This window comes from Indicator indicator, chromosome 30 (genome assembly GCF_027791375.1).
Source record: "Indicator indicator isolate 239-I01 chromosome 30, UM_Iind_1.1, whole genome shotgun sequence".
Classification (NCBI taxonomy): Eukaryota; Metazoa; Chordata; class Aves; order Piciformes; family Indicatoridae; genus Indicator; species Indicator indicator.
In genome coordinates, this window is record NC_072039.1 from 4,961,276 (window position 1) to 5,078,658 (window position 117,383).

The following is a 117,383-nucleotide window of genomic DNA, read 5'->3' on the forward strand; positions in this document are numbered from 1 at the left end:
GTTCTCAAACACTGGAACAGGCTCCCCAGGAGGGTGGTGGAATGCTCCTCCCCGGAGGTGTTCAAAAGGTGCAGAGATGTGGTGCTGATGGCCATGGCTTAGCACTCGACTTGGTAGAGCTGGCTGGAGTCACAGAATCACAGAACCAGTAAGGTTGGAAAAGACCTCAAGGATCATCAAAGTCCAACCTGTCACCCAAGACCTCATGACTACCAAACCATGGCACCAAGTGCCACATCCAATCCCCGCTTGAACACCTCCAGGGATGGTGACTCCACCACCTCCCTGGGCAGCACATTCCAACCTCTAACAACTCTCTCCATGAAGAACTTTCTCCTCACCTTGAGCCTGAACCTCCCCTGGTGCAGCTTGAGACTGTGTCCTCTTGCTCTGCTGCTGGCTGTCGATGATCTTAGAGGCTTTTTCCACCTGACAATGTCCTGTGATTCCAAGACCTGTCAGGGGAGGAAGAACTCATAAACTCACGTGGCTGGGTGTTTCAGATGGAGCCTGAGAGCTCTCAAATACAGAAGTGGTGCTGGGGATGTCTTGCAAAACAGCCATTTGTGGAGCTCTGTAAGTGTTCGGGGCCATAACCCTCTTTGGAATAGCTCACACTGGGCTGTACTTGCCCAGAGTGGGTTTTCCAGTTTAAAATGGGAGTCCTGGTGTGATGGTTTGAAACTGTCTGTTTAATTTTTCTTTGCAAAGTTCAAGCAGAGAAAGCTGAAGAGTGTAAATAAGTCACCATTGGGTGTAAGAAAGCAGAATAATGACTGTTCTAAACACTTCCATTGGAGAGAGAGAAGTATTTAACAACTACTGCTCAAAACAAAGTAGGCACAGTCAGGGCAACTTGCTGGGCTGTCTGTCTGTCTGTCTGCTGCTGCTTCTCTTCTGGCTGAAGATAACACACTGACCTTGCAAGCTAAGCTAACAGCCTCTCTGCTTTTACCTAACTCTGCTTTCTGCCAGGGGGGCCTGGGGGAGGAGGCCCCTTGGGAGAGATCCCCTTTGGGGGGAAGCAAAGGGAGCTTGGTTGTGCTTTTTCTGTTGGTTGTATCTGTTTGTAAATGTTGTGAATTGTGTCTCTTTGTACATATTCATTGCATTGCATCACAGGTTGTAGATCTGCTTGTAAATACAGCTTGCATGTGCTTTCCAGACTGAGCTAGCCTGGGGACTGTTGGTGTGGGGGGAATTTCAGCTCACACTGACACACCTGGGCAGAACCTGGGATCAGAAAGGGATTTTCTCCCTTAGGCAGGCTGTGAAATGAGTCTCCCCCATTTAAGTCTGTGAGTCCATGGACAGAGGAGTCAGCTGCAGCACTTTAAGAAACACGTTGCAAAGGACAGCACAAATGGGCTGGCAAGAGAGAAGTGTAATGAGACTGCAGTGTTCCAGTGGAACCATCAGTCCTTCAGGGAAGTGGGAAGTTATTTCATATCCATGACTAATCTGAACCCAAAGGTATGTGTGTAGATGTGTGCAGAGAGGTGGTGGGCACCCACAGCTGGGATGTCAGGGAGCTGAGGGTGAAGGTCTCTGTTTTCAGGTGTTTGATATTGGATCTCCTCCATGCCAGCTTATTCCAGCAGGTTGTTGGCTTGTGTGCTGTGGATATTCCTCAGCTTGTGCATAATGGATTGAAAAGCCTTAGTTTCTTTTTGATGCAGAAGTGAGAACATTCCTAAATCTGAGGTTTGTGGGAGAGAAGAAACGTTTCCTTTCATCATCTCTGTGGAGAAGGAGAAACCTTTTTCCTTCAGGGTCTCACAACCTGAAGTTACTTCCTTTTAAAGCAGTGGACTTTTCAAACACACCCTTAGGATCTGACATCATAAAGAGTAAAACCAGAGTTAAAACAAAACACGCACACAACAAAAGAGCAAACTCCCCTCAGACAAACATCTACTTATTTTCAGTTTGCACACATCTGCACCAAGGACAAAAATGCACATTGGCTGTGGATCCACTAATGAGTTTAGCAGAATATTTCATCAGCTGGAAAGCTGCAGAGCAAGCTCCAGCCCATGGAAAGCTTAGAGGTCAACCTGGTTCCCAGCACACAAGTGCTTGGGTCAAGTTTTTTGGCTCTGGGTGGGCTTGGTCTTTTGAGAGAGTATGGAAAATTGTGTGTGGGAGTTGCAGTGAGGCTGGGTCTGTAGCTGGATGAGACCCTTTTGAGGGTGTAGAAATGAATAATGCTCCAGGATGTAGAGTATCACTGAGGGATGCATATAAATATCTAAAGGATGGAGGTCACAGAGTGTGAGGGGGTGGAAGGGACCTCGAGAGATCATCTAGTCCAACCCCCCTGCCAGAGCAGATGAAAAGAGTTATTAATAGAGACATTCCCCCAAAGGATAAGGGGGAAAGGTCAAGAGGATGGGGCTGGGCTCTCCTCAGTGGTGGCCAGTGACAGGACAAGGGGCCATGGGTACAAACCAGAACACAGGATGTTTCACTGCAGGACAAATTACTTTGAGGGTAAAACAGTGGACCAGGCTGCCCAGAGAAGATTGTGGAGTCCTCTCTGGAGACTTTCAAAACCAGCCTGGATGTGACCCTGGGCAACCTGCTGTGGATGACCCCACGTTATCAGTGAGTCTGTACTAGGTGTTTTCCAGAGGTGCCTTCCCACCCCAACCATTTTCTGAGTCTATAATTCTATGGTGTGCACGTCTTGTACCATTGAGCCACCAGTGCTGAGGCTGGAGGTGCTACTCTGAGTGGTCCCAGTGCCTTTGCATCTGCTCATGGGGAGCATAAACCTGATGCCTCTGACCTGGCAGTGCTGAGTGTTTGATTTGTGCTGGCGTAACAGGAGCACAACCCCCCACCTCCCCTTGTCTGCTTTTTTTTCTGCTGGCTTTGTCCCATGTACTATAAATACCAGCTCAGGAGCAGTCCATGAGCTCTCTGCCCTGCTGACAGAAGTGTCACAAGTGCAAAGGTTGAGGTTTATTTATTTACTCAGGGCCATGGTTGCTGAGCAAAGCCACCTCCTCAGCCAGGATGCTGCCCTGCCCAGATGGGCTCCCTGAGGCTGAGCTCTCCTGTCCTCCTTTGTGACAAGTGGGGAAGGAAGAGGGTTTGTAACTTCAGTCCGAGTGGGAGTGTGTGGCCCATTCTCTTGGCATCCCCAGGGGCTACATGTGGTGGTATCCCATGAATGTGAAATAGAGCTGGAAAGGTGGAGAGATGTCCACATCTTCCTGGCATGGCCAGTCCTTGGTGGTGGCAGCTTGTGGTGACAAGGCTGCTCCATCTCCTGGGGCTTGGCATAAAGAGCCTTTTGTGAAGTAGAGAAAAATCAGCGATGGGCTGGATTTGGCTCTGCATGTGCCTGTAGAAACAAGGTGTTTAACCTGATAGCATCTCAGGAGATCAGTCTTGAACTAGTGAAAGCAGTACACTTTCTCCAGTGGCTCCTCTCTCCAGACCAGGATGCTTATCCCACGGATAAGCACTTCCCACTGGTGCTTCTTGGTGTGAGCAAACTGGCCTCGTGTTGCTCGTGCAGGCAGGGGGCCTGGGGTGAGCTCAGGAGCACACTGCCTGCTGGGTTCTCTTAGCTGACCTGGAGTGAGCAGGTGCCCCAAGTCCTGCCAGCTGAGTGCCTGGAAGATAAGGAATGATTTGTGGTGCTGAGGGACATGGTTTAGCACCAGACTTGGTAGAGTTAAAAGCTGGTTGGACTTGGTGACCTTCAAGGTCGTTTCCAGCAAAAAAGATTCTGTGATTCTGTTCTGTGATTGAATATGGGATGGGGAGCCGCTGGAGGGAGCAGCATGTGCAAGGGGTTGTGGAAAGTGCTGGATGAGAATGGAGTAGGGGTGGCTTTGGCTGGGGCAGGGGATGGCAGGGCACAAACGGTGACGTCCAACTGGGCACGGGAGCAGCTGCTCAAGGGGTTGAAGGCGAGGGAGGAGGCCGGAAGGTGCAGGAGCAGCCACCATTTGGAGCTGGGAGTCCTCCATCGTTCCCTGCCCGAGCACAGGTTCAGGGGAGGACCTGAATGGCCGGGTAGGGCTGCAGGGGGGTGTCCCCAGGTCAGAACACAGCCCTATAAGGGACAAGCACGGCCAAGAACCTAGAGGTCCCTTGGGGTGAAAATAGAGAGGGGAAAACTCCTCGGTGCTCCTCCCCGGGAACCACCAGCGGGGATGCCGCACGCAGCCTGCACCGAGCGCCACTGCTTTCCGCCGCCCCGCCGCAATCCTCCTCCCTACCAGCTTCGATGTCACCCCTCCACCACCAGCCCCTCCCTTACCCCCGCCGCCTATGCAACCTCCTCGCCCGGTGCAATCCCCAGCCCTGCAGGACTAGACAAGGCGGCGGAGGAAGGAAGAGCCCCAGCCGGCTCCAGCTTCCTTCGCAAGCCCTGCCTCGGTGCACGGTGCCCGCCCCCGGCCCTCCCCCGCCTCTCCCCGTTGCATGCACCCCACACCCGTGCCGAGCCGAGCGGGGCTGAGCCGAGCCGCGCCGCCCCCTCGGGGAGTCCCCGCCACCGCCCTTGCCGTGCAACAGTTGCCCCAAATTGTGGCCACCCCCTTGCCCTCCCACCCGGCCCTCATCCCATCCCCAGGGGATCCCCTTCGGCGCCGGGAGGAGGAGGAGGAGGCGGCGAAGGCTGCTCGGAGCCGCCGCCGCTTTGCAGCGCTGAGCACTGCCTCTTTCATCGCCCCGCTGCCGCCGCCGCCCGGGAAGGGAACCGGGAGAAGGAGCTTCTCAGATCCCGGCTTCTTACCTCCCCACAGCGATGAAGCGGGGCGGAGGGGGCCCCGCGCGGCTTCTTCTGTCCGGGCGCTGCCGTTCTCTCCTCCGCCTGCGGGAGCGGAGAAGACCCACCGCCGAGCACCGGCACCCCTACTAGGATCCCGGGACCACCGAACCCCATCCCGGATCCCTTGAATTCCTCGTGCATCCTCTGAACCCTTCTTGCATCTCCTCCCAACCCCTTGCGCATCCCTCTGTGCATTCCCCCCCTCCACCCTTTTGTGCATCCCCCTGTGCACTCCCAAATCTCTTGTGCATCCCTTCCATCCCCTTGTACATCCTCTTGTTCACCCCCCAGCCCCCTTGCGCCCCTCTTTCCGTGCCTTCCAGCCCCAAGCCACTCTCCCCTTGCATGCAGCCCCAGGGCTGCAGGAGCCGAGGCCACACGCCATGGGTACCAAGCAGACCAAGGGCTGCCAGCCGGGCGGCGCTGGGGAGAGCCCTCAGGCTCACCACCGCAAGAAAGTACCCCCCAGGGAAAGGGGGGATTTCCTCGCCTCCCTCGTGGTGAAGTCCGGCGAGAAGTTTGGGAAGGGTGGTGGCAGCAGTTTGCCCCCTTACCACCGGCGGATCTGCATGATCCAGGACATGCTGGTGCTGGTGAAGCAGGGGAAACAGGAGGAGGCCACCGAGCTGCTGAAGCACCTGCGGCAGGTGAGGATGGGCGGGTTTCTCCTGAGGGGGGAGGGGGGTAGGCTGCCTGCTTTGGGTGGTGGAAAGACAATCTAGGAGCCCAACGTGTCCCAGTTTTGAAAGCCTGCTGGCAAAAGAATGAGGAGCATGCTTCGTTTCTTGTGGGGCTGACTTGGTGTGGCGTAATTTTGGGGAAGTGGCTGAGGGAGCTGCAGGGTGGTCATGGTGTTGGAGATGGGAAAATAACCCCGGGGAGATGCTTTGCATTGTCTGCAGTGAGGAACCCTGCCGGGTGCATTTTTCTCCTTCCCTTCATTGCTTGTGCTGATAGCTCTGGGGTTTGCAGCTCGCACAGCCCACTCAAGGAGGTTCCCACTCAACTTTCCAAAAGTTTGGGCTTTAAAGCAGCTCTGTAAAAGCACTGAGGCAATTTGATCCTGGCAGCTTTGGAGGATCAGCTCTTTTCTTCCCAGCTCAGAAATACCAAGAGTTGGCAGCACTGCTTTTTTATCTTATTCTTCTTGGCACACGAATCACTTGGTGGAGTTCTGCTGCTGTTGACTGGAGCTTGTAGGAAAGAGCCTGAGAGACGCTGTGAGGGTGCACAGAATTAGTTGTGTGGAGCATGAGACCTTTTCCCTCTAAAGGCTGTCTGAGCTGGACATGAGCTGAGGAGCACTGCTGTGTACCCAGAAAATGAGCATTTAACCTTTTCTGCTGGTAGGTGGGGGAGGGCTTGCCCGGGAAGTGGCAAAGCCCCCACCCCTGGAGGTATTTAAGAATGGTGTCGATGTAGTGCTGACGGATGTGCTTCAGTCGAGGAGTTGTCACTATTAGGCTGATGATTGGACTTGATGATCTTAAAGGCCTTTTCCAGCCTAGGTAATTCTGTGATTTTGTGTGACAGAAGAGTGAGGTGCTGGGAATTTTCAGGGCTCTGGGGCACAAAGGGCTTTGAAACCCAGCAAGTTTTCTGTGCAGACAGCCTCATCTTTGAGCTTGCTTTTTCTCCGCCGTAACCAGTCCTACCACCTGGGAAAAGTTGCTCAGATCTTCCCTGGGGATCAGGAGCTGCTTTCTTGCTCTGTAGATGTGCTTAGTGTCAGTCTGTCCATGGGAAATCACAGCTGGTCCAGACTCTGATGGTTTTCTTCTTGCTTTTTGCTTCCCTCCCCCCAGTTTCTGGTCCAGTGAACGCTTTGGCAAAGTAAATGTGTTGTTAGGGGCATGTCCTTGTGACCTCTTCAGCCCACCTAGAGGCACCTCTGCCATTTACCCCATGAGCCAGGGTCCTTCTGCCCATCTGGTTTGCATGACTTAGGAGTGGGTTTGGAGCAGTCCAGATGAGAAATCTGAACAGTTTCATCTGTGTTTGTGCTCCTTGACAGAAAGCTTTTGCCACTTTCTCTCAACACTGAGATAAGGTGTGGGTTTTGGGTTTTTTTGGTTTTTTTTTTTTTTTTTTTTGTGATGTGTGCGCCCCCTCCCTGGAAGCTTTGGGACAATGACCTCTCCATGTGGGATCTGTGCCACCATGTGGGTCAAACACATGGCCAGGGAACCCCCTGTGGAACAGAAGTGTCTGAGAGTTGGGCAGCAGATCTGTGCCTGAATTTTGCACCCTCTCAGCCATGCCAAAGCTTTATCACTGCTCCCACAGCCCAGTGGATCTGGCAGGAAGGCAGGTGCTAATTTTAGAAGGTGTTTATCTCAAATACCCTCCTCTCCCCCAATAAATATTGGTCCCACTTGAAGTGCTGTGAGTTGCTCCAAGTTCTTTCTGGTTTCAGATAGTGGTTTTTAGCAGGACCATCCTCTCCTTCCCTGTGGGTTGGCCACATACTCTCGTGTCAGGGAGCTGGGATGTGTGACAGTGGCTGCCCTAATGACAGATCTGACTGTGAGGACATCCCAACATCTGAAGTAGGCAGGGGGGAAAGCTAGAAATTAATTTTGAAATGCTGGGGGAAGCGAGGAACCTGTTACAGTCAGATAAATCTTTGCTGAGCGACTGTTTCTGAAGAGCTTGCTCTGATAAAATATATCTTAGAGTGTCAAAATAGGGAACACTTTGTCCTAGATACTATAATAGACTCCAAGCACATTTTAAATGAGGCTGTATTATTCCTTGCCTGCCTTTGAGTAGTGAATGTGGGATGCCCCAATGAACAAATCCCACTTGCTGTGGTTCTCCATGGGCTGGCTTTTGGAAAGTGGTGGTTTAGGACTCCATTGCTGGCTACAAGGGATGCTTGGTTTGCTCCCAAGGAGCTGTGGCTATGAGGTGGTGGAAGTCTTTGAGAGCTGAGCTCCTGATGAATAAGAGCCTGAAAGTGAAGATATGGGAGAAAGGATGAGCTTCCTCCAGCAGAGAGGGATGGATGGATGGATGAGCCTGGTGGGGCAGAGACCTTTTCCCATGAGTCATTTACACCGTGTCCACCGCAGAGGGGCTGTGGTGTGGGCTGGTCCTTGTGGTTGCTCGTGTAATGTGTGATGTTGCTGAGCAAACCCAGTGACCTGGTGCCCAGCTCTCAGTTGCATTTAGACCTTGTGCTTTTTTTTTGCAAATCCCAGCCATTTAGGTCACTTTCCACTGACTTCACCCAGCTTTGAAGCCAGCCTGGCGTGCTAGCGATGGGGTAGGTGACAGCATTTGGACATGCTCCATCGTTTTTGTCTGAGCAAGATAATCTTGTGGCCAGACCTGAGGCTGACCAGCCTTAGAGCTTTCCTTAACATAACATCCTGCCCAACCTATCCACTGCAAGATGAGGTTCAGGGGGCTTCTCCTCCTCCACAAAGCTGTGTTTGATAATGAGCCAAAGGAGAAGGCAGCAAAACCATCATTTAAAGGTCATGCCAGAGCAGGTTCTACCCTTCCAGCCTCACCACTGCCATTAGGGGCCAGAGTGGCTTCCTGCATTTCACCAAATTTATCCATCCTGCTCCCCTCCTCTGAAATGGGAGTGGGGAGCAATGCTGCTTTCTTTACCAGCTCTCAGGAGCATTAATTAGCGTTTCCAAGGCCACTTGGAGGCTGCAAACCACTCTGAAAGTGAGAAGATAGAAAGCGCTTTAAAAAAAGATAAAAAAGGTGAGCAGCAGACAGACTTCTTTGCTTTGAAACTGCTCCCCAGAGAGGTCAGAAGTGGTCTCCGGTGCAGAGGCAATTTGATCCCACTGCCTGGCCTCAAAGTAACACTTAAAGTTATTACCGTGTGCTGGTGCTGGCAGCGAGTGTTTGGAAGGGTATGTGCTCCTCTGGCACAGCCAGCTGAAGTTCACAGCAGGTTCTTTAGCTCCTTCTTTGTGCTCTGTCAACAGCCCGGAGCCCAAGCCTCCCACTGCTAAATTAGAATCCCCTCTCCAAGAGGTGCCATCTGCTGCTCTCTTTGCATGGGGTCTGTTTTCTTGTAAGCCAGCCTCAGCGGTGCTCCACGCGGGATGCTTTTGGTAGGGAAATGCATTGGAGGAGAAGGGGAAATGCACTGAAATCCTTCCTGTGTTACTGAGGCTGGAGTTTGGGCTTGTGAGAAGCTTCTTGTCATTCAATCATAGAATGGTTAGGGTTGGAAGGGACCTTAAAGATCGTCTTGTTCCAGCCCCTCTGCCGCGGGCAGGGACGCTTCCCACCGGATCGGGTTGCTGAAGGCTCCGCCCAAGCTGGCCTTGAACACCTCCGGGGAGGGGGCATCCACAGCCTCCCTGGGCAACCTGTGCCAATGTCTCCCCACCCTCACTACAGAGAATTTCTTCCTAGTATTCAGTCCCAGCTTAAAGCCCTGGTGGGGCTTTAATGATGACCAAAGCCCTTGTCACCTGGATGGAGCCAGCTGCCTTTCCTGGATGCAATTCCTGCACTGAATAGCTTTGACTCCAGTTTCTCTGCTCTAAAGTGGCTTCCTAGATCTGCTCACGGGCAGCATCCCTGCTTTCCTGCAAGGAGCTGCTGCAGAGTCTCTCCCTAAGAGAGGGTGAAAGTGAATTAATTAAGGGTGTCTAGCACTTGGAGAAGGCTGGGACCACTCTCTCAGACCCTGCACACCATCCGTGCCAGCTATCACGAGTGGGAGGATTGCAGCTCCTCTGTGCTGACGAACTGCTGTGGCTGAGCTGCTGAATCATAGAATCTCTTAGGTTGGAAAAGACCTTCAAGATCATCAAGCCCAACCATTAACCCTCTTCTACCAAGTCCACCCCTAGGCCATAGCCCCAAGTACCACATCTTTTAAATACCTCCAGGGATGGTGACTCCACCACCTCCCTGGGCAGCCTCTTGTTCTGTCAGTGGTTCCTTGGGAGAAGTGAGAAGAAGAACAGGACAGATTTTTGATGTTCTGGAGCACACCACTTTTATTTTTACTTTTTACTTTTTTTTTTGGTGTGTGTGTGTTTGTGCACTCTTGAGTTTCAGTGGTTGAAGCAGCCAAGCACTGTCAGTATATTAAATTCTGGGAGTGTCTCTCCTGCTGGGGAGAGGATTTGTAAAACAAAGCATGTTTTTCTCCTCTCTGCTGCCAAACAGATCGTTTTCCCCAGTGAAATGGTGAAGCACTTCCCAGCACATTACGTTTCACTCAAAGAATTTGCCATTGGTTCTGGCCTGACGTGGAGTCTTTGCTGAGCTGTAGCTGCTGCTCTGGAGGAGCTGGGCTGGTGGGAGATGGAGGGGGAGGAAGAAAGGGAGTAGGCATCTCACAGCTCTGGGTATCACCTGCACAGGGCAGGAGCTGGACAACAGTTCCAGGAATTAAAACCAGAAATGAAAGGAATAAGAGAGCAATTGTACTAAAACCTGCAAGAGCTGGAGATGGCCTGAAGCCAGATGGCAAGGTCCAAGGTGTGGCAAAGCTGCACGACTTGTAAAGTGGCTTCTCTGCTCATGCCAGCCTGGGCTGGGTGCTGATGGGGTGGGAAGGGTCAGGGCCTCAAGCAGGCAAAGACCCCGTGGTAACTCTGATTTGCAAGCAGGAGCAGGGGGCAAATGTGCTCTGGTGCCCACCAAGCTGTGCAGACCTTGTGCCTGCAGTGTCCCTTTGCCTGTGGTCCCCATGGTCTGTCCCCCAGAGGTATCCCTGCCATGGCTGCAGGTGTTCCTCAGCCCCATTTGAAGCTCACCCTGGAGTTTTGCTGCCAGTGATTGGGGGGAGCAAGGCACAGCATGTCCCAACATCCACCCTGCTTGGTTGGGGATGAAATCCCTGCTCCTTCTGAGCAGCCCCTTGGTGTAACTCTGTGTGCTCAGTAAAAGCTGCTGAAGCATTTGGTGGCCCACAACCAGCCTGGTCTGTGTGTTACACAATGTGCACCTTCACCATGCACACCCAAGGCTCAGGAATGCTTTTAGGGTTAGTTATTTCCCCAGACTACACTTAAGGGACAGAGGTGCTGTTGTGTGGTGGTTCTCCATCAGGGTGGACATGCTGGCAGGAGAGTTTGTGATGATTGCAGCACCTCAGGCAGCTCTACAGGCTGAAAGGGATGTTTTTTTGGAGCTGTTTTGTCTCAGATTCAAACTGTCTCCCTGAAGGATGCTGGCCTCTGGCTTTGCACCAGCCTCAAAGCTGATGCTTCAGCCCCTGCTGATGTCAAAGCTGCTTCCATCTCTCTCCTCAGCCATGTGGTTTGACGTGCTTGTGGACATCTAGAGCAGACCTTGGGCTGTGCTGTGGTCTGGTTGATATGATGCAGCTTAGCCACAGCCTGCAGGGTGCCTTGTAGCTGGTCTGTGCCACTCTGAGCTTGCTCTTGGCTCCATGCACACCAGCTGTGGGGCATCATCCCCATGGAGACCATCCTGTGGCCCCTGGGGTTCTGGAGGACCTTCAGCATCATTCTGGTCATTCAAGTGCATGTCTGGTCCTTCCTCCTGAGAGCTAGGACCAGCTGATGCATCAGAGGTGACCAAGGCTGGGGGTTCTTAGCTCCTCTCAGCCTGTCAGCAGGAGGACAGGGGTGAGGAGGTTTGCAGCACCAATGCTTTGGTGAGCAGGAATGCCCAGGGATGGGGAGCAGGGCTGCAGCACACGGTGGAAGTTGGGTAACTCAGCCTGCCAGCTCAGTGGAGTGGCTTTGGGATTCCTGTTCATTTCCTCTGCTCTGGGTTGCTGATGAAACCAAAAGTGCTCCCCACAATTATTTTTAACCCTTAGGCTGCTGGAGGAATTGACAGCAAACAGCTGTGCCTGGCAGTGTGGGGTGTTCTACCCCAAATGGGGTCTCTGATCTCCTTCCATGTTTCCTAGCTCTGCCCTGCTGGAAGCTGTTCTCTTGCAGAATCATTCCTCCAGTTGCTTCCCATCCCAGCTCCTTCTACTCTTTTTTTCTACTCCTGTGGTATTTGCAGGTGGATACACCCTGGTGTCTGCTTGGCATCTGAGCAGACTGGTTTTAATTAACCCCCTGGAAGGTGGCTGCTGCTTCTCTTCTTAAGGAAGAAGTGTCTTTGGGGGGATGCTGAGATGCAGAAAGGGGGGGAGGAGGGGAAGGGGAAGGTCAGGCAGCAGCAGGGGGGCAGAGGTGGTATGTGCTCAGCAGCATGAGCTCAGTCCCTGGAGCCTCCCTGTGCAGCAGTGATGCTGACTGTGCTGCTGGCATGGAGCAGAGAGGATTTTCCCTTCTAGCAGGGATGTCCCTGCTGGGCTTGGGGAATCACATGCATAAGAAATCAGTGCTGCTGCTGGGTGCATTAATGCAGCACACGCAGCACACCCAGGCAGGCTCTGCTTGCTGCAGAGAACGTGGTGAGGGAGCCTGCACAGGAAGGAGATTCCACATTCATATATCCACTGGCACCTGAAGAGCACATCCTGAGTGAGCTCCTGCTGTGTCCAGTTTTCCAAGGATTCCTAGCTCAGCTTCTCTGGAAGTGCTGCTGGCTCTGAGGGCTGCATGCCTGGGGAGGTGGTGGCTCCCATAGGTGTCACAGCTTGGGATCTGGGAGGGGATGCAGCATGGGGCTGCCCCTTCTCAAAGGGTCAGAGGTGGAACTGCTGGGTCAGGCCTTGGTTTCCTTCCTCTTGACCTGCAGGGCTGGGCTGGGTTAGGCTAGGCTGGGGCAGCAGGCAGCTGGCTGCTTCTGAATGGAGGAAGAGGTCCTGCCTGTGCCCTCTCTGGAGCATCTCCAAGCTGGAAGAGGTTAATGGTTGCAGCTGGCAAACCAGCCCCTATTCAGCACTTCATCTGTTTACATAATAGCAGGAAAGTGTCTTCCCCCCCTCAGGCTGCTGCTGCTTTCACATTTGATGTGAAAAGCTGGCAGTTTGGGGCTCCAAGACAGGCTGGCACGCACCTTATTTAATTTTTTTTTTTGTTTTCTTTTTCCTTTTTATCTTACTTCAAACTGTAAAAACCCTAAACCCCTGTGTCTGAGGAGGTCCTCTCTCTCTGGAGGTCCGTCCTCTCTCTCTGGAGGTCCCCTCTCTCTCTCTGGAGGTCCTCTCTCTCTCTGGAGGTCCTCTCTCTCTCTCTGGAGGTCCCCTCTCTCTCTGGAGGTCCTCTCTCTCTCTGGAGGTCCTCTCTCTCTCTCTGGAGGTCCCCTCTCTCTCTGGAGGTCCCCTCTCTCTCTGGAGGTCCTCTCTCTCTCTCTGGAGGTCCCCTCTCTCTCTGGAGGTCCTCTCTCTCTCTCTGGAGGTCCCCTCTCTCTCTGGAGGTCCTCTCTCTCTCTCTGGAGGTCCTCTCTCTCTCTCTGGAGGTCCCCTCTCTCTCTGGAGGTCCTCTCTCTCTCTGGAGGTCCTCTCTCTCTCTCTGGAGGTCCTCTCTCTCTCTGGAGGTCCTCTCTCTCTCTCTGGAGGTCCCCTCTCTCTCTGGAGGTCCTCTCTCTCTCTGGAGGTCCTCTCTCTCTCTCTGGAGGTCCCCTCTCTCTCTGGAGGTCCCCTCTCTCTCTGGAGGTCCTCTCTCTCTCTGGAGGTCCTCTCTCTCTAGGTGTTTTTAGTATTGAACTTGGGTTTTGTTTTTTTTAAGCAGTTAACTTCTTCTGCAGGTCCCAGCCAAAAGCCTCATGTGATTTAATGCCTAATTCCCTCTTGTGTATCTCAGCCTCCTTCTGCCCAAGTTTTGGAGAGAAGACCAGTGAATGGTAAATTGAATCTTGCCTCTAAATGCAAAAGCAAATTGTCCTTTCCACTCCTCTCTGAGCAGAAAGATCTACCTCCAATTACTCCTGGCTCTGGCCTTGCTGCTTTGAGAGCAGGAGCTGCTTGGAGCTGTCTGGTTTTCTCAGGTCTTCTCAAGACTCTTTCCCTCTCAGAATTTCTGCCTCTCCAAGGCAGTGACACTTTCTTTGGGTGAGGTTTTGAACACTTGGCATTGCTGGCTTGAGGGAGAGCCCTGGGCAGGCAGCAGGGCTGGCAGGAGGGAGCTGCCTCCTTCCTTGTGCCTTTGGATGTCTCCATGGATATCTCACTCCTTAGAGCTTCTAAATGTCACATCTTCCTAGAGGCCTGGCTTTCCTGCCATGGCAGAGCAGGGCTCAGGTTTGATCTCAGTGAAGGAACTTCTTTATGAGATGCTGTGAGGCTTTAGAATTGTTAGAACAGAGTCATAGAATCGTTTAGGCTGCAAAGCACCTCTGAGGTCACCGAGTCCAATTGTCAACCCAACACCACCATGCCCACTAAAACATGTCCCAAAGCACCAAGTCGACATGTTTTTGAACATCTCCAGGGGTGGTGAGTCCACCACCTCCCTGGGCAGCCTGTTCCAATGCTCGACCACTCTAAGTAAAGACACTTTCTTTCTAATATCCAACCTCAACCTTCCCTGGCACACCTTGAGGCATTTTCCCTCCTTCTATCACTGCTTACTTGGGAAAAGAGTCCCCCTCACTGCAGCCCCCTCACTGCAATCTTCTTTCAGGGAGCTGTAGAGAACAATGAGGTCTCTCCTCAGTCTCCTCTGCATCTCCTCTTCTCCATGCCTGACTTCCATCAGGCTTCCTTCAGCATCCTTGTTGGGCCATGGAGGGTTTCCTTGAAGTCTGCTGTCCACAGGCACTGGACTGGGCTGCTGCATTCAGTCCTTTAATGTCCTCTTTGCCTTTGAGGTTGCTTTCTGGGAAACAGCAGCAGCATTGCCAGGGCTGCTTCACTGCAGACTTGCTCCCGCTGCCCACTGGCCCCGCTGCCCACTGGCCCCGCTCCCGCTGCCCACTGGCCCCGCTGCCGCTGCCCACTGGCCCCGCTGCCGCTGCCCACTGGCCCCGCTCCCACTGCCCACTGGCCCCGCTGCCGCTGCCCACTGGCCCCGCTGCCCACTGGCCCCGCTCCCGCTGCCCACTGGCCCCGCTGCCGCTGCCCACTGGCCCTGCTCCCGCTGCCCACTGGCCCTGCTCCGCCTGCCTGTCCCCTGGAGGTTTTGCAACCTTTGTGGGTGTGCTCAGGAGGGGCAGGGGATTGCATTCTTGCGTTGCACAAGAGATTCCTTCTGAGGTGCTGTCCTTAAACTTCTAATAGTAATGGAGTTGAAATGAGTGTTAACTAATTAAAGGAGAGCTGAACCAGCCAGGCTGCACCCTGAGCAGAGCCCTCAAGTGCAGGGGATGGGTGTGTGAGTTTCTTTGGAGGATGAGGAGCTGTGGTCTGGGTTTCTCAGCTGCTTGCTTTACATTTAGCTACAGAAAAAAGAGAAGAGGAACGCTGGTTGGGAAAGGAAAATTATACCTGGTTATCAAAAATGAGCCCCCAGCAATGGGCCTACCATAGGGTGCAGACCTTGCCCTCACCCAGCCAGGAGATAGCTGTGGCACCTACCAAGGCCAGGACCTTCAGTTACACAGGAGGTGAAGCCCTGTCCTGTAAAGGAGTGTTGTCTCTCCTTTCCTCCTCCTCCTCAGCATGATGAGCTCAGAAAACAGGAGGCTAAAAACCCAACCCAAACACCTCTAATAGTTCTCCTATCTCCATCTCCCGCAGGCAGCAACCTTCTCTGGGCAGAGGCAGAGACTCCTTGTGTTTGTGAGAGCAAAGGGCAGAGGGCTCTCAGCAAATCTCTGCCTGGGAGCCCCTGCTCCGGCGGCTGGGAAGCGCTGGCAGAGCTGCTCCTCCTCCCTCCCTGGGGGATGCTTAAGCTGAGCCCCCTCGGGGGATGGCTGGGAGCTGGTGAGCAATTAATTACTGACTTGTTCTGCAGAGCTCTTCCTTCCCCCCCCCTCCTCCCCAAAGCCAGGCAGATCTGTTTGGCACAACAATGAAATCCCAGCAGGGGAAAGCAGAATGTGCTGAGGAAGGAGAGCAGACATGCCCTCAGCATTTTGCAGCCCGTGGTGGGAAATGGTTGTTGTAGCTGGAGATGTGCTGTGGACTTTTACTGGGACACTTCTCTCTTTATTCTTACCCTGCCTGCAGAGTTGGTCCCACAAAGAACCGTGCTGGGGACCAGTACCATCTCTCTGACCATGGCACCCCTACCTCCAGTGGGAAGTGAAAAGCAGGAGGTTGGAGGAGATGGCAAATGTGAGAGTGAGAGCCTCATGTTGGAGCTGAGAGCTTCAAACCTGTAAGAACACACTGGGGCAGAGACCCAGCTCCCATGCATGAGTGGTGCATTGTCCTCACCACAGCATCTGCCAGATGTTTTGTTCATGCTGAATAAGCCCTAGGCCCTGGTCCAGCCTGAGCTCACTGACATCAGGGTAGTGAAGCACAAATACCTGCAGAAGCAGGACTCAAACCTATGCAAACATCCTGGGCAGTCCCTTCTCTGAAGCTCTCTGGTGACCCATGGTGGCACATAGACAGAGCTAGCAAAGCTTTGGTTCTTCCTGGCATTCCTTCATACATTCCCATGTCTACCATCTATTTGGACACAGCTGTCTCTGCTCCAGGGCTGGAAGAAGAAGACATTGGTGGAGGGGGTGGAAATCTCACTTCTGATGGCTGCTGTGGGCTTCCTGGGTGAAGGCAGACAGCAGGAAGCAATTTAAGATGTGAGTTTGAATTGACCTAGATCCATGGTGGTGACCACAGCCAAAGTCAGCAAGCAGGGAATCTTGATTGAAGCAGCCTTGGGTTTTTATGGGTAGGATTATTCTCTTTTTTCTTTTTTTGGAGGTTATTCTGTAAGGAAGAAAATGTTTTCCTGTTTGGTTGTGAAAAGCTACTTCTGCTTTGGTCTAATCCTTCCTCTTCTGAGCAAGGAGCCTTGGTGGATCTGGGGGTGTTTATTTAGGCATTTATTTAGGTATTTATTTATTTGGCTGGGTGATTAATTTTGTATGGTTTTTCTTCTGGTGGGAAATGGTGACTTGGGGGGGTTACATGATTGATTTCTTTTCCTTTTTTGAGGTATTTCATCTCAAGTTAGAGATGAAATGGAAAGCTTGACATGCAGAAAATGATCATTTGGAAGTTGTTTGCTCAGGTAATGACCCCAAATATGCTGGTTGGGTAGGGCAGACAAAGCCAACATCTCAAAACACATTTTGCATTTAAAAGCAGCTGCTTTGTTAGCTAGAGTATTAATTGTCCATAATGAATTACACCTCTGGTCACCATCATTAGTGATCTTGGCCTCTTGGGTTGCAGTTTTACTTGCAGACTGGAGAACATGGATTTCTCCATCACAGCCTTGGTTTGGCCATTGACTTGAAATGAGATGTTGAGCTGGACCAGGTGAAGTTAGTCTGGAGAAGAGAAGACTGAGAGGGGATTTAATCAATGTTTGTAAATATCTGAGGGCTGGGGTCAGGAGGGAGGGGACAGGCTCTGCTCAGTTGCACCCTGTGACAGGACAAGGGGTGATGGATATAAACTACAGCACAGGAGGCTCCACCTCAACATGAGGAGGAACTTCTTCACTGGGAGGGTCGCAGAGCACTGGAACAGGCTCCCCAGAGGGGTTGTGGAGTCTCCTCCTCTGGAGACTTTCAAGCCCCATCTGGATGCATTCCTGTGTGACCTGTGCTGCATTCTGTGCTCCTGCTCAGGCAGGGGGGTTGGACTCAGTGATCTCTGGAGGTCCCTTCCAACCCCTAACATCCTCTGATCCTGTGATTCTGTCAATTAACTGAACTGAAGATGTTTTCTTTGTCCTTGTGAAACAGACTCCCCCAAAAGTTCTTTCCAGCCTCTTCTGGTTGTGTTTTCATCAGTGACTTTCCTTAGAGCTTTGGCAGCTGCTGTGCCCTCCTCACCTAGGCTAACAGAAGCTGTTTAATATTTAAGCATGACCTGGGGTTGGCATCACCTTAAATTTGCTTGTTTGAAATGAATGTTGGAAAGTAAAGGTATTTAATGAGGCTCTGGCCAGCCTCATCTAGTGTGGGGTGTCCCTGCCCACGGCAGGGGGCTTGGAACTAGATGATCCTTGTGGTCCCTTCCAACCCTGACTGATTCTATGACTCTATGATTAATGTTTAATGTTATTTTAAATAGCAGCATTAATTGAATTTCAGTGTCATTGGATTGAATCCTTGTGCAGCCCATTCCTTGATTCTCCCTCAGCAAGGCTGGGCATTCAGTAGTCTCTTTGCTGAGCCAAACACCTTTGCCCTTGGAATTCTTGGAAGAGACTGAGTGATCTGGGAGGATCCCATGCTTGTACCTATTAGAACTCACCCCCACTTGGGAGGATCCTGCCAGGGTGGATCCTCAGAGGAGCCTGGTGCCAGACAGGGAAGCTGCTATGAAACACTGGAAAAGGCTGCCCAGGGAGGTGGTGGAGGCTCCATCAAGGTCAAGGTCAGGCTTGATGGGGCTCTGAGCAACCTGATCTGGTTGGTGATGTTGCTGCCTACTGCAGGGGGGGTTGGACTAGATGACCTTTAAAGGTCCCTTCCAACCCAATGCATTCTATGATTTAAGCCTTCAAGCAACTTTTTTTTGCCCCAGGCTTCCTCTGTGAAGCATGCTTTGAGTGCTCAGCTGAGCTATTTCACTGATTTGGCTTAAGCAGGGGGGGGAAAACGTGTCTTTGAACTCTATGTGCACAACATCTGCTTTCTGAGTGCAAAAATCCAGTCCATCCAGGGTGCATGGATGGCTTGGGGCTGGGTGGTCTTCCCTCTGTTTTCATTCCCACCCTGTTGCTGTCCAGAGAAGGAGGGTGGAGAATTTGGCAGGGTGCAGGTGGCAGGGTCAGTCTGTCTGCATCAGCACAAGGTCTGGCTCTGGTGACCTGCTCCATCCCTGCTCCAGCAGATGTGCAGCAGTTCTCTGATGAGCTCAACTCCCTGAAATGGGGTAAGAAACCTTTGCTTGGGATGCTTTCATCTCTTGCCCATCAGCTGCTCTGAAGAAAGAAAATTAGTAAGCTCAAGTCCTCTTCCTTCTGAAGAAAGAAAATTAGTAACCTCCTCCTCTCCATTAAAAACCTTCTCTTGTAGTGCTGCCATGCTGTGTGCATCAGCTGTGCTCTCTAGAAGGACTGCTGCTTGCTGATGTGCTCTCCCTTCAGAGGAAACAATGCAGGAGCAACAATATGGGAGGTCTGAAATGATCCCAAAGGTGGGAATAAAGTGCCAGTCCTGCAGCTTTAGGTCAGCTCACTCTGCTGCCTTCACTGATGTCTTTGCAGCTGAGCATCACATGCAACATCCTGGTGGGACCCAGTGCTGACCAAGCTCCATCACTGGATGCTTCATCTCTGCCTGACCCATCCACGAGGCATGTCACAGACTCAGTGAAAAAAAGAGTGTGACAACACATCCTGAGCCTGCCCAGCATCCTGACAGCCCCCAGAAGTCAGTTTTCCAACCTGTTTACTTGGCAGTGCTGATTTTGGACCAGCTTGTGGCATTTGCTGAGAAAAGCAAGGGTTTGGGTTGTTTTTGTTTTTTTTTTTTCTTTTCCTTCTTGCTTAATGCCTTGCAAAAGGAGTCTCTCCTTCAGGCCATGAATTGCTGGTGTTTCTGGGAGGCAAGAAAGTCCCAAGGCCCCTTTGGTGTTTCCATGTGTTAAATGCCAACCCAACCCCCTGCGAGCGCTGTGGTTTCCCCACATCTTTTGGGTGTAAGGCTGTAGGTGTCTGGTTCACCATGGGCCAGCTGCTTCCACACTTGAAAACCAGCATGAGTCATGTCTCAGTGCTGCCTTGCTATTGGAATCAGCTGTTTCATGGCCAATTGAGGCATTTCAGCCCAGGGTTGTGGATGTCTCAGTGGGGCTGTAGCAGGGAAGGGAAAGCTCAGCTGGCTGGTGAATGGGGCTGCACAATGAGCTCCTCCTGGCTTTGCTCTTGCTCAGCTCATTGTCTTGCATCAGGTTTCAGTGATTATTCAGCCCTGTGGTTTGTATGTGGAGAATGATATGAAGAAGCTGGTGCTGTGTCCTGAAGGCTTCTTCTTTCTCTGCTGTCAACTGCAGGGGAAAGCAGCAGTCAAAAATATTAAGTGTTGGCTGTTTTGAAGCAGGAAAATAAATGGTCCTGGCTTGTAAGGCCAGAGATGTGGTGGGAGATTCAAGCCAAAGTCTTTGTTCTAGCACCTGTGGAAATACTCTCTGGCCACAGCATTTCATGGGGTCTAGTTTAGCTTCCCCAGGAATGCCCAACCACCCAGGGAGAAGGACGAAGGCTTAGCAGGGTGCTCTGTTACCGCTGGCATTTCAGACCTCCCCTCCTGGCTGGGGATGCTTCCTGGCACCATCCTGTAAGGAAATAAGGAATTAGCCCAGGGCTTGGAGACAGAGGTTTTCCTTGCTGGGTGCTTTGCTACTGTTCCTCCCAAGTTTGTGTAAGGGGAGGTGTTGGCTGTCCCTGCAGATGGCAGAGCAGAACCCCTCGGCAGGTCTCCCAGGCACAAAAACTGCTCCAGAAGTTGGCTGCTTGTAGTGAACAAAGCCCAGCGTGAGCCATGGGGTCACCTGCCCCACAGGCTGGGGTCTGTTGGACTCTGCAGGAGCTGGTGGCAGTGCTGGGGGTCAACAGCCAGGTTTAGGAAGGGAAATTCAAAAGGATGCAAGGAATTACTGGAGGAGGAAGGATCTACAGTAGGATAAATGAGGGAAAAGCCAGCAGTGTGTACTGATAGCAACCTAAAGCCTTTAGGGCCTGCACTGTGTGGAACTTGTCAGAAGTCCAGGATTCTATCCTCAGTGCCAGGGCATGGAGCTCAGAGGTGCTCCCATGGGTGTGAAACCATGGAATAGGAGCTGACACAGGAATTACAATCTCTAAACCTCTTCCAGAGCTGTCTCCTGCTGCCTTACTGGGTCTGACTGGTGGTCCTGTTGGTCCTCATCTTGGACCCCAACAGTGGAGGTTGGGTAGAAGGCACTGGTGGAAGGAAACTCTTGATCAGGTTGGGAAGGTGAGAAGCAAAAGCCTGCAGGGCACTCTGCATCAGTGAGCAGAAGTGCAGGAGCTGTGGTGTGACTCAGCAGTGGAAGCAGCAGGGTTCTGATGAAGCCATCTCCAGTGAGGTGGCCTTAAGGTGTGGTTATTACCACCCACAGGTGTCAGCTCGTGGTGTGCTAGCATCTGCTGGGCATTGCACCAGCATGGGTCCAGCATGTGCTGAATTCCTGCCTGGGCAAAGGTCTGGTTTCTGTCTTGGCTGCCCTGAGCTCATTCGGTGCACACTGCTGGCATCTTCCCTGGGAAATGGAACAAGAGCAGCTCAAAGGCCCTGCCTGTCAAACAGAGCAGAAACAGGGTGAGGTGGGGACTTTGACACCTCTTAGTGCTGAACAAGATGTGCTGCTGCCTGTCCCAACAGGAGGCAGCTCCTGGGCAGGCAGGAGTGGGTGATGTGCTTGCTTCTCCCTCCTACCCCCCCAGCCTGCCTGGCTTTGTGTGCTGCCAGGGGTTTGGGGGTGCAGAGAGGACTCCTTCCCCCTTGGAGAGGACCCAGAGCCTACAAACAGGGCATGGAGCTCAGCAGAAAGGTTTTCTCTGTCGATTCAGCAGCCCCAGATGAAAGCTGGGCTGATTTTCTCTTGGCCAAGAGCAGGGGCTCTCTGGCCATGTGTGGGTTAATGTCACATCCCAGACAGCCTCTGGGGCTCAGAGGAGAGAGGCCAACAGCCACTGCCCTCAAGGCTTTCTGCAAAGATGTGTGGTGAAATGAAGAGGAGGATCTTAACAACACTTACTGGAAATGTCTGCTGGTGGCTTGGCTCTCCCAGGGCAGAGAGCTCCTCAGCCCAGCCCAGCCAGCAAATTGCCTGCATCTCCTGGGATCTCATTGCCTGATTTCTGGGCAATGTGCTCTTCCAGAGATCACTTGAGCTGCATTTCCCTCTGGAGAGCTGATGTTTGAGGGGTGTCCTGACCAGTGCTTCTCGAGTGGTGTACCCTGTGCTGCTGTGAAGGGACTGGGGTGGAGAGCACAGTGGAGGAAAGGAGCTGTGCCTGACATAAACCTGTATCAAGTGCTCTGCTAACCAAAACCCTTTGGCTTCAGTGGGACTTAAACATGTGCTTATAGTTAATCAGGTATTTAAGTGGTTTTCTGCCTTGGCAAGCATGAGAGAAGATATCCCAAAGGAGAAGGAGGAGAGCAGAGCTGTAGCCTCCTGACTAAAGATGTTTGCAAATCACCAAATGGTAGTAGGGCTTGGAAGGGACCTCTGGAGATCATCTCCTCCAATCCCCCTGCTTAAACCAAGATCAGCTTGCACAGGAGTGTGTCCAGGTGGGTCTCCAGAGAAGGAGTCTCCACCACCTCTCTGGACAGCCTGTTCCAGCACTCCAGCACCCTCAAAGTAAGGAAGTTCTTTCTTTTGTTTAGGTGGGACTTTGTTTGCTCTGTTTTATGCCTCCTGTCCCTGGGCACTGCTGCAATGGGAGAGGTGCTGGCTCGGTGCTGGGTAGCTTTGTGTATGGCCTGTGGTGAGTGCTGAACGAAACTGCTTCTGAACTGCTGCTGGTGATGCCTGGAGAGAAAGGGGCTGCAGACTCCAAAAGTCACAAAATGGCTTTGCTGAGGAGCTTGTCCCTTCCCTGTGCTGCTCAGGCAGCCCCTGCCCCTTTTGGTAACAGATTGGGTGGTGACCAACCGTGCCTGTGCATCTCCATCCAGCCTTTTGCATCACAGTCACAGGGACACCATGGCACAGCTGCTTTTTTTTTTTTTTGGGTGAGGTTAGGAGAGTTCCAGCTCTCTAGTGTTCAACAGCACCCTTCCTGATTTCTTCTCCCTGCTGCAGCCACTTTGTGCACATGTTCATCTGGGTTTCTTGCCAGGTATTTGTGCTGCTGGCTGCATCCTGCCACGAGAGAACAAACCCCAGCGAGCTCATTAGGTGGCCTGGGTTGGTCTTGAATATGTCTCCATACAAATCCACAGCACTACAGTTGCTGTGATTATTATGCAAAGCATAGATTATTCTAGCCTCCAAGTGTGTTATCTATTGATTTGCCATTGCTTTGAATCCCATTACATGAATCTGCTTTATTGATGGACTTTGTCCGTGCTGGAGATTAACTGTCACGCTGGATTTGCAAATGAAAGAATTGAAATTCATCTTGTCCATGTTAATCACTTGTGTGGTGCTGGCTGGCTTGGCAAGCTGGTAGAAGCTGGGGACACCTTGATTTGAATTCTGTTCCCATTGCTCTGTCTTAAGTAAGAAAATGAGTTTGGTGCTGTGGGATTTGTTTGTTTTGCTCCTTTGCTGGAAGCCTCTTTTAACTCTTGAGGAGGAGGTATGAAGTGTAAAGAGGCTTTGTGCTTGGTGTGGAACAGGCTGTGGCTGACTCAGAGTAAGCCTTCATGCAAAAAAGAGTAGGGAGGTTTTATTTCTATGTCATAGAATCATGGGATTGTCAGGGTTGGAAGGATCAGCCAGTTCCAACCCCCCTGCCATGGGCAGGGACACCTCACACTAGGATCAGGTTGCTCCCAGCCACATCCAGCCTGGCCTTAAAAACTCCTGCACCTCCCTGGGCAACCTGTTCCAGTGTCTCACCACCCTCATGGGGAAGAACTTCTTCCTAACACTCAATCTGAATCTACCCATTTCTATTTTTGCTCCATTCCCCCCAGTCCTATCACTCCCTGACACCCTAAAAAGTCCCTCCCCAGCTCTCTTGTAGCCCCCTTCAGATACTGAAAGGCCACAAGAAGGTCTCCTTGGAGCTTTCTCTTCTCCAGATTGAAGAGCCCCAACTCTCTCAGTCTGTCTCTACAGGAGAGGTGCTCCAGCCCTCTGCTCATCCTTTTGGCCCTTCATGTTCCCATTTCTTACTCTGAGCTCAGATCTGCCTGTATCTTGTTCTCTCTAAGGTTTTGTGGTGCAAGATCTCCAATATGTGTCTTCTCACAGCAATATTCTTCTAGTAGATGCAGCAAAGTAGCTTTAAAGAGCAACACCACTCAGCTTGCTGGAAGAACCCCACAGATACAGCTGAATGTCAAACATCCATGTGCCCTGCAAACCAAGACAGAGATGAGAATGACAGAATGGTAGGGCTTGGAAGGAAATTCTGGAGATCATCTAGTTGAACCTCCCTGCTAAACCAAGTTCTCCTAGATCAGGTTGCACAGGAACATGTCCAGGCAAGTTTTCAAAGCCTCCAGAGAAGGAGACTCCACAAACTCTAGAAGAGCAGTTGTGGATCAAGATTGCTCCTCTCAGCCAGGCACACACAGAGAGCAAAAGGCTCAATGTGCTTCTATTGGAATCTGCTTCAATTTGGTCATTTAAATGACCTTTTGGTAGCATTCACATCATTCCTTGGCAGCCAGTTTAAAGAGTTAATTGACTATTTCTCTCTTTCAGAGATGTCTTAAATTACTTCTCTTGAATAACCTCCCCTGGAAAAGAGCTGTGTTGAGGAATCATCCACACTTCTTTCTTTACTAATGCCTGTGCCTATAAGATCTTAGGTGCTAGAATAAAACTTATCTGCTCTGAAGGATCCCAAAGCAATTGTCAAACCATTTGCATAGCCTTCCACCACCAAAATTCAGTCCCTTTGAAGCAGATCTTAGCATTCAGTGAGCAGCAACAATACATCCCTCCATAGCTAATGCAATAATAATCAACCCAGGGCTTGGAGAGTGAAACCAGGTTTTAGGTGGCAGTTATTGGATTGCAAGCTCTTATTGTGTGTGCAGTAAGGGATTGATTTCTGTTGGGTGATAGAGGAGGGTCCAGGAGGCAGTGACATCATTATCAACACTGCAATGTGTGCCTGGGAGTGTCAGTGCTTGGGGATGATGTGGGAGTGCTGTCTGTGTGCTCGCTGCCTGGCAGAGCTGTGCAGCAAAACTACCTCCCCCTGTATCAGACAGTGTGGGTAATCCCCATCCCAGCATTTTTGGCAGCACTACTGACACAGCCCTGAATCATCCCTTGAAATGATCACGTTCCTTTTTCCATCCTTGGATTGTAACAGCTCTCCCTGGCTGAGGAGGGGATGTCTTCAGAAAGCAGCATTTTGAGGGAGCAGAAAAGCAAATGTGACTTTCCAGCCATGACCTGCAGCTCCTCCTGCACTTGGCTGCTTTGGCATCTCCTGCTCCTGGGACAGCTGATTGCTCTGTGCTCAGTGGGCACTTTTCACCCCATGGGCAGGATTATGCCATTGGACATCAGAAGACGACCTGCACTGACCCCCTCCTGAAATCTTGAGTGGTGGCAGCTGCTGGAAATAGGAGATGGGACTCAAATAGGCCAACAGCATAAATCCTGCTTTCCTGCTAACCAGAGGCAGCTCCAACAGAATGAATACCAGGGCCAGGCAGCTCATGCCCTGTTGTGTTAAGCTGTGAAGTGAGGGCAACTTGGAGAAAGTGTCTGGGTTAGAGCAGGGAAGAGTGGGGGGTGAGGACTCCCATTCCCTGACCTTTTCTGTTAGAAAAGAGGATGGTCCCCAGAGCAGGACAGGTGAGGCTGGCTTTCCTGCAGGCTCCTCTGGATTGTCCATCATATCAGACAACCCTCAGCTCTAGGAAAATCCAGCTTCTCCCAGTGTCCTCCTTGAGGTCCCAGCTGGGCAAACCTCATGGCAGCTGTGAGCCATCTGGCCCAGCTGCAGCTCCTCTGTCCTTCTCTCCATCCACTTGCTGCCATGCAGGGTCTCCCACAGCCAAGTTCTGGTCCTTTTCTTACTGGGCTCCCTCCCTTCCTTTGACACTGATTCCCCAAAGCTTAATGGACCTTAATTACCTTTGAGACTTTTGCCCCTTTGCCATCATTTAATGAGAGTGGCTGGGGCACAGAGCTACCTGGGGAAGGATGGAGAGGTGCAAGGCTGGGTGGCAGCCAGCACTGGTGTCTGCTTGATTTATCACTCAGGGGGAGCCATCTGAGCCAAGACTCTGCTAAGGAGAGAGTCAAAGAGAGGTTTGCAGAGGGGTTGGTTTGTTACTGGTGATGAAATGCAGGCTGTGCAGGTGGGGATAAGGAGCAGGCTGCACCAAGTGCTTGCAGGCTCAGTGGTGCTCCAACAACTCTCATCAGTTGCAGTCTGTGTGGCATCTGCAGTTTCAAAGAGGGAGAGGTGTGGGGCTGTGAGTGCAGCTCCTGCAGCAGGAATCAGTCACTTGCTGTACACCCAGCCCCCAGGGAGGTCTCTAGCAGGCAGTGGAAATGATGAAGATGAGTGATTCCTCCTCATCTTACAGAGTCATCTTCTGTTTGGAAATCTCTTCCCCTTTCCTGCAAGAAAAGCTGGGGAGGGACTTTTTAGGCTATCAGGTAGTGACAGGACTGGGGGGAATGGAATAAAGCTGGAAGTGGGGAGATTCAGACTGGATGTGAGGAAGAAGTTCTTCCCCATGAGAGTGGTGAGAGCCTGGAATGGGTTGTCCAGGGAGGTGGTTGAGGTCCCATCCCTGGAGGTGTTTAAGGCCAGGCTGGATGAGGCTCTGGCCAGCCTGCTGTAGTGTGAGGTGTCCCTGGCCATGGCAGGGGGGTTGGAACTGGATGATCCTTGTGGTCCCTTCCAACCCTGACTGATTCTATGATTCCATAAGCATCTCAGTTCTGCCCTTTTTTCCCTTTTAATTCCTGTAACTCCTTGTGGGAAAGATGTGTGTGCAGGTGAACAGAACAGGAGGCATTCTCTGCATGCATAAACAAAAGCTTTCAGTGCACACAAGGCATCTACTGTCACATCCCAAGGACAAGAGTTGCCTGACATTCCAAGGACAAGAGTTGTCTGAGGTCCCAGCTACCTCCAAAAACCCAGTGGGGGCCTAAAGCAAAATGTACAAATAGGACTGGTATTGGTTGATGATCAGCTGCAGAACAGATGGGGCTGTTCTTGGGCATGAAAGCCATGCAGAGCTCTGCACTTGCTGTGCTGGAAAACAAAGGTGAGAACAGCACAAGTGGGATTTTCCTGCTTCAGTTGCCTAAACATTGTCTAGGATAAGCTAATTAGAGGGGCTTTTCTTGGCAGATAACTGGTAGTGACAGCCACAGCCAGAGACTGACTCAGCCCAGCTGTCTTAGAGTGGGATGAATCACCATCCTCAGAGGAACTGACAGGAGACTGAGCTTAGGTGACAAGTCTGCATCCTTACCTGAGGGGAGATGAGATGCTCCTTGTTCTGAAAGTCCATTTTCTGGCAGAGATGTTGGAGGCTTCTGCAAGGAAAAATAAAGGTTTTTCACATGTGATGTGGCAGGGAGAAGAGGTGCAGTTAGGAGCTGGCAGCCAGCAGCACAGCATGGTTGAGGCTGGGGGCTGGTGTGTAGCCTTCACCCTGGGGATCAGCCACTGACCCATGCTGGGCTCAGACTCCCTGCTGCCTTTAAGAGTGAAAGGTATTAGTCACAGAGCAAGAGGAATGATAAATTAAACTTCTTCTGCTTCTGACCTGTGGTTTGGACACACCACTTGGCAGCTGGCTTGCTCCAGCAAGCTCTTTTAGCAGCCACAGGAGGATAGAAATGGCAGATGCTTGATTAAATTTGTCATATTTCCTTTTAATGCTTCACTGCAGAGTTGTTAATAGGAGTCCCAGCAGCAAGAGCAGAGTTAACAGGGTGGCTGCTTTGCAGGGCTGATGCATTAACCTTTTCCTTTGGATTTTAGCCATGAAATGTGGTGGGCTCTGGGTGGAGTTGGCTAGCAGAAGGTGAGGGGGCTGTCAGAGTGGCCTTTCAGGGTTTGCACTCAGCTGCTGGCAAACTGGAGAGACCTGTGTGTTTGCTTGCAGCCTCCTCCACATCTTGCCCTTAGCCCTGCAGCTTTTTCTGCCCCCAGCTTTCCTTTGCAGAAAGAAGACCTTGGGGGATCATTCTCCTAGGGAGGGTTTTGGTGCAGAGCAGAAGAGGCTCTCACACCTGAGGGCTGAGACTGCTGGGAAGCTGCTGCTGTCACCCATCCATCTAGGGAACAGGAGGAAGAAATGACAAGTCCCACCAGAAGCCATCTGGTGCAGGCTCTGTGTGGCCAGCAGGATCCTGGCTTGGAGCTGGAGCCCCAGCTGGAGTGATGGCCCCAGAGTGATGCACTGGGTTGGATGGGAAACTGGGATGCAGGCAGCTCTCACTGGTTTAGAGGGGATGCCTGAAGAATATTTTGTGAGCTTAAGACAAACATCTGTGTGAAAGGCAGGGATGGATCTAAATTGTTTGAATTGTTCAAAGCAAGTCCCAAAGTCACCTTCCCCAGATAGACTTTCCAAGGTTTTTCTACACTGGGATCCCACTGGCCCTGTTAATCAAGGTGGGATGGGTAGCTGAGGCTATCTGTTCTCATTAAATGTCCACAGGGCACTTTCCTGTTAGCTGTGGTCTGGTCAGGCTCCAACTGGGGAGGTTGCATTTGCCTCTCAGTTTAACACAGCCACGACGTGCTCTACTGCAAAGCTCTTCTGTGCAGTTGTTTGTGATCTGGATGGAGGCATCATATCCCTGCCCATTCATCCATCTCTCTGAGTTTCTTTAATTCCAGCCTCCTGGAAAGGGTTCAAACTGCCACCATTTGTTATTTGAGTCAGCCTGCCAGGGAAATGTTTACTTCTGCCCTGAGACATTGACTCTCTAACCGTGCCCTCGCTCGAGGTTTCAATGAGCAGTTGTTGATTCCAAGCCAATATTAACTCTGTTGAACAGAAAATGCTCCACATAGTTAAACTCTGGTTTTGCATCATTCTTGTGGATTAGACCAAGGAATTTGCAGTAGCAATTGCTGGTTTGTTTGGAGGTTCCCAGGCTGCCTTCTCCAATGCCCCATCCAGATGTAGTGGTCCCCACCGCTGGTTACAGCCCCGCCGCAGGTGGCTGCTGAGTGCTGCCTGCCCTCTCAGAGGTGCAGCCTTGGGCAGCTTTGCATTGCTGAGGTCTGGTTTTCCCCCCCCCAAATCTGTTCCAACATCATTACCTTTCAGGTGCTTTGCTCCTCTCTCAGCCCTTGAAATTGGTCTAACAGCAGTGGACAGAGGGATGTTGGGTTATGGTTGGACTCGATGATCTCCAGGTCTTTTCCAACCAGGTGATTCTATGACTCCTGTGTTCAAAAGCTCTTTGGGGAAGAGGAGAAGGAGCTGGATGGAGAGTGTGACTATTTCAGCTTTCTTTTCTTAGGACAGCCAGTTATGAACAAAGCTGTTTATGGCATGTCTATCACAGAGCATTAAACACATGGTTTATGGGGCTTGTATGTGGATGACCAGAGCTGCTGGGCTGCAATAAATGCACCAGGCTGATAATCTTCCCAGCAATGCACTCCCACACTGCTTGGGCTTATCTCACAGGAAAGTAAAGCAGCACCAAAGTTATTGGCTGTGAAGCAAAGGCTGGAGGGCTCATCATGTGCAAAACAGGTGGAGGCTGATTCTGGATGCTGTGGCCAGCCATGGCCAATTGCAGCTGGCAGATCCATAAATGCCAGAGTTTTACAGTGCCCAACCTCATCAGGCTACCAGACACTGGGGGGTTTGTGATGGAGTCGAGCAGCCGAAGGATCAAAGGCAAGAGATGTTTTGTTTGCTTGTTTTCATGAGGGGGGACTTCAGAAAGCATGGAGACTGTGTCCTCAGTCAATAAAAAACAACCCCTAGCCTTTGAGCAGCCCACACCGTGCTCACTGAGTCACATCTCACAGGCCTGCCTCCCTGAGCTGACCTTGCTCACCACATTGCTAATGCTCACCTCATGAAGTCTTTCTCCTCCTCCCTCTCCTCCCTCTCCTCCCTCTCCTCCCTCTCCTCCCTCTCCTCCCTCTCCTCCCTCTCCTCCCTCTCCTCCCTCTCCTCCCTCTCCTCCCTCTCCTCCCTCTCCTCCCTCTCCTCCCTCTCCTCCCTCTCCTCCCTCTCCTCCCTCTCCTCCCTCTCCTCCCTCTCCTCCCTTCCTTTTCCCAGATAAGTGGCTGCAGATGATCGATTGCACACACTATTAATCCTTCCCTTCCTTCATGCCAGACCCTTGTTGATAATACCAACATCTCTGCTTGAAAATTCCTTATCCAGCCCTGGCTATTAGGGGAGATAAGGAAGAGTTTTGGAAGAGATGCTGGCCAAAACAGCAGCTATGAGCAGCTGTGATTGCAGGAGCTTGGGGGAATATTTTGCAGAGTAACCTCATTTGGGCAGCCAGTAACTGTATTTGCTCTGTGTTAATGAAAGCAGCAACAGCATAACCTGCTTTATCATATGACTTCTCTTGTGGACCTGCTGAATTTCCTGCTAATTGCAGTTCAATTTGCAGTGATAAATAGTTTAATCAGGGAAAATGGGCTTGGCTGCTGCTGTTTATGGCTCCTTGCAGCTGAAGGGACTATTACATGATGCTGCATCTCCTGGAAGCACAACTTGGAGCTTCAAAAGCTGCTTGCTCAACTGTTAGCTGTTGCTGTGCTGCATATTTTTTTTTTTTTTTGACAGGCAGCAGAAAGGGAATAAGGAGTTGGTTTATCTGGCACTAGGGATAGGTGTGCTGGGGGTACAGCTCCCAGCTGCCTTACTTTTGTTTTTCCCTGGGAGAATGGCATTGCTTGGGTAGTGTTGGCCTGGGGAAGTCAATGGTGAGCTCTTAGGTTGGTTTTCTGGTGGAAGGGACATTTCTGTGGTTGTTGCTTGCAAAAGGGAGCCAGGCTGAAGAAAGCATTGAGCAGAGCAGCAGCTCTGCAGGGCAGCAGGGCTGCCTGTGCCTTGGCTGTCACCTGCCTTGGTATTTCTCCAAAATAGTTGAGTTCTCTTATGTCTTTCTTGGCTGTGGCTGGGAATTTTCCATTGCTGTTGCCATGGAAGACATCATGGTCTTCTGCTGGACTTCTTGGAAGTCAATTTCTAGTTCCTTTGAAGGTTTGTTGTTGTTGCTGTAGTTTAGGGGCTTTGTGTGTGTGTTTTGGTGTTTGGTTTTGGTGGGGTTTGTTTTGGTTTGTTTTGTTTGTGGATATTTTGGTTTTCCTTTTCGTTTTTCCTCCTCTTTCTTTTTTTATTGCCACATTTGCAGAAGCCTCCTCACACAGAGGCTGAACACAGCTAGCTGGTGGCAGGAAGCTTTCCTTCCAGTGGGTGAGCCCTCCCTAAGGATTAATGAGTGGTTTGGCTTTCCCTTGGCCTCCTAAAGCTGGAAACAAAGCAGATGAATTGCAGCAAGGTCATGAGAGACAGCAAAATGAATTGGGCTTTTCTGCTCAGCCCCAAAGTGACCTCCTCTCCCTATTCCTTAGTCCTGCCTGGCAAAGATGTGCTCAGCAAGGGGCATGGATTGGTAAAACAGACTCAGGAGCAGCAGCTCAGATTCCAGGGAGCTGCCCAATGTCAGGGGCAGCAGGCTCTTCCCCAGTGCCTCAGGGATGCAGAGATGTTGCCCTTCTACCTCACATGTAGGACGTGTACCACACAAACCTTCCCCAAACATTTTGGCACGGTGCAGGGTTTAGGGTGCTCAACGGAAGGACACCACTGCAGCCTGTACCAAGAAAGCCATGGTCCTGCCTGGCTCATTAATAAAATAATTATCATAGAATCATCAAGGCTGGAAAAGCCCTCTGAGACCTGCAGCCCAGCCATCAACCCACCATCACCATGCCCACTAAGCCATGTCCCCACGTGCCATGTCCACACACACTTTGCACACTCCCAGGGATGGTGACTCCACCAGCTCCTTGGGCAGCCTGTGCCAATGCCCTGACCACTCTGGCAGGAAAGAATTTTTTTTTTTCTAATATCCAACCTAAACCTCCCCTGGTGCAACTTGAGGCCATCTCTTCTCATCCTCTGGCTGGTACCTTGAGAGAAGAGGCCAACACCCACCTCACTCCAACCTCCTTTCAGGTACCTGTAGAGAGCAATAAGATCTTCCTTATTCCTCAGGCTCTGGCCAGCCTGATCTAGTGTGAGGTGTCCCTGCCCATGGCAGGGGGGTTGGAACTGGATGATCCTTGTGGTCCCTTCCAACCCTGACTGATTCTATGATTCCTTCAGCCTTCCCTTCACACTAAAATATTTTCCTTTAGAAACCCATATCCCCAGCCTATTGTGAGAGCTGCACTTGCTATCCAGGTAAAGATCCCTTGGGAAAAGGGAACATGCTGGAAAATCCCCCAGGTGACTGGAGCCAGATGCTGGGTGTTTTCTGCAGAGCTCTTGATTGGTGACTTGCTGCTGACAAGTTAAGTTATTAAACTGCAGATGAGCTCATCACTTGGCCTTGAACAAGTTTCAGCCTTGAGTGGCTTTAAAATATTACATGTGGTGGAAAAAGAGACAATGCTGGTGTGGCAGAGAGGTTTGGGGAGCAGCTGAGAAAGACATCTGTGCATAAAAATAAATGTGTACCAGGAGGGAGGAGGGAAGAGTTTGTGAGAAAAATGTAAGCTCTCCCAGGAGAGAGGGGGAGAAAGGCTCTGATTTATTGGTGCTGCTTTTTAATTTTAGCTTAAGAGAAAACTGTCAGAGTTTTTAGGTGCTTGAAGCACAGTGGCAAGAATGCTAAGCCTGGTTTGACCCTCGAAGATCCCAGTGTGGCAGGAGCTCTGTGTGTGACTTCTCCCAAGCCTCCAAATCAGCTCTTGTGGTGGTGTGGTGCTTGCCAGTGATGCCATATGACCATGAGCCAAATCCAGCTCTCACCTGCTGGTTGCTTAATGCTAATACTGAGCTCCACCAGACCGGGGAGGTAACATCCACACTACTGCTAGGAAGGGTGTTTCTCCTTCTCTAGAGATTTTACAATCCCACTTGGACATGTTCCTGGGTGGCCTGCCCTAGGTGATCCTGCTTTGGCAGGGGGGTTGGATTAGACAATCTCCAGCAGTCCCTCTGCCATTCTATGATTCTCTCCCTGACAGAGTGAGTTTCCTTTGGGGTTCTCCCTGCTCTGCACAATTCCTACTTCTCCTTTTATTTTTTTTCCCCTGCAAAGGAGCTGCTGAACCTCCCCATTTCTGCACAGTCACCCAGGGATCTACGTGGTGCCAAAATACACGAGGAGGAGGAGGAGGGTCTTGAGCAAAGGAATTGATTTTTCCAGCCTCCATGCTGGAGCAGCTTTGGTGGGCTGGTTTGGCCATCACAGTGCTGTTCCTGGGGAGCACAGGGCACACCCTCATCCTCACTCTGGGTCTGGATGCTGAGATTAATTCCTGGGGTTTTTTTTAAGTGCTGACTTGGCAGCAGCCGTGGGATAGATCATAAATTGGTTCAGCCTCTTTGTTTTTCTAACCAGGCATGCTTGCAATCAGGGACTGCATTGGCCAGTTGGGTTTTGTGGCTGCTTGGATTTGTTGTTTTGGGGCTTTTTTAATGCTCCCAGGAAGGGAGAACAGCCTCACACATGAGGGGGTTTTAACTGCCTCAGCTTTTTTTCTTTTTACCAAAGAGAGCTTCTTTGCAAAGCTGAAGTTAACTCAGGCAGTGCTGTGGTGATGCCCCTAAAAACAGCAAGGAAACCAGAACTCTGCCTTGCCACCTGTTTGTGGTGTGAGCTGTAGCTGCAGGTAAAGCCAGATCCCTCTGGCTGCTACAGCCAGTGTCTGGAGGCAGAATGGATTCATTTTAAGGTGTCAGGTAGTGATAGGACTGGGGAGAATGGAGTGAAAATAGAAATGGATAGATTCAGATTGGATGTTAGGAAAGAAATTCTTCGTCATGAGGGTGGTGAGACACTGGAACAGGCTGCCCAGGGAGGTGCTGGAAGCCTCATCCCTGGAGGATTTTAAGGCCAGTCTGGATGTGGCTCTGAGCAACCTGATGTAGTGTGAGGTGTCCCTGCCCATGGCAGTGGGGGTTGGAACTGGATGATGCTTGAAGTCCCTTCCAACCCTGACAATTCTGTGATTCTAGTTTTTTTGAAGTGAAGATGACCATTTTCAGCCCATCTGAAGTCACAGAGCATCAGCACTTACAACCAAAGTGCCTTCACATGTTGTTCATGGGGTCCAGAGCATCTCTGAGCTCAGGACAGGTTCCACAGTGTATTTCAGGGCACTGAGGTGTCATTGGCTTGGATTTGCTGGCTTAAAACACAGGGAGCAGGAGAAAGGCAGCTTTTTAATGTAAATTATTAAAAGTTGCTCCTGTAGCTGTCAGTAATGAGCTGCAAACTGGGAGCCTGGGGGCACTGGGCCAGGGGAAGGCTGTTTCAGGCTGTTTCAACCTTTCCTTCTTGCCTGATCTTTTTGTGGATAGTCGAAACGATTCCTCCTTTGTGCTGTGCTTTGGTTCAAGAAGCAGAGCTGTAGATTCAGGCCAGCTTACAAACCCAGCTCCCATTGCCAGTGAGGGTTTGAAGGAGCAGAGGTTGTGACTTCCTGCTGGAGGGATGCTGGTGGTCAGTTCTTCCTTAGCAAGCTACACCTCCACTGCTCAGTGGTGGCTGTCCACCAACCACTTCCACCTTGGGTTGGTAGTGTGGAGGCTCTGTCTTGCCAAACTGAGTGGCAGGGCAGCAGACAGGTCTCAGTGTGGGTATGTCCCTACCCACTGAGTCTTTGTGGAGGTCATCTGGACAGTAAATGCCATGGGGTAGAGGTGATGGTGTCTCTGCCATGGGGAGGTGGGTGCACTAGCCAAAGGAGGGCAGACTGCAGGAGGATCCGTGGCTCTTCCTTTTGCTAAATCCCACCCATACCAAGTGTAGAGGAGGCTGCTTCTGGCCTTCACTCTTCAAAAGTGAAAGCAGACCTTTGAAGAGGAATATAAGCATCTTATTCCTGTCAAAAATGAAAAGGTAAAAGGAAAGTGGCTTGCTCAAACTCACCCAGTCAAGCAGAGCTGGAAAACCAGCCAGCTTTCCTTGGAGCTCTGGTGAGGCACATCTCCTTCATGGCCTGGCTCTGGAGTGGCTGATGGACCTTGCTGCAACTGCATTCATCTGAGAGAAGTGCTGTCCTGTCCCCTGGTTGGCTGCTGCTGAGGAACAGAACATGGTGGAGATGAAATAGCTGCAGCAGCAGAACTCTCCATCCAGCCCTTCCCCTCCTCCTCCCTGTGTGCTAATGCATTTCATAGAGTGAGCAGTTCCCTGCCAAAATTCCTCACATTATTATGTCTAAGGATTGCAAACCATAGAAAACAGTCGTGGAGGGGACCTGGGGAGGTCTGATCCATCCCTAGGGCAGGAGCAGCTCGCTCTGACCTGTTGCTGACACATCTTTGTCCAGTCTCCAACAGCAGAGCCTCCACCCCTTCCCCAGGCAGTCTAGTCCAGGGCTTTGCTCTGCCCAGCTCCCCCCAAACTTATCCTCCTGTTTCCACTGCTGCAATTTTAGGCTCATTCTTTCCTGCCTGTGCAGAGCAGACCCCAAGCACATCTATGCTATATTTAGTCTCCAGTTCTAGTTTCATGCTGTTCAAGCTGTCCTGTTCTCTGGAATCATCTCTGACTGTTTGCTCAGCAGATTAATGACTTGTGTGTGGCACAAGGGGCTTCATCCTGCAGCCCTAACAGCCCTTTGCAGAGCAGATACAGCACAGGAGTGCAGCTCTGCCCAGGGTGACATGGTCCTGTGCCCCTTGCTTCTGTTGAGTGGTGGTGGGGATCACTTTCTTCTTGGCTTCTCCATGAGAACCACCAATGTGGGCTAATTCAGTCTGGAGAGGAGAAGGGCTGTGAGGAGACCTTCTTATACTCTTCCAATATCTGAAGGGGCTCCAAGAAAGCTGTGAAGGGACTTTTTATGGTGTCAGGGAGTGATAGGACTAGGGGGAATGAAGCAAAAATAGAAATGGGTAGATTCAGGTTAGATGTTAGGAGGAAATTCTTCCCCATGAGGGTGGTGAGACACTGGAACAGGTTGCCCAGGCAGGTGGTAGAAGCCTCATCCCTGGAGGTTTTTAAGGCCAGGCTGGATGTGGCTGTGAGCAACCTGCTGTAGAATCATAGAATCAACCAGGTTGGAAAAGACTTCCAAGATCATCCAGTCCAACCTATCACCCAGCCCTAAGCAATCAACCAGACCATGGCACTAAGTGCCTCATCCAGTCTCCTCTTGAACATCTGCAGGGACGGTGACTCCACCACCTCCCTGGGCAGCACATTCCAATGGGCAATCACCCTCTCTGTGCAGAACTTCCTCCTAACATCCAGCCTAGACCTCCCCTCGAGTGCGAGGTGTCCCTGCCCAGGGGCGGGGGGTTGGAACTGGCTGATGCTTGAGCTCCCTGACAATTCTGTGATTCTGATTTAAAGAGCCACACTGCCACTGGCCCTTGTAGCGTATCTGATATCGCTTCCCCCCCTGTTCTCTGCAGGATTTGGGAATGGAGTCGACCTCTCTGGACGATGTCCTCTATCGCTACGCCAGCTTCCGGAACCTGGTGGATCCGATCACTCACGACCTGATCATCAGCCTGGCCAGGTACATCCACTGCCCCAAACCGGTAGGTGCCATCCTCTGCTCCCACCACTCCTCCACACCTGTGCTGGCTTGGGACACTTGCTTGCTTGGGACAAAGGAGCTTCTCCTTGTGTGATGGGTTGAAACTGTCTGTTTAATTTTTCTGCTCAAACTTCAAGCAGAGAAAGCTGAAGAGTGTAAATAAGTCACTGCTGGGGGTGAGAAAGCAAAATAATGACTGTTCTAAACACTTCCATTGGAGAGAGAGAAATGGTTAAGAACCACTACTCAAAACAAAGTTGGGGCAGCTCTTGGCTTCCTTGCTGGGCTGTCTGTCTGTCTGCTGCTGCTTCTCTTCTGGCTGAAGATAACACACTGACCTTGCAAGCTAAGCTAACAGCCTCTCTGCTTTTACCTAACTCTGCTTTCTGCCAGGGGGGCCTGGGGGAGGAGGCCCCTTGGGAGAGATCCCCTTTGGGGGGAAGCAAAGGGGGCTTGGTTGTGCTTTTTCTGTTGGTTGTATCTGTTTGTAAATGTTGTGAATTGTGTCTCTTTGTACATATTCATTGCATTGCATCACAGGTTGTAGATCTGCTTGTAAATACAGCTTGCATGTGCTTTCCAGACTGAGCTAGCCTGGGGACTGTTAGTGTGGGGGGAATTTCAGCTCACACTGACACACCTTGAGTGCCAGGGGAAAAAGTCTCCTGCTTACTGCTGTGCTTGTGTGTCTTGGGACCAAGAGAACCTGCTTGGAGGTGATGGTTTGATTGCACAGTCTTGGGCTTTCCAGCTGACCAAGTGACATTCACCTCACGGTGGAACTTTGGGTGTTAGCACTTTGGTTTGGAATCATTTCTGCTTTCTGCCACTTGGTGTTGAAGCCCTCCCCTGCAGGAGCCCTTTCTGCCTTACAGGGATGACAAACCCCTGTGTGATATTTATCATGACCCCAGATGACAAGGGAGTCCTTGGCTGTGCCTTCAAGGCTGGGTTTCCTCCGTGGGCTGCTGTCTGGGCTCTGGCAGGAGCAGGTTTCTCTGTGAGCACAGCCCCATGGTGGCTTTTAAAATCCCAGGCTGGCTTCCTCCCTTCCATGGGAAATGTGACTGTGCTTGGTGGCCCCTGCCAGTTTGGTTAATTAAAGTTGCTTTTCCCAAGCTTGCTTTTAAATAAGGAATATTGTTGGGATCAGATTCCCAGAGCAGCACAGGCTTAGAAAGGTGTGAAAAGTCTGAGCTCTCAAAACCACCCTGGATAAGAAGGAAGAGAGATAAGGGGGAAGACCAAAAGCTACCAGACAGCCTTTGTAGGAGATGTAGGAGGGAATTTTTTGATCTCTTAGTCTTCCTGTGCTGCAGGGGGACTACCTGTCCCCTGCTTGTGATGGGAGCACTGCACAGCTCTGCTAAATTGGTATGGTGTGCCCTGGCACTACAGTCATAGATGTCATGCACTGAAGATGAATTGGTTGAAGACATTTCAGATCTGCACCTTTCAGAGGTGCTAAGCTTTCTTCTGCAGAGCACTGTAGGAGCTGTGGTTGGTGATGCTCCCTCAACTCCTCTTGACAGTCCCAGGAATGGGCTTCCTCCTACAGAGACACTTCTGTCTGTGTTTCAACTTGTCTGGTGTGTGGCTGGGGAGCTGGAGGCTCGTCTCTCACAGTTGTGTTTTTCTTCTCCCCTGCACAATGCTTGTCAGGAGTTAAAGTTACTCTGAAAATAAATGGTGTGAGTTGTACTAAGAGGCTGAGTGATGTTTTCCAGTAAGCCCAAAGGAGGGTTTGTAAAAGCTTCCTGGTGGGATGTCTTCATTGTGACAGCTTCCCTGGGAGTGTGGGAGCTGCATGGCTTCCCTGAACTTGCTGTCTGGAACCTTTGAGCTCAAAGGAAGCCCTTCCACCCCCATAACCTGTGTTTGGCTCTGGGCGTGCTTGTAGATGTGATAGGGCTCTCTTTGAGGACCACCAGGAACCACCACCACCTCCCAGCACTCTCCTTCCTTGTCCTCCAAACCTTTCCCAAGCCTTTTTGTCCTTGGGAAAGAGTTGCCTGGATCAGTGCCATGGCGTCAGCAGGCCAGGTTTGTTGCAGCCTTGTGTAGGACTTGGGACACTGACCTAACCTGGAGTGAGGGAGAAAGGTGCAAATGCTCCAGGCATATGTCCTTGCATTTTGTGTTGGATGCAGGGTTGGTTGGTTGGTTGGGGTTTTTTTATCCCCCCTGAAGACAGCAGCAGCAGAGCAAGCTCATCTGTTCTCCTTTTTGCTGCTTTTTGTTTACTCATCTGCTCCTTTCTGTTTACTCATCATAACTCCTTTTGGTCTGCACGTGGCATTTTTAAGCACTTACTGGAAAGGAACCATCCACAGGTGTAATGTGCCAGGTGTGATGGGACAGGGGTTCAAGCTGGAACCTAGAGGCATCACTCTCCTGTACTTGCTGCTGCTGATTTTTAATTTCCCCTCAGAGGGTCTGAAGGGATAGACTCATTCACTGCTGCTTCTTGTGGATGTTTTAGTTAGTAGTCTCCACCGGTATCTAAAAATGAGGAAAATTGTGGGGTTGAAATATTGAAAGATTTCTTTACTTTTGCTGAAGAAAAGCCACAGAGATGCTTGGGTTGTGCCTGCTGGGGCTCCAGTGTGAGTCTGGCTCTGGAAGAGCTTCATGAAACTCCACAGTCAATAAACGGTGGTGTGAAGGGTGGAGCAGACAGACATTGCTTGGGGACACCAAGGATCCAAATCTCCATCTGCAGACCAAAGGTGGATGTCCCATGTCCTATGACAGAGACACATCCTGGTGCTGTGTAGCTAAACCCATGCAGGGATACCACTAAATCCTTTTCCCTTTTCTTATGGAGAACAAAATCCTTTCCTCTCTCCTCCCCCACGGGGCAACGCGATGGGAAACTGGAGAAACCTATTTTGCCAGGCACCTTTCCAGACAGAGAGGCCCTGCTCCCCTGCTGAGGTTACCCTTTTCCAAAGCATGGTGACTAAGCTGCTCTCCCCTCCACGTTCTTGCCCTGGGAGCTGTGAGAGTGAGCCCTGGCCAAGCGTGAGCTCCGCCCTGCTCATAAGCACTCCCCCCGGGGCCGTGCCGTCCGCCGGCGGCCCGGGACCGGCGCTCCCCTGCCTGCCCACACGCTCCTGCTGGCACCAAGTGCTGGCAAGCAGCTGGTGCCAGTGTAAGCAGAGAGATGCAAGCTCCTCATACTGAATCATGGGCTTCTAGCGAGCCCACGGTGGTGGTAAAACATAGAATCGTTTTGCTTGGAGGAGACCTTCGAGATCGAGTCCAAGCGTTCAGCCAGCGCTGCCAGGTCCCCGCTGAACTGTGTCCCTCAGCACCACATCCACATGGCTTGTCAATTGCTCCACCACTGCCCTGGGCAGCCTGTTCCAGGGTTTGACAACCCTTTGGGGGAAGAAATTGTTGCTAATGTCCAACCCAAACCTCTCCTGGTGCAACTCGAGAGTGTTTCTTCTTGTCCTGTCACTGCAGCATGCAACAGCAAACCCAATTAGCAGGGAATCAGATTGCATCAGGTTGGATGGGACCTTCAAAGTTCATCTTGTCCAACGCCCCTGCAGTCAGCAGGGACACCTCCAACTAGAGCAGGCTGCCCAGGGCCACATCAAGGGCATGCCTCCAGGGATGAAGCCTCCACCACCTCCCTGGGTAACCTATTCCAGTGTTTCACCATCCACATTGTGCAGAACTTCCTCCTGATGTCCAACCTAAATCTGCCCTGCTCCAGTTCCAAACCATTGCCCCTGGTCCTATCCCCACAGGCCCTTCTGAACAGTCCCTCCCCAGCCTTCAGATATTGAACTGCAGCACTGAGGCTCTTCTTCTGCCTGAGATGTTGCTCGTTGGACACACTTGGTCCTCTCCCTTTCCTTTGCACAGCTTGAGGCTTGTACCACACCATGCAGTTGCTCTGGTGCTGGAGCAAGGGATGGCATCTCTGGGCCAGTGATCCCATCCAAGCCTGTGCTGGTGAATGCTGGCAGGTGGGAAGTGCTCCCCTGAGGGTGGTGACAGCTGTGTTACTGCAGCAAGGAAAATGCCACCACACCCTGCCACGCTCCATCAGGGAACCTCAGGGGCTTGCAGGCAGTTGCTAAGCCCTGGAGCACCCCTGGGAGATTGATAGGTGTTGCCTTGGAGAGGAAGGCAGGGACTGCACAGGTGACAAGTCCAACAACAGCAGGTCTGTGCTGCAGCTCCTGATCCATGACTTAGGGTTTGGTGCCACCAGCTGTGCTTTAAACTCTTGGGGTTTTGACAGTTCAGGATGCTGACTGAAAAGTAACTTCAGCCCAGTGTCTGGTGGTGGTTTTCTGAGATGCTGATTTTGTTTATGTCCCTAAACCCCTGCATGTCTTAGTGACCTGGATTGTTTTCCAGCATCCAGTCCTCTTTCCCCTCAGATCTCTTTCCCTCCCTGCTGTTTCTTTGACAGAGACTTGGCAGTGATGTACTGGAGCAGGAGAAAGCTCAGGGCCAGGAGTGCTGCAGAAGTTCAGCAGGCTTTTGCTCTGCCTGCTGAAGCTCTGCCCTTGCATTCCCTGGCAGGAACACACATGGCTGTGTAGGCTGAGGGAGCTGTGAACCTGCCCCTGTCCATATGGAGGTGGGACAGATGGGGCTGAAGAATGGGACTGGCTTGGACTCTGGTCCCTGTTAACCTGCTCTATTACATATGTGTCTCAGGGGTTTTATGGGGTCTCCCTCTCCTCCTCCCTCCTGGAGAAAGCACTTCCTTGGCTTTTTTTTCTCATTCAGTCTCTATTTATATCACCCTTAGCTTAGAGGTGACCCCTTGGTCTCTCCTCTGAGCTAAAATGAAAGTTGAATTGTTTTTCCAAGCTCTGGGTAAACATGTCCTGGGCTGTGTGGCCAGAAAAAAAAGAGTTGGCTTGGGCTCTCCAAGGTGGCTGTGGCTCAGCTCAGTTGAGAGGGAGCTTATTCCAGTGAGGAAATTCAAACCAGCAGCAAGGCAAAAAACTGAACTTGTGCTGGAGGTCCCTGGAGTGCTTCGTATGAGCCCAAGTGTGGAAGCTGTTTGGGTGAGGTTTTGTATGGATGGCAGGGTTTGTGTCCCCCCAGACACCACTGAGATCCCAACTTGTCCCCAGGCCCTTCTGTTCAGGTGACTTTTACTAAAGGGGCCAAAAGAAAACTCTTCTCCAGATGATGTGGAAGGCAGGGTCTGGGGTTGGTTCCATCCCTACTGACAAGCATAATTTATGTCCATCACCAGAAGGACATAGAACTGTTGGAGCAAGTCCAGAGGGTGGCCACAAGGATGATCCAAGGGCTGAGGACAGGCTGAGGGAGCTGGGATTGTTCAGCCTGCAGAGGATACTCCAGGGGGACCTTATAGCTGCCTTCCAATACCTGAAGGGATCCTACAGGAAAGCTGGAGAAGGACTTTTCATAAGGATGTCTGGCAATAGGACAAGGGGGAATGGTTTGAAGCTGAGGGGGAGTAGGTTTAGACTGGATCTTAGGAAGAGGTTCTTCAGTACAAGGGTGGTGAGACTCTGGAACAGATTGCACAGAGTGGTTGTGGATGCTTCCTCCCTGGAGGTGTTGAAGGCCAGACTGGATGGGGCTTGGGCAACCAGGTCTGGTTGAGAGGTGTCCCTGCCCATGGCAGGGGGCTTGGAGTAGGTGATGTCTGAGGTCCCTTCCAACCTAGGTCATGCTATGACTCTATGAATATAGTCCCCCTGAGCCTGGGTGTCATGAGTAGCCCTGCCTTGAGGAGCTAGGATGTGCCTGAGGCACAACCAAGAGATGTCTTCAGAAACCCTGATGGAGTTGTGCAAGAGCAACCACCCAGCTCTGGCTGTGCCTGACTGGGCTGCTGTCTGGTGGGGAAGCTTTCAGAGCAACTCAATGCTGCTGTTGCGTGTGAAGGTTGTGTTGAGTGGTGGCTGTAGGTGTTGCACTTGGTGTTTATCACCTTGTGCAGCTCTTGGAAACCTTTGGGGTTTGTTGTGGACTTAGGAGAGGCAGTTTTGCTCTTCAGGAAACTCTCCTGTTGTGCAGCAAGTTTACCAGTGTCAGTTCAAGGGGTGTTTTCTTCCCCATGGCCATGACCTTGGGATAGTCTTTTATCTTCCTGCCTCTCTCCAACCCCAGCCCTGTGGAAAGGTGCCAGGCAAGCTCCTTGGAAAGTGCCTCAGCTCCAGGGACAGCCTGCAACCACCTCTTCCCAAACCAGGGTGCCAGAGTAAGGAGGTAGTTGGTGCTGGTGATGCTCTCAGCCCTATGGGTAATGTCTGTTTGTCCAGGGTTGTCCCACGAGCAGGGAAAGAGGACAAAAGGCTTTAACAAAGCTGTGAGGTGTGGGTCAGAGCTGCTCTGATGCCCACAGAGAGCATCAGATTTCCAGCAGGAGTTGTTCCAGGCAAAGGAGGTGCAAACACAAAGGCATGAGGAGCAAAGGGCCCCTGTCAAAAATTCACAACTCTTCCTGCCAGCAGCAGGCCATAAACTATTGGAAAATTAAACTGGTTTCTTTTTCCAGAGACCAAAGCCACATGTATGGATGACTGATGACTGTGATAGGGAGTGAGTCAGGCTTTCCTCTGCTTGGAGAACTTGTTGAACATGAGGCTGATAAAGGCTGAGTGGAGCTGGGGGGCAGGAGAAAGTGAAGCATTGGGCACAAGCTGCTTTTATCCCTTGTGACCTCGAGGTGTTGGATTGCACCAACTCTTACCATCCTGGGGATGTACCATGGAAGCTCTCCCAGCCCCTGAACCTGGAGTAAATGCAAAGGGAGATTTTGGCTGGGCAGATCCCCAGCCTGCTGCTTTCTGTGGAGGAAGGCTTTTCTGCCAGCTGGTGGTTGTGGCAGGGCTGGCAGAGCAGCTTAGCAAAACCCAGTCCCAAAGTCCAGCTTTGCCTGTCCATCCTTCTGTTGGTGCCTGCACCTCTTGGGCTGCAGCTCCAGTGGGACAGGTGAGCAGTGCAACCCTGTCTGCATGCAGGCTGCTAGCTACAGGCAGACATCTCAGCAGGGAAGCTCTCTACAACAGAGTCCATGGTCCTCAGCTTCCCCACCAGAATGTAGTGTTTCAAGGTACATGATGACAGCAATGAGTCAGGGAGAGCATTCTGAGCATTTTGGTGTAGCTGGAGAGGTGACTTGCCAGCTCTGGAAGCAAAATGGATTCTGCCCGTGTAGTTCTGGATAGATGAAGATCTATTTTCTTGTTCCCTTCTGTGTCACTTGAGAAATATAGGCTTAGCTGCATCCCTGGCTCGGGTGTCTGTCCCTGCAGGAGCTGTAAATCCCTCAGGTTTGCAGCATGGAGTTGATTCTGTGAATTGTCCCTCACAAAAGCAAGGCAACACATAGAGAAAAAGTAGTTACTGTGACCTGGATGTAAAGAATCTCTTTCTAAGCCTTCTTCATCCCCATGGCAGAAGGAGTTCATTACCAATGATGCTGGGGGTTTATGCCCTACAGTTTTAAAATGTGTTATTCCTGATGAAAGCTCACAGAAATGTTTTTTTTTCCCCCTTCTCTTATTTACTATCCTGTGTGCTGTGACATGTGGCTAAAACTGTATTACTAAACTCATTTTATGCAGGATGAGTTAAATGGGATACTGTGACCAGCAGCCTGGTGCCTTTATCCCCAACCCAAGCACATAATCCAGCTCCTCCAGCACAAAGGTTATTGTTTGATCTTGACTTCAAATTCCAAATTTCTGCCATCAGGCTCATTTTTACAGCTGAAATCCTAGGTATGAAGTGATGAGAGCTTGAGGGACTCTGGGGCTCTGTCTGTTGGATGTCAGCCTCGAGTAGCTTCTTACCTTCCCCTTCTGCTCTTAGAGGTGTCTCACACATCTTCTTGCAAAGCTCTTGGAGTCCAGATGCAAAGTGCTACAACAGCATTAAGTATTATTTGTCTTTTGCTGGAAGGAACATCATTAAAAGAAGCTGATTTATAAATGGAAACCTTCTAAATTCCCCCAAATACCTGGTGTAAGAGCAAAGGGGATGCTGAGGATTCACCTTCAGTCAGTTATATTCTCTGTTAACAGCTCCTTTAGTTTTTTCCACAGTAGATCAGAGGTTGGAAGGGACCTCAAGAGATCATCAGGTCCAAGCCCCCTGCCAGAGCAGGACCACTTAGGGTAGTCCACACAGGAATGCATCCAGGTGGGTTTGAAAGTCTCCAGAGAAGGAGACTCCACAACCCCTCTGGGCAGCCTGCTCCACTGCTCTGTCACCATCACTGTAAAGAAGTTTCTCCTCATGTTGAGGTGAAATCTTCTATGTTCAAGTCTGAAGCCATTGTTCCTTGTCTTATCACTGTGTACCACCAAAAAGAACCTGGTCCCCTCCACTTGACACCCACCCCTCAGCTATTGATAGACATTGATCAGATCCCCTCTCAGTCTTCTCTTCTCCAGACTAAACAGCCCCAGGGCTCTCAGTCTCTCTTCATAGGGGAGATGCTCAAGTCCCCTAAGCATCCTCCTGGCTCTCAGGATGAGTACCAGGGGACAATCACCTCCCTGCTCAGCAGCTGCCAAGCACACTGTGATGAAGAAGAAAGAACAAACTGAAGACAGCAGCTGCTGAGCTGCTTCCTCTGGAGCTGCCAAGCTTGTGGACTGGTTTGTGTACAGTACGATGTGCTGCTTGATAGTGCAGACAACTGCTTGAGGTCCTGAGGAGCCCTCCTGGTCCTGGTCTTCACAGCTTGTCACCACTCTCCAGGCTTTAGTGGCACATCAGTCTTGCTCCTGGCAGAAGAGTTTGCTTGTGCCTGGATGCTGCTGGTGCCAAATGGATGCAGACAACCCAGCTGAGCTTCCCTTGGGGTAAAAGCTGCTTCCTGTGTTTTTGGCTGTGGTCACCCTGATTAACCTGGAGTCTTTTCTAAGGATCCTTCTGTGAGTCCTTGCACGGAACCCCAGCATGGCAGGGGTTGGAAGGGACCTCTGGAGATCATCTAGGCCAACCTCCTTGCTAACACAGGTCTGCCTAGATCAAATTCTGGCAAATTCTGCCACAGAAAAGCATCCAGTTGGGTTTAGAATCTCTCAAGAGAAGGAGACTCCACAACCTCTCTGGTCAGCCTGTTCCAGTGCTCTGGCACTCTCAGAAGCATTTTCCTTCAGTGCCAAGGCAGGTTCCCATCCTGAGCAGAGCAACTGGAACTCTCCACCCTGCCATATGCTTTCTGCAGCCTCTCCAACAGGGCCAAGTAAGTGTCCCCAAGGGAAATGAGGGATGAAGAAACAGGTACCTCATTAAACAGGAACAACATATTTTATTGATGCTTCCTGGTGGTAATTGACGTTTGAGTTCAGCTCATTTAGCTGTTAATCAGAACACAATTCACCCTGAAGGAAGGCAGCACAGGAGGAGCATTGTTTATTCACCTCCAGCACTGGAGAGCCTGGTGGGGACCTCTCCTGCAGTGCAGCTGGAGGGGAGAGCTGAGTGACTTGGGCACTTGCATGGTATTCTAGAATCTTTTAGGTTGGAAAAGGTGGTTGAGCCCAGCCACTAACCCAGCACTGCCAGGCCACCACTAAACCATGTCCCCCAGCACTGCCAGGCCACCACTAAACCATGTCCCCCAGCACCACATCTACATGAGTTTTAAATCCCTCCAGGGATGGGAACCCCACCCCTGCCCTAGGCAGCCTGTTCCAGGGCTTAACAACCCTTTAGGGGAAGAAATGTTTCCTAATATCCAACCTAAACTTCTCTTGGCACAATTTGAGGACTTTTCCTCTCACCTTATCACTTGTTAGTTGGCAGAAGAGACCAAGCCTGCTCCAAACACCTTTCATGTAGCTGTAGGGAGTGAGGTCTCCCCTGAGCCTACTTTTCTCCAGACTGAACAACCCAATATTTCCAGCCTGATTCACAGGTGTGCATACTGAGCAAGCAAAGGGGCTGCTGGCAACAGAGATTTGCAAGCCCCAGCACAGTCACTTGCCAGGGCAGCTCTGCAGCCCCTTGGGGCTTTGGCTGTGCCAGGGCTTGGAGATGCTTTCACTCAGCCAAACAGGGATGTCTCAGTGAGCAGACTTGGGATGGGTCAGGGCCCTGTGGGGTGCTGATGAGGTGAGAGGAGTCCCTCTCTATGTTCACCCCACCAGGTGATTGCTCCTTCCAGTGGGAGTGGAGCTGCACTGTCTCTGTTGGGCAAAAAGTGATAAAGAAAAGCAAAGAGCTGAGGTCTTGCAGAAAGGGAGGTTGTCAGGTGGATTTTTCTTCACAGATGGCAGGGACTGTGATTCCTGTCCAAAGCCCAGCAAGTGATTAGCTCACAGTTTGGGATATTTGGGGATTTGGGTAAGAACTTTGTCCCACCCTTTCCCATCTTCAAAGAGTTTTGCAAACATTAGGTAATTTGCTAATCCTCCTGATTTTGCTGTCACTTTTGCTTTTCTCCTTTCCATCCAGCTTTCCAGGAAACCCCCAGAACAGCTCTTGTGTCTGTGGTCATAGTTTGGCATCTGGTTGGTGCCAAAGCAGATGAAGTAGCCCCAACTCCCTCCAGCCCTGCTGCCTCCTGGAGCTGTTGCTGGGAGAGTTGGGCTGGAGCACAGCTGCTGCTCCCTTACTGAGATCCTACCTTTTGCTTTAACTTAAAAGGAAAAAAAGAACACACACACCCCCCCCCCCCCAGAACTCTTGTGCCCATGAGGGCCTCACAGGGGTTAATGGGCTGGAGGTGAATGTTGCTCTGAGGGTTGTGCCCTTGCCCTGGGTTCCACCTTTCTGTGCCCACTGAGGGACTGAAGTGAGGAGGTCACTGCTGCCCCTTCTCAGGCTCTTGTGCACGTCATGAGGCTCCCAGGGGTTGTGGCAAGGGGCTGAGAGCCCCCCTGGAACGACATAAATATTTGCAGTGGTATCCCAGGGACACTCCTGCTCTCCTCCAACAGCAAGAACAGCCTGGGCTGGGGTTTGCTTCCCGTGGGATCCGGTGTGGTGCAGCTGAGGCACAGGCTCTGTAGGAGACGTGCTGGGCTGGGAAAAGCTCTGCATGCTGTCCTACATCTGGGACATAAATAATCAGATAATCTGCTTCTGCTTTAACCCCAGGCTGAGGGGTACAAACAACAGTGAGCAGCTCTGCCTTTGAGGCTGAGGGGAGACCTTCTTGCTCTCTGCAGCTCTCTGGAGGGAGGTTGGAGTGAGGTGTGAATCAGTCTCTTCTCCCAAGTAACAAGAGGAATGGCCTCAAGGTGCACCAGGGGAGGTTTGGGTTGGATATTAGGGAAAAAATCTTCCTTGCAAGAGTGGTCAGGGGTTGGAACAGACTGCCCGGGGTGGGATGGAGTCACTGTTCCTGGAGGTGTTCACAATACTCCTTAGGCATGGCACTTTGGGACATGGCTTGGGTATGTAGACACAAGGGGTCTGTAGGTGAGGGCCAGCACTGTTTACCAAAACACTGTGGAACTCTGCCTGCAGACTGCCCTTGGGCAGTGCCAGTGAGTGATGGGGAGGGGCTGAACCCCACCTGTGATCTGCTGGCAGGGGGCTCCCTGTGCCTCAAGGCTCTGAAATCTATCCTTCAATCCTCCCTGTCTGTGTGTGCAGGAGGAAGGGGAGTGCCACCTCCCAGTGACCACACTGCCTTCAGCAGCCCTCTGAGCCCTCTGCCCGTTTGCAGTCCAGCCAGGGCAGCACCTTGGCTGTTTTTCTGCCTCTGCTGCTCTGCAGTGATTAACTCTGCGGTCGGTTGGTTGTTTGCTAAGATGTTTCCAGGGTTATGAATGGCTCTGCTGGGGGTTTTTTAGCTGCTTGCTTGGTGTTCTGGTAAGTCCCTGTGTCTGCCAGAGGGATGCAGATGCATTTGGCATGAAGAGGATGACCCAGCTGACCCTTCCAGGAGCAAGCACTGACATCTGAATGGCCTTCCCATGAGTCACTTCATTTATGACACTGACATGGGTCCAGCTGGTTTGGCTGAGCATCTTCCTCTGCATGTCAGGAGCACATGTTGGAGTGGTTGATGCACAAAAGCCTCCTCCACAGTCACAGTCTTGCTGTGCCCATCTCACCCGAGGATGGAGTCGGTGGCATTGGGCATTGCAGTATGGGGCAAGGCAGCTAAAGGCTGCAAAGCAACCTGCAGGTTCTCTGCCATTCCCTACCTCCTGTTGTCTGCTGCTCCTTCATCCTCTGTGGTGGAAGCTAAGCTGTGTACCCTCCGGTGGCTCTCACAAAAGATTTTTATATTCTTTTTTGCAATTTCCCTTTCTCTTGCATGTTCCCCTCGGGGCTATCTAGCACCTTGAATTTTATTGCCTTCTTTAATTGCTCCTCTGAAGTCCAAGTGCGATATTACTCCAGGATCCCATTGAGTAACTTCCTGAGCTGCCATTCATCTTGTGGCTCTCTTGGTAAACCCTGCCTTGCATTTTGGTGTGTCAAGACTGAAGCAAGTGCATCTTCCTTTGGCCTTTCAGCTGGTGAGCACTGCCTGTAGAGGTATCTGAGCTGCAAAACAATGGTTGCCATTTCTTTTCTTTGTTTCTACAAATTTCCCCTTTCAGTGTTCTGCTGCTGCAGCTTTGCCAACAACTCATTTGTGCTCCTTCACAGCACAGGGTTTTGTTGTTGAGGTCCTTGGCACTCTGTGATTGTCCAAGGTGACCACTCAGCATCCTGTAGAAGGATGCCTGGAGCATCCTCATGTTGCAGATGTGCTCAGCCATGGGCTTCCCAGGTTTGGGAGTGGATTCATGGTGTCAGGCCAGTGGAAAGCTGCACTGGTCTGGCTGGTTTTTTTGTTAAGGGTTGAACAGGAGAAAATCCCTCTCTGAGAGCAGAAGAATTAACTCTGCTGGTGCTCAGTCCCTTGCTGGTCACCTTAGAGAGGTCAGCATCCCCTCCCATCTCTGCAACCAGCATTTGATGGCAAGCTTCTGTGCCTTTGTGGTTTGGGCTGTCTTGGGGAGAAGGTTTGCACTGTTGATAGGTCTGCCTGGAAGCAGAGGATTTGGGGGTTTTGAACCATGAATTCAATGCACATGTCACACTCAGTGGCTATTTGGCTAACCTGATCAAAGCCACTTGCTCCTTTTGGACCAAAGAGTTAATGAGACCTTCTGCAGACCAGCTGCAATGAGCATGGCAAGGGGCAATGAGTCAGGCAGCTACCCTCAGCTTGAGAGCTTGGTTAGCCCTGGGGGCACCTCCTGCCCAGAAATCCCCAGATTGAGACCACTTATGGTTTGCCCTAGTTGCCAACTTTCTGCCTCATTGAGTTTTATGCTACTGTCAATGAGAACTCCACAGAATGTTAATGCTGCCATGCTTGCTGCCAGACTTGCTGCTGTCTGCCCTGGCATGGAGTACCTGCCATCTGCTAAGGGACACCACCAGCCACTGCTTCTGCCAGCTTCTCCAATGAAGTGCTGAAGAGCAGAAGTGCTGCTTAGGCTACGTGCTCTGAGCCCAAGGCTTGCAGCTCCTCCTGACCACAAGCCTCATTAAGTCTTATGCAAAAGCATTCTCAGTCTGGGGGCATGTTGGGGCACAGCTGGGCTTGGCACTCCTGGTGTGCTGCAGGCCTGGGCATGGGGTTTGAAGCTGTACTGGATGGTTTGGGGTTGGAGCTGTCCTGGATGGTTTGGAGCTGTCCTGGATGGTTTGGAGCTGTCCTGGATGGTTTGGAGCTGTACTGGATGGTTTGGGGTTGGAGCTGTACTGGATGGTTTGGGGTTGGAGCTGTACTGGATGGTTTGGGGTTGGAGCTGTACTGGATGGTTTGGGGTTGGAGCTGTACTGGATGGTTTGGGGTTGGAGCTGTACTGGATGGTTTGGAGCTGTACTGGATGGTTTGGAGCTGTACTGGATGGTTTGGGGTTGGAGCTGTATTGGATGGTTTGGAGCTGTACTGGATGGTTTGGAGCTGTACTGGATGGTTTGGAGCTGTACTGGATGGTTTGGGGTTGGAGCTGTACTGGATGGTTTGGGGTTGGAGCTGTACTGGATGGTTTGGGGTTGGAGCTGTACTGGATGGTTTGGGGTTGGAGCTGTACTGGATGGTTTGGGGTTGGAGCTGTATTGGATGGTTTGGAGCTGTACTGGATGGTTTGGAGCTGTACTGGATGGTTTGGGGTTGGAGCTGTACTGGATGGTTTGGAGCTGTACTGGATGGTTTGGGGTTGGAGCTGTACTGGATGGTTTGGAGCTGTACTGGATGGTTTGGGGGTTGGAGCTGTACTGGATGGTTTGGAGCTGTACTGGATGGTTTGGAGCTGTACTGGATGGTTTGGGGTTGGAGCTGTACTGGATGGTTTGGGCTTGAAGCTGTACTGGATGGTGTGGGGTTGGAGCTGTACTGGATGGTTTGGGGGTTGGAGCTGTACTGGATGGTTTGGGGTTGGAGCTGTACTGGATGGTTTGGAGCTGTACTGGATGGTTTGGGGGTTGGAGCTGTACTGGATGGTTTGGGGTTGGAGCTGTACTGGATGGTTTGGTTGCTGGGTTTGGGTTTTGCCAGCTCATGGGATGAGTTTTCTGATCAGGAACATGGATAGAAAGTGGTTCCTCTTCTCAGTTCTTACAAGATCTCCAAAATGCTCCTTCCTGTACCAAGGGCTTGCTGGTGGATGGGAAGTTCTAGCTTCTACCAGTTTATTGATGGAGAGAAGACTGGGCCTTCCCTCCTCAAAACAAAAAAAAACATCTTTATCTTTGCCTCTTATTGATGCTACCTTAGACAGCTGCTTTTAACTCTGCCCTTCTTTAAGAGGCAACTTTTGATGGGAAAGCCTCAATCCTAGCAAACCAGAAGGAAAGGAGCAGGGTTTCCAGTATGGACAACATTCCTGATCCAAAGAGCATCTGGAGCTGTTTGGAGGGTTTGCTTTGGTTTTGTACAACTTCTGTGTCTGTGCATTTCTACTTCTGTGTATCTTTTCACATCCTCTCAGTAGAATTTCCCACAAACCACTTCCTAATATCTGAGATAGTTTCCTGTGAAAACACCCCTGCATTAGAAGACTTGAAATAAGACATATAAGACCTTAGCTGATGCTAGGCTTTGACTGTCTGTAAGCCCTGGTCAGTTCCTCTGGACCCACAGGGGTGACTGTAAAACAGAACTTTGCAGATCAGAGAGATTTGTCCAAGGTGGAGATCCTCCCCTCCCAGCAGAGAGCCTCCAAGGAAGGGAGCTGGCTATACATAGTGATGTGACAGCTCTGCAAGGGTCTCACTGGCTGTTCCCAGGTCCATGACCCAAACCCTGCACCCCACAGACCAAGCTCCACCACTCTGGTCCCTTCCCATAGTAAGAATTCAGGAGCTGGTTTGTTTTTGTTGTCTTTTCAACTCCCCCTGCTGCTACATGGCTGGCTGGAGAGGGCACATGAGCAGAGCTTGGGAAGGACTCACTGCTGGAGCTGTGCTGACAGAGGGGTCACCAACCCCAAATCTGAATTTCCCATGCCAAAAAAAAAAAAAAAAAAAAAAAGGCATTTTTCCTGTAAGAAACCAAATGCCTCTTCTCATGTCAGAGACCTTCATTCTCTTCCAGAACCAGCTGGTCTTTTCTTGGCTGTTTCATGATGTGAATTAGTTCTTGGGCATCTCCTTCCCTTACCAAAGCCATCTGAGTGTCTCTGCTTAGCCCTTAACCTTGAGCAGGGGGAGGCTTGGGTGGTGTCTGAGCCCATGGCTGCATACCTGGGGAACTCAGGAATGATCAAGTGGATTAGCTCAGTTGCAGTGAGCCCTGTAGGAGCAACCCTGAAGCTAGGAGCAACCACCAGGCCTCCTGTGATGGAACCATCTCACAGCAACCTGAGCACCCACTGCCAGCTGGGTGTGGGATTGCTATGGCCTTTGGTGAGAGGGCAATGATGGATTTAAAACCTTTCCTCCCTCCTCAGCTCCTGGTCTTGCAGAAGGAGGATGAATTGCTGGAGAAAAACTCCATCAGGGCTTCAAAAAAGAAAGTCTGGCAGTGGCTGGCTGGGGCTGGGGCTAGCTGCAGCACAGATGTCTGCATGCAACAATAGGCTGCAATTCAGCCCCATGCTTTGAAAGGAAAGGGGGATGGGGGGAAAAGAGAAGAAAGAAAATGAAAAAAAAAAAAAAGCAAAGCAGAAAGCCATTAGCTGACTTCAGCTCCTGGTGACCACATCAAAAGGGAAGGCATCGTAAATTCGGTTCCTGTTAAAGCCCAGGGCCCCGGGGAGCAGGACACCAGGGGCTGGGGAAAGCCCTTTGGGGCCTCAGGAGTGGCTGGGTGTGGGGCTTGGGGGGGCAGAACCTTCTCCTGGCTGCTGCACTGACTGGGGTTGGGGGTGGTTCATGGCTGGGGAGTGGTGGACTCTGACTGACTGCCTGAGGTGTGTCCCTCTGCCTTCTGGTGCTGCCTTCCTAGCAGAGATTTGGAGGCCAGAGAATTGCCTTGGTTGGAAAGGGTCTTGAAGAAGATTGTTAAGTACAACCATCGACCTAACACCCCCATGGTCATCAAACCATGTCCCAAAGTGCCATGTCTACAGGTTTTTGGACACCTCCAGGGATGGTGACTCCACCACCTCCCTGGGCAGCTTGTTCCTATGCCTGACCACCCCTTCAGGAAAGAAACTTTTCCTAATCTCCAACCTAAACCTGCCCTGGTGCAACTTGAGACCATTTCCTCTTGGTCTATCACTTGATACTACGGAGAAGAAACCACTGCTCACTTCACTACAGCCTCCTTTCAGGGAATTGTGAGAAGGTCTCTCCTCATCCTCCCCTTCTCAGATTAAACACCCCCAGTTCCCTTAGCCACCCCTTGTGTGACTTGTTCTCCTGTGGCCCAGCAGCTCTGGCTCACGTTAGGGATGTCCTGGCATGGGAAAGCAAAAGCTTTTTTTTTTTTTTGCACATTTCATGGTGCTGACATAAGATCTCCTCTTCATTCCGTTGTCATCCTTTCCAATCCCCAAAGCCTATCCCTACCTCACCCTGGGTTACTGGGGATCTGCTCTCTGTTGCTTGCTGCTGATGTGTAATAACTGATCTGACACATCAAAGCCATTGAGGATGACCTCTCCTAGGGCTTCCTGGAGCATCTCTCACTATTTTATCTTTCAGTGTGTAATGACTGTTTACCATTTACTACCCTAAGTGATGCTGCTCTGGCAGGGGGATTGGACCTGATGATCTCTTCAGGTCCCTTCCAACCTCTGTGATGCTGTGATTGTGAGCACAGGGTTCTTCCTCTCAACTGTTTTGTGGTTGTTTGGGTTTTTTTCCTGACTTATTATCCTGTGGTCCTAGCTAATCACTCATGACAAGTCAAGAAGGAAGATTTGGAAGGAACTCAACCATTTTCTGTGTTTTCTGGGTGTGAAATAGGTCGTGTTTTTAAGGGTTACCACACACTGAACTGTATGGGAAGCAAACATCTTGGCTGAGGGCTTCTGCATACCACAAACTGCACATGAAGGGAATGGTGGCCCCAGGATCAGCACAGTTTCCCTGCCCCAGTTTGTGCATGAACAGAGCTTTTTGTGCATCAGAGCAAATCCTGCAGCATCTGGAAAGAGATGCTGCAAGTCTGAAAAGTTGTTAAAAAGAAACAGAGAAGGAAGGGGGTGGGGGGAGAGGACATTAATTTTTAATTAAGTAAAACTCCTGGATCAGGACAACCAGTATGGGACTTTGTGCATCTGAAGCTTGCAGGACAGCACCTTTGTTGTTTGGTTGGTTGGTTGTTTTTTGGTTTTTTTGTTTTTTTTTTTTTTCCCAGAGTTTGATTGCAAGTGACAGAATGTGGGGCCGCGTAATAGCAGGAGACAAAACCTGTTGCTTCCTCTGCCGGGGGACAATGGCTAATTGTTCTAATTTGGGTCAATTCCCTGCTGTGCTGCAGCAGGAAATTCTCTACCAGGGCTCTTTAATCATCTCCCTCCGCCTATTTCACTCCGTGTTTGGCCCTGCTGCAATCCCCCGGGGGCTCTGCACACCACCGGGGATCCTGCAGGAGGAGGAGTGGGTGATTCATTTCTTAATGAAAACAAATTAATTTGCAACAACGTCTTTATCACCGAGGCTTTCAGCTGCTTGGGTCCTCCTCTCAGCTCTCTGGCTGCTGCTTCTGGAGCAGCCCTGAGACTGGCTTTGTGAAGGCAGATTTTACCTCCTTGCACGGCTCAGGAGTTGTTGCCACTCCTGATGGGAAGGAGTGATGCAAGGAGGGCAGGCAGTGCTGCCGTGCTTGTTTACCCCCCAGAAAAACAAAACAAAATACTGCCCTGCTCATCCCATGTTTGCTTTCCCATGGTGTCACCTCTCTGCTTCCAATTACCCTGAGGATCATGTCCAGGGATTGCTCAGCTGTGGTTAGAGGTGGTGCTCAGATGCTGGGGGGTACCTCACCAACTGGATCTGCTAAAGGCTGAGTGGTTTCTCTCCCATGCTGCAGGTGAGGCCCTCAGTGAGGACAAAGCAGGTTCCCCTGCAGAAACCAGGGTGGGTTTAGCAGGACACAGAGGGGGTGAGCCTGGCTTCTAGCCTTTGACAGCTCTCCTTTATCCCTGGAGCCTAACTGACTGCTATTTCGAGTGCTATTGCTCCATCCCTTCCCCCAGAGCTCTGCTTCTGGGGCTGGAGCCAGGGTCAGGAGCCTGGTGGTCTCCAGCATGTGCCATGGGGACAGGCAGGGCTTGGCTCGTGCTGCTCCCTCTCGTGTTCCAGCTGAACAAGAGCCTGTTGGCAAGGGGCTGGTTGTGGATTGCAGATGGGGCATGTGCCACGAATCCCTCTGCAAGCTGAAATCTGTTAAGGGATTAAAATCTCATCCATCTCCAGGCTCCTCCCAGCAGCGAGCAGCTCTGTCCTTCTCCTGAGGCTGGAGGCAGGCGAAGCAGGAGGAGGAGCAGTAGGGAAAGGGGCCCTTTGCAGGGAAGAGTCTCTGCTCTCAGCTTTCCCCTCATCCCCCCTCCATCCTGTGCTCAGCCTCATGTCTGAGGGCCAGGAACTCTGTTGGGTCTCTGCCAGGTTCAAGAGGACACAGTCAAGTGGAAGGCAAGACATTGCCCCAAACACTGCTTCTCTGAGCTTGTTTGCTCCACCTGGGCTTGCTCTTTGTGAGCTCTGTCAGTCTTGCTGACCTCTGTGCTCCTCCTCACAGCTTTCCAGCTGATCAAGCAAGGAGGAGGAGAAGGGGGGAGCATGCTGTGCAGCTTTCCCCCTCCTTGCAGAGTGGCTTTGCCCCCTTTGGGTGCTGCTCAAAGCAGTTTTGCAGCATGCTTTGCACAGGCTTCTCTCCCTGTTGCTGTTGAGTCTGTACAGGTGTGTGCAGGACCATGACACCAAGAGCTTTAACAGACTCACAGATGTTTCCAGATGTGTGGCTGATGGATGTGTAGGGAGCTCAGCTATGGGCTCATCACCACCATCTTACCAACGTCTATCAGCTGACCTCTGTAGTGCTAAGAGAAAGGGCCCAGCCCAGCTCTACAGCACTGGCTGTTCCCTGCAGCATCCTGAACTCCCTGTGTGGTCTGTCTCATCTCCCCAACCCCGAGATGCTCTTCAGTTCTCCTTCCAGGGCTTTGAAACCAGAGTACCAAATGCACTTTCCGATGCATGTGCACCACGACTGATGCTAGAAGGGCCCAGAGCTTCCAGGGTGTCACTGGGGATGCCTTTGCCAGAGCTTCATCCCTGTGAGTTGCTTCAGGAATGATTGCTGCTGTGGTTTGGTGCTGGTGGTAAGACAGTGAGCTCAGTGGAAATGTCAGCTCTCCTTGCCCTGTTCTTGATTATTGGCCCTGCTGTGGAAAGGGCACATCGTGTTTGCCAGAGCCCAGTGCTGTGGGTTTCAGTCTCTGGTGCTGAGGTGAGTCTGCAATGCCACTCCTGTGCCCTCTGACCACAACAAACCCCCAGCCCTCTACTGACCATCCATAAGTGATGTGATAGAGACTGATGCAGCTGGGGCACAAAGCCCTTTGCTTTTGATGAATGGCTGGAGGGAGGGCAGCAGCAGCATCTGTCTGTGCCAGGGGATTTGTCTCTTCCATCACATCATGCCTGAGGATGCTGATGGTACAGAGCAGAGAGGAACATGGAGATGACATCAAATTGGGTGATTTGCTCAAAGGTAGGAAGGCTCTGCAGAGAGGTCTGGTCAGGCTGGATCAATGGGCCAAGGCCAACTGTGTGAGGCTTTACAAAGCCAAGTGCCAGGTCCTGCTCTTGGGTCACACCAGCCCCACGAAAGCTACAGGCTTGGGGCAGAGTGCCCATCAGGAAAAGACCTGGGGGTGCTGGTTGACAGCTGGCTGAACACGAGCCAGCAGTGTGCCCAGGTGGCCAAGAAGGCCAATGGCATCCTGGCTTGTATCAGGAGTCGTGTGGCCAGCAGGACCAGGGAAGTGTTTGTGCCCCTGTGCTCAGCACTGGTGAGGTCACACCTCAACTGCTGGGTTCAGTTTTGGGGCCTCGCTCATAAGAAGGACATTGAGGTGCTGGAGCATGTCCAGAGAAGGGCAACAAAGCTACTGAAGGGTCTAGAGTGCAGGTCTTATGAGGAGTGGCTAAAGGAACTGGGATAGTTTGATCTGGAGAAGAGGAGGCTGAGGGGAGACCTTGTTGCTTTACAACTCCCTGAAAGGAGGTTGGAGTGAGGTGGGGTTGGTCTCTTCTCCCTAGTATCAGGTGATAGAACAAGAGGAAGTGGCCTCAAGTTGTGCCAGGAGAGGTTTAGGTTGGATATTAGAAAAACTTTCTTTCCTGCAAGAGTGGTCAGGCATAGGAACAGGCTGCCCAGGGAGGTGGTGGAGTCACCATCCCTGGAGGTGTTCATGGCAATTTGGGACATGATTTAGTGGCCATGGTGCTGTCAGGCTGGGGGTTGGACTTCATGATCTTCAAGGTCTTTTCCAACCAAAATGATTTGATGCTAGATGGAGAGCAGGAGTGCTACAGTGCTACCCTGCATCCGAGGGAGAGTTGGCATCAGGATGTGATGCTGGCAGGGCATTGGGAAGCTCCTGGGAACAGTGCTTGGCATGCTGCCAGTGCAGCACACTGACCCCAGCTCTCCTGGCCACCCTGCAGGCACTGCTCTGGCTGTTCTCTGGGCAGTGAGGTTAGAGCTTGGTCAAGATGGGTGAGCTGGGCTGGTTTTTCAGCTGACTCAGTCTGCAAACATGCTCTTGGGCTCGGTCCCATCAGTGAGTGTGTCAGCCTCAATGACTTCCTGATGGGCTTGGATCATAAACAGTGCCAAAGCCTTTGTTTAGCTCCTAGGATGAGCTCTGTCTTTGGCACCACAGCAGCTAAATCCCTTCTCATCACATATGTCCTGTGCAGCCCAGGGCAGCTCTTCTACGCTGAGGCTCCTCTGGAGCCTCCTGCAAGGCTCTCAGGAGGAATTGCAGAGGTTTAAGGAGGTACCTAAAACCAGTGGGTTCTTGAAGCAGAGACCACCCATGGGCTGCTGAAGCATAGTGATGGGAATGAGATGTGCAGGAGCAAGGAGCCCAACCCCAAAACAGTGTCTTATGAAGGCTCTGACATGGGTTGGGTATTAGAAGAAACTTCTTCACTGACAGCTTCCCCAAACACTGGAACAGGCTCTGCAGGGAAGTGGTGGAGTCCCCACCCTTGGGGGTGTTCAAAAAGCATGGAGACATGGCAGTGCAGGGCATGGTTTAGTGAGCATGGGGGTGTTGCACTGACACTTGTGCCTGATGACCTTAGAGGTCTTTTCCAACCTTAATGATTCTGTGATTCTGTTCTATGATTTCTGCTCCTGCCACCTGCAAAAATGCTCTTTCTGTCCTGCCTTTGTGGCTTTGCTGTTGGGTTTTTTTTTGTTGTTGTTGCTGTTTTCACCCTGGGAAAACATGCTGTAATCATTTCCCTGCACACCCAGAGGTGATTTGTCAACATCCCTTCTGCTCCTTAGTTAAATCAATATTTATAACATCTTTATAAGGCCAGTCCTGCTCTGCTGCCTTGGAGGTGAGGTGGGAGAATACGTTGCATAAATTAGGCTGAACAGAACACTCAGCTCACAGCTCTGCCAGGGCATGAAAGGAAGATGTGAAGGCAGCAGTAATTGGGTGTCCAGGCAGAGAAGATGCAGCATCTTCCTCAGGTCATTGCCCAGCTCCTCCCAGCACACAGCAAAACCCTGAGCAATCAGCCTGAGTGAAGAGCAGTGGCGAGCTGAACCCAGGCTGATTGCCTCTTCCAGGGCTTCTTTGGTTCCTGTGTCTTCTCTGAGATGTGTCATGATGCAGCAGTTGCATAAAACCAGGCCATAAATTGTCACATCTTGATTTTTATTTATTGTTTTCAAAAAACCCAGTATTATTCTTCAGGTCAGGTCAGGTTGATCTCTGCTTGTGACCTTTCAGAGAGCAAGCCAGGCCGGGCACATTATTGGATGCTTTAGTGTCTAAAGATCTTGAAATGGAATGAAACAGGCTTGAAGAGCCCAGACACTGATATTTCTGGTTTGGTTTTTTTAGGAAGCCCAATCTCTAGAACCAAATTCTTAGCAGCTTTCAGAGCTGAAGTTTCCCAAGCCCTGCTACTTTGGGGTGGAAATTTTCATCAGAATTGAGCAGACTCCACCAAAATCCTTGTTTTTCTTGCAAGTGGGTTTGGGTTTTTTTCCCCCCTAACAATAATTTTTTTTTTTTTTTTGAGAGAGAGAGAGTTTGTGGTAAGTGCTGGTCCCAAGATCTCCATCAGCTCACAAAGCCTCTCAGTGTGTTTGCTCCTCTGTAAAGCAGCTCTGATGGTAATGGAGGAGCAGTTTGGTTTCTGTAATCAACCTCAGTGCTGAGGGCTGCTGTCTAGTGTCAAATGCTCATGGTGCTGCTGCGTGGATTGCAAAGAGATGGCCCTGCCATGTGTGTCCCCTGAACCCCAGCACAGCAGCCAAGAAGGGACCTCATCATCCTTATCCAGGCAGGATTTGTGCACCCCTGCCTTCGTTCTGCAGCAGCAGTGTCCATGGGTGTGCAGTGTCCATGGGTGTGCAGCACAGGGTGGCCCTTGGTGAAGTGCTCCATCCTGGAAGCATCTTAGTGGAGTTCCTTTTTCCTCCTTCCTATTCAGTTTTAACGTGGTACCTTATGGCTCACCAAGCAGGGAGCTGCTCTGGGGTCTGAGCATCCTGTGGGGCTGATGGCAATGCTGCAGACACCTGACCTGGTGTCCCTCTGTTGTCTTTGCAGGAAGGAGACTCCCTCGGGGCCATGGAGAAGCTCTGCCGGCAGCTCACCTACCACCTCAGCCCCCACTCGCAGTGGAGGCGCCAGGGCATCATGAAGAGGAAGCCTCAGTCCTGGTGAGTCAGCCACTGCCACCCTGCTGGGTCACTGTCCCCTCCCTGGTCCATGCATCCTTGGTGCCAGCCACAGGCTCAGGGGAGCAGGAAGGGACTTTCTCCGTGCTGCTTTGGGCCATGCTGTGCAAACTGGGAGCTGCCTCGCACCCATCTGCAGCCACAGCAGACACAAATCCACCACCACGAAGGGTGGGCTGCAGGGGAGCTGGGAGGACAAGACCTTCTCAGCTTGATCCAACCTCCAGAATCCTCAGCTGTCTCCATTCTCACCAGAGTTTGCCCCATGCATGGTTGTGCTCTCAGCTTGCTTCTTGCTCACCCAGAGGTGTTGTCATCCTTGGCCGTTTTCCTTTCCCCATTGTGTATCCCAGTTGCAGAGCAGCACAGTAGTGCCCAGGCAGGGGGACCAGGCTGGAAAACCTGAAGCATCCATCCTCCACACACCCCCATGCTGGGCACTGGAGACCAGGAGACAAACTGCTCTGAGGCATCCTAATTAGCTGGTAATTAATGTACAGGCACATGGCAGCATGCACACCCTGACTTGTAACACATTTGCATGAAGGGAACTGTTTGGATAAAAAAAATACAGAGTAAATAGTAAATCTGGAGTGAAAATATGGAGTGAATGACTAGAAATATGGGAGCAAAGGATCCTGGTCCCCTCTTTGCCTGGGTCCTCAGCAAAGCCTCCTGGCTGCTAACACCCTGGATCCATGGAGCTGAAGAACCCACAGGTGAGGTTCATGGGAATGAAAAGGAAGGACCCCTTGGGTTTGGTGGTGTTGTGCTTTATATATATGGGGTTTTTTTTCATTGTTTTCAAGGAAGTGAGAAATACAAAGGAAGCTGCCATCTGGCAGAGGCAGGATCAGTATCCAAGTGCTGGCTCGTGGTCCCAAGAGAGTTTTGGTTTATGTTGTAGTAGATGTTGTTTGTAGACATAGTGGAGATTAATCCAGGGGAAAAAAAGTTAATGTGAGAAGAGAGGAAGAGGGAAGTCAAATACACCCAGGAGGAAAACAGACACAATCACAGAATTATAGAGTGGAGGAAGGGACCTCCAAAGGTCATCCAGTCCAACCCCCTCTGCAGTCAGCAGGGACATCCTCAACCAGATCAGGTTGCCCAGAGCCTTGTTGAGCCTGACCTTGAATATCTCCAAAGGTGGGGCCTCAACTACCTCCCTGGACAACCTGTTCCAGTGCTGCACCACCCTCACGGTGCAGAACTTGCTCCTAACATCCAATCTAAATCTGCTCTCCTCTAGTTTGAAAGGCCCAAGGGAGTAAAGGGCAGCATGGCCCAACAGGATTAGGACCACATCTCTTGGAGATCTGGCTCAGTATCCTTGCACCATGTTGTCCACAGAGACCCAGAAGTGGAGGAACACCTCCATGGCTTGGCAGTGGTAACTCCACTTCTGTCTGTAGAGGGTTTTTAAGGGGCATTGAACTCAAATATCCTCGTGGATGCTCTTCTTAATTAGAGGAGGAAATGCACACCCCTTGCCAGCTCATCAGGGCATTATTAAAGCTGCTCTGATGGGGCAGTGGGGAGCTCTTTACAGCCCCAAAAGACAAGAAATTCTTGAAGGTGAACAAAACAAAGCAAAACAAAATTCAAGCAGCTCTTTGTGCCACTCTGCCTTTAATTACCAACCCCTGTCCTTAATATGATCCCCTGGGAGTGGTTGTGCAAGCACAGCCACGTGCCAGAGACCTGCAAGGCTCCATCTCACAGCCTGCTGCAGCTTTTGCCTTTCCTTGGGAGAGCAGGGACATAGCTGAGGTTTTCCACAGTGTTAATAGCAGGGGTGAGGTTTGGGCCATAAACAAGCCCTGGCCACACAGCAGGGACCCGAGGGCTGTGAACATGCTGGCTGCTGGCTCTGCCCCATCAAGGGTGTGTAGGATGGGGTTTGCCAGGGCTGCTGCAGAGGAGGTGATGGATTTCCCTTTCCCTCATCTCCTTCTCCCTGTGGTACCAACCTTGTAATGTCCACCAGGCAAATAATGCTTCCTCAAGCCAGTTCATCCTCTTTGTTTCCTCTCTTTCTTTTCATTTGGTTTCTTTCTTGTTGGAGAGGAAGTCTTCTGACTTTCCTGCAAGGCAGCTTTGGGGTTAGAAAAGGACAATTTGGAGTCATCCCTTGGATTGGCTCCAGGGAGACCTAATAGTGGCCTTCCAGTACCTGAAACAGGACCTACAGGAAAGCTGGGGAGGGACCTTTTACAAGGGCTGCAGTGATGAGGGGCAATAGCCTTGAGCTGGAAGAGGGGAGATTTTGACTAGAAATCAGGAAATTACATTGAGGCTGGTGAGACACTGGAATAGGTTGCCCAGGGAGGTTGTGGATGCCCTCTCCCTGGAAGTGTTCACAGCCAGGTTGGATGGGGCCTTGAGCAACCTGAGCTAGTGGAAGGTGTCTCTGCACAGTCAGGGGGATGGGACTAGGTGATCTTTAAGGTCCCAATCCATTCTGTGATTGTGTTGCAAGCTGCCTGGAGGATCCCTCCCTGGGAAGCAGGTGACCCCATGCTTTGGATGTGCAAACCAGCTCTCTTGTCTCCTGCACTTTGCAGTGGGTATTTCAGCTTTGTCCCTGGGTCCCTGCTGATAATTAGGGATTACAGCACAGGGCAGGGGTGGTGGAACTCATCATGAAGAGCTCCCAGTGCAGAGATGCAGAATTACTCTAAGATATTTTGCTAATTAGAACTCTGTGTCTCTGGGATGCTTTGTGCTCCTGGGTTTGCCAGAGACATGCTCGTTAGCACACTGACTCTTAATGAGCAGAACCACACCCATTGCCCTCTGTACCAGGGCTTCATTAGGAGGCATCATTTCTCCAGGCTCATGCTTCCTACCATCTCCCAATGCTTCTGATGCAGTCCCCTGGTCCCTGCAGCTGGGTTCAACGTGTTGGAAGGGTTTGGGAAGGACCTGGAGTTCAATTAGCCCTCCAGTCAGGAGTGGTGGGGAGGGCATTTGTAGGAGGTGGATGTCTCAGTGCAGTGCTGATCCCTCTCTCTGATGAAAATGGTTCCAGAGTTGTGGGATCAGGTGAGTCTCAGACTAGTGGGATGTTTCTCTCTTCTTGCTCAGGGCCAGTGAAGGGGTGGTGGCCTCTGGATGTCACTGCATTGCCTCCTCAGGTGCCCACAGTCCCATTTTTAGCTTCCATTCTTCTCTAAATGCCTGCTGGCATTTCCACTGGGCAGTGGGGGCAGCCACAAGCAGTGGGGTGGATCAGTTCCTCCTGCACCAACCCATCCTGGCCCACCTGGTACCACTGCTGAGGTCTCACTGGCATGAGGAGCAAGAACCCCACAGGTGGACACAGCTTGAGCAAGCTCTGAGCAAAGGCAATCAGCCTCATCTGGAATGTGGCAAAATAACTGCAAGGGGAAATGGCTTTTCTGCATTCCACAACTGCTGTGTCTGTTCCAGGAGATGGTCAGAAGCAGAGCAGCCAGAGCAGGAGGATGGGGACAGGTGCCTGGGAGAAGTGGAGTGTTTTTTTTCAGTTGGTTGTGCTTCAGCCAGGCAACCTGCTGCACAGGCAGGGAGGGAGGCTGGGGGCTTTCTGTTTCCATCTCACCCCAGGCATCACAGTCAGAGTGTGCCTGGAAAGAGCCAAATTGAGGGAGAAACTCTCAGTGTTGGCTATCCCATGCTGCCTGGCACTGGAGCACCCAACCCTGTGCCAAATGACCTTATTAATTTATTTATTTTTTTAATAGTAGAAATCTGTCTGTCTCTCACTTGCTGTCTCCCTTTCCATACCTCCCTCTGAATCCCATATAGCTATATTAAACTTCCAGGATGAAAACCAATGTTTTGCCTGGAAGGGTAGCCAATAGCAGGAGGGTGAAACCAGCCTGCTAAAGTAGTTTGTAGGTCTCTGGCTCTGCCTAGGGACACGATTGCAGTCCAGTGTTTAACGAGCAAGTGTTGAATCAGATCCTGGAATCTCCCTCCTGCTGCCAAGCGCTCCCCTTCAGCAGCACAAAAGCAGAACCAGCAATCAAAGCTCCTCGTGTCCAGCACTGCTTTGGAACATGGGCTTGTGTACTTTGTGGGGAGGGGGGTTTGCAGGATCTGTGCCATCCCTGAGGAGCCATGGCCAGGATATTGCCTTTGATTGCTGCCTGTGTTGCTGCTGTGCCCAGGAGCGATAGCGAAGAGTCAGGGATGCAACAGGGAGGGGATAGAGAGGTGGTGCCTGCCCCACACTGGGCTGGGCAGTGGGCAGTGTCTGAAAGAACATTGATTATTCCTGTTCTCTAGGAACTGTCCATCAGGTAAAACATTTTTTTCAGATAGGGAACGTTTGGCAGACTTGCCCAAGGCAATGAAGGGCAATGAGGCTCATGAAGGGTCTGGAGAAGTCTTATGAGGAGTGGCCAAGGGAACTGGTGTACCCTGAGGGGAAAACTTCTCCCTCTCTACATCTCCCTGAAAGCAGGTTGTAGTGAGGTGGGGGGTCAGTCTCTTCTCCCAATGGACAAGCAATAGGACAAGAGGAAATTACCTGAATTTGTGCCAGAAAGGTTTAGATTGGATATTAGAGAAAATTTCTTTCCTGCCAGAGTGGTCAGGCATTGGAAGAGGCTGCCCAGGGAGGTGCTGGAGTCACTGTGTTTGTAAAAGCATAGAATCATTTTGGTTGGAAAAGACCTCTAAGATCATCAGGTCCAACCATCAACCCAACATGACCATGCCCACTAAACCATGTCCCAAAGTGCCACATCTACAGCTTTTTTGAACACCTCCAGGGATGGTGACTCCACCACCTCCCTGGGCAGCCTGTTCCAACACTTGACCGATGCTTAGCTGCAGGCTGGATGTTCTCTATCACACTTGGCAGCCAGGCACAGAGACTTGTTAAAACAGAAGGGTGTTTGGATTTGGTGGTGAGGTTGAGCAGCCTTATTTTGCTGGTAGGAATGGTCTTTTAACATCCCATTCCTCTTCTCATTAGGGGCACAAAACATTTCTGTCCTGGAGGAATGCTGATTTTTCCTACTTGCCTACAGTGCCTGCTTGCATTTCTTTACAAAGCCCTTGTAAAGCAAAGGGAAAAAAAAAAAAAGAAAATTAAAAAAAAAAAAACCAACAGGGTAGGGGGAAGCCCAGTGCATGAATAATGTGCCCTTCCTTTTGAAAAGAGAGAGAATGAGTGTGGATGAAAATCCTCCTCTGCTGCCGACAGCTTGTGGGCGAGCGACAGGAGAAGTTGTAGCTCCTGTGACAAACGATCTCTTCAGAGCATCCAACACAAATCTGCTGGTGGTGGGAGGAGGCTGGAGCAAGAATTCTGCAGGCCCTTCATTAGAATCTTGTCTGTGTGTGTGTGTGTGTGTGTGTGCACAGCAGGCATGCTGGTAGCTGGAGAAGAGCAGAGAATTTGTGAGCTGGAGACCTTTGGGATCCATGAGTGGGTGACCTCTTCTGTCTGTGTCAATGGGACTTTATTCTGCCCTGTGTTAGGAGGCTGTGGCTTCCAGCACATGGAGCAAAACCCAGACTGAGATCTTGCCTGGTGCTGTGATTCTGGGGGATGTTGCAAACCCCCTGTGCAGTGGGAGCAGGTGGTTTCCAAACCTCTCTGCACAGCTCTCGTTTCGCTGCTGGAGAGGTTACCCCTCACAGCTACATCATCAAGGCCAGGCTGTGGCTCCTTCCTGTTTGCCAGCAGAGCTGCTGGGCCAGCCCTGGTCACACCTTGCTGGGTCAGGAGGAGCTGGTGTTAGCAAGGACCTACTTTGGAAGCTGTTTGAGCTAAACTGTAAATAATGCCTGGCCATTGAAATGGCAGCTGGGTGCTTGTCACGGGGCAAGCTGTCACCTTGGGAGGGATTTCAGCTTTTCCATTGGCTCAGGCTGTAAAAGGAGCCCTCAGCCTGTTTGGTGCCCTCTTCAAGTTGTCTGGGTTGCTTAAAAAAAAATTAACCCAACCCAGGGAGTACCATTGCTTTCCCCCACTGATGAAACTGACCCTGACAAAGGCTTGAATTGCCTTTGCTGTTTCCTCTCTGAGGGAATGAACTGACAGCCAGAAGTGCCAGAAAATATCCTGAAGCAGAAAAAAAGAATCCAAGGCTGGGTCGAGGTGATGCAGCAAACATCCTTTCTTACCCACTGGTTTTTCTGAGCTTGTTCCTACTCTTCAAGCTGTGCAAACAGGTTTAAAAGCTTCAGGTAGTCAAAGGCACTACCTGTGATTTAAACCTTCCATCTCCAGCCACCCTCCACCTCCTCCTTCTCTCCCTTCCTGCAACTGGACTAAGGAATAACCCAGTGGTTTTCCTCCCTATGGAGGGAACATCCATCCTGCCTCTTTGATTTCAGGTGCTTGTGGTCTCATGAATGTGTTTTCTAGTCTCATGCCTGATTAGAAGAGGCCTTTGACTGTGAAAAGTGTGATCTTTTTAATTTATCTTTTTTAATAACTGCTCCTCCACTTCCTCTGCTCCTGTGGGGAGTGGAAATTAGATTTGCTTTTGACACAGGACAGAGATTATTTAAATCCATCCTCACGACTTGGACTGTGGAGCAGGGAAGCCAACTAGCAGAAATTGTTATTAAATGGGGGAATCAGCTGGTGGATTAATGAATCCACACACACATGTGCTTCCTCCTTGCCTTGGAAGCCCTCCAGTCACCCCATGATTATTTCTCCTGGCTAAACCAGCTACTGCCTTACTTCTTTTTTATTCTTTTCAGCTGGTGAGGGGCAGTTTGGTTCCTTGCCCAGGACCAGGCTTCTCTCCTGCCACCAAGCAAGAAAAGCATCTCTCCTGCACACAGCAGTGCCCAGCTCATTACCAGCCAGCCTCAATGTGGCTGTCACCTCTGGCTATATTTCCCAATTAGGAGACTCAGGCTTCATGGGCAGCTTTGATAGAACCTTTTAGATTTATCTTTCCCCAAGCCCTTTCACATGGTGCATCATTAGCAGTGGTAAACGAAGGTGTTTAGTGAGCTCATCCAGCACTTGGACTCAGGGCTCTGACTCCCTGTTGAGGTTGAATTTCCACCTCCCATGCTTGCTGCTGCTCTCTTTGAATGAAAACAGTGATCTGCAATAGTGGTGCAAAGGAGGACAGTGATAGAAGCACTGGAAGCACCACTGCTCCATGCTGCCATGGGGAGGAGAAGGGCTGGACCGAGGTTTTCAGCACAAAGGATGCTGGCATCAAGTGTTTTGAAGGGGCACTGAGGTGTGTTAGGGCTGGGGCTGTTACTTTTCTCTTGTGTGCTGCTGTGGGGCTGGCAGGAGTGGAGAGCCCACGTGGGGAGGGTTGGACTGGAGAAGGCTGAGAGCCCTGCCTGAGGGGGCCTATAAGAAAGGTGGGGAGGGACTTTTTAGGGTGTCAGGTAATGATAGGACTAGGGGGGAATGGAAAAAAAACTGGAAGTGGGTAGATTCAGATTGGATGTTAGGAAGAAATTCTTCCCCATGAGGGTGGTGAGACACTGGAACAGGCTGCCCAGGGAGGTGGTAGAAGCCTCATCCCTGGAGGTTTTTAAGGCCAGGCTGGATGTGCCTCTGAGCACACCTGATGTAGTGTGAGATGTCCCTGCCCAGGGCAGGGGGGTTGGAACTGGATGCTCCTTGAGGTCCCTTCCAGCCCTGACGATTCTGTGGTTCTATGAGGAGATGTGAGCAGCAAGGTGCAGGACACAGCAGAGCTGTGCTGAAGTGTGCCAGCAGCCTGCAAGGCTGGAGCTTTCCTGAACAGACTCCTGCATGTCAGGCCTAGTTAATGCAGTCCTGGTTGCTCATAACCAGACATTTCCATCTGTCCCCTATGAGCCCAGCCTTGAGGTCCCTGCTCACCCCATGAGTGACCCAGACACAGGCTTGACTCATCCCTTCCAGTCTGACACTTCATCATTAGACATGGTGTAGTCTCTTGGCTGATGGGTGATGGGATGGAGGAAAAAAAAAACCCTTTGGCCACTGGCCAAGCACCCTGCCAGTGCTCAGGAAAGCACAGAAGGATCTTTTGCATCTCAAAAGGGGCTGGTTGGCACCTCCAAGAAAAGAGAGGCCAAACCACAGAGTGCAATCCCTGCCCATGTTCAGTTCTCAGCTTTGGGTGTGCATGTCTCCCTGACACCCAGCAGCCTGTGTTTTGACACTTCTCAGTCCCTGAGAGTTGGGACATTCAGCCCCAAGACTGCTTTCTTTTGTCTAGCAACGTGTAGCCCAGGATGGCAATATGCTCTTCCAGGTGTTTCACCCTCCCCTTGCCCATGGCTAGCACCAGGCTGGGGAGAGGGGTTTTGGAAGGAAGCCATCCTCCTGTGCTGATCTCCCTGTGTGCTCAGTCTCACCTGAGGATTACTCCTCAGCAGCATCTTGGCTAAGAGGGAAGCCCATCTGGAGTGAGTCCTCTCCTGTGACCCCAGGGTTAGTCAGCTATTGAGTCATGCTGGCCACTGAGGACTAAAATGTGGCTCATTTTCCTGAAGATGAGGAGTTGGAGACTTGGGAGGGAAAGGAAACAAAAGGTGTGTTCCCTGAATATAGGCAAATTCTGACCTTGGGAAGCTTTGTTGCTGGGCTGACCTTCCAGCATCGCTCATTCCCCTCCGAGAGCCAGCTCAGAGCCTCACCACTGATGGGTACAGAAAAGAGAGGAAAGGATAAAATAGTTTCATTGGAAAGCTGACAGGGAGAGGGTGCTAGGCTTGTGGTTTTACTGAGACAACTCCTAACTGCCTGACTCTGAGCAGAAAAGCAAGGAGGTTGCACAGCCAGCCAGGGAAACTTCAGGGAAGGCATTTTGTGGTTTTCCTGCTCATCCAGCAGAATGTGCAGTGCCCAGGGACTGGGGGGAACTGGGCAGTGCTGCTGTTGTGCTGTGCAGAGCAGCTAGCAAATGACTCCTCTCCTCTGCCCAGCTGGGAAGGCAGTCTTGGCAGCCACCCTCACCTCCAAGAGTAGCTTGGTTTTCCTCTTTCTGGAGGAAAGGAAGGCTGAAATCCCTAACATTAGCAGGGGGAAGAATCAGCCAAAAGCAGCTGAAGTGCTGGGGGAAGGAGGTTTCCTTAGGGTGAGAAAAGACACTCAGCATTGCTTCTTTTTTTGTCAGCCCCAGAAGTGGGGGCAGCTGCTTTCTGCTGACCCTGGGCTCTGGAAAGGATCTATTAAAATGAAATAAGATGGTGAATGGGTAGCGAAGCTGCACGAGAAACCTTTCTTTGCATCCCATGGGATGCAAATACAGCATGGTCAATCCCCCCCTGCTCCAACCAGCAACTTTCTGCTCTACTCAGAAAGAAAGGCAGGCAGGGCTGTCAGGAAATCTCCTCATTGGAACAGAGTATGAAAAAGCCACCAAAAAGAACCCCTCCATCCCTTTTGAAGACACGAGCGGGGACTCAGTAGCAGATCAGGTTGTATCCTGTTAGTCCTCAGCTGATGAAAGCTGAGGTTACAATGGTTGCTCTGTTCTGCTGTGCTGAGTGGGACCCATTCTGCCCTGTCTGCCTTAATGGGAAGCAGATTGCACCTCCCGGCGCCGGGCGGGCCGCGGGAAGCCGTCACACACCCCTCAAGTCTCATTAGCTTCACACTGCCTAATCCCCTGGGATCTCATCCCTCCCTGAGCACCACGTGCCCTGGCAGGGATGCAGGATGGGGACAGGACCAACAGGATGCCTAGTTATAGAAAATCACACAGAGCAGAACAATTTTTTGGCTTGATGGTTGTGCACAGCACAGTTAACAGCTGATAGCAAAGCCAACCACCAAGTGAAAGGCATTTTCCATGGCTGTCCCAGTTTGCCCAGCTCCCCTTCATCTGGCGTTTGATTCCTCTTGCAGCTGAGACCTTCTCACTGTGCAGCTCCTCCTGACTCAAGTGCCTGGGTGTCCTTTGTGCTGTGCTCTCAGTGAGAGCTGGGGGAAATTCCTGGGTCCCTGCATGTGGTTGGAGGACACCAGTCCCATTGCAGCCTTGTCCATCCTCCTCACTGGGAAGGGGGAAGTGGTGTGTGCCCCCCAGAATCCAGCTGTCTGAAGTGTGTCTGCAGTCAGGCTGACACAGAAGTAAGTGATTTCCTTTTGATCCACCTATGGGAGCATGGGGACTGGTTTGGGATTCATCATTGGATACCAGAGGTGTCAGGATGGCAGCAGGAAGGGCAGGAGTTTGGTTTGAAATGGAAAATGTTCCAAGGATTGGGGGGCAAGGGGGAAATGAAGAGGTGATAGCAGCTTTTGGTTCTGGAGAAAACACCTCCCTGAAGAGTGTGAGGGACATGCAGGGACCCCAGGAGCTGGGCTGGCAGCTGCCTCTTGTGCTCTGGCTCTCATCAGAGCAGCCCAGGCAAGAGAGGACCTCTGCCTGCCTAAACTCTTCCAAATGTGATCTGTGCTCCAAGAAAATAAACAGTTTAGGGAAAGCGAAGCCCCAGGCACACACTTTGGCAGCTGATGGCTCCCTCATTGCAGGAAAAGCAGTTGGGAAAGGGTTGGGGATTATCGTTTTTTTTTTCTTTGGGCTGATTTCTGATGAGAAAACTGGGCTGGGAATCAAAGCTGAAGCTTCTCTCCCCTCCTCCCCCACCCCCCAGCAAGAATCCTCATTTCTTCCCCTTTGTATTAATGGAATTTAACTTATTTCAAGGAACAGGAAATACAAACGGCCTCTGCAAAGCATGGACCTCAAACCTTCAGCCAAATCTTGTTTGGTTTGATATATGCAGCTCTCTGCAAACTTCTCTTGGGCTTTCTGTTGTTGTTTGCAGCACCAGGGGCAGGTTCAAGGGCTGGGAGAGGGTTTTTGGTGTGCAGAAGCAAACAGGAGCTGATGCCTCTCAAACTGCCTTGCTGGGCTCTGCGTCTTTCCCTCACCCCAAAGCTGCCTGAGCCTATAAGGGATGAAGATAATTAACAACAGCCCCTTTCATCTCTAAATAGACAAGATGTGTCAAAACTCATTTGTTTTCCTCTAAAATTTGTGGCAAGGGAGACAGCAAGGAAGCAGCCAGGCCCTGCCACCCCCCAGGAGGGTCACATCCAGCCTGCCTGCAGGATCCTTCCTTGCAATGACAAGTCAAAGCAATGACAAAAGCAGAGGGAGAGGCTGAAGTGAAGGATTTCACACCCCCAGCCCTCCCACTTTTGCAGAAGGGGATGGAGCCCCAGCCAGCCCTGCCTTGCTGTGCTCCATCCATCCCCATGGGTCTCCCATCCCTCACCATCACCCTCCTCTCCCCACCGCTTTCCTTTTTCCTTCTCTCCCTTTCAGTTCACCACTTTGGAACTGGTTTCAACCTACTGGCAGCAAATTGTATGTTTTCACGAGCACTTTACTGTGATTTCTCTTCCTATGGCCTCTTTCCTTTGGGCACTGAGGACTGCAGCCCAAATCAAAGAGGTTTTTTTGTGGTCAGACCAGAGCACATCAGCTTCTTCTCTCTCTTGTCAGCAGCTGTTCCAATGAGCTACTTGAGCATTTTTAATGAACTCAATCTAGAGGAGGGCCACAAAGATGATCAGAGGGCTGGAGCATCTCTGCTGTGAGGACAGGCTGAGGGAGTTGGGGCTGTTCAGCCTGGAGAAGAGAAGGCTCCAGGGAGACCTTATAGTGGCCTTAGAGTACCTGGAGGGAGGTACAGGAGAGCTGGAGAGCCTTTTTTTAAGCCTTTTTAAGGACCACCTTTTTTAAGGTGGTAGGACAAGGGGCAGTGGTTTTAAACTGCAGCAGGGTAGATATAGATTAGACATTAGGAAGAAATTCTTCACCATGAGGGTGGTAAGACTCTGGTTGTCCAGAGAAGCTGTGGACACCTCATCCCTGGAAGTGCTTAAAACCAGGTTGGATGAGGCTTGGAGCAACCTGGTCCAGTGGGAGGTGTCCCTGCCCACGGCAGGGGGAGTTGGAACAGGACGATCTTTAAAAGTCCCTTCCAACTCAAGCCATTCTATGATTCTATGACAAAAGTCCTTTTCCAAGAGTCTTTTCAACCTTTTTTTCTGTGTTAGAATTTAACAAAAACATTGTTTATTTGATTGCAAACTATTGTTTGCTCTAAGGCAAACTCAAACAGTTCCTTATTCCGCTCCGGCTCTCTTCCAGAAGGTCATTTACAGAAGCAACAATCCCAACATGTTGTTTTCTTTTAAATTGTTGATAGTTTTGTTGTGGGTTTTTGTTGGTGTTTTTTTTTTTTCTTTTTCCTTTCTGTTGGCACTTGTGCAAATTGCCTTTTCTGCCAATGCTTGTTATTAGTGGGGAGTCAGCTGTGGTTCTTCATTATGCTGGAGTAGGGTTTGTTGGAAAGCTTCCAGCGTGGTTTCTCTGTAGGAAAATGCAGGTTTCTTGATGAGTGAAAAGTGTCATAAGAAGGAGGACATAAACACATTTCATTTTGGGGAGGCAGAGAAATGGGGCACTCCATCAGCAGGGTATTTACATTCATTTTTGGGTTTGTTTTTGATTTTGGTTTTGGGTTTTTTGGTTTGGTTTTGGGTTTTTTTTTCAGTCTGGAGAAAAGAAGGCTCTGAGGTGACCTTCTTGTGGCCTTCCAGTATCTGAAGAAAGCTGGGCAGGGACTTTTTAGGCTATCAGGTAGTGATAGGACTGGGGGGAATGGAATGAAGCTGGGAGTGGGGAGATTCAGGCTGGAAGTGAGGAAGAAGTTCTTCCCCATGAGAGTGGTGAGAGCCTGGAATGGGTTGTCCAGGGAGGTGGTTGAGGTCCCATCCCTGGAGGTGTTTAAGGCCAGGCTGGATGAGGCTCTGGCCAGCCTGATCTAGTGTGAGGTGTCCCTGCCCACGGCAGTGGGGTTGGAACTGGATGATCCTTGTGGTCCCTTCCAACCCTGACTGATTCTGTGATTCTATGAGTAATTTGGTAAAGAAATGTAAATAAAAGATGCTTGGCTTTATCTCGCCATGCTGGGGAGGAGATATTGATCTCTAAGAGCTTTCTGGTGCCTGTGGTCCTTCCACTACCACAGCATGGCCAAAGCCACGAGCCCTGTCTCAGTTCTCCTGGTGCAGAGGATGCTCTTGCGTGCAGAGAGATTGCTCTTCCCATCAAATCATCAAACCCCCCCTGCATTCACTGAGCTTTGTGCCTGGAATAGAGGAGGAAGAGGCCTGTGGAGCTTGGTGTGGTGCCAAAGAAAATGCAGTGGGGTTTGGGAAGGAAAGCCATGTAAACAAAGAGCAGAGGAGGTAGTGCTGCAAGCATCACACAGGCAAGTTCTCTCTTCCACTCTTTGTCATCATCTGAAGGAGTGGGCACTTGGAAGAAACTATTTCATACTTACCTGTGATACCACCAGAATTTCAGGACAAGTCTTTTATCTCAAAACTTCTTTTTTTTTCCCCCCTGATGACTCATTGCTCCTGTTGCTGACAAGATTTTCTCACCAGAGACATCATATAAATTTCTCACTGTAATTCTTCACCCTATGGGGGCTGCAACCTCTTCATTTTTCTTCAGCTATTCCTTTGCCCTCCAAGGAAGTGGCTCAACAGCCCAATTACATTTTATTACATGAGACAGCAGTGGCTCTTGTCCTGATTTGTGCAGTGCTTCAGAGAAGTGTCAGGAATTGAAACCAAGAGGAAATCCCTTTCTTTTATTTCTCTTTGATCAAACATTAATGCTTGTGTTCATAGGAACATTTTTCTGGCCTGATTCACAGCATGCCAAATGACTTTTGGTTTAGCATGAGTGTGTATAAACCAGCATCATGCCCAAGTGTTGGCAGGAGGTTAGTGCATGGTTATGCCACCCAGCCCCACCATTACATTGGTCAAATCCAGCTGGGAGAAGAATTTGTGCCTTCCCCTATGGAATAGCCTCAGAAAATGTGAGGGTGAAACCAAGTGGGTGTCACTGATCCTCTCCTAGAGCTTGCAGGGATTTGTTTAATGCTAAGATCTTCCTCCAGGGATTTGGGGCCATTCTGTGGCCAACTTTATGGCAGGGATAAAAGTTTTTACAGCTGTTTGTTAATATAATATCCTCCTCATTTCCATGAGATGGTTCAGAGTGGCCACAGGACTGTTTTGATAAAATCCAGGTTGGGTTTTTTTTGTTTCCCAAGCGACAGATGGAGGGTAGGAACAGCCATCCCCCAGCACAAGCACAGGGCTGCTGTGCCCCAGGGGTTTGGAACATCTCTGTCCTTGCACAGCACCAGGGTGAAAAGGATGTTTGTGCAAGACAATCAATCTGTCTCAGTAGGTATCAGCTAAATCCCTCTTAAGGGGAAAAGGATAGAGTCCCAAGGAGCAATTCTCTTCTACTTGCTGGCAGGAATTGTGTGCATGCTCCAGGGGAAAACACAAATGTGAAGCAATAGTGAAAGAAGCTCAAAACAAAACAAAAAAAGAGCTGCCCTGAAGTTATCCCCATGTCCCCTTTGTTATCTTCTGGGGGTTTTGCTGAATTAAAGCCACATTAGAAGTCCCACAAGAAGGTGAATGAAGGCAGGCAGGCAGCATCACTCCATGCAGGGGAAAAAGCCAGGATCAAGCCCTGGATGTTTATTTTACCCATGCTATTAGATGGTTATTCCTTGCAAGGATACAGTTTGCTTTATTTGGCAGCACAGATCCCTTTACAATCAGCTTTGGTGCTCAAAGACTGCGAGACAAAAGTAAGTTAAGGATTTGGGTTTTTTTAGGTGGAAAGAACTTGTTCCTGAGGCACCACCCTGGCCTCAGCCTCACTACACCTCACTCACTGGGGCTGCTGCAAAAAAAAAAATGAGGCAGTGGTACCAATGGGAGAGAAGTAGCTGCTACTATCACAGACTCACAGCATCACAGAACCAACCAGGTTGGAGAAAACCTCAGAGATCATCAAGTCCAACCTATTACCTAATACCTAACACCTCCTGACAACTAAACCACGGCTCCAAGTGCCACATCCAAGCTTTTTTTTGAACACCTCCAGGGCTGGTGACTCCACCAGCTCCCTGGACAGCACATTCCACTGGCCAGTTGCTCTTTCTATGAAGAGCTTTCTCCTCACCTTGAGCTTAAACTTCCTCTAGCACAGCTTGGGATTGTATCCTCTTGTTCTGATATACGAATATCTTTTTTTTTTTTTTTTGTAATAATAAAGATACCATTTCATTGGTTTCTTTCCCAGTGCTGCCAACAAAATTCCCAGGAGAGAGAAGCACTTCCCATTAACATCTCTCTTTCTGCCCACATCCAGGTTAAATGTAAAGGGATAAGAATAGATCTTGGTAAATTACTGGAGGGGGTGTGAGGTTTCAGCTAACCCAGCAAACCATGAGCTGCCACTAAGAGAAGTGCCACCACAGCAGTGAAAAACAGCTCCCAGCTTGGGGTGTGTGCTGTGGGACCAGCTGTACAACATCTCCCTGTGCCGTGCAAGACCAATCGCAGCCACGGTGCGTGGGCACCGGAGGAGACACGCTTGAGCAGCTGCAGAGTGGAGGTGGTGGGCTTGCTCAGCAGCTAAGAAAAGCAGTGTTGGTGCTGCTTTGCATCTTCAGCTAGAAAAGCTGAACAGATGCTGAGCAGAGCCTTTCCCCCAGCTCAGGCATAAAGTGTTTCCACAGCTGGCTGCTTTGGTGCGAGGCTGCCACCTGTGCCACCCCCGCAGATGAGAGGTGACTCCCCGAGCTGGCATGAGCAATTAGCATGCATGAGGCTCTTTCCACCTTCTAATTCACTCAGAATAATTCATTAGCAAAAAAGTCCTCAGCAGTGCTAGTCTGCTGACAGGCCCTATTGTAGATGTGTTCTTTGATTTGCTTTAGAAGATAGAGTGACCTGTGAAACTGCAGCCCAGCTCATGCTAATGAGTCTCTGTAGGGCCATCGGGAGAATTAATTTATTTATCTAAGGATTTCTCTGCAGTGTTCATCATCTCCTCAGCAGCAAGACTGAAGACATATTAAAGGTCTGCCCCACTGGAAATAATAGATCAAATCACTCAACCTGGAGGTGTCGACCCTACCTTTGCTGTCTTGGGTTAAAGCCAATCTGGCTTGGTTCTGGCTTGGGAGGGTCTGTTTCTTACTTGTAGTGCTGAGAGGACAAACAAGTGTCCTCCTTCTCAGACAGCTTCATAATCACCACTGTGAGAAATGTTACACCAGCACCAGCAATTCTTATCCATCTAATCATTTCCAGCACCTTTCAAAGCAGCAGGATCACCTTTTTTGTTCCAGGGTTTTGCAGTGGCTGTAGAAAGGAGCTCTGAGCTTTCTGACTTGTGTTTGTTTCATAGAACAGCTTAGGTTGGAAGGGACCTTAGAGATCATCTCCAACCATCTCACCACGGGCAGGGGTGCCTCTCAACTAGACTTGGCTGCTTTTTTCTGGCCACTGACAGCCAGCCTTGAACTGTCACGGAACTAACCAGGTTGGAAAAGACCTTTGAGATCAAGTCCAACCTATCACCCAACACCATCTAACAGCTAAACCATGGCATTAAGTTCCTCATCCAGTTTTAAACACTTCCAGGGACAGTGACTCCACCATCTCCCTGGGCAGCACATTCCAATGGCCAGTCACTCTTTCTGTGAAGAATTTCTTCCTAACATCCAGCCTAAACTGGAAGTCTCTCTGCCCCTAACTGCACAGACACACTCCTGGCCTCTAGAGAAGAGAAGGTTAGCTCCAGTTGAACATCCTACCTAAGCAACTCATGTTCTTTCCCCCTCCGAGAGCACCCCGGGAGCCCAAAGCGATGCCACCACGCAGAGACATTCTCCCCACACACATTAATGTCCCTTTCTCCTTTTCTCCCCCTGCAGCTTGAAAGCTGTGCTGATGGGGAAGCCTCAGGACAACACAGTGGACTTGTCGGGCATCCCTCTGACGCTGAAAGACTTGGAGCGCGTCACCTCCTACCTGCAGCACAGCTCGGAGCACATCGACACCGTGGAGCTGTGCTTCACGGAGCTGACCGACGACATGCTGCTGCAGCTGCTGCCGGCCCTCTGCGTGCTGCCGCACCTCACCACCCTCTCCCTCAACGGCAACAGGCTCACCAAAGCCATCCTACGGGACCTCACCGAGACCCTGAAGGACCCCAAGAAGTTCCCTAGCGTCACCTGGATCGACCTCGGCAACAACGTGGACATCTTCTCCTTGCCGCAGCCCTTCTTGGTCAGCCTGAAGAGGCGGTGCCCCAAGCAAGGCAACTTGCCAACCATTCTGGAGTTTGGTGAGGGTCAGGTAAGCGATTTGGAGAGCCAAGAGGGCCTGGCTGAGAGCCAGGAGGACCTGCGAGCTGGGGCAGGCGAGACTGACGACACAGACTTGCAGCAGACGGACAGAACAGACAAGGCTGGGGAGGTGCCCGGCTCAGAGCACGGTGCTGTGACACCACAGACATGATGCCTGGCTCCCTGGCTCTTGGGTGGGTGTGTTGAGCAAGGATGACTTATAATGGAGACCTCGTCCCTTGGAGGTCCTGGCAGAGGGTCGGTTCACAGGGTGGGATGCTTTGGGACTGCTGCCTTCCTCCCGTACAGTGAACGTCAGCTTTCTTCTTCTCAAAGACCACCTTCAGAGGATCACATCCAATACCTGTGTTTTATAAAAGCTGGCCAGGTGTGCTCACCATTAGTGCTGTGCTTTATAGCCTCTCAGAAATGTATCTCCAAGGTGGTGTAACAGAGGCCCTTGCAAGAGCACACAAGAGAAGAAAGGTGCCCAAGCTCTGCAGGGAAGAGCTCCATTTCCTTAGCTCTGGATCTAGCCAGACCCCAGCTTCTGCCTCACAAAGGATGGACAGACAATGGTCACCACAAAGAGGACTGCATACCTTCAATCCTTTCCAGTGCTGACTTCAGGAGTTGCTGATGGGGAGCAGATCAGCTGAGACAACAGCAGTCTGATCACACACCAGCCAGGGGTGTCTCTCTTGATACGGTGAGCCAGCCCAGAGGGAGAGCTTTCCTTTCCTGGTGTGAAGCTAAATCCCAGCCTGCAGCATGCCTGGATGCTGCTCTCACTCTCCAGCCTTATCAAAATCAGGCTGACACTTGTGCCTGCCCAGTATTTATTCAGATGTAAGATCCAGTTTCCCACCAGCCATGCTGCTGTATTAAGTCCAGAGCTTTTCATGTGGCGCCTGGAGCTTGCACCAGCAATGCTGGGGGTGTTCCATCCAGTTCGGGGAGCCACCTGCAAAATCCAGAGGCAGGACTCAGCTCAGGTTCATTCCTGTTGCTGACAAAAGAGATCACAGTGCTGAAGGATTTTAAAATCCTGGGATTCATCCTTGTACCACTGCCACTGAGCTGGGTGGACACAGCCAGCTGGGGATAGAAAGCCTCTGAAGGGCTGTTGGGTGTCTTGGCTGTGTCCACCCCTCCCAGACCAGAAGTGCTTTGTTTCTAAAATACTGTTTTGTGTTTTCCTAAGAGACAATGGATTTGATTTGACTTTTTGATGGAAAATTCGAGCATCCCAGAGCAGCAGCTCTGGAATGAGCACTTTGGCTTTTGAACCAGACTTTCATTTGATCCCAAACCTGAGGGAAAAAAAAAACAAACACCTCTTCTCCCTTACATTCAAAGGACCAGTGGTGACTCCCTTTGCTAAGGGAGCCCTTTCCTAGCTGTTCAAAGCCCATCCCTGACCAGCTCTACAGCATTGCTTTCCTGTGTGACCCTCTGGCATTGGTGACCCTCTGGCTTTACTGTTTCTGGGTGCAAGCAGAGGCAGAGGTTTTGGTCATCTCTTTGGCTCTGCTCACTTAACATCATAGCACCAGGAAGCTTCTTCCAGAGAGGCTTCTTGCTGCTGGCTTTCATTTCTCCTCTGTATGCAAGTAGATAACTTAGAAGAAACTCTGCTACTCATTTTAATACCTTTGGCAATGTTCAGTATGATTTGCATGTATCCAAATCTTTTTCCTTTTTTTTTTTTTTAATGTTAACTCTTTCCAACAGGCATGGAAAAAAACATAAAAGAACACCTTTGCAGTGAATCAACTGTCCTGTTTGAAATGAAGGAGCTATCCTTAATCAAAATAAATGACAATGTTTAATAAAGACCCAACACTGATTTTTTTTTTTCCCTCTGTACAGACTGAAATGTACAGATCACTGCAGAAAACAAAACAAAACAAAACAAAAACCCAAACCAAAACAAAACAAACCCACAACTGGAGAAGAAAGCAGGTCTGGGGTCTCCAGAGTGCTTTATAAAAAGGGTCACTGTAGCTGGCTGGAGAAAGGAATAGCCCAGTTTATGGGCTGGATTCTGCAGGGTGGACACAAGATGAACACAGAAGCATCACCAAAGCATCTGTTCAATTTTAAATGTGTACCAAAGTAACACGGGAGAAGGGAATGTGGAGACCATGCTGCCCCTCAGGGTTTTGATCTCCAGTGTCAGAGTCTCAGTGCACTGAAGGAAATGGCTTTTTATTTGCAGCAAGCACTCTCTACAAGATCTTTGTTCTGGTACCTAAACCATGGTGGGGGAGAGGACATGGGAGCAGGGTTGTCTTAACTCACAGGAGTTAGGACAGCCTGGGAACTTACCTGGTTGCTATTTCTGCCACTACTACAACACAAACAAGGTACCTTTAACAGAGGTAGAAGTTAAGCAAGATGTGATACATCAGTTTGGCCTCAGCTGCATGGCTAACCATCAGCCTGTCCTTCAGGGAAGCTGCACTTCTCCTTCCCAGGAACCCCACACATGGGGTCTCCTTGCCTGTGGGATGGAGCCTCTGGCACATGTTTTATTTGTATGGAAAGACTGACAGGCAGCATGCAGAGCCTCTGCCTTACACCCAGGACAGGCAATGAGACACAGGCAGCAAAGCCACCACCACAGGCACACATTGCCTCTTCTGAAGGAGGTCAGGCAATGGCCTGACCTTCATATGCACAGCTCAGGCCCCTCTGGCTGTTTAAATTCTTTAACTCACATGCTCCTTGATTCCAGGGTTTTATTTTCTGGGAAGTGTTTGCACAGGAAGCAGCCCTCCTGTGCTGCAGCATCTGCCTGGACCCCCTGGTCCGGCCGTGCCAGTTCATAACCCAGAGGCACTTTGCATTTAGAGTGCTGCATCACTTATTGATGCTTTGCATGCTCAGTTCCCTCACTGACACAAACCACCCAGGAGGTTGCTCCTGCCACATTTCCCCCTCCAGCTGAGCTTCTACCTTCTATGAATCACATCACTCAACCAGTAGATAGTTTGCATTTTTCAGGCTCTGCCTTCAAGGGCCTCCCAGCAGCCCATTAGCTCACCTTTTGGCTGCAGAGGGCTAAAGGCAAGGCTCTGTCACTTCTGTTGCTGCAGATGTGCTGTGGATCAGAAGCACTCTGTCCCTGTTGTCCCCTTCTGCTGTGAAATGCTGTGGTTGGGCCACTCATATGATCATCCAGGGCCACACTGCAAAAGACAAGCCTGCAGAGAAAGATTTCCCCAACCCTCAGCCCTTTGCAGACATTGCACTGCTTGAGCTAGCTCTGCCCCACCAGGACAGACAGGCTGGGCCAGTATCTCTATGCCCAGCTAAGACTTAGCCCTTCTGAGCAAGTGAAATCACTAGAAAGGGCTTTTTATTGATACATTCATGGAGCATGCTCCAATTTACTGACTTTGATAGGAAAAAGCAAAATAAAACCCAAACCCAGAGCCGTAGTAGACAGTCCCTGGGTCATAAACCCAAGAGGGTTGCAGCTAATCAGTCTCTTCCTCTCAGTGTGGATCAGGTCAATTAGCCATTTATTGCACTTCAGGATGATGAGGGTTCTGTGGGCTCAGTAAAGAGTAAGAAAGCAGTGTGAGATTTCATCCCTTCCCAGCTCATCAGCATCAAAACAAGCATGGAGCTCACTTCATACATAATCAATGTTCCCCATGCTAGACCAGGCTGCTTCTGGTCAGAAGCTTTTAAATGGCCCTAGAAGAAGGATTCAAGAACTGATAAATCACTGCAGTTAGAATATTAAAGTTGACTGAGGTCATTTCTTGTCAAAGCAGAAAGGAAATGGCCACCATAAAAATCCAAGAAGTCCATAAAACATCCACGCCTGGTTTGGTTAGTTATCTCCACCAGCACCAGACAGCCCTGCCTGGGCAGGAAAGAAACCAGTCTGGGGGAGAAGATATATGGCTTCAGCAACAAAAATGTAATTGGAAATCATTCTGCACAGATTGAGGAGCCCACACCAAGGGAAATCAAAACAGCAGGCGAGCAACGAGAGGCAGGAGAGGGCTGATGCCTCAGCTCCAGAGGGTTTGTTCCAGCTGAGTTATCTTGGTAGAGCTTGCACCAGCCTTGTCTGGGATTTGCAGATGATTATTCATTTGTAATGAGAGTATGCTTCAGAGGCATGGTGGGAAGGTGACTGGGCTGGTGATGGCCACCCTCAAGCACACAAAGCAAAGAAAGCAAAGAAGCCACAGAAGGCACACCAAGAAGCTCAAAAATACTTTGGCCAAAAGTATTTCTTGCTGCCCTGTCCTCTGGAGAGGAGCAGAAGATTGCAAGTACCTACCCAAAACTACCATGGAGGAAAGGCCAAAAAGTGACCCAAAGGACTAAGGGCACACCAGGGAGAGGACAGCCCCAGGCAACGAAAGCACTCTGGGTTCTTGCACTGCCACTGACTTTGCATTTGGACACAGCTATTTCAGCCCTTTCCTGCAGTGCAGCACATCTCCTTTCAGCAGCAGGAGAGGAGGAGGCTCCTGACCCCTGCAGGGACCACTTCATGTCCTCAAAAACAGAAAGATCTCCATGTTCCATTAAGTAGGAGCAGCCAGTAGCTGCTATTGCCAAGGAAACTGATCGACCTTATTAGCAGCATTTGTGTGTTAATGGTCATGAGGAAGGGAAAAAACAACTAACCTAACCTCTCCAGTGCAATGTTCCTAGGTGAGCAGCAGACTGAATCTCTTAACCTCTTCAGTACACAGATGTTGTCCTGGAAACATCACAGAGTGATCTCCCTCTTCCTTTGCTCCAGGGGCAGTTGCATTTTTATCTGCATGGGGGCTGCATTCCACCAGCATATTAACCAGAAAATGCAGTGCTTGGGGAGCCTGGAATGTGTATCCCAAGGACCAAGAAGGATGTCAACATTTGTCATGGTAGATGTTCAGTGAGCAGATGCAGCCAAACCCTCAAAGGCAGGAACACAGCAAGCTGCCCACAGAAGAGCTATGTCAGAATCTCACTGCAGATCCCACTATACAACATTTTTCTTCATGAGGTCCAGAGGAGAGACACCAGCCCTACACACACTCCAGGGCCTCTCCTTCCAGAATCATGAGACAGACCACACACAAAATCAGGCCTTTTCCACCTAAAACATCACTCCCCAGCCGTGGAGTTATTGTGAAGGCTGTGAGCCAGGCCATAACAAAACCTACTGAAAACTCTGCTTATTGTGAGGGAAAAAAATCATCTTTTGTGAGAGTGCTTCAGCTGCAGCTGGCTAAATAGAGAAGAAACCAGCAGGAGCTAAGGAAGATGTTTGCAGGATGTGGTTTTCCCAGGGAGAAGGTAACTCTGATGGGGCTGCAAGGAAAGACACTAAAAGGGAGTAGGGTGAGACCTAGGCAAAGCTCACCCACAACAGCTGGGATTAAAAGAAAACATCTGCATGAAAACACAGGAGGCTAAAACTTCCAGCTGCTTCCATGCTACCTGAAGGCTGGCATTTTTTTCCCCATACTGAAAGAAGAAAAAGACCTGGCTGGGGGAATCTCTTGCATTATTTATTGGCAGTTCATGCTGGCGTGTTTCACACTGGCCCTGGAGATAGGAAATAGTCTGTTCAAGCTCAGCTGATAGAGGGGAAAGTATATAGTGGCATCTGGAAAAGTAATTAAGTATTAGCCCTCAAGGACTACCTGTTTTGCATACAAAACACTGAGCAAGCACAGGTAGGAACCAGTGGGGCTTTAGCTCTTGCTGATCAAGGAGATCTGAACCACAATTACATCGCAGTGCTCATTGGAATGGTTTTCCTTGCTGGAGTGATAAAGCCAATGCCAAAAAGCTTCAAGGCACAGGAAAAAAAAGTGCAAGCTGCCAAGCGATGAGCACTGGGGAGGACTAGCCTGCCATGAGCAGGGATGGATGGATCAGGCCACCTTTTCCTTCCAGCCCATCAACTATCTCCCACATTTCAATGGGCAAATATTTCCCCCAGTTGTGACATTTCCCTTTTACTACCACCATGACGATAATAATAGTAATAATAATAGTAGTAATAACAACAACAATAATAATAATAGTCTCTTATTGTTTTGATGCTGATGGCAATGCTACAGGTCTTGGTCAGGATCAGAGCTCTCTTGCAGGAGCTGCTGCTGTAGGAACATGACAGCCCATGGCCACAGGCAGGGCAGCATCCTTTCACCATGCATTCGAACCATCAAAAGTGACTCCTGGATGACTTCTTTACAGAGGAGGGATTTGAAGACCAGATTTCCTCAAGTGTCAGGATTAATATTGGCTTTGGCAACATCCCACAGATTTTTGCTCTGCAATCTGTGCGCTCTGCACTAGTAAGGCCACTGAGGGAAAACCCCTTCAAGGCTCACTTAGCAGCTCTCAGCTGCTGAGGACTGAGCTGGCAGCTCAGCCTGCAGAGGTCACAACTCAAGGGAGTAGATTTCATTGACTGCACCACTAATTGCCCACCCAGTGGAAAGCTGCTGCATGATGGAGGACTGGTTAATTTACAACAGGTCTCTGGGAGGAAGCTTTATCAAAGAGAAAGGCAGGAGCAACTGGCCCAGCAGATAGCAGCTACTGCTCCTCTGCTACCTGGTGGGATGGTGGGGCTCATAAACAAGCTCACCTTCTTTTGCAGACATTGCAATAACCAATGTCTCCAAGCTGCATGGTAAAGGAATGGCCAAAAAAAAGAGAGCTATGCATCCAAAATGTGTGATTTATATTGAGCCAAGTGCTTGCTGGGAATAAAATGGGGATTTTTAGCTTCTTTCTTTGACAGCCATGATGACTAAGCTGTTAGGGTAAGAAATCATTCATGTACTTTGCCTGTGCTTTACCCTTAACAAACATTAGTAAGAACTTGTTCGCAAGGATGAAGTGCAAGAGCTTTGCTAACTGGAAAGGACAGGAGGAGCCCTGGATCCCAGGCTGGCACCACAGGACAGGTATTTAGGAAGATAGTGCCAGCTTTTGAGAGATATTTAGGAATACAGTGCCAGCTGCTTGCAGAAAAGTGCACAAACCCATGGCTCAATTACTCCTGAGTGACATGGACTGCGAGATGCTTTCTTTACAGACCCTGCTGGGCTTACATTTTTTATCTTCTCTTCTGTAAACACAGAGAGAAGACAGCTGGGTTTACCTTTGGCTTAGTTTATGGTTTTACATAAAACTGAGGACCTGATTTAATAGAGTCAGAAGGGATACAACCTGCTCACCACCACCTTTAATTCTTTGTGCAGATTTCTAAATTAATTTCCCAGGTTTTCTGATTCCTAATAGCTTATTGACTCCATGGCTTCTGGGCCATCTTTCATGCTTCTTTGCTAGTGTATTAATTCAGTCTGAGGAGAAAATAAGCCTGTGGGGTCTATAAAGCATCCTTCAAGAATGGTTCATGTAGCAGGTTGCCAGCAGGGTTCTTTAGTAACCCTGCTGCACACTGCATCCCTCTATGGATTGTCAGTGAAAGCAAAAATAAGATGTTGAGGTTTATGAAAGAGAAACACAGGGCCACTGCTTTGTGCTGTGCCAAGAAGGGGAGAAAAAAATCATAGAATGATTTCAGAGGGAAAAGACCTTAATGATCACTGAGTCCAATCATTCTCTAACCACCAAGTCTGGGGCTAAACCTTGGCCCTCAGTACCACATCTCTGCATCTTTTAAACACCTCCCTGGAGATCCTGTTCCAGTGTTTGAGAACTCTTCCAGGGAACAAATTTCTTTAAATATCTGACCTAAACCTCCTCTGATGCAACTTGAGGCCATTTCCTCTCATCCTGTCACTTGTTACTAGGGAGAAGAGACTGAACCCTACCCTCATGACGACCTCCTTTCAGGGAGTTATAGAGTGAGGTGGTCTCCCCTCAGCCTCTTCTCTAGACTAAACAACCCCAGTTCCCTCAGCTGCTTTTCATAAGATTTATTCTCCAAACCCTTTCCTGTCTTCCACAATCTCCAATTTCCTTCATGTACTTCACATGCTTTTTGCAGCATCCCATCTGCAAACCCAATGTGATCTTACCCTCCTGCTTGCTCAATGAGTTCCCCTGGAAGCAGAGCTTCTGTACCAGAAACTTCTTCCAAAGACACAAGCTAACAAGTTTTCACACAACCACTAGAGAAACCAACCCCAAAATAGGCTGAACTTCACCAACAGGCACCAAGAGCAGGAGCAGCACCCAGACCAGAGCTGTCCCTTCATCCATGTAACCAGCTCTGGCTATCACATCAGTTCTTCAAACAGTTTTGGTGGTGGTGCTGTAACCTTGGTCCTGCTCTCCCACCTGAAACCCTTCAGCTTTAGCCTCTGCTCTGCTGATATGCTGCCAAGTGACACAGCATTGCTGTCATCTCCAAAGATCTTTCTGAAGCTTAAAAGCAGTAGCTTTGAAATACCTTCTCCTTGATGTGGTCTCCCATTTTGAACTACCAAACAGCTGGCACTGACACAAAAGCTTTACATTGCCTTCTGCAAACACAGAGCATCTTCCTCCCCCAGTGCAGAAGCACAGAGGCTGCTTTGGAGATGACTGGATACATATTAAATCAAATTCAAAGTGCAGGCACCTTGGCACAGCTTCTTCCCATCCCCTCCTGGAATCACTGTGCAGCTCAAAGCTCCCAGTCCACACCTTGCTTTGAAACAATTCTCATTATCTTCACAGCAGGTATCCTGTGTATTTCACATCCCAAGGAGCACTCAGCACAAGGATTTTATTATTTACTGCTGTAGCTGAAGGTAATAAACATCTGATTTGATACAGGTAGGGGAAATTGCTTTATCCAACAATTGGCCTTCCCTTCTCTCACCCAGCCCAGTCAGGTTCTGATCTCCAGTTTCCTCATCTCTAATGAGGAGGTAAAATGGCTTCACAGGAAGGCTTGGGAGATCATTTCCAGCTTACCTAATGGAGCCACAAGAGATGTAAAGTGCTATATTAGGCATTATATCTGCTATCCTGGTGGGACACACTCACAGATCACCTCCACACCAGTACTGTGTTTGCTGTCAGATTAGGGCTGGGATAACGACTGTAGGAAGTATCTTAATATCTTGACTCAGGCATTTTATTAATAAAGTTTAAGCTGTTCAGGAAAAATTATTATCTAGCTGATAAGATTAGACTTAGCTAGGAAGTCGGTCTCTGAATTGGCTATCAAACCCATCCCACTGCTCAGTTAATAGCAGCAAGCAATACAAACTCACAGCCAACATGAACAAATCATCAAATGCAGTTAGCATGAGTACAGAATATGAGGGAAACAGACAACAAAACCTGAAGAAACTACACTTCTACAGGATCTGGAAAGCACAAGTAAGGAAATAATTTTTAAAAATCCAGAAAATAAATTAAAATGATAAAAAAACCCGAAAACTCCCCAGGGCTAGCCCACCAGAAAGCCATAGGCAGCTTTAGAAATATGGATCATTATTTCATTTGTTTGGAGAGCTCATGTTGCAGCTGTGCTGTGCAATTATTTTACCACAGATGATTGCAAATAAAACCTTTGATGAAAAGAGACTCAGGTATTGACTTGCAAAAAACTAACAGGACTCTAACAACAACAACCAACAAAAGCATGTAGAGGAAAGGTCTTAATTATTGGAGATGAAACTCTGAAGCTCTCAAGTCAATTAAAGCAGCAAGGATTTCTAATTCAGACTCCATTGTTTCAACGATTTTTTCTCATCTGTGTTTTGTTCAGGTTTTTACAGTTGCACAGGCAGGTGCTGGCTGGGAGCTGTTTATTGACTTCAGCTGAGCTGAAGCGCAACACCCAGCAGCACCAAGGAGATGCAGCAGGGTTTTGCTGCACCAGCCATGGGCTGTCACAAGCAGCAGGGCTTGCAAGTCCTGAGGCTGCACACACTTGAGTGAAAGGTAATGAAGGGCAAATAATTCTTCAGGCAGTATTTTTATTTTTTACTAAAGCAGCCTAAATTTTAACTCCTTTGGCTCCTCCTCACTCTGGTTTTACATGCAGCCTATGTTAAAGAAAACAGAGGCTCAGCTTTGGCTGGTCTTACACTAAGGAATATTATTAACAGCCAATTAAAGAGAGATTTTCACTGTGTGTGGGATTCTCTGCATGCTAATGAAAGTTGCAAATCTCATTAGACCACTGGGAAGGCACCAGCAACGAAATCATGTTTCCCCAAACAGGCATCTTCCAAGGTTGCAAAATCTGTTTCTCTACAATGTTCTGGATTGGATCACTGCACCATCTTGTGGGCTTCAGCACCAGGAGGTGAAACAGGGCAGATATTATTTTCCCTCTCCCTGAATTAGAGCACAGGAGCACCAAATGTTCAGTGGTTATTAAATATGGCCCTCCTTGCATGCTTTAAATCAAATTCCACCTGTTAAATTCTTACTATTTAAAGCAGTATTATGATCAGTTCATAGCATTCAGGCTAAATTTGCTTTTAAGCATAAAATTGGAACACTAAATTACATAAGGTGACAAAATAAGGTGCATGTTTGTCCTACCAGCCCACTAAATGATGTGCTGACCTTGCCCTTCTTTACAGGAACACCTGAAATGTGATAAGCTTTGGCAGCACAAAGTCAGTCAGGTGCCATGAACATTGCTGACCCCAAGCCCTGGGGGAGCATGAGAAAAGCCTAACACACACACAGACAGACAGAGAGCTATTTTGAGCCTTCACTCTTTGCTCAGAGCAGCTCAGAGTTGGTGCCTGTAGAATCTGAGCAACAACCAAACATTTGCTAACGTGGCAGTTGGAAGAAAACAACCCCATAAATCCCTCTTGCAGGATGCTAATCCCATCTCTGGGATGGAAACTGCAACTAGGAAACTGCAACTCCTTCGACAGAACCTTGCCTTCCTCATTTGAAATGAGGGAGAGAAGAATGGGGGAATGAACTTGTCTTCCATCTGCCTTCAACAGAAAGGAGTGAGGATTCAAAATTTAGGCTTTATTTCATTCTGAAAAGGTAAGCTCTGCAGTACATCACATCACCCTCCCCCCTTCACACTAAGTGGATACAGCCAGCCTCCAACTGATTCAGCTGAAGCAGCAGCAACCCAGCCAGGAACACATCTTCCAGTTAATAGCTGGAATACATTAATTATAGTAATTTATGGTTGTGCATGAGTGGTTATTTTCATGCTGATGTAGATAGGATTGCTTTATAATACTAATCAGGAGCTAATGGTGAAAACCAGCATTTATTTGAAACGTGAAGCTTGTGATTTACAAAAAAAGAAACCAGAGCACTCATCACAAGGCAGCCATTTCCCCACCTCAGCCTCACTCCCCCTGATGACAAGAGCCACACCATGCCTGCTTCCCTGTCCTTCATGTGTTTAACACAGAAGGATGCACCATCCCTGAAACCACTTACACAAAATCCACACTACTTCATTCACCTCAAACGTCTCCCGTGAGCTGCAGACTGTGCCTCTCACCATAGTCACACAAAGGTGCTGAACAGAGCTCACAGATCAATCCCATCCCACCTTGTTCAGTGCTCTAGAGAGCAAGGAGCCTGAGGGTTTGAGTGTAAGCAGTACTGAATACATACTTGTGTCACAGAAGGGATGTTTGCAGTTGGCATCCTCAACACCATCTCGGAGCAGAGGACAGGAATGGGAAGTCTGTGATCCAGAGCAGCCACTCTCCATCAGGTCAGCAGTTGTGCCACACATTTTGTGGACAATAATCACTGTGTTTTCTCTCACAAATTACTCACTCCATGGCACTGCCATCTCTCTTATTGCTAAAAACTGGCACTCAGCCCCTCTAAGCTTCACTGCATAAAGCTCTTTCTTTTTTTTTTTCCTTTCTGCTTCAATCCTTTCATGCATTTTAGACTTATCCTTGGTTCTTGGCTGTTGTTAAGTGCCAGGGACTCCTGCCAACTGTTCTCTTAAAGCTTTAGAGAATCCCAAATAATTGCAAGAGCAGGAATATTTTCTTGCCTATTTTGCACCACTGTAAAGTTCCCACATTCCAAATGCAACCAAAACAGAATGTTTTTTATTTCCCCCTCCCCAAACTCTGTAAGATAAACATTAAGATTATATATATATATATATATATATATAATCCCATGTGAGGTCACAGTAATATGTTTAGGACACCTATTCTGTTCAAAAGGCACCAGGAAGAACCTTTCCATTTGTTCACCAGCCTGCTAAAAAGATCCCTGCTGAGGGTCTTTGGTTTTAAACGAGTAATACTAAAATGAAACTCATGAATAAATAACCATAATAGACACCACCAACTCGTAACCTCAGTGAAGTCAGATAAACTCTTTCCTACTCTGATGAACTGTTTCCTGTTTATTTAAGCACTCCCAGATCAGCTCTTCTCTATTTTGATGAGACTGTTCTGATACATATTAGAAAGAACAATTAGAACAAGTTGCAACAAACTTATCTTGAGCAAATTAAACAGCACATTATAAACAGCCAAGGAAAAATTTGCTGAGTTGTTTGCTTACTGAGGGCATGTGGCTACACTTAACCATGATCATTAATGGTGTACAGAATCTAATCTCAAAGGTGGATTCTTTGTGCTTTCTGAAATCTTGAAACCCATTTCCAATGTGTAGCAGACCAGCTCAGGAATGTCTTCTGTCAACACAGTCTTTTAATATACCAGGCAAAAATAAGCTCATTTCATTAAGCACTTGGAACAGAGCATTGAACTCTACTTTAAAATTTTAATTAAAATAGCATTGGAGCAACCTGCTTAGTGCTCAAGTACACAATTAGATAAAAAGAAATGAATTGGTTTCAAATAAGTTTTGCATACTCCACTGCCCAGGTTGAATGAATGTATCAAACCCTGCAGGTATCACAGAAATGTTCCTAGGAAAAATCCAGATTAATTTACTGCCCCTTCTAGTATCAGGCACTCTTTGTTTTCTGACATCTGAGAAATGTTCAACCTGTTCTTCCATGGTTGAAGCACAGAACTGTGACTTTCCAATGAGAAGCCTCTGTGAAATCCCACCCTTCAATTTATATCCCAAGCACAGAGGGATCTCTTAGTTTCATGTTACACAAGTCAGTGCTATCAGGGGCTCAGGGACACAGCTCTGTCATGCCATATGAGCAACAAGCCACAGCATCATTTCAAGTCAGGAGGTACAAGTCAAGCAAACAGATTCAGGTCTTTACCTAACTACACAGGAAGTGCAGTCACAACTGGAGAAGACCCTGAAGTCTCACCTTTGACCCAAGACTGGAATAACACAAATCACTGGGGGCTGGAATGAGCTCTGAAGATCATCTGCTCCATCAGGGTCACCCAGAGCAGGCATTCTCACAGTAGTTTTTTGTTTATGGAACATAACCCTTCCAAGTTCCACTCACAGCTTTTTTCTCCTGTTCCATCATGAAAATAAGGAAGCTTGCAAAGCAACAGCAGCTCTAGGGACCACAAACTCCTGGGAAAAGCTGCTTCCTTTTTGTTTTATGGCAACCAAGAACTATTTACCTAAAGTACTATAATAAAAATTTTACACAATTTTTGACTGGCTTGCTGGCTGTCCCAAATGTTCCTAGCCACAACCCCTCCAGCAAAATTTCCAGTTGGGTGGAATTTTTGTCATCTTGAAAAGCAACACCAAGGTTATTTTCAGCTCAGAGCTGGAGTCAGCATTACCTCAACTCTTGTTGGCATGGACCAAACATGGACTCAGCAGGAATTAGTTTGAATTATGTTTACCTTTCTGAAACACAAACTTACGTCCCTACTAACAAAAAAAAAAAAAAAAACAAACTTTCACTTGGTGACACCAAGTGGGCAAAATCATCAGCAACATCTTGCACTAAGCCTGTTTCTTCTACCAGTGGCCATGCTCAATCGCTTCAGGCTTGATGAGAATCTTGCATTGCACCTCTCTCCTTTAAGTAGAGATTGAAGTATTACTGCTTGCTAGTTGTACTGACACAATGAATCCAATTGGGAGTTTCAGCCTTGGCTGCTGCTTTTCTCAAGATCCCCCTAAAACCTTGTAACTTCTTTATCAACCTCCATTGTAGACCAACCTTACAAGGAGCCATTATTACAAAAGCAGTTCTATTTTTTTTACTCTTACTAGGAACAGTGAAGAATGGTGACAAGTTAGAGTGTAAATCTCTTTGCTCCCCATTTAATTCTACACATTAGACTGATAGAAGAGATGCAGAAGACTGTCTAGAACATTGTAGCTGCACAAACTCTCTGCCACCTCTGTGGCAGACTTTAAAGGCCAAAGTAAGAAGACACAGCAAGCCTGGAAACAAGCTACAGAAAATCACTACATTTGTTTTTGCAGTTAGGGGTATTTAAGACCTAATCTCTCCAGTAATTACAACAGCAGCATTAGCATCACTTGTTTAAACTGTACAAAGCAAGTAAACTGCCAACCACCACAGAATGCTTACACAACTAAACCCCAGTTACATTATCTGCAGTAATTATACTGCTGTGTATACATCTATTTTATCAGCATGTTTATTGAAGGGAAGTCATTCCTTAATGCAGTCAAGTGACAAAACCAGACCCAGTTGGTGGGGGTTTTTTAGACAGTTTTAATGCATGTGTAATGGAAACAGTGAAACTCTTACAATTGCTTAACATGTCAGGGCAGGAAACACAGCAGTCATTACAAACACTACCCCCCAGGCTCACACCCCCATTTCAATTCATTCCTTCTTCCTCAGACAAGACGTTTTCAGCACAGACACCTGGAATAAAACAGCACAGATAAGTTAACTGTTCAACACTAAGTATTAACACCTTAGTTAGTGTAAGGGATATCATCAGAAAAACCATTGCTCACCACCAGTCAATCTGCCGGTAATTCCAGCAATTTTTGGTTAGTTTCATCATCTGATATCTTTAGCTAAACGGAGACATTTCTAGCAGAAGCAAAACATTTATCTCTTTGCTCTGCAGTGCTGTAAGCAAAACTGTAGTGTACCAAGCAACTGCTTATATATTTACTGTCTGTATTTTGCCTAGAACTTCATTAATTATGCTTTAGGAATATACAGAACTGGAAACACAGCCAATGACAGTCAATTAGGTGATGTTGCTGAGATTGGAACAAAAAAACCATCACTGAACTAGCAGCACACTGGCATCTTAAACTCACCCAGAAATACCTCCTGCTCTTGCTGTCTCACTGCCTTCCATGGGACCCAAGAAGAGCTGTAATGTCAGTTGGTAGACTTTCAGTACAAGCTGTACCTAAATATAGAGTACCAAGAAATAAGAATCACACAGCTTCAAGTTTTGAGGAGACAAAAAGCGTATTTTCTAAGCTGTAAAGTTTGAAACTACAAAATATGCCTCTTGGAAGTTTTTGGCAGCCTTCAAAGTCTCATTTATTCTCCAGATTCTACCTGGTATGAAGCTCTAGATGGCTTAGTGTAACTCATCACTCACCTTCACGTTAAGGCCATCTCCATAGAGCGACCTTCTCCCAGTCCTGATCGTGTCTCATTTATCTGAAGTGAAACACATGGACATGAAACCATGTCAGGAGCACTTTTCACAGTAGGTACAAACAGAAGTTGCCTGATTAGTTCTAGAAGACAACTGCTAGAACTCAAACCTCTGCAGGCATGTAGCTGTGTTTCAGACAAATAAGAAGGGTTATCGTCAGTTCTCGCATCTGACGGCACTTCCTATTCGGGGTTATCATCATCAACAGCCACCAAGTTTGTAGGTGATTACTTAAAACACAGTTGTTCCCTTTTCATCTTTGTGCATTTTCCTCTTTATTTACAGTAAAGCATCAGCACTGTTAACCTCATGGTACATGTTTTTGCTTTCAGATGTAATGGTTACAGGTTATTTTTAACTATCCTGTATTTAACTGCACGGCAGTAAAGCCTGGAGCTTCCTTGGCAACTTCGTGCATCGTAGTACAAAATAAACTTTAACTTACCCTCTACTTCAAGGCATCTTTCTGCTGTGGGAATAAAAGCAAAAGAAGTATTACTGGAATATTCTTCAGGAGTAATTTTATAGAATTATTAAGTTGGATTGTCTAAGGAAGACCCAAACAAAAACTCCCACCACAACTGTAACCTCAGCAAGACTGTGCTTTGAATTTCACCTGTGTTTGTGCTGATAGCAAGAACAGCCAAAATATTTATATCAGACAGCTTTTAATAGTCAACAATCCTCTCCAAGCTGTTTTTAGTCAGAGAATTTAGAGATTTCCCTTTTGCAGCTTGCCAAATAGCATTTACTTGTAAGGGCAGTTTTTCAATTGAAATTCTGTACACCACCAATTCTAAGCTGTGATGTTCACTGCAAAGGTGGGGTTTGGAACGAGTGCTCCGTTTGCTCAAACAGCGCCACAAAAATGAAAACCCACGTTAAGACCTATGAACGCCATGCACACGGATGCATTACCTCCAGAGCCTGACAGGACCCTGCCCCAGCAATATGTGGCGCTGTGCGCAGCAAGGGACCAGCCAGGAGGCTCATGAGTCAGTAACCAACTCGAACAGGCTTCACCTTCCCAAGCCTTTGCCTGCGTGCTCCACCATTCCGGCAAAGCCACTGCCACTCTGCCGGGGGCTCGGGCGGTAAACGGCAGCGATACCGGGCGTTAGCTCACACGTACAGAACCTCCCAGGCCTCACGATCCAACCGAGCCACTTTTAACTCACCGAAGAGCCCCTTCAGCCCCGCTCGCGAGGTCTGGGCGGCCCAATGCGCTCAGCGCCGCTGCCCGCCGCCATGTCCGGCCTGCGGGGACAAAGGGAGTCTGACACCACGTGCTCCACCGGCCACATGCCTCCCCCGCCCGCCTCACTCGGGCCGTTCTCCCTCACACCCCCACCGCGCTCCTTCCAGTGGTCGGGCCCAGCCCGAGCGGCCCTGGGAACAAAGTCACGGCGGACACCACCACTGCCGGTGGTGTGTGTGGGCTCTCACCTCAGCCTGTTAAATCACCAAGGCACCTCGCTCCGCAAGCTGGGCCTCCGCCTCCCGCCTGCCCGCCCTCCAGAGCACAGACCAGGCCCACGGGAAGCTCGCATGGCACCACTCACCCGCTGGCAGGCACGCAGGCGGAAAGAGGGAGAATGCTTGCCGCAACCGCTTATAAAGGTTTGGGCTGTACCACCTCGCGGTAGAGGGGAGGAGCGCTCCTTGTTCCTGCAAGGCAGGGGTGGGCCCAGACGTCCATTTCCTGCAGCGCGGGTTGGGTTGTGGGCTGGGTCTTGGGGCTTCTCTCAGCCTCGCTAGGACACTAATTTTAAGCCTTTACTCGGTTGAAAGCAGGAAAATGGATTCATTAGGTGTGGGCTAGGACAGGCTACGCCTCGCAGCGGGGACCCTCATCTTGCCCCGTGGAAGGCACAAGCTCCGCTCAGGGCAGCCACGAGAGCCCCACAGGCCCTTCAATGGGAGGAGGGCAGCACTGTCCTTCATGAGTGCTCCAGCAAAACTGGATAGGTCAGGGCGATTTCAGACCTTTATTTGGAACAGAACAGCCGTTTAAATAAAAGTTTATTTCCACATTATAACGTCACCTTGAACTGAAAATAAGGTTTTGGGTTTTTTTCTTTTTTTTTTTCCCATCAACTTGTCTTGGAAAAAAAAGCTCTCAAGTCTTGCCATCAGTGTCGCAAGTTCAAGGTCTGCCTGAGGACAGACTTGATGATCTTCGAAGGTCCCTTCCAACCCCTAATATCCTGTGATCCATGATGGTTTCTTTTGCACAATGTAACAATCACCTGAACATTTAACAAAATCCATCCTTTTTTAGACCCAGAAAAACTTCCCAGAAGGATTAGCACAGCCCTGTAACAAGTCAATTAAAATGGAGAACTGTTTTTTCCTCTGAGGCACAGATCCTCCAGTAAAAGTCAAAGCCTAACTTCTTACCCTTTTCAAAGTAAGTTCATTTTAGTAAAATACACAGGTTGCATTTCTCAGTACCAGAACACTAATTTCTGCATCAATTCCTTGAAAGTGATCATATCTGGAAGTTTGGTGAAAGATCAAGAGTGCCTTAGCAAAGAGCAGATATGGGCACTTAAAATTCTCTATGCAATTTCCCTCTAGACCAAACTGATTTAAGTTAACCACGTTGAGAAAAAGAAGATTCACTAGATTATCAAATTACAGCAGTTCCTGTTCAGGTATCTAAGGCAGCCCAAAGCTAGCATTCCTGACACTGCAACACTACGCTTCTCTGTACACAATCAAAAAGCAAAACCAGCCAAACACTCAATGACAAAAAATAAATCTCTCTCTACAGGTCCCTTTAGCAGTAACCTTCTGTTTTTCTTACAGGTAAGCTGCCATGGTCTCATTTAACACGCATAACCGTCCCCCAAACCATTAACATGACAGACCCAACTAACAGGGAGACATCTATAAGGCTTATTTTGGACTATCTGGAAGACAGAACCAGTCTTAATGGCTCCTCTTCCTCAAATCAAGGCCTTTGCCTATATCACTTTTATTTCATACATCCATTGGTTCAGATCTTCTCTCTCAGTTGTAAAGATTCTCTGCTCCCACTCTGCCCTTCATACCAATTAATCTGTCCCTCACCAGGCTCAAGTTATGAGTATTTATATGGAGACACGGTGATTATCAGCAACATTTACAGCAGACCACAACCGCTTGCTGAGCTTCACAACATGCAGAAAGCTATCTTCAAAAGACCAGGTGCATGATTCTCATCTACCATCTCCCTTCAGGTAAAGGAAAGGTCATAATGGATCCAAAGCAGTAATACAACACAAAGGTTTACTGGCAAAAAGACACTGGTTAAATAAATTCTGTCAGGACCTTGAAAAATGGGTAGGGGTATGGGTACGATTCTACTTGACAACTTTGGAAGGGATGAAAGCACAAGTTAAAATGAGTTATTACAGTGATCAGATATTGCAGTCACTCTCAGGAGTACTTTTATGAGACGTATATATTCAATAATTAAATATAAAATCAAGGATGAGGAATAAGGCGCAAAGCCCAGTCAGTCCCTAGATGACCCTTCTAGTCACTGTACCTTTCATTTTACCTTTAGTTATTTTACCTTTAGCTATTCTTACACATAACAAAGCAGCAGGAAAAGTTCAATGCAGATTCTTTGCTTTTGTGAAGTCTCAAACCTATTCCAACTCAGTACAAAAAAGGGACAAAGAAGAGAAAATGTTTGTTAAAAAGCAGAAAGAAGAAGAGATATTCATAGACTTTTTCTACCAACAGGACCTTGGAAACCAAGAGGGGCAACACACAAACCTACAGACTATCAAAGTGTAGCAGATGACATTTTTTGCTACCCATTCTGTCTAGCAGGATGTGATGTGCTGGCATTATTATTCCTTATCTAGAATCATTGGCAGCCCAAATAAATGTCAGAGGCAACAAGAAAAAAAACCCTGCAGCCACACACTGATCAAAACCTTTTTCTTACCCTAGAGACGGGATGTGGATAAATAAGTTGAATCTAACAAGTCAACCATGTCCACACCCACATGTACTACACATAGGAAGAACAGTTGAAAATACTGACATGAGACAGTGATTCTATAGTTTCCTTTTCTCTTTCAGTTTTATATATATATATAGTTAAAACAGCACATAGGAAAACACCACTATAGCTTTCACTGTGGCCAACAAGAAAGTTCCCACAAATATAAAAACATGGTTTTAAACAGATTTCAAAACATAATACAGAGGAAGTGAAAGAAATAAGAATTTCTCAGCACGTGACCAAATTAAAAAAAAAAAAAAGAGAGAAAAAAAAAAGAAATTAAACCCTTGGGAATTTACACAACACTCAAACATCCAACTTTGCAGTCTTGAACATCTCGATCCTTACTACAGCAGAACAAAGTATCACCAAAATAAACAAGCAGAATTTCTTGAGGACAGTGATGCTACTTGGATACAAAGTGAAATTTCACTGTACTAAAACATTTAACTTAGATTTACATTCAGTATTTTGAAGGAAGGAAACATGAGAGTTCCTTCATGTTTTATCCTTGCTGGCTGCCTACCCAGGAAGCATTATTGTTATTACTTCAAGAGGAAAAGAAAGGTGCTGGTAAGAGCCAGAAGGGCAAGGCAATGCTGTTGATTATGAAATGCCCTGTTCTTTGGATGAACTGTGTAAAACATTGTGTTAAAAGGCTCCATGTTAGAAATATTAAGAACAAAAAGGTCTTAAAAATACAGAGCTCTTCTGCCTCTTAAGTTCAAAGCTTGGGGAAGAGTGTTTTGCTAGAGTAAACTACCAGTTTGCTGTAATAAACTTATATGACAATGCCCTACTGTAACACAGGGCCAACCACAGACTCCAGACAAAGGTGATTGCTTTAGGTTTCAAGTGGTAACACATCTCTGGTTTTGTATAAAAGGAGCAGAAACACTTCTGGAACCTTCACTGCAGAGTCTTTGCCAGTGTCCAGCTTTTGGGCAAAGGAAATCTTGCCACACACTGCAGAGTCACACTCTTGAGGATCAGAGTGTCCAAACGATCATGATTCCGTGTCTGACCCAGAACTGCTTTCTCTGCTGATTTCAATCTGTAGGGATGGCAAATGATCCAGCCGACTCTTTTTTTGCCTGGACTGTTCTTTTTCCTTAATGAGCGCTCCCCAAACCCGCTGCAGCTCCGAATCATCCTCCTCTGGAGATGCCACAGAGTTTTCAGGTTTTTCTGAAGTCTTTTCTTGTGTCTTCGGAGCAGACCCTAATCGGGTCCATAAATTACCTAAGCAGATGAAAACAAAATATTTTTTTAAAAAACACAGGACTGGGAGGAATTCTGCAGGAGTCTTAACTCCACTGCATCTCTTTACAGCCCTTGTATTCCTCCCACCTTAACGTTTGGCATGGAACTTACTACATGCTTTGAAGTCTTTTGGGAGGCTCAGTGCAGCCTTCTTCACTGTGTTCCTGTTTGCACAGAATGCTGCACACAGGTCAGAAGTGCCACTGCATTTATTACACTCACTTTAGTGCCCTGTTTCCACCACAGTTTGAACTCATCCTCCACTTTGAAGCATACCTATATGAAAATACTGTTCATAACAATACTAAACTCAACCTGCCTACCTGTGTTTAGATTTCAAAGCACTGAACAAACATCTTTAATTTCACTCAACTGAACAAGATTTTCCTGCTGAAGTTTCTCTTTCACTGTAAGAAATTCAAAGGAATTGCAGTATTACATTCTCTCTCTCAAACTAACCTGATTTCTTCTCTCTGGTATCAGAGTAGAGGCCTTTTACATCTTGTTTGGGGATTCCTAAGCGGCTGTGCACGTCTGATATGGGTTCTCGACGAGGAGCAGAGGTGCTGCTTGGAGGTTTATTTTCTGGAGAATGGGGTCTTTTTCCCAGTCTTTGCCGCACATCTAGAGATATTTTCAGTGATTAAAATGTCAGAAATCATGTTGTATTTACTCTAGCTCTGCCAGATCATTTTCTGCTTGTTCACAATTTGTACAGCTTGAAACTAGACAGGCTCTCTCATCTTTTCTGAAGTCTTTCATAGTCCTCTACTATGAGGACAGGCTGGGGGAGCTGGGGTTGCTCAGCATAGAGAAGACTCCAGGGAGACCTTAGAGCTGCCTGAAAAGATCCTACAGAAAGACCTGAGAGGGACTTCTCATAAGGGTGTCAAGCAATACAACAAGTAGGAAGGGTTTTAAGCATTGAGAATCCTAAATATATTGATATTTAACCCATGATGCGAGTCTTACATTCTGAAGCTTGTCTGGTTTAGGTAGATACACCTAGTCTTAAAGGTTGAAACAAAACAACAGAGGCAAAGGAAGTTACAGGACTTACACGCTAACTTGTCAGAGCCCCAAAATGAGCAGGAGGAGTCAAACATAAAACTTCTATATTACATCAATATAAAAGAATGTATTTTCCTTATCAGTCAGATAATCCTCTGGATATTATGTGTGCCAGGAATAGCTGAAATGAATACCTGAGTCAAAAAAGCCAGTCAAATTAAGCCCCCAAATAAATCCTGACAACTGGAAAACAGGTCCTTATTCCTGTAATACATGTTCCTTCATGTAAGCAGATAGTGTTTCATTTCGTACAGGAGCTCCCTCACATGTTAAGTTTCTCAAAGTCATACAGGATCTATGCCTCAGGGAGTGAGCAAATTAAAAAGGACAAAAGTAGGAGGAAGTAGAAACAGGCAAGTAAATTGGATAAAAATAAATGTCATTCTTTCAATCAAATGCACTTCATTTTCCCCAAAGCCATCCTCAGCTCAGTCTCTTAGTGAGGAAAAATTAACTCTATGGATGCAGAAACTGCTACTGAATGTAATTCCCTCAGGTTAGTTAGCTGCAGTGAAGCACTGATGTGAAATGAATGCATCCATTTGAACGGGCCAGCTGCAGTTCTGCACAATGTAAGAGTCTGTGTTACCTGATTTTACAGTGCTGTTTGGCTGACGTGGCCCCGTATTATTCTGGCGTTTTTCTTCTAACAGCAGTCTCACATCTGCAACTTTCTCTGATGATCCTTTGCTGCCAATCCGATTTTTGATGTTACTGGTTGCTATGCTATCTGCTCGCATGGAATTCCTCAAAGAAACAGAAATAAAGTCTCTTAAATGACATAAAACCTGCTGTAGTTCTTAAGTCTTCTTGTACACAAAATTCCATCATAGAAAGCTGTAATATCAAGAGTTCTCTACTGAGGAACAGAGGTAAAAACACTACTCAGAAGAGCACATGTGCCAGTCAGAATCCTAAGTTCAGCAATAACCACATGAATCCATGTCAAGGCAAGTATTAAGTTTTTCTCCTTAAGGCTCTGGCTCAAAATTCAGAGCAGATAAGCAACCTCAGAACTTTTAAAAGCCTTGACATTATAATGAATAGACTACTGAAGGGACTGTTGTTAGGTTATTTAAATAATCTACAATACACATGAGTTGATACACCCATAGTGAACATGAATTCCTTTTTGTCAACACTTAAGGGTTATTCTTTTTTCTGAGAAAAGAGGAAGGGGTAAAGGGCAAAGAGAAGAAGGAATTATTTCTCCCTAGGCTAGCTATGAAATGCAAGAAGTTAATTGCGTTTCCTCTATGCTTTTCTATTCTGTTGATTCCATCCTTATCAATAAGCAGGCTTACAGACATCTGCAAAGGAAGCTGTATCTTGAAAATTGTAATTCAATTTCTGCATCAGTGTTTTCTGTATTTTGTATTTCTTATTAACACATCTAATACACAGCGATGTTAAGAATTAAAAAAGCTGCTTCAGCAGTTTGTCTTTAAGCTCTGGCACTAATTAAAATTCAGAATGCCTTCTCACTGATGCTTTTAAAGATGAAGAAACTTTTACCTGATATTTTTCAGTTGTGATTCCACCTCATCTGCATACATTGTCATTTTCATGCTCTTTTTGGGAGAGGGTGTTGATATCATTTTCAATTCCAGATCATAGTCCATCTCATCAGAGTCAGAGGCGCTGGCACTCGATCGCCGTGCTGCGCTGCGGTCTCGGGACTGTTTGAAAGCCTGCAGTTCATCACGGTACTCTACCACAACTCTGTCATCTTCATCCATATCCTGATCTTCTTCCTCCTCCTCTTCCTCCTCAATAGGCTCCTCAGGAACATTTATTAAGCCTGTCGCAAAACAAACTGACTCTGATAAACTGAAGCTTAGAGTACCTTAAAACCCAGGCAAAAAAAGAAATTAAAAATCACTAATTCATGATCCACTAGAAATGAGTCTTTGTAGTTCTGAGGCTAAAGAGAATATTCTGCTAAGTGGAATCTAGAGCACAGAACAGCCTAAATGGAAGAAAATTACCACAGCAGACAAAAATTCCATGGTGTTCACTATCTCAGAAGCCTGCTCAAGCAGAGAACTGGACTGAATATGTGCAGACCACACTGCCTGAACTAGGCACAACAACTCCTATCATCTGGTGGGGCTGGCTCTGTGATAATCCTTTCAAGTCCTGCAAGCAGGAACACCAAAGAGAACACACCTGTCCTTAGTAGGAATTTAGCACATAAATTGATTTCAACACAAATCTACAACTTCCAAGTTAGTCAGCAGCAGTGTGAAGCATCTTTTCAGAAAGCAGTACATTAGCAACATGCTAAATCTTCTTGCATGAGAGCTGATAAATCCATGGCTGAATTTAACAGGCCACTTGTGTAAAACTTTGACACTATTTGTCTCACATCAAAGATTTTTACAGCAGTTCCTTTTCTAATGCACACCCCCTACCTTAGGGAGTACACTATGATATTCAAATCTAATTAATAGGATTTTCTCATCTTTATTGTTCTCCATCTAGAGCTTGCTTTTCCATAGAACAGAAGAATTAAAACAGGAAGTACAACAAATTGCCAAGGAGTTTAAAGAAGTTCTCTCTTCTTTTTGCCCTTGATGCTATGGTCCCTGTGTCCTATATTTTTAAAAGAAAAAAACCCAAATCAAATAAAAAGCAGTAGGTATTTTGGTAAACCAATGAACAGTGTGAAGCTTCTGCCTCAGCCTGTGAACTCTTAAAAAGCGATTCAGTTATAGAGTTTTTGTGGTTTTCTTTTTTTTTCAAGCACACTTCACTTTTGCACACCACAGACTACCTGAGCCCCTGTTTAAGGTCCTTTCTGACCTACCATTCCCCAGTTGTGTTCTTAGAGAGTCATCATATTGGCATCAGTTACCTGAATGACGATGCTTATAAGGAGGAGTCAAGCCAACATCATCCCCAATCAGGATCCTTTTCTTGATCACATCCCGATGGATTCGACGTGAATGGTATCTTCGTTTCCTGAAACGACACAAAAAGAATGACATGCCTGTCCCAGAAAAGGCATCATGAATCTGCCATATTCAGTCCTGGATTAAGGACATGAAATTCACAGAATGGTTTAGGTTGGAAGAAACCTTAAAGATCATCCAGTTCCAACCCCCTCCACCATAGACAGGGACACCTTCCACTAGCACTAGGGTGCTCAAGTCCTCATCTAACCTAGCCTTGAAAACCTCAAGGGAGAGGACATCCACAATCTCCCTGGGCAACCTGCTCCAGTGTCTCACCACCCTCACTCATCACTCACTGTAATAGCAGATGTATGTTTAATGTCAGAGATCTGTTCTGAATCAGTCAAAATTTCAATGCTCAAAAAGTTCAAGAAACATCTGACCGTTATTTCCCTGAGAAAATGCTCCCCTCGCAAGTTCAGGGTTGCATTGCCAAAACATTATTTACACACAAGAAGCATCTACACAGACTGAACAGAAAGAAAATTCACAAATTAAAAATTAACAAATTAAAACATTTTAGACTACCTTGTCCAATTACCTGCAATGTTCCAATTCCTCTATCCAATACTCACCAAGAATTGCTAAGGATTCCCTTCATGCCTCCGTAATTTGGATTCCCGTATTTCATATAATACTGACTTCGCCTTGCAGCTCCCAGCTCCTTCTTGTCATCTGTTAAATGGAGTAAAGATACAGAAGGTGAGACTTGAACATATCTTACAGACCAGCATGACTTATCTCCTTCGTGAGGGATACAACTTTGCTGGCACCTCTGAAATTTCTCCTATCCCCACAGTTTTATTTGTGTCTAGAAACTTAATTCTAGGGAGACTGAATTTCTACATTATCTGCTGAACAGAGCATTACATCCTGCTCTAACTACTGGAGGCCATACTTACCTCATTCATGACCTTTCTTTTCTTTCTGGATGTGTCACTTTCCATATGGCCCAGAAATTATATGGATTTTCAGTTTACTCATAAATACCATTTCACGCCTCAACTTCATTTAGCGATAATTTCTGGCAATACCTCATCAGCATCTCAAATGATTTGTGTATTTATATAAAGTAAAATTTACCTCTGTGAGGACAGGTATCATAAAACCTATTCTCTGGTATTGGGAAGATCCACTTTTTATTTACAACATTTTCATACAACTTGAACTGCATTAAATGGCAAAATCTTAATATCTAATGATTAGCAAAAAAACCCTAACGATCTTGCAAATAAAAATTAGGTACTTCCAAGTTTTTGGGTGCTTCCAAACAAATAAAACTACAAGTGATTAATTCATTATGCTTCTTAAGCTGTTCATTTACCTTTAGTAGCAAACCTCATGAATAGCTTGTTTCCTTTAGCCAGTTTATTGGCAGGGCGAAGATCATTACGCAGGAGGGAATCCTCTTCCACCTGGGAGAGGGCATCCAACTTCGGGGGGGCAAAAAAGGTATTTTGGACAGAGAAGCAATCAACTGATTATTAAGAAAGTTACTTTTCAAATTATGTTCAAATGAACACTGTTTTTTTTTTTTTTTTACAAACTAATGTGAATTTTTAAAGTAAATTTCCCCCAAAGATTTAAAATATTTCTTTCTCCTCCTTCATAAAATTAACTCTGATTATTAAACCCACTAAATTTCAAATAACACTATGCTAGTGATTGAAAGTCAGAAACCCAGCACAACCTGGAAAATGAAAAACAACTACTTGAATTTTTTGTTTGTTTCATATCTAAATGCTTTTACTAAGAGGTCCTCATGCCCTCACACAATGACTAAAAAGCTTTTTTTTTTTTTGGAAACTAAAATTCAGACTTCCATGATGGACTAGTGTTCACTGAGCCATCCCTAAAGAAAATACTAATCACACCTATTATATATTCAGCCAGTGAAGATTAAATTACTGACAAAACAGCAGTGTGTGCTGATTCCCACACATCTATGGACACCCTAAATCCCATTTGTCTCTTTAAGCACTGCCTTCGCTGCTGAAAGGCCACTGCCTTCCATTATTCTGTCATTGCCTCCTCTCAGCAGAAAAGAGCAGCCAGTCTGGCTCTTGCATGCTGCATACCCCAGCACTCTTCAAATTCTACTTTCACAAAACACTCTTACACAGCTATTCTCACCTACAGCATATCTGCACTGCCTGCCATCTCCCCATCTAATTTATTTGACAATTAAATTGTGAATTGCAAATATAAATGGTTAAAACCATAACGTTATGAAGACTTGACACCAGTCAGAGCAAAACTTCCATTAATAGTGTTTTCTCTTTCCCTCTGTACTGACCTCAACATCACTTGGATTGTCATCCTCAACCTCGCCTTCTTCTGTCTCATCATCAGAACTTTCCTCCTGTTTTTCTGAGGAGGAAAATAATTGGGAAAAGAAAAAAATAAGCTCCATTTTAGTGTGTCCGTCACATTTATTATGACCTGAAACAATTATTCTCTGAAATCAAGCTGAAGGTGTTAAGCCTGCCTTCTGTACAGCCTAGAGAATAATCAAACCAGTAAATGTCTACAGAAACCTGAAGTGTGCATGAGCTCAGAGCAGTGTTAATAGACATCCTCTGTGCAGCACACAGGGACTATGAATTCTTTGAAAGCAAATGGAATTGCACTGCATTTCAGGGTATGGCAGAGCTCAGCAAGGCCAAGACTGTAAGCCTATCTCTTTCAGCCTCCCTTTAAAATGCTGCAAGTACCTACAAGTATCCACTATTAACAATGTAAAACAGGTCATTATTCAACAGCTTAGAAGTTTCTGAGGGAGAGCAGGAGAAAAAAAAAAACCTTAGTGACTTAATTTCAAAGTGAACTAACAGAAGAATGCATGCTTCCAGAACTACTCAAATCGTGAGATGCACAGATTTTTGCAGGTTGTTTTTAGCTCAAAGGAAATTTATACTGATTTTTTTTTTTCAGTCCTCAGGAGTGAAATAAAAAGGTAGTGAATACAGACAGCTATTAACTTATACCAGTATCATTTGCAAAGATCTCAAGGTACTCATAAACATCAAGACTAAAAAAAAAAAAAAAAACTTATATTTTTGGAGTTCTTAATCACATCCAACAACACACTTGAGAAGAGAGAGAGAGCAGTAGCTGTTGAAATAATCCTGAATACACACCCAAGTTCAAACAAGAGAATAAAGCAGAATTAACCAAACTGAAACCAAAGAGAGAATTTAGGTGAGACAAATTCAAACTTGAATTTCAGTTCTATCAGGGACAGTATTCCAGTACTCATTTTTCTGGGAGAAGGAGAGAGAAATAACTTCTCACAGTAAAGACCAGTTTCTTGCTTCCCTAAATGCCTCAAGAGCCCTCAGATTCCTACCTAAAAAAGGAATGCAACTAAGCCAGATCACTCCAATGTATCTGTACTAATCTCACACCTTAAGATGCAATTGAACAGTTTGTACTTCATCTAATATCCTACTTTTCCTGATGAGCAGGAGCAATTTAGATGACAGTTTTTATTTTGAGATGTGGTGTAACCATGATGTAACATCTAATTTGTTACCCATCAAGATTAAATACATTTATTTATGCTCCATTTAAACAAGACAGTCACTCATCTCCAATAACTTCAGAACAAGTCTTACTTGACGCTTTATCAACAATTTGCCCCAAAATTAGAGTCACATGGATGGTTGAGGAGCCACTGTATTGTGGAGAAAAACAACAGGAAGAAAAGGGGATGGGTTACAGGAATCCACAAGTTTGACAAAGATCTAAACCTCAAACTTTCTTAGCAAGGCTTTTGATAGCACTGGAAGTATCTAACAGAGACACTGGTTATTGGCATTTTGCTCATGTAGATTGTATAGTATGTAATGGAAGAGTTAATAAATACAATCTCTCTCTTTGCTCTGTACCATGTAGTACAGTATGTTGAAGCACAGCAATTTACCACACCAGCCTAACAGCAGAACAGTCATAAGTTAGGTAACAAAAGCCTGACTTCTCTCCCATAAAAGTAAGAAAAATTTCCAAGTAAGGCATTCAAGTACTAGATTTACCACAACAATAAGATGTACTTTTGCTGCTTTGCTCTGTTCTAACTGAAATTTCAGTGCACTTCTTTCTTGAAAGTGTAATGGTGAAATTCCAAGATGCTATAAAGGGGTGAGGTGACATCAGAGTGAACCACATACTTAGAGGATAGTGGTCTATCAAGAAAGGAATCATCTGTGGCGTTTCAAACCCAGGACATTTTCTTACACCTGCTTTTTCCACATCCATCCTTTCACTGTCTTTGTACACAGATCACACAGCCTTACTTCTGTGCAACATGTACCATTACAAATATCATATCTGAATGTGACCTTGGATCTAGCATGTTCAGTATCCACTGAATTACTGCTTTTGCTCTAGCTCCAACCCACCTTTTAAGAAGCAGCTTCTTCAAAAGGTTTCCAAGATGAAAGCCTTTTTTAAAGTGGCAGAATACATTTACCTGAAACTATATGATAGAAGCTCCTTCAGTAATTTAGATTATGCAGAACCCAAGCACAAGTTTAAAGCTTCATTGAATTAATTAGATAATGTCTAGATATACATAGCTCAATCTACCTTTCTTAGTTTTTTCAGCTGTCTTCTCTTCATTGTTTTCTCTGCTTTTTGTTTTCTCCTGATCAGGCAAGGAACTCATATTTATTAGAGCCCGTGTTGCTGTTACTTCATCAAGCCAGACCACATTACCTATGACATATATAAACACACACAAAAACAAAAACAGAATGCAGTTTGTATAATCAAGCAGTCACACTGCCTCCCTGGAAGGAAATCACTAACAAAAGTTCAGAAATACTCTTATATGGTGACATGACCAAAAAAAAAAAAGCAGAGGATGTACTTCTTGCAGGGAAAGTCACATTCTTTAACACACCTGGTAAGCTGGAGGACACACAACTTTCAGCACATGACAAAAACCACACAAAACAACTGATCTGAACCAAAATCACTGAAATGCACAATTGTTTGTTTGAGAGACTGCTTCCAGAGTGCAGCAAATCTGGATATTGAAGCAGGGTCAGTGTATTTCATAACTGTGTTACCACACAAATGTGATTAAGGGGGTGCATAGGGGAGAAGCAGCAGCCTTGATTATTTTTCCCTTTGAAAATTTAACAGAACCTTGGACTCTACTGCGGAATTTTGTTAATCTTTTCCAAAAAGCAGGAAGATAGGGCTAAGTAGGAGACTGCTCAAGCACTCTGCACAGATTATGGTGTACACAGCTTACCAGTATGATTCAGTGTATGCCTTGTATAGGCCTTAAGCGTCAGCAGATGGTACTACAATGTAACTTAGTAGGCCACTGAAAGCATTTCATAGGTGTTGAAATTGGAAGAGCTGAAACTGCTTAGAAAGAGGTTTTGAACAAAAGCCTTCTGCCCCGACGCATTTGGTGCAAATACAGCAGCAAACATCCGTCACTGCTCTGCTGTTATGCAAAGTGTGTTCAGGCACCAAGAAAACTATACAGTGTTCTAAAATAAAATTGATCTTCTCTTAAAATTACCCAAACAGACAAGATTTACAAGGTGAAGAACACTCAGATAACTAACTTTAACTACTGGCTAATAACTTTTCATTTCTGCATCTCTGCCTGTTCTTCGCAGCTCCCAATTTGCAAAGCCTTTATCAGTTTATGTTCATCAGTCTGAAGCACAGAACGCTGTCTGAATTCAACTTTGCACTAAGACACCCTGAGATGTAATCCATTAAAATGCTTGGCATGGTGCAACAGAAATCTGTGCTGATACAGCATGAAAATTTAAAACCATGTGTGTTAGCTGTAAGTGGGTAAATTATTGTTACAGCTCTGAAGCCTGCATTTTTGCACTGCAAGTTCCCTCTGGTTCCACACTGAATTTACTCATGTGACATTTAAGAAAAAAAAGAAAACTGGACAGAAAAAGGACAATCAGACAATCCTAAAAATGCAGCCTCAGATCCAGAGCTAAGCTGTGTACTTGCTAGCTTAATGCATCACCACCGGTTCACTTAGGAACTCCCTCCCAGGGCCCACTGCATTTCACATTTTCTGTCAGTTTGTGGCTGTTACACACAGTAATTTCAAGGTTACCAATATTTTGCAGCACACCATATCTTTTGTCTTGTTTTGGAATGTAATTCCTTCAGGGTTACTTCAGGGAACCATGCTTCTAATTCTCAGGTCTTAGCCCTGCTTGGCACTAGATCAGTTTTCAGCAATCCCAACCCAAATGGAAAACCTGCACTGGCTTCCACTTCTTTTGCTATGGTGTTGGTTAGAGACTAGCCACTTGACAATCTCAGAGCCTTCCAACTCGTGATCCAGCACTCAACTGTAGCAAACAGCTCTTGTACAGTCTTTAGAAACACTGAGGGTACCATGACTGTCAACAACTTTCTCTCTGGCAATCTCACTGCCTGCTTACTCCCTGGAACAGGCCTGTCAATGGAAATTTACATTCCTTTTCCAATCTGTGTAAATCACACTCAGCTGCTACCTTCTTCCACCTACTAATTCCTCCTTGAGAATGCACTAAACAGATATGGCAGCAAATCTGCTCCTTCACAGCACAAACCTATACCAGCCTGCACACAGCAAAATAATCTTCTCTCAGAAGCACTCACAAGCAAGTATGATATTTATGTCAACAAGTAAGCAACACAAAATTTTAGACCTCTTTTTTTTTTTTCCACTTGGAGACTAGTAAGTTATTCTATGCTCTTTCCAACAAGAAATACTCAACCAGACAATGGTTTGATTTTCACCATATCCTATTAACTCTTTCCTTCTAAATCTCTTTTGAGTAAGGATAATGACAGGGAAACTGAGACAGACAGAGTGACTTTGAAAGCCACTAGGACGTCTGAAGTATGGCTATGATGGATAATAAAAATAACAATTACAGACAAAAGACTCCATGTACTTACATGATGTATCATCCAACCACTCAATATGAGCAGGAGGATACTCTTTGAAATAGGCAAAGATGTCCTGTGTACTCATCTCATCCACTCCACAAATATAAATTGTGTCCAGTCTTACTTTAGGAATTGCTGTAAAGAGGAAGAGATACAAATCTTCTAGTTACTTCTACAGAGCAAGCTTTTATATTACTAACAGATGGGTTTACAAAGCAAACACTTAAAGTAAGTAATGAATTTAATGTATGATGTACACCATTCTAAAATGCCGTAACTTGATTATTCTACACTGTAAAAATGTAAGAATTGAGAATTAAAACCAAGTGGTATTACAAGCACTGGTTGGTGCAGGCACTGTATGGCACCCAAAATGCCTTAAAGACTTTTTTTTTTTTTCACATGCTGCCAAAGTACTACTACTTTACTACTAAGGAACCAGAATACTGATGAGGTCTGTAAGCAGGACACACGCACAAAGCACTTGCACTTGTGCCACCTGATGGAGAGCTGTTACAGGCAATGGCCTAGTGGGTCCAAGCTGCCAATTGGGAAAACAGGCCTTAAGAATTGGATGCCAAAAGCCCTGATCTGTCATGCACACATTTCCCTGCTGATCTGCTTACAATCCAGCAGGCCCAGCCTGCCACCTAAAAGCACACATGCCATCAGGCCAGCTTCACTGTGTGTACAGCACAGAATCTGATCTCACTGTGCATGGGACACTGAGTCCTCCACTTGCACACAAACAGTGCTCAAGGTCTGGTCTCTTCAAAGAATTGAAAGATTCTTAAAGCAGCACTGATGGAGAAGATGAACCTTGAACATGCAGCACAAGGTGCTGATGCCAAATTGTAAATGAGGTACATAAAGTTTTTAATAAAATGAGAAGTGAACTGGTAACTGTCAGGTAGTTTAAAAAATAATGACATTAATATAAAAAGGGGGGGAAAAAACCCCACAACCCTAAGTGATTTAATTTGGCAGTAATCTGGGAAAACCTCTGGGGATACAGGAAATATTGGAGGATAAATCAAGTAAAGGAGCTGTGAGAAGTAAACAAAGGGATCTTTTCTTCTGGGTGTTGGATAAACTGGTACCTTTCTTCATCATGTCCCGATCCAGTGCCACATTCCTTTGGGCAAGATTCACTTCAGCCCGAAAATGAAAGCGTTTTGCTCTTTGTTCCTTCTTCTCAATTGCTTCCTGCAAAAGGCAAAACAATGCAGCCACAACAGGAATTGCAGCAGCATTCCCAGCCAGCTGCACTGAAGGACCATGTATTTAAAATCAAATCTACCAGACAGGAACAATCCACATTAGTAAGTCTACTAATTCTGAAGAGATCTCCGAGTTTCATTTATAATTCACTTAGTAATTCACTGTTACATTTCTGTGTCACAAATTGGTGTTAATCCAGGTACAGCAACATAATGGAAGTCAAGGTGCATGGAAAACAAGGGATCTCAGACAATGCTCAGGCTCTGTGATGGAACAGTAACATTATCTCTTTTCCTTCCTAACAAATGTGCAGAGACTGTGCTCAAACAAAAGCTCTCCTGAAACAAGCATTTCCACCACATGGAAAACCCATCTTTTAGAGATTTTTTCCCTATCTGTTTTTTAAATATGTTCAAAAATATTAACTTGTCTGAGCATGAATTCTACACCACTAGCTGGACTGCCAGGCCTTATTTAGAGCAGCAATTCAAGCTGCTTTTAAGCAGCTCATGAGCAATAGCTTATGTGCATCTTATGAAACTTTTGAAACTGACTGAGAAGCTCCTTATTTTACAGAATTTATTAGGAAGCATTACAGAGTTTTGGATCTTAAGTCAAATTTGGAACAGAAATAGCAATTAAGCACAAACTGCCACCAATGATACCAAAATAAACATGCACTTTTTGCTAGCTTTAAGATTGCAAAAATATCTTTGGTCACATTTCTTAGAAATGTTTCAGAGTTGTATCATTAAACAACACTAAAAAAGGTGACAGCTTTCCCCTGGCTAGGGGATCTTCAAATTCTTTATTGAATTACAAAACAACACAAGCTAGATATTGAGGCCAAAAAGCTGATTTTCAGTCTTGATCTGGATCTCTTTGTACTCTTTGATAAGCACAATCTTCTGAGCTCCACTAAGGCAAAACAGGAACAAGTGATTTGTCAGCACACTGTTGTGGTGGTGATTCACAGTTGTTAGAACATGTAAAATGGTGTCAGTCCTACAAAGTGTAGGACTACATGCTTTTTCTCCACTACCAGTGGTCAATTGTACAACATAAAACCACAACCAATTTGATATTAAAGGTACAGAGATGACCTGCAGGATCAGGTTTCTGAAGTTCGACAGAATTATGTAACTTTAAGTTATTTAAATGCAACCACTGCTCACAGTCTTCAAACTATGCCTTAAATAATTGAACAATAAGATGCCCTTGGATGATACAAGGCAATGAAAGTAGATTTTCCTGCCAAGCATTTCTTGTGTCACTCACCTAAGAGGAAAATCTGCAGCTGTCTTGTTTTCCAACATTGGTGGGCACTAAGGGAACTTCAATGGAAACACTTTCAAGGTTTGGGAACACAAATTTTTGTAACTTAGAAATGCTAATTCTCATGGCTTTTACAAGAGAGATCAGGTCCTGGTGCAGGCCACAACCAGTAAAAGGAGAGTGCCCTAGCTGCTGAAAAATGCCAGCTCTCAGCATGAGGCTGAGCTTTTGTGCCTATTGGGGAAGAAATAAATGAAATGGTTTCTTCTTTCCAGTAGCAATAATGAGAATATGTTCAAGAACCATCACACAATAACTACCTTAGAGGTTACATCTATTCCGGTAATGAAACTTCCAGCTTTGTTTTCATATCTCCTACTAGTGTCCTGAAACAAAGCAAAATGGTCATGAAATTTCAATGAACACTGAAAACACACTTGGTATGCTGAAAACCAAAATAAAACATGGATATTTCTACAAGAAATACATTCTCTTTTCCTTCATCCTTACTCCAAGATACATCCCTAGATAGACAGGCATACAAGCAATAACTCTTGGTGATCTGAAGATAAAAGCACATGAACTGAACCAAACTTCCTATACTCTAAGGGCTTTTCCTTCTGGCAAAATTTAGTTTCTGTGTCTGCTGCAAAGGTTTGTACTTACTCTCAGCAATACAGGGGGAGTCATCAAACATCTTTCTTAACTAAAATGCTCACAATTTTGGGTTTGGGTTTAATTTCCATGTAAAACATGAACAGATTTAACTGCAATACCTGGCTCCTTAAGCATCAATTTACAGCTTTTAGTCTCAGAAATCAGAACAACAAGCTACATCCACAAATGAATGGTAACTTTTACCTCTATGCTTATCAATATTTCAAATGAAAAAATACCAAATACCAACAAGATAAAGCATTACTGTTTTGGTGCAATTGAACTAATAAAAAGCAAAAATGGAGAATTTGGGGGGGGGGGAATAATTACAAGTTTCCTTTCCATCAGCCAGGACTGCTGAATCCACAAACCCTGGACCAATGACCCAGTTCTGTCCCTTCCATGATTTGCATATGTAAAAATGCCTCCTGTTCATTCTGGCACCCTTAAAACCATCACCTGGCAAAAGTTTGGGGCTGGAAGCACATACCTTGCTTTGTCTAGGGATAAACATTTGTGCTGCAATAATTATTTAGGCTAAAGAACTTGTTCTAGAAAATAGGCCACTCTCAATTTAGAAATACCAAAGTACACAAACGAACTCCTTTTCTTAGTGTCGAAGTTTCTCTAGGGCTGCCAAATGTTCAGTTATTAAAGAAAAAAAAAGAAAGAAAAAAGAAAGAAAGAAAGAAAAGGCAAAACAAACATTATTTTTAAAGTTAAAAACCGCCCACTGCCTAAGGTTGACTCATGGAGCACAGGGAAGTAGAGTAGGCTGCTGTCTCTTTGGCCACATATTTGGTAGAAGCTCAAGCACGTTGGTAAATCAGCTAATTAAAGATCAGTCCCTAACGTAATGCCCACACAAGTTTTGAAAGCAAAAGACTACTTATGAGTTTAGAAGAACTCTGACCCATTTTTAGGTATTAAAGCCAAACTCCCTAGAGTTTGTACAGGAACAATTAGCACAAATGAAAAAGGGAAAAACAAAATTGAAAGGAATCCCTCAAAAGCCCATCAGAGCCCACATTCCCACTGTTCTCAATTCAGTTTTCCACAGTCACCCCTCCGCTCCCTACTCTTGGTATTCCCTACGTTCCTTGCATTGAGCACTCTCTGCACGCTCTCGCATCCACAGCCTTCCTCTACGCTCCAAGTCTTCTTTTCCACTATCCCACCGCCTCCTTTACTCTCTTCGCTCCCAAATAGATCCTGGCCGCTTCCTCTTACAATTTGCCCCCCAACTCCGCTCAGACACCTCCAAGTCCCTTCCTGGCCCCGCTCCCCTCACGCTGTCGCTTTCCCTCATGCGCTTCCCGCCCCATGCCGCCCCTTTCCCACCAGGGTCCCTCTAATTGCCCCTGCAGACCCCCGCAAATGTTCCACTCCGTCACTCTCAACCTCTTCTACGTTCTCTGCGCCCCCTCAGAAGCTGGCCCCTCTTTCGTCCCTCCCTAACCGTGACCACACCGCACGCCCCTCACCGGAATGAGCTCCCGGAGCGAGCGCCTCACAGGGATGGTCTCCAGCTCGCCCTCTTCCACTTCCATGGGCTCGGGCTCCGGGCCGCGAGGCTCCGCCGTCGTCGTCGTCGTCGCCTCAGCCTTCACCGAGATCCGTAGGCCCCGCACAGCCGCCATGGCTCCGCCAGGCCCGCCCTCCGCCCGGCCAGCGAGACAGCCGCGCCGCAGCGCAGAGCGCCGCCACCGCCCAGAACCACCACCGAGACGCCGCGGCGGATAGAGCGCCGCCCGAAGCGGGAGCTGGCTGGGGGCGAACCCGCTCAGACGCACGTCACGGCTATAGAGACGCGGGAGAGAGCGGTCCTGCAGCGCAACAGACAGCGAGAGGCTGCGCCGCCATTTTCCCCAGGTATCCCCGGCCTGGCCGCGGGAATGCAGGGGCCGCGTCTGCGGGGAGAAGCAGGTGGTGTGCGCAGACACACAGAAACAGATGGAGGTAGGCGGTTGTAAGATCCAGATCTCGCTACGGCAAGCTCTGCGTCCTACAATGATTTTTATTACAGTGATCTGTACGCTTTTGATGTTCATTTTTCCTCCCTCCACACCTAGAAACATGCCCCTGAAAATGTACATCTCTGATAAAATAAAGCTCATTTTCAGCATAAGGTTCTCTGCAGTGAGCCTGTATTCTGTCGTTCTTGGGCTGTTACTCTCGAGAACGGTTTCTAAAGAGAAACTTCATCTCCCCTTGTCCTAAACAAACTATACTGGGTTGAGCTGTTCCCAGGAGACAAATTCTTCACCCCCACTAATTACACTGATTAGCTTTGATTCCCTCACACACAATGGACTAGGACTGAGTTCTGGCTGAGGGCTTGCACCTGCCTTATCATTTTCCCATCCATGCCCTGGCATAACTGACAGGTTCCAAAAGCACACTTGGTCGTCGTCACCATGAATTATCCCCCTTGCTGTCCTTTACAGCTAATTTCACTAAGTATGCTTAATATTTCCCCAGCTGCAAGACCCTTCCATCCTGCTCTGGCTGCTCCATTCATCAGTTCTGCATGTTTGGGTGTTTTTTTTTTTTTTTTTTTTTTTTTTTTTTTTTTTTTTTGAAGCAAACCCCTCCAGCTCATCCCCTGCAATATATCACTTGCCATACAAATTGACACTGCTACACAGCAAAATTCATTAGCAAATTTTGGCTTTATCATGAAGAAATCCTGCAGTTGGCAACATAAAAGCTCCTGCCCTTAAAGACAATCCAGCAGGACGAATACATTTCCTTGCTACCCATCGCACTCTCCAAGCTCATTTATTTTTAAGTCTCTGCACAGAGCTCTCTACTCAATAGCTAACATCACTTGCATTCACCAAAAGTGCTATATTTGGTAGTCACATCATATAGTCAGCATCTGGCAGGAACCTCCAACACAGGTGATATTTCCAAGCCAGGTGTGCGTTATGACAGAGCCCCTACACATGTAGCATGAGCACCAGTGATAAACAGGACATAGACACCTCCTGAGAGGGGCAGGTTTGCAAATACTGCAAGAGGAAACATTTCTGTGGCAGAAACACTACTTGAGGCCACAGAGAAAAGAAACCAAAAGATGCACCTTTTCCTCCTTTAATTTCCTAAGTAGGACGCTCGACCAGCCCGGTCCAGACCTACAAAGCCTGACCCTTCAGAGGAATGCTCAGGGCAGGATTGTGTGACACAGGTTGTCCTCCGCTGCTGTCACTGGAGAGATGGCGAAGCCTTCAGCTAACCCAGATGTTTCCTTATTTTGTTTTAACATCCTTGAATGTCACCTAGGACAGAACATGGCTACACCACAGCACGCTCTGCTTGGCACGGTTTCAAGACTTACTCCCTGAACACAGCAAGAAAGTTTCTAATGATTAACTGGGGCTTTAGATCAGTTGCCAATGTTTTAGAGCTCCTTAGGAGCGCTATGCCAGCTAGTGGGGACAGTCAAACCAGGACAGGAAAACCAAGCCTAGGTGCCAGTGGGGCTTTTACTGCCAAGTATGTGAGTGGAATATACTCTTGATATTTCACAACTTCCTTCAGAATGTTATGAGCAGTGAATTCCAAGATGATTTAGTTCTATTCTTCTGAGACTGTTTTTCTTTCACATTCATCTCAGGCTGCAATTGCTTTGCCTGTGAAAGCCCAATGCAGGTTTGGGCAGAAAGGCTCCACTTTTGTTGTGGGCAGAAAGGATGGACCAAGGAAGGGTAGTGAACTACTGAGGGGTGCAGGGGTTAAACATGGGAGCAAAGAGGAATTTGGAAAAGGTTACCAGTCATTATCTAAAAAAAGTTCTTAAATGAAGAAACACTGTTAGAAATAATGCAGGCCAGATAGTGCCTGAGTAAAAAAAAAAAAAAAAAAAATTCCAGGCTAAAAGCAGCAAAAGAGGTGTCTGAGAGCAGTGTTACTGATTTCCCCATCCCTGACCACCAGAGGGAACTCTTGCAACAAGAGTCTCAACTACTGACAGCAGACAAAAAAAATGGTAAAAATCTCCAACTCCTGTCGTTCTGTGGTTCAGCTGAAAACAAGGATACGGAATGAGAAGGTGGAGGGGGGGTGGGAGGGAAAGGCAGCATGTGGGGCCTCAGTGAAAAGTTTTACAGTGGTCTGACAGGAGTCACAAAAATGGTGAATTTTGCCATTGTAAGAAAGTCCTGGTTCCATAGATTCATAGAACACCAGGTTGGAAGGGACCTCAAGGATCATCTAGCCCACCTTTCAGGATAACAATATAGTTTAAATTAGATGGCCCAGCACCCTGTCAAGCTGGGCCTTGAAACTGTCTAACGTAGGAGAATCTACCACCTCCCTTGGGAGTTCATTCCAACACCTAATAGTTTGAATGGTGAAAAAAAAATCTGGTATCCAGTCTGAATCTCCCCAGTAGCAACTAGTTTGTTTGAAGCCTGTGAACAACTGAACAGAATGCACATCTTTTCTTGGTGCTATGATTTAACCCTCCTACCCTCCTGGGCTCTCAGCAAGGATCTACAGCTTTTCAATTCTGTGAAAAACCTACGCAGGGCAATGTGTTATTTCTGCAACTGGCTAGCAAACTCCACACATCACCTGGGAAAGTGGGACTCTAGCTTCCAAATAAATTATGACTAGCTCCTACCTACAATCCATCTGGAGAGCAAACAGGATCAGCAGAGGAAGGATGTTCATTTGTTAAACTGTTGGGTAAGTTGGTATCAAGCACCTGGTGCTTTCTTATATATTTGGTGAACCACTGGCTCCCACCTGTAAGACAGAATATTTTCTCACTGGCATGTTGTGAAGGTTAATACTTCCCTGGTTACCCCAAACAATGCCAAAAATCCCACCTGTGAGACTGTTACAGGGCTTCAGAGTGCCCTACAAGAAAGATGCTGTCAGCCAGGCAGGAACACAGCACCCTCAGTCAAGGGCAGCTGTGCTCTGACATTATATTTATGCAAGTGCTGCCCCATGGGGACCACACAGTTGAAAAAATACATTCCCTTCTGGAATAAGCTCACAGAATTGAGCAGAGCTGGAACAGAATTCAATACATGCTTACTCTATAGACATTAGTCTGGAATTTAAGAGACCTTGGAGAACACCCTGTAAGTGGTAAATATTGCTGCATTCTTATAGACATGGCTTTGTGCATGTGCACACACATGTGCACACACTGGTTCCTCTGTGGAACCAATAAAACTTAAGGTCTTCCCCGTTTGCAGGCCCCTACTGCCCTCTGTAAAAATAAACTTTCTCTTTTGCAGGTCTATTTTTAACCCAGAAGAGCTCATTGGCCCTGTTCAGCATGTAGCCCCAGGAAAATAGCTCCACTGGCACAACCGTGGGGTGGATTTTAAAGAAAAACATCTTTGAGATGCCAGAGCACTGGACTAAGCTGCCCAGAGAGGTTGTGCAGTCTCCTCCCCTAGAGACTTTCAAACCCCAGTTGGACACATTCCTGTGCAACCTGCTCTAGAGAAACCTGTGTTAGCTGCAGGGGTTGGAATAGATGTTCTCCAGAGGCCCCTTCAACCCTTCCATTCTTTGGGAATGTGCAGCTGGGAGGGAAAATGAAGATAGGAACTGCTAGTACAGGTCTGATGTTAAAAACACAGCGAGCTGCACCCCAACAAGCAGGCGAACCTGCCTTAACACAAGCTACCACACAAAGCTGCAGAGTTACCCTACCAAACCCTCCTAACAGGATGTACCTGGGGCAGGAGCCGCGGTACACCGCTGCCTCCAAACCCTTCGCCCGCCCACGACAGAGAAGACGACGCAAGGGCACCCACAGGGCACGAAGAGAGACTAGCCCTACAAGTGGTCGCTCCTGCTTCCAAGCGCTCAGAGGAGGCTCTCCCAGTGGCGGACAGGTCTCGCCGGTAGCCACACGACAAACACAACCCCAAAACACGCCACCGCCCTGCCCTCGGCACCACATTCCCGCCACCCCC

At 48.1% G+C, this 117,383-nt stretch overlaps 2 protein-coding genes, 1 long non-coding RNA gene and 2 other non-coding genes across 5 annotated transcripts; 1 reads left to right on the plus strand and 4 right to left on the minus strand.

Moving 5' to 3' along the window:
* The first annotated feature begins 5,175 nt into the window (after window positions 1-5,175).
* LRRC75A (leucine rich repeat containing 75A) lies at window positions 5,176-76,757 on the plus strand. Its single transcript, XM_054394432.1, has 4 exons — window positions 5,176-5,439; window positions 35,960-36,088; window positions 59,277-59,389; window positions 76,172-76,757. The coding sequence occupies exons 1-4, from the start codon at window positions 5,176-5,178 to the stop codon at window positions 76,755-76,757; spliced, it is 1,092 nt and encodes a 363-aa protein (XP_054250407.1).
* Window positions 76,758-91,141: 14,384 nt separating this feature from the next.
* On the minus strand, window positions 91,142-93,272 carry LOC128977006 (uncharacterized). Its single transcript, XR_008489396.1, has 5 exons — window positions 93,237-93,272; window positions 92,504-92,527; window positions 91,999-92,060; window positions 91,706-91,800; window positions 91,142-91,295 (listed from the first exon to the last, which is right to left on the minus strand). It is a non-coding gene; the product is annotated as an uncharacterized LOC128977006 (long non-coding RNA).
* LOC128977124 (small nucleolar RNA SNORD65) lies at window positions 91,369-91,442 on the minus strand. Its single transcript, XR_008489406.1, has one exon. It is a non-coding gene; the product is annotated as a small nucleolar RNA SNORD65 (small nucleolar RNA).
* LOC128977118 (small nucleolar RNA SNORD49) lies at window positions 92,189-92,264 on the minus strand. Its single transcript, XR_008489400.1, has one exon. It is a non-coding gene; the product is annotated as a small nucleolar RNA SNORD49 (small nucleolar RNA).
* Window positions 93,273-96,353: 3,081 nt separating the features above from the next.
* Window positions 96,354-113,078, minus strand: NCBP3 (nuclear cap binding subunit 3). The gene is made up of 13 exons (XM_054394214.1): window positions 112,923-113,078; window positions 111,102-111,167; window positions 109,386-109,491; window positions 108,295-108,420; window positions 105,940-106,068; window positions 103,649-103,722; window positions 102,677-102,785; window positions 101,928-102,027; window positions 101,253-101,359; window positions 99,911-100,196; window positions 98,985-99,142; window positions 97,784-97,948; window positions 96,354-97,303 (listed from the first exon to the last, which is right to left on the minus strand). The coding sequence occupies exons 1-13, from the start codon at window positions 113,076-113,078 to the stop codon at window positions 97,068-97,070; spliced, it is 1,818 nt and encodes a 605-aa protein (XP_054250189.1). The 3' UTR covers window positions 96,354-97,067.
* Window positions 113,079-117,383: the final 4,305 nt, after the last annotated feature.

Coding starts and splice junctions, on each gene's coding strand:
- LRRC75A (XM_054394432.1), top strand. CDS start 5,176: ATGGGTACCAAGCAGACCAAGGGCTGCCAGCCGGGCGGCGCTGGGGAG. Junction 36,089..59,276: donor ACATCCACTGCCCCAAACCG/GTAGGTGCCATC, acceptor TTGTCTTTGCAG/GAAGGAGACTCCCTCGGGGC. Junction 59,390..76,171: donor AAGAGGAAGCCTCAGTCCTG/GTGAGTCAGCCA, acceptor CTCCCCCTGCAG/CTTGAAAGCTGTGCTGATGG.
- NCBP3 (XM_054394214.1), bottom strand. CDS start 113,078: ATGGCGGCTGTGCGGGGCCTACGGATCTCGGTGAAGGCTGAGGCGACG. Junction 102,786..103,648: donor ACAATCCAAGTGATGTTGAG/GTCAGTACAGAG, acceptor GCCCCCCCGAAG/TTGGATGCCCTCTCCCAGGT. Junction 100,197..101,252: donor TTATAAGCATCGTCATTCAG/GTAACTGATGCC, acceptor GTTTTGCGACAG/GCTTAATAAATGTTCCTGAG.